The following is a 144179-nucleotide window of genomic DNA, read 5'->3' as shown; positions in this document are numbered from 1 at the left end:
GAAAGAACATAAACATAAGAAGAGCCATGTTGAATCAGGCCAGTGGACTATCCAGTCCAAAATTCCCTCATACAATGCCCCAAAAGCACCAGAATGTCCACCAGTGGGGCCAGGGCACTAGAAGCCCTCCCACTGTTGTTTCCCCCACCCAGCACCAAGAATACAGACAGAGCATCACTTGAAGGGAAAGAAGGAAATAAATAAAGAAAGGGGGGCAAAGAAAAAAAAGCCTTCCTCACCATCAGATGACCCCTGCCAGCAAAAATTCTGCCCAGGGGTCGTTTGGTAAAAAAAATAGCTACTGGAATGCCCACTCCCCGCCCCTCCCAGCTGAAAAAAACACACACCCTTCTTTGCTGTCCAGGCCTCCCGGGAAATCTCCCCCAAAGAACATACTGCAAGGCACATGAAAGCTCATACTTTGAAGAACACTTCATGGGTCTAAAGTGCCAGTGGATGCTAGCTTTTCTCTCAAACACTGGGAGTGAGGGAGAAGGAAGGAGAGGCAGCCCAGCTCCTCTCTGCACAACACAGCGATGGGGCGGGGCTAGCTTTGCTGGGGGCGGGGCTAACTTTGGCTTTTCTTGTGACCTGGTACCAGGTCACAACCCTGTAAATGGGAAACACTGATGTAGCTCATTGGGTGATCAGTCCTGGGCTAATCACTCTCAGTATAGCTCACCTCGGATAATTGTTGTGGGAATAAAACTGGAGGAGAGGAAACATTTGTCCCAGGATATGGTTGGAAGACATCCAATGTAGTGTCATGGGTGATGATGAAGGGAAGCTGCCTGCTGCAGCAGAACCAGCAGCTGAGCCCTCTAGCAGCACAGCAACTGGTCCCTCGGAAGAAACTGACAGTTGGCCGCTGCTGCCCTCATTCCTTGCAGTTGAGCGGCCACAAGCACAAAGCCCTCCCGACTCACCCCCCCCCCCCCCGGATGGCTCATTTTTGAGAGAGTCTTTGGCAGGATTGGGCCACCCAGCGCCAAGAAGCGCAGTTGAGAGCTAGGCATTCCCTCAGCCCAAAGTTCTAACAGGAGCCTGGCAGCTTGCTAATTGGAAACAGCGGCAGCAAGCCATTTAGCTCTCTGCTCTGGGCTGACTTCCCCTGTGGAAGCAACACATCTAATCTTGCGATGTGCATCCACCCTGGCCAGCAAGGGAAACCTTATCCTTCGGCTCCTGAACTCCCAGCTATGAACGACTCGACTATTCGTTGGTGTGTTTTGGACATTGTTTGTTATTGGTTCCTATTCTGCTCTGCTCTGTTGGCTCTGACCTTGTATTCAGACTCTGTACTTTGGACTTGCCCTGGTAGTTCTCCCTTTGCTCTTCAACTCATACCCTGTCTGGGACTGGGTCTCGTTCCCTGCCTGCACCCTGTGACATGTAGCAACCCTGAAGCAGATAAGTCGGGAAGATTCTACCCAGTCCCTGAATGGGAGAACTTCTTGAGACATCCTATATAAGACTCAAACTATACAGTACTTTTTAAATTAATCTGGTCTGGATTTTTTCCCTTCAGAATACTCCATGTATGGCTCCAAAGTTATGTCATTAGTGCCCTACTTGGCCATTTAGGCTCAGGAAAATGGCATGGGAGGGAAGGCAGGAGCCAAAATAGAAATTACATTCTCCAAAGCTGCTGTCTGGATGTGGAGAAAGGGAACCACACCCAACTCATTAAAAATTGTTCATGTTGTTTTGCACTAAGTCACCTTGACTGAGTTCCTTGATAGTGACATGCATCAGAATACCACCATCAGGGCTTTTTTTTCTTTTCTTTTTTTTAAGCAGGAAGGCACAGGAATGCAGTTCCGGCTGGCTTGGCAGCAGGATGTGTGGCCTAATATGCAAATGAGTTCCTCCAGGGTTTTTCTACAAAAAGCCCTGTGTGCAACAATAGTGACATCATGGGGTGTGTCCTGATATGCAAATGAGTTCCTGCTGGGCTTTTCATAGCCCTGGCCATCATTATGATTAGGGTTGCCTGCTCCAGGCTGGGAAATTCTTGGAGATCTTGGAGGTGGAGCTTGGGGAGGGGAGGGCTTTGGGAAAGAGTGGACCTCAGCAGGGTATAATGCCATAGAGTCCACCTTCCAAAGCAGCCATTTTCTCCAGGGGAACTGATCTCTGTTGCCTGGAGTTCAACTGTAATCACTGGAGATCTCCAGCTAACACTTGGAGATTGGCAACCCTAATTACAGTAGAGTGGCTATAGTGTCTCTCTAGGATCTGGGAGACCTGGGTTTGAATCCCAACTCTGCCAGGGAAAGTAACTGGGTGTCTTTGGGTCAGTCACACACTCTCAGACTAACCTACCTCACAAGGTTGTTGTGCAGATACAACAGAGGAGAGGAAAACAACATAAGTAAAGTCAGGTCATCAGGGAGAAAGTCAGGATATAAATGAGGCAGAGCAACTAGCAGCTCCCTGAAGCCACTTCAGAATGGAAAAGCCTTGTGGGGCAGGGCAAGGCTGCAGCCCCCTCTCCATATGTGCCACAGTCCAGTTCAGAAAAGGGGCCCCACATGTCTGGGAAACATGGGAATCCCAGGCTGGATTCCCAACACATTTGTGATCCAAGGTCTTCTGATGGCCATGAGGACATTGGTATGACACGAATCCACCCTTTGTCTCCCTTGTCTTTTGAAACTAACCCTAACAGGAACAAACACATATCTTTTGCATTTATTCCTCCACCTTCCTCCCAGCCTTCCTGTCCAGTTTCCGATTGCATGCTCCTTGCTGGAGCAACAATAACAAAAGAAACTTGTGTATGAGTTGTTAGGAAACTGTGCATAAAACCAGCCTCGTAAATCTATTTAGAATGCGGCAACATAAACCATGGGAAAGTTAGAAGGAAATGGGCGTGCTATAAACAAGACAGAATGCTTCCTCCAGGGGGAGCCCTAGAGCATGGTTCTTTGTAATAATCATTCATCTTGGCCTGTCATCCCTAATTAGTGTGTATAAAATGCATGATGAATGTGGTTTTAGAGTGGCCAGTGGGTTTGGCTGACAGAACATAAGAACATAAGAGAAGCCATGTTAGATCAGGCCAATGGCCCATCCAGTCCAACACTCTGTGTCACATAGTGGCAAAAAAATTATACACACACACACTGTGGCTAACAGGGTTCCTTCTCAATTAATGGGAGCTTGAGCTCTCCCCCATTTTCCCAAACATACCAGGAAGCTGAAAGATAGGTGACACAGGGTTTCATGTGCGAGGTGAGTCTAGGGCTGCCAATCTCCAGGTGGGGGCAGGGGATCCCCCTGTTTGGAGGCCCTCCCCCCACTTCAGGGTTATCAGAAAGTGGGAAGGGGAGGGAAATGGTCACTCCATTATACTACTGGTCACTCCATTATACCATATAGAGACTGGTTCCCATAGAGTGTAATGGAGAATCGATCCGTTGGGCTCGGGGGGGGGCTGTATTTTTGAAGAAGAAGCACCAAATTTTATGCATAATATCTGGTGCCTCTCTTCAATCTCCCCCCCCCCCAAGTTTCCAAAACATTGGACTAGGGGTCCAATTCTATGAACCCCAAAAGAAGGTACGCCTATCTTTGTCTATTTCCAATGGAGGGAAGGCATTTAAAAGGCATGCAGCCCCTTCAAATGTGATGGCCAGGATTCCCTTCAGAGTTCAATCTTGCTTGTCAAAACCTTGCTCCTGGCTTCACCTCCAAAGTCCCAGATATTTCTTGATTTGGACCTGGCTACCTTAGAGTTGACTTAAGCGCCATCATTCAGGCTTCACAAGATTGATGAGGGGCAGGTTAACCTTAAGGGAGACCAACGGTTCCATAAATGGTGGGAGGTGACCATGTCACTTGTCCTCAAAAATATCTTTTCACTCTGCATGCTAGTTGGAAGGCAGGAGAGGAGCCTCTGTGTCAGAAGACAGGTCTTGCTGGACCATCTCTTTCCTAGCAATTCTGTTTACCAAGAGGAAAACTGGTAGTGTTCCCTCTAAGCTGAGTTAGAGTGAACTAGCTCACAGTTTTTAGCCTCCAGCTCACACAGTTTTGTCTTAGTTCAGGAAAAATGGCCCCAGAGCAAGCTAATCTATGCACTAGCTCACAACGTCAATGCCAGTAGCTCACAAAGTAGATGTTTTGCTCTCTAAACTCCACAGCTTAGAGGGATCAACTTGCCAGCTCTGGGTTGGGGAATTCCTGGAGATTTTGGGTGTGGAGCCTGAGGAGGGAGGAGTTAGGGGAAGAGAAAGACTTCCATGAGGTACAATGCCATAGAGTTCACCCTCCAAAGCAGCCATTTTCTCCAGGGGAACTGATCTCTATAGCCTGGAGATCAGTTGTAATTCTGGGAGATCTCCAGCACCACCTGGAGCTGGCAATTCTAAAATTAATGGGGATGGGAATAGAACAATTGGTCCAGTCTCCTTCTTTGTCCTCTTTGTGTAGCAGTCAACCCTCAAACAGCAGCCAAACAGAGAGTGGGCCCTAAATAAAAACAGAGAATTTTGACTTTTCTGTAGAGCAGGAGGATATACTCACATGTGGCAAGGAGACCCTGTGCTGTGGCTTTGTTTCCAGCTTTACAGCAAGATGTTTGAAAATACCCAGCATGAAGATCCTCTAACACAGGGGTGGCCAATGGTAGCTCTCCAGAAGTTTTTTGCCTACAACTCCCATCAGCCCCAGCCATTGGCCATGCTGGCTGGGGCTGATGGGAGTTGTAGGCAAAAAAAAATATCTGGAGAGCTACCATTGGCCACCCCTGCTCTAATAAGCAGCTGTCATTATTTTATCACAATCCTGAACCAAACCCAGACCATATTTTGCTTTGGGTCTCACAGTGTTCACTACGTGGAGCTTTAGTGGAATCAGAAAGCATTTTATTGAGGGCTGGGGAAGGGTTGTTTTGCTTCTCTTTGACAACTCATCCTTAAATGTAGTTTCATTAAAGTGGCTCACTTGGAAAGGAATGCAGTTTTACAGGGGCTTTTCAGTTAATCCTGAGCATTACAGCTTGAGACAGATAGGTGATAGATTTAGGTCATTCAAGCATGTTTGTACCGTAGTCATTATTTTCCTGAAATGAGATTCCTTCAGAACATGGGCCAGTTCTTGTGATTTGATGATTGGGGAGAGGTCACTTCAAAGGATCAGAGAGCAGGTCTTTTTTATTTGCCACTCTCATGACCCCACCCCCCCTTCTGGGGTGCTTCCATTTCATGTGACCATGCAAGAAGCTCACTGATGTGACATGTTGACGTGGCCAGCAATGCCCGAAGGCCATTTCAATAACTCAGAGTGTGGCAGACTGGGCTGCTTTAATATGCACGACATGGGGTCCAACTTTGCAGGTAGAGATGGACTGTGAATTAAGGCACAGTTGTATACCTGTCATTAGATTAAACTGCATTGTAACTGGAAGAACCTATATTCGAATTTGTTGTTGTTCAGTCGCACAGTCAAGTCCAGCTCTTTGTGACCCCATGGACAAAGTCACACCAGGCCCTTCTGTCTTCCACCGTCCTCCAAAGTCCGTTCAAATTCATGTTAGTTACATCAGTAACGATGTCCAGCTATCTTATCTTTTGCCATCCCCTTCTTCTTTTGCCTTCTGTCTTTCCCAGCATCAGGGTCTTCTCCAGTGAGTGCTCCCTTCTCATTTGGTGGCCAAAGTATTTGAGCTTCAGCTTCAGCATCTGACCTTCCAGGGAACAGTCAGGGTTGATTTCCCTTAGGACTGACTGATTTGATCTTCTTGCAATCCAAGGGACACTCAAGATTCTTCTCCACCACTACAGCTCAAAAGCATCTGTTCTTCTGCACTTGGCCTTATAGAAGAAAGGGTTCAAGCCTAGCCTTCTCCCTAATGTACTGGCTTTCTATATTAAGAGTCTTTAAAAATTTAGGACAGTAGAAGCAGGGGGTTCTCAAGGACCTGGGGGGCATCTTATTTTACCCTACTTACTATTTCTCTATTCATTTCCCAGAAATCCCCAATACCCTCTCCTCTTTGCCTATTTTCTTCCCACCCATCAGCCAACCAATCTTTATCTATCGCCCTGTTTTCAGCTTTCCCTCCTTCCCTCTCCCTGGCAGCCTCTTCCCAGGAAAATTATGACCCAGTTGCTTGGTACCAGCTGCTCAGCCAGGCCTAGTTGCATGGTACAAAACCCGCAAGGACTTGCAGTGGGGACCTCATTTCACCCTGCATCCCCTTCCCCACACTATTTCCTTTTTCCCTACTCCATTCCACCCACCAACCTACCCTTTATCTGCCCTCCATCTTCAGATATATTACAGGCTGCCAGTCTCCCAGTGGGGTTGGGAGATCCCCTGCACCCACCTCTCATTTCCAACTGCTGCTTGAATGAATGCTGGGAAGAAAAATTAAAAATAGCCATTGAGCCAATGGTGTGATGTCATTTCTGGGGGGAAAAACAGACGTAACATCACACTGATCTAGGAACCACCAGAAACTCTTACTGTAAAACCACAGAGATTTTGGACTGATGCTGTCAATTCTGGTAAAAACGCCTTCATCTTTTTTGCAGTTTGAAGTGGTAGAATCCAGCAACAGCTTTGCAAACTGCATCTGTTGATCATATTACCTCAGTTTCCCCTGGTTCGAATAAAGAGTTCACTGTACAGTCCAAATTTTTCAGATTTAGGGTTTTACACTGAATAACTTTAATACTATTATTTTACTGTCTCTTTGCTCTCTAAAAATGTGTCATGTTTTCATAGAATGATTTTAAGATGGATTCTTGCCTGGTGCATTTGGGATGAGCGACAAAGCTGCTTTGATTTTACAATGGTAAGAAGGAAAAAGTTCTTCCTGAGCATGAATAGGAAGAAGTTAGGAAAAGCAACCATAGGACAGAAACCTTGGTTTCTCCCTACGGAAAGCAGAAAAGAACAGTATGGATACAGGGCCATCATTTTAATTGTCTGTGAACTAACCATTCCATTGAGAAGAAAAAAACAACTTTTCTGCAGAGCAAGATTTGAGACTGGTGGCACCTTAAAGGCCATCAAAAAATTTTAAGTTTTCAAGCCATCAACGTTTTTCAGGAATCAAAGCTTCATTCGTCAGATATAACATCAGATGAAGGGAGTTTTTACTCTCAGAAACATATATTCTCAGAAGCTTATTTTTTGAGCAGGAATGCAGAGGAACACAGTTCCTGCTGGACCTTTTCTACAAAAAAGCCCTGTATGCAACAATGGTGACACCAGGGGGTGTGGTCTAATATGCAAATGAGTTCCCACTGGGCTTTTTCTACCAAAAAAAGGAGCCCTGTTGGTCTCTAAGGTGCTACTGGACTCAAATCTTACTCTTCTATTGCAGATTTCAGGCTACCCATGTGAAACAACCTTTTTGAACACACATATACACATGAGTATTTAAGCCCATGAAGGATATGATTCAATTTATTCTGTACCCATATTTACTTTTGCTTTCCAGGCTCTCTTCCTTCTAGCTACAGAAAGACAGAGCCAACCTCACATCTTAATGGACTGACATGACTGCAACTGGAACCACATGAGGCTTCACTGAGGAAAGGGCTGTTATACTGACAGGGTTACATCACGTGCTAGACATATAAATCAAGGACAGCAGCCAAACCACAGAGATTCTGTCACTCGGCGGTTCCATATTTTATGGAAGTGCATTCCTTGCTGTCATTTTAAAGCCGCCCAAAGAGGTTATAAAATCAATGTTTTTAACAGTGCAATTCCAAACAGAATTACACTCTTCAAAATCCACTGAAGTCAATAGTGTTAGAAGGGTGTAACTCTGCTTAAGATTGCTGGGAAACTCCTGGTGATTTGAGGCCTCAGAGTTCATAGAGGGGAGGGGAGGGAGCTCAGCAGGGAATTACAAAGATTTCATTCATTTTCTATGGAACTCTGTCATCTGGAGATCAGTCATAATTCCAGGAGGTCACCAGGCCCCATGTGGAGGCTGGCAAACTTATTGCACTGTTAATAAACTTAGGCCCTTCTCTGAAATTTGCTTACTAAACAGCTTTTGGCAATACTTTTTAAAAAGAACAATGCATTGAAAGGCCAGATCATGCAGCTGTTTATACATGTCAGGGCAATACTAGACAAAAGAAGAAGATCAATTGGTACTATGGATGCAGCCTCCAGGTGGGACCAGGGGATCCCCTGGAATTACCCTTTATCTCCAGACTACAGAGGTCAGTTCCCCTGAAGAACATGGGTGCTTTGGAAGGTGGACTCTGTGGCATTGGACCTTACTGAGGTCCCTGTCCTCCCCAGGCTCCATCCCCAAATAGCCAGGAGTTTCCCAACCTGGAGCTGGCAGTCTTACCCATACCCCAGTCCCCTGATGGTGACCAGGGGGAACCTGACAATGCTATTTAGTACTATAAACAGTTCCACAACAAAGCCATCAACAAAGGGATTATATTTGCCTTCCACTCTTCCTCCAAGGTTTCTGAAGGGGCTCCCAGGGTCCTCTCACTGACTCAGTGGTTAATGCAACCGCCCTTGAGCTTCAGCCAAGTCACAGCATTAGGAGGTCCTCAGCCCTTCACTAATCCTAGAGAGGAATCCTAAGTGGCTACATCAGGGGGGTGTACCCTAATATGCAAAGGAGTTCCTGCTACAAAAAAAAAAAGCGCCCTCGGGATGGCACAGATGAAAATATTGCTGTGAATTTTGCCTGGTTGAGCAATGTCACAAAGTTAAAAATATACAGTAAAATCATTGAAAGCAACAAGCACAAAAACTGTCAATGAAAACAAGGCATAGAAACAAGCAAAGTCATAAAACCAACACAAAACAACATTTAGCAGCCTGAAAATGTTATTAACAAAATACGCGAAGATTTTCAGCTGTAAGTCCAAGGAAGAAGCTGAGTAAAGCGTGATGTAATTGATCAACAGACCAGGTTGCTAGGATAAAGAATTACTTTATCCAGACCCGCCATGGTCATCTGTCAAAGCAGAGTCATGCCAAGATGCCTAGTGGTGAAGACGTTATGAAGGCATCAGACAAAAGTACTAAAGAATATTGTCACCTCTAAGGCACCAGATGGCCTCAGAGGGTGCATCATGGCCTGGGTTCTAAGCCTGTAGAGCATTTAAGCCTAGGGTTGCCAACCTCCAGGTGGCACCTGGGGACCTCCTGCTATTATAGTTGATTCCCAGATGCTCAAGATCAATTCCACTAGAGAAAATGGCCACTCTGGAGGGTGAGTTGTATGGCATTATGCCCTGTTGAGATCTCTCCCCTCCCCAAACCCACCCCAGGCTGCACCCCTGGAATCTCCAGGTATTTCCCAAGCCAGAGCTGGCAACCTCATCTGAGCCTCACCCCCAATGGGAGAGGCATGCTTCCCTAATTACTGCCCTCTTGTGCTTCACCCCTTTGAGAAGAAACTGTGCCTCTCTCAGAGATATGTGAGCTGCACAATTCAATCACTTCTGAACATTTGGGTACAACACCTGAGCTGCAGTCTTCTTGGGTGACTGGGAAAACCAGCTCTGTGGCTTGCAGTGGTTCCTTCAAAAAGAGCCCAGATCAAAGAGGCTATACTTGGGCACCCACTGTCAGATGTTCAGGACAAGGAGTTCACAGGGAGGTGGACAAAGGTGACTACGAAGTCCCTTTTTCCCAAACTTGGGCCATGGCAAAAGGAGGTGAAGCTGAAACCAAGGGGGTAGAGTAAACAAAGGCCTCAGATTCAGCAGGAGCTCACAGGAGTGCAGCTCCTGAACCTTTCTGAGGGTCCCCCCTCTTCCTCCCCACCTAGCTGGTCCATTGAATAGTAGGTGCAGCTGCATAACAATCCCTGGATTAGGAGAGCAGGCAGCCAGCCAGCCAGCCAGCCACCAGGGGCTTTACCACACCCCCAGCAGCCTTCATTAACCCCCAGAGAAGCCCAAGCCACCCTTTCTCTACTTCTTATGTGATTTGGGTGGCAGGTGGCTTGCTGGCCTTTTGATTGTGGGGGGAACGGCTGGCCAATGAGAGCCCCCAGCAAGCAATGCCTGCTTGGACTAGCTGGATCTCTAGCCAGCCCAAGCAGGCTTCACTCGTCCAGGGCTCTCCGTTCTTGCATTGGGTTGATTTTGGCTGGGGGGCATATGCTAATGAGTTATGCTAATGAGCTCCACCACCTATTTTTCTACAGAATGACCCCTGAGTAAGCAGCCCCTCTCACAGTTTGCTGCCTTAACACTCACCCTCCTCCATGTAATTCATTTGTGTAAGAACAGTCCACCCTCAGGAGAATAGTCCAGACTAGCCCAATTTCACCAGACCTCGGAAGCTAAGGAGGATCAGCTCTGGCAAGTACTTAAATGGGAGCCTACCAAGGACGTCCAGGATCGCTATACAGAGGCAGGCAATGGCAAACCACCTCTGTCCATCCCTTGCCTTGAAAACCCCTTGCAACTCAATGGCACTTTCCACCACCAAGAACAGTCTGTGCTTCCAGTATGTGAAACAAAAGAAGTAAAGAGATCATGATGCTTTGTGTTATGCCGTGAGCATAGCTCAGTGACGGATGCTTCTGGTCTTAACAATACGCTACATTTTGCCAGTGCAAAAGCTTTTTTACAATATTCAGACCAAAACACTGAATATGTAAGGAAACCAAAAATCTGTATGCACATAGATCTGAAGCCTAGCCCACTCCAAAGCTTCTTCACATCTTTGTGGGAAATTCTCTAAAATGGCTTATGGTTTTGCAACTGCTGCTGAGCTTCCACTAACAGGGATCTGAATTTCTCATCCACCCCCCGTTTGAGTTGTGTTTCTCTCTTTTTGTGAGCTTTCTTTTTTGCATATTGAATTCCTCCCATAAAATGTGTGCATTTTCCAACATGATTTATGCATCAATAAATCAGTATTATATGTGTATCACTCATATGAATGTTATACATTGTGATTTAAGTACCCTGTGAATTGTACATAAAAAGTGTGCAATGTATGTAAGACAGCACAAGCCAAGTGGAGAACCAAACCACTTAGGAGCATATAAATGAATATAAATAGAAATGAAATAGGGAATATTTGTTCAGTGCGAACCGCAGAGCAACTGGTGAAATTGCAGGAAGGCACAATGTTCCCTTGTTTAAAAATTAAAGCATGTTTAATGCCACAATGGATCTAGTTGTGTTTATTATAGAAGTGCTGCAAGCCAATCATGTTCAGTTGCATTTATTATCTGGATAGACAGACCTCCTAACAACCACACAATTGGTTTCCAAATGCAGAAATGGTGATTTATGAGGAGCAAGAGCCAGAAAATGAAGCCTGCCTCTGGTAAATAGGAATGGTTTGTGTATATGTTTTTAGTGTACTCAGGGCATTTTTGAGGAGGGCTGCACAGGAATGCAGTTCCAGCTGGCTTGGTGTCAGGGGTGTGGCCTAATATGGAAATGAGCCCCTGCTGGGCTTTTTATGCAAAAAAACCCCCTGCGTGAAACAGTGGTGCCATAAGAGGGTGTGGCCTAATATGCAAATAAGTTCCTGCTGGACTTTTTCTACAAACAAAGCCCTGAGTGTGCTCATACAACAGTAACATTTTATTGTGGCTTTCATTAATCATTCACTGGATGGTTCTAGTAAATCCTGTTAGTGTTCCTGCCATGTTTTCCTCCAGTTTACCTTAACCTCCTTCTACAGTAGAGTTGCCAGTTCTGGGCTGGAAAACACCTGGAGACTTTTTGCCATAGAATCCAAAAGGCTGTTTTCTCCGGGTGCATGGATCTGTCTCCTGGAGATCAGTTGTAATAGCAGGAGATCTCCAGTCACCACATGGAGGCTGTCAATCTTATTTTACAGTCATTATACAACAATGTGAATTGCAGCATAGTGGCCCTTTAACTTAGTGGGTTTTGACAGAGATAGATAGATAGATAGATAGATAATTTTATTTATATCCCGCCCTCCCCGCCGGAGCAGGCTCAGGGCGGCCAACAACATCATTCAATTTCCCTTATACAAAAGACAAGGTTACATTAACATTAAACATTAAAAAATTCTGATAAGTTTAAAATCACTTAATTAAATTGATAAAAGTGCTAATGCTAATTGTGCTTTTATAATGGCGGTAATCATTAGCAATTTCTTTCTTCGTCAGCGAAAGCCAGTCGGAAGAGGAAGGTTTTGCAGGCCCTGCGGAATTGTTCAAGGTCCCGCAGGGCCCGCATTTCCTCTGGAAGTTGGTTCCATAGGTTCGGGGCTACAGAGGAGAAGGCCCGGTTACGGGTGCATTGCAGCTTCACCTCTTTCGGTCCGGGGGTGGTCAGCAAGTTTTTTCCAGCTGACCTCAGTGCTCTCTGGGGCTCGTATGGGGAGAGACGGTCCCTAAGGTAGACAGGTCCTCGACCATATAGGGCTTTAAAGGTGATGACCAGCACTTTGTAACGAATCCGGTATGTAACTGGCAGCCAGTGCAGCTCGCGCAGCCCAGGCTGTATGTGCTCCCATTTAGGGAGCCCCAACAACAGTCTGGCCGCTGCGTTCTGCACCAGCTGCAGCTTCCGGGTTCGGTACAGAGGCAGCCCCATGTAGAGGGCATTACAGTAGTCCAGTCTCGAGGTGACCGTTGCGTGAAGTACCGTTGCCAGGTCTTGGCGCTCTAGGAAGGGAGCCAACTGCCTTGCCCGCCTCAGGTGAAAAAAGGCTGACTTGGAAGTGGCTGCAATCTGGGCCTCCATTGATAAAGAAGGCTCCAGTAAGACTCCCAGACTCCTAACCCGGTGCGCCGCTTTCAGCGGCGCCCCGTCGAAGACCGGGAGAGGTATTTCCCCTTCCCGGGCGCCCCGACCCAGACAAAGGACTTCTGTCTTCGCTGGATTCAATTTCAGCCCGCTCCCCCTCAACCACATTGCCATATCCTGCAAGGCCCGGTCTAAATTTTCAGGGACGCAGCCAGGCCGGCCGTCCATCAGCAGATAGAGTTGGGTGTCATCTGCATATTGGTGGCACCCAAGTCCATATCTCCTGGCAATCTGGGCAAGAGGGCGCATATAGATATTGAATAACATTGGTGAGAGGACTGCCCCTTGAGGCACTCCACAATCCAGTGTGCGCCTCCGGGACCGCTCGCCACCAATTGCCACCCTTTGTCCCCGATCCTCGAGGAAGGAGGAGAGCCATTGTAAGGCAGACCCCCTCACCCCTATATCGGCGAGGCGGCGGGTCAGTAGCCGATGGTCGACCGTGTCGAACGCGGCCGACAGATCTAACAGCATCAGCACCGCCACACCGCCCCGATCCAGATCCAGAGTTTAAGAAATAATCAAATCTCATGCTTTGGAGTTTGCTTTCAATGACTTTTACTGCAACAGGATTTGCAAAAAGGCAATAACTGACAGTAGAGTTGCCAGCCTCCAGGTGGGGCCTGGAGATCCCTCGCTTTTACAACTGATCTCCAGTTGGCAGCTCCCCTGGAGAAAATGGCTGCTTTGAAGGGTGGACTCTTTGGCAGTGTACCTATTCTGAGGCCTCTCCCCTCCCCAAACCCCACCCTCTCCCAGATCCACCCCTAAAGTCTCCAGGTATTTTCCAACACAGACCTGGCAGTGTTCCCTCTAAGCTGAGTTAGCATGAGCTAGCTCACAAATTTTTAGCCTCCAGCTCACACCTTTTTGTCTTAGAAGAAGAATAAGAATTGCAGATTTATACCCCGCCCTTCTCTCTGAATCAGAGACTCAGAGCGGCTTACAATCTCCTTTATCTTCTCCCCCCACAACAGATACCCTGTGAGGTGGGTGGGGCTGAGAGGGCTCTCACAGCAGCTGCCCCTTCAAGGACAACCTCTGCCAAAGCTATGGCTGATCCAAGGCCATGCTAGAAGGTGCAAGTGGAGGAGTGGGGAATCATACCTGGTTCTCCCAGGTAAGAGTCCACACACTTAACCACTACACCAAACTGGCTCTCAGATGAACCCAGAGCACAATAATTTATTCAATAGCTCACAAATTTAATGCCAGTAGCTCACAAAGTAGAATTTTTGCTCACAAGACTGTAGCTTAGAGGGAACATTGTGGGCAACCCTAACTGACTGTGGGCCACTGATATAACAGAGAGGTCTTCAGAATACAAGCACTAGCACAAACTGGCACACAGGAGAGAGGAGAACAACAAGATAAAACAGTCAATAAACCTCCAAACACCAGAGAAAACACAACAGCTCCCTGTAGGGTACAAGTGGACTAAACAATTCTTTCAGCAGTTATTTACATTAATTAGACTCTTAGCAGGCTGTTGTTTCTCCAACAATGGGAAAGTTCTCTGGGGTCCATTGCCCTCTTGGGTCACTGATGGCCAGAAGCATGCTGAGCCAAGAGTCTGTTGTGGTGCAGGCAGCCTAATATGCAAATTAGCTGGCAGCACCACAGAGTTTATTTAGCTTGGATAGATAGATAGATAGATAGATAGATAGATAGATAGATAGATAGATAGATAGATAGATAGATAGATAGATAGATAGATAGATAGATAGATAATTTTATTTGTATCCCGCCCTCCCCGCTGGAGCAGGCTCAGGGCGGCTAACAGCATCATTCAAATTTCAACTATACAAAGAAAGGCAAAGAAAACAAATTACATTTAAACATTAAAATTCTGATTAAGTTTAAAAATTAATTAATTAAATTAGTAAAAGTGCTAATGCTATTTGTTCTTTTATGATGGCGGTTATCATTAGCAATTTCTTTCTTCGTCAGCGAAAGCCAGTCGAAAGAGGAAGGTCTTGTAGGCCCTGCGGAATTGTTCAAGATCCCACAGGGCCCGCATTTCCTCTGGAAGTTGGTTCCATAGGCTCGGGGCTACAGAGGAGAAGGCCCGGTTACGGGTGCATTGCAGCTTCACCTCTCTCGGTCCGGGAGTAGTCAACAAGTTTTTTCCGGCTGACCTCAGTGCTCTCTGGGGTTCATATGGGGAGAGATGGTCCCTAAGGTAGACAGGTCCTCGACCATATAGGGCTTTAAAGGTAATGACCAGCACTTTGTAACGAACCCGGTATATAACTGGCAGCCAGTGCAGCTCGTGCAGTCCAGGCTGTATGTGCTCCCATTTAGGAAGCCCCAGTATCCCCTGTCCTTGGCACTGCTTGTAATGAGGGTGACTTGCCTAGATCCAAGCCCAGTAGATCCACCTTGGTCTAGAGCTGAAGTGAGACAGAAAAGCCTAGACTGCTTTCAGTTGCAGCCAATTTGCTCTTTTTCAGAAAAAGTATACAGGAAGGGTTAAGCCTGCGAAGGATAATTTGAAAATTGATAAGTCTTTCTGTAGTTTTTCGTATGAATGCCAGGATAGTATAATTGTTAGAATGACAAAGGGTCTGTTTATACAATACATTAAACATCAGAACATAAGAAGAGTCCTGCTGGATTAGACTAGTGGTCCCTCCAGTCCAACATCCTGTTTCACACAGTGGCCAACCATTTCCTCTGAAGGGCAAACAACAGGGCATAGAGACCAAGGATTTCCCCTAGTGTTGCCTCCTGGCACTGGGATTCAGACTGCCTCTGAAAGTGGAGGTTCCCTTAGCACTTGAGCAGATATATGGAGCCAGCAGTAAGACAAACAGCCTTCCTCCCTTGCCCCTTTTCTGCTAGCAAAAACACATGAGGTGGAAGGGAGGGAATAATGAAGTCCTGCCATATATGCTTAGGAGCTGATTTACCCCACATGCTTTTTTAAGGTGAATGCCAGCTCACACATTAAACATGAGTTGGGCTGAGGTTTCTCTCAACCCTGTTAACTTTTCATCTTATCATATCCCAGGATCTGGAAGACTCAGGACTGAATCCCCGCTCTGCAATGGAAGCTTGCTGGAGGCACATCCTTTTCAGACTTGTATCTGTGTGGGGTTCCCTTCCCCCACAAGATTATTGCCCCACAACAAGAACCACCCTCAATAAGCTCAGTTTATTGGTTTCTTTCTTGAGTTCTGGTCAGGAGGCTGAATGTATTCCAACCCAGCATTTACTTTCTCATGAACCATAATCATCCGAGGAAGGTCGTAAATGAGGTGCCTGCCTGAAGAAAATCTCATAGTGCAACTGCCACAGAAACGACAAATCACAAGGAGAAAACTACAAAGGTGATGCTGGGTATTATGTCAGTCTTATCTTTCACCTTCCAGATACAGGCAACAGTTTCTTGTTTTCTTGTGAGGCTGATAGACTCTTTCTCTTTATTAATGCTGTTCATCTTCCCTCTGTTGTTAAAGTGTCCTGAATGCACTTCACTGGTTTAAAGGAAAGTTGGTCTTGACTTTTTTAGAATGTTTGCCATTACAACAACCAGGAAGCATGCATAAACCCTGAGATGCTGGGTGGGAAATATAGCTGCCATTAATGCACATTCCAAGCAGTGAAGGGCAGAGGTATCACTAGGGAAATTGGAACCACATATAGGAATGCCACCACTATAATTCAAAAGTCTTTTAGCTTCCTTTGAAATTCTTCAAGTGACATCCTCTAGATCAGGGGTCCCCAGCCCCCGGGCCATGGACCGGTACCAGGCCGCAGCCTGTCTCCAATCGGGCCACGCCACCTCGCCACACCCCCCGCGGTGCCTTCTCCCCCCGTTTTCACCATTGTAAGGCCAGGGAAGGGGCCATGAAGCACCTTTCAGGCTGACCCCCCTCCCTGCAGATTAGCTGATCAGCGGGGAAAACCCTCTTTCAGTGGGTCACTCACCGCAGCTGCCGTGGTTTTCCCTGCTGATCAGCTGATTGGGGGACGGCCTGGGAGGCACTTCACACTCCTTCCCTGGCCTTAAAATGGGGGGTGTTGAGGCTGCGTGGAAGGGGGGCAGAGGAGGAAACAGGGGGAGGAAAACAGGGGGAGGGGGAGGAAGTGCCACGGGAGTGCCCCCACCCTGCCGGCCCTAGGGCCAAAAAGGTTGGAGGCCACGGCTCTAGATTTCCTTGAAATTTTACTCTTAATGAAGTTCTATGTAAGGATAAGTTCCAAGTCGCACAGGCTTGTTGGTTTGATTTAAATATTTCCTGTCTGAATATTCCCTTTTCACTTCTCCTTTGTGAGAAGTAGACTCATAAATCTATAGTTCTGCACTTCCTATTTTCTCACAAATGTTCCCCATAAAAGTATGCGTTTTTCATCATTTTGCTTCATCAATGGCATACGCCTTTTATAAATACCTTAAAACAGTGTGTGTGTGTGTGTGTGTGTGTGTGTACATGGCTGTAAATGACATAAAAAGAAACAATACGAAGCAGACCAAAAGTGATGACCACATCAGTGAATCCAAAAGAAACAAAAATAGCCATAGCCAAGCTCCCCCGCCCCCCTCTTTTAAAACAGAAATGCATAGGAACGCAGTTCTGGCTGGCTTGACATCAGGGGGTGTGGCCTAATATGCAAATAATTTCCTGCTGGGCTTTTTCTACAACCCACTCCCCCCCCCCCGCCATATCAACTCATCCCACATTCTGTGATGGCTGTCAGGCTTAAGATTAGGACCTCAGCAGTAAGAAGGAGCGAGCCATCCTCCAGGTGGGAGGCCAGAGGGAAGTGGTGAAGACAGGAAGAAGAATGATCAGGTCAGAGGCAACTGATTGGCTAGAACATGCAGGTGAACAAGTCCTGCTGGGGAGCAAGATATGAACCTGGCAGGTTCTTCTCACTAGCAGGCATTGGTCAAACTAAGGAGTGGGAATAAGAGCCAGTAGAGCTGTGCAGTTTCTCTGGCTCACTTTTCATGTTTCCTGACCAGTTTCTCTGGTGGTGCTTTTCATACTTCCTGACCAGGGCTAGCCCTAGACTGTCTGGCACCCTAGGCAAGGCTAACTTCTGCCCCCCCCTCCCGGTATTGATAACGTCACCGAATCACATGGGGAGTGCCCAATTTGTCAGCCCCAGAAGGCCAGCGCCCTAGGCAATCACCTACTTTTCCTAGTGGCAGGGCCAGCCCTGTTCCTGACTTGGATGCCCTAGGCTAGCCTGATCTCATCAGATCTTGGAAGCTAAAATCACCAAGGAAGTCCATGGTTGCTATGGAGAGGCAGGCAATGTCAAATCACCTCACTTCATAGCTTGCCTCGAAAACCCCAGAGTTGCCATAAGATGGCTGCAACTCAGCAGCACTTTCCACCACCGGATGGCTTCTCTGGGCAACACAGTTCCTTCTGCAGACTCACTTCTTTTTGGTACAAGAAGCAAGGTGCTGGAGCCTGACCGTCAGCGCCCCCAGTTTGAGACCCCTGGCATTTTAAAGAGACCTACACATGTTCCAAACCCCTATGAAAAATGTTACTAGCCTTATCAAAATCTTTCAGCTTCCCTCAGAATTTCACCAAGAGGTGGCAGAGGCAAGAATATCTAATTTGAATTACAATGTCGTTTTAGGTGAAATTGAATTGTTGTTCTAAAACACTTCAAAGTCCCAAAATCTCGTTAGGAAAGTTAAGCATATGTTAAATATCTCTCTTTGGAATGAATGGGATTAAAAATTGCAGGCTTTGGGCTGAATTTGCCTCCTAACTTTAATAAGCAACTGATATGGCAAATGGAATCAATACAGAACATTCATGCCACAATGACTTTAAGAAAATCTGTATTCTGTGTAATCCTCTGAAGTGGTACCCAAGACATTCTAATTGCCATTTTACAGCTCGTCCCTTAATACAGGAAATGGATTTAAGTCTTATAAAATTACATATTTACAGTTTTAATATTTGTGAGAACTATCAGCAACAGTAATGCAATTTACAGTGGTGCAACAGGAAACGAGGGCTTCATTGCAAAATAAGATGAAGAAAATATTGAGACATTAGGAGCGAGGGAAGTTGCAGTTATAGACTAGCGAGCAATATCACAAATAACAGATGGATGAGGTACAGAGAATTTGTGAGCAGTGAGAAGAAATGCTTAGATATTGGCCATACGAAAAGTTATTCACAAAGAGGCATCAATCCATCATGGAGGCTTCAGCCCTGCACAAAATATAGCTTAAGCCCTTGATTTCAAAAGGCTTAAAAGTGCCATCCTGAGCAGGTTTGCGCAGAATTCTACTCAAGTCTATTCAATGGGGCTGATTCCCAGGAAAGAGTCTTTAGGAGTACACTAAGTGTGTCTGCTTCTCAGCAGCATTGGAATAAGACTGGCCCCATCTCATACATAACTTTGAAGGCCATTGTCCATGAGTAAGAAAGCTATTGAAGGAAGTCCAAAGTTTGCAGAAAAATTTGTTTGCCGGATTAAAAATCCCCCGAACAATAGAAACCATGCCTATAGCTTTAAGAAATGAATGCTCTCTGGGCTCTTAGTGGCCCTTTTGGAGTTTGCTAGGCAACCACAGCAATATTGCTGAGCCTTCCAAGTCTTGATTTCTGTAATACAAATCCATGAGTGGGAGCAGGGATGGACTTGGAGTGTAAAAAAGCTATCCCCTTCCCCTGTCATGTGTCTTCCTCCCCCGATGTAGGAGGTTTTGCCAGGAACTGCCAAATTCTAACTACCCACATCCCTCATCCTGACTCAGTGGTAGTGGCCTCTGAACAACTGTGCCCAGCCTTGGCAGTGACCACTGTGCCTGGACTGGCAGCCACTAAAGCAAATTGACCAGATTTTTCTTGTGTGAAGGGGGTTGCTAGGAGGAGGGGAGAAAGTGGAAGGCAGGTAGGTAGGTTGACTGATGAGAAGGAAGCAGGAAAGAGGGAGAGACTATGGGGTCTACTAGAAAAGGGAAACTAAAAATGGTGAGGAAGGGGATACAGGGGGAAATGAAAATGCCCCCTTACAAGTCTCTGTGGGCCTCCTGTTTGTTTTTCTTCTAATAATGAGATTTCACTTTAGATGTAGATGGTACCAGCAGCAGTTCTGTTGGAATTTTGCAGAATTTCCCTTCAAATGTGGAAGGGTAAATGGTTAGGGGGAAAACCTTTCATGCAAACATCTTGTACCATGTCTTCAGAAGTCTGGCCTTAAGTTCTCTTTCTTGACCACTAACTAAATAGTCTTAAGAAATCCTGTACTTTTATTCATCAAGTATTGCAAAAAGTCATACACAAAAAGTCATTGAAAATTACTCACTTCTCTTTTCATGGAACCGAAAAAGCCTACATTGTCACAATACGTCATATTATAACCAGTTCCTAGTTGCAGACTTTCATTTTCCCAGTTTCTTTGTCATTCAACATGCAATTTCTACTTTGCCTGAGTCAATCATGTTTGGTTACAATATGATTATGCATAACATGAAGTCCTTCTTGAAATGAGTATATAAGGCCTCCACCCTTTGCAGACCAAAGTCCCAAATGAAGTTAGAATTTATTGATCTGCAAGTATGTGACAGAAAGTCCAGTAAAAATCATGTGATAGGAAAAGACCCTCTGCTGCTGCAGGGGAGGGGGACTTGTTCCCCACATGTGTGAAGTGTGCACGGTGCAATGACATCACCCGGAAGTGACATCATTGTGCTGGGGACATCGTGCCAGGGATGCTCTAGGACTTGCGACAAAACTCTATGGTACCATAGAGTCTTATCCCTAGCATGACATCCCCGGCGTGATGACATCATGTCCGGGTGACATCATTGTGCCAGGGACGGTGCGCACCAATGGAACTCTTCAGGGGTGGGTTGGGGTCCTCCAGGGTGGGAATCCTGGCGGGAGCTTGGCAGCCCTAGGAAAAGAAGTAAGCCAGAATTATGAATTCACCTAAGTCCACAACAGGACCATGGGCTATGTCTACAGGACAAAACGATTGCTCGATTTACTTTCAGAGGAATAAGCCAAAAGTCATGGAGAAATATTCTCCATCTCTGAGTGATCTAGCTTGCTGATTTTCTCAGAATGCATACAAAGAATGGATGGGAGGCATGGCATCCTTCTTCCTAAAGGCAGCCCCCAAAGGCAGTTTAGGCTTCCCAGTCCCCAGTGGGAGATTCCTCAGTTTTGCAGTTCACCAGCCAGGGGGAAGCCTTACTTCAACAGCCACCATGTGCCTTTCCCCCTCGAAAGGCTAGAAGAAGTTGGAAAGTGCTTGCTTTTTGGAAAGTGTGTGTGGTTTTAAATCTCTGTAGGAGTCAGGCTGGGCGAGCTGGCAGAACAACATGGCTGTTTCCAGTGAGCTGTGAAGCTGTGAGAAAGGAAGGGAAACCAGCACAGTCTCTCCATTTGTTTTACAGTCATTTCAGAAGTCATTTGCACAGTAAAATAGAGAATAAAGAGTAAACTAGAACCTTTGGTTTCCCTATGTGGGTCTGAAGAACTTGGTTGAATACAGCAGATGGTTACATTCAATAACTCCCATGAGTAAATTGCCTCAGTGAAATCACAAAAGTGTGGACTTGCAAACTTTATTTTGGCTGGTGTGTGTGTTCACTTTCATTTAGTGGACATGCAGCTGCTGGGGAATGAGGAAATGAAGACTGTATTCAGGGGAACTGTACTGCTATATTTTTATTTATTTATTTTAAGGAATAGAAAAGTTTCCTGGCTCTACCCCCCAAAGTCCCCAGATATTTTCTGAATTAGACCTGGCAACCCTAGGCAGCTGTATAAGGGTTTGTGACCCAGCAGAAAGGGTGTCACAATCCATCTGAGGATCCTGACCCATGGGCAGCAGATAAGGTTGCCATCTTCCAGCTGAAGCCTGGAAATCTCTCTTTAACAACTGATCTCCAGACATCAGACATCAGTTCCACTGGAGAAAATGGCTGCTTTGGAAGGTGGACTTCATGGCATTTATACCATGCTGAGGTCCCTCTCCAGGCTCCACCCCCAAAATCTCCAGATATTTCCCAGCCCAGAGCTGGCATCCCTAGCTGCAGACCACTATGCTAGGCCACAGTTCTTTGTGTGCTCTAACCACATTCAGATTTGATTGCTGCAATGCATTCTGTATGGGGGCTGATTTGTAACACAGTTTGGAAAATGCTTCATTTAATTTCTTTTATGCCTTCATTTAATTTCTTTAGATGTATTGCTTAATATTTTTTGCTGCTAATCTGAATTTAATTTTCTAATTGCTGCTGTTCCTGTGTCATGTCTCTTGAGCAACTAGTCAGTAGTAAAAAGGAGACTTTGAGCAGAAAGCACAGAAAATTGCGTTTCACCAGATATGAATGAATGGCTTCAGAAATTATGGTATCTGGTGTTAATGAGTAAAATAAAACCAGCTTGGTATTTAGGCCTTTCCTGGATGGCTCAGGCTAGCCTGATCTTGTCAGATCTCAGAAGCTAAGCAGGGACGGCCCTAATCAGTATTTGGATGGGACCAGGGCTTTTTTGTAGGAACTCATTTGCATATTAGGCCACACCAACTGATGCCAAGCCAGCCGGAACTCTGTTCCTTTATGTTCCTGCTCAAAAACAGTGCCATGGTCGGACCACTATGCCCTTAAGGCTCGTATGAATATCCCACCCCAAGCCCGTTTAGGCGGCGAGCCTATTTTAGCTCGCCCGCGGAGCCAGATGGACCCCGAACGGTTCCAGATGGCTCTACGGGATCCCTGGCCCTCTGGCAACTCCCTCGATGACCTGGTGGAGTCCTGGAATGATAGGCTCTCCAGGGCCATCGATGAGATTGCACCTAGACGTCCTCTGCGCCCTCGCCTAAAGCTAGCACCCTGGTATAACCAGGAGTTGCGGCAATTAAAGCGAGGACTCAGACGACTAGAGAGGCAATGGCGGTGTACTCGAGACAAAGCAACTAGAACATCTTATAGAGAGTGTATGAAGTCCTATGAGATGGCAGTCAAAGCCGCAAAGAAAACATACTTTGCGGCTAAGATTGCATCTGCAACTTCGCGCCCGGCACAATTGTTCAACATAATTCGGACTCTTATAACGCTGCCACAGGGCAGCCCAAACGTTAGTCAATTGGAAATAGGCTGTGAGGCTTTTGCGAAATTTTTTGCAGATAAAGTCGCGTCGCTCCGCCGCGACACCCCCGCCATATTGGAGACAGTATCCGAACCCGAGGCTCCTTGCCTGTCTTCAGATTGTATTCTGGATGGTTTCGGCGCTCTCAGCTTGGAGGAAGTTGACAGGATCCTCTTGTCTGCACGCCCTACAACTTGCAATTCGGACCCTTGCCCCTCCTGGCTTATTAAATCTTGCCAGAGGGAGCTTAGGTATCCTATACGGGATATCATAAATAGATCCCTGATGGAAGGGCAATTTCCAACGCCTCTTAAGGAGGCAGTGGTCCGTCCCCTCTTAAAAAAACCAACACTGGATCCGGCCGAATTGGCACACTATCGGCCGGTCTCGAATTTACCCTTTTTGGGTAAACTCATTGAGAGGGCAGTGGCGTTGCAACTACAGAGTTTCCTGGAGGATGCTTCCGTCCTTGACTCCCATCAGTCGGGCTTCCGCCCGGGTCATGGGACGGAGACAGTGCTGGTCGCCCTGGTGGATGATCTCCAGCGGCATCTGGACCGAGGCGGCTCGGCGGTACTGATGCTGTTAGACCTGTCGGCAGCGTTCGACACGGTCGACCATCGGTTGCTGACTTGCCGTCTTGCCGACGTGGGGATTCAGGGGTTGGCTTTACAATGGCTTACCTCTTTCCTCAAAGGTCGGGGACAAAGAGTGGCAATTGGGGGTGAATTGTCCCAGAGATACCCGCTGGATTGCGGGGTCCCTCAGGGAGCAGTTCTATCCCCGATGTTGTTTAACATCTATATGCGCCCTCTTACCCAGATTGCCCGGAGATATGGGCTGGGTTGCCACCAGTACGCTGATGACACCCAGCTCTACCTACTTATGGATGGCCGGCCTGCCTGTGTCCCAGAAAACCTGGACCTGGCATTGCAGGCCGTGTCTAGATGGCTCAGGCTGAGCGGGCTGAAGCTAAATCCGACGAAGACAGAGGTCCTTTGCCTGGGTCGCCGTGGTCCAGGGAGGGAGATTCCCTTACCGGCCCTCGATGGTGTGCCTCTGTCAGCGGCGCACAGGGTTAGGAGCCTGGGGGTGCTACTGGAGCCTACCCTAACTATGGAGGCCCAGATAGCAGCCACTGCCAAGTCCGCATTTTTTCATCTTAGGCGGGCAAGGCAGTTGGCCCCTTTCCTGGAGGGCGACGACCTGGCAACAGTGATCCATGCAACGGTCACCTCGAGGCTGGATTACTGCAATGCCCTCTACATGGGGCTGCCCTTGTGCCGAACCCGGAAGTTGCAGCTAGTGCAGAATGCCGCTGCCCGGCTGTTGTTAGGGCTCCCTAGACGGGAGCACATCCAGCCGGGGCTTCGGGGACTGCACTGGCTGCCGATAACATACCGAGTTCGGTACAAGGTGCTGGTTATGACCTTTAAAGCCCTTTATGGTCTGGGACCTGCCTACCTTAGGGACCGTCTCTCCCCACATGTCCCCCAGAGAGTGCTGAGGTCGGGGTCTCAGAACCTCCTTATAATCCCTGGGCCAAAGGAGGCCCGTCTGAAAGCGACCAGGGACAGGGCCTTCTCGATTGCAGCTCCCTGTTGGTGGAATCAGCTCCCGGAGGAGGTGAGGGCCCTGCGGAACCTTGAACAGTTCCGCAGGGCCTGTAAAACAACCCTCTTCCGGTTGGCATATAATTAACTGTGAGCAGAATGCCTGAATATTAAATCTTAAACATCAGATTACTGAATATTGGAAATTTGAAGGACTGATTTAAGGAATAGTAGCATAGTGTATATCGATGTGAGTTTTATGTATTTTTAGGCTTTTATGTATTTTATTGTATAATTTTAATTGTATTTAAATCGACCTTTGTTAGCTTTTATTGTTGTAAGCCGCCCTGAGCCCACCTCGGTGGGGTAGGGCGGGATATAAATCGAATAACGTAAGTAAGTAAAGTAAGTAAAAAAAGTCCTAGATGGGACATTACCAAGGAATACCAGTGTTACTGTGCAGAGGCAGGCAATGGCAAACCTCCTCTGGATGTCTCTTGCCTTGAAAACCCCTATGGGGAATGCCATAAGTCAGCTGTGACTTGGTGGAACTTTCACCAAATATAAGGTTTCTGTTGTTGGTGTCCTAGACAGGGAGCCAGCACCATTACACCCGACAGCTCTTTCTATTCTTCTATAGATTTCCAGTTGCATTGCTGACCGATTTTCATAGGGTATTCTCATTAAGACCCATTCTCATTAAGGGTAGAGAATTGATCTGCGGGTATCTGGGGCTCGAGGGGTGCTGTTTGAGATAGAGACTCCAAATTTGCAGCATAGTATCCAGTATCTCTTTTCAAAACACCCTCCGAGTTTCAAAAGGATTGGACCAGGGGGTCCAATTCTATGAGCCCCCAAAGAAGGTATCCCTAACCTTCATTATTTCCAATGGAGGGAAGGCATTTAAAAGGTGTCCGTTCCCTTTAAATGTGATGGCCCGAACTCCCTTTGGCCTTCAATTATGCCTGTCACAACCTTGCTTCTGGCTCCACCCACAAAGTCTCCTGGCTCCACCCCCAAAGTCCCCAGATATTTCTTGAATTGGACTTGGAACCCTACTCCCTGGGTGAAACCAGTTGTGTCTCTACGCGGCCCCCCCGCACACAATTGCTGTGGGATGGCTTAGCTTTCCACTACACACTATCAATAAACTCAAGCCAATTCCTATCACGTCTCATTGAAGTGTGCTTGAAATGAGAGGGTAATGGATTCTGGCTAGAATTGTTGTTCTGCCACCCTTAAATACCAGCATGTCTGGGCTTTGACTGGTCTGCTGTATTATGCATGGCTCTCTCCCTTTGAGACAGCTGGGGGCACCCTGCTTCTGTTACCTACATAGCAATTATCCTTGCGTAGAGGTGTTTTCCAGCCTTGAAAGCCCCTGCACTTTGCTTTCGAAAGTAGGCAGCCACATAAACAGAAGCAGTGTTGTACGTCTGGGTCAATTGACACTGCCTTGGCTTCTTTCCAGTTCTGCCCAGAACATTATTGACTGCTACAGCCTTAAGTTCTGCACAGCAGCTCCGTCTGGCTAATCTGAGTTGTTTATATGTCTCCTATGGCATTTGCCTTCTCCAGAGGAGCATCTGCTAATGAGATGCTGTCAGCTGTAGACATGTAGGAGATCTTTATGGTACCGGCAGATAAATCAGGAGGCTACTTGAACAGCTGACCAAACTTGCTCAGAGGAGGTGCTCTTTTTTCAGCAGCAAATAGTCAAAGTGCAGCAAAATTTGGCAGGCCCCCCTCTCTCTCACACACACACACACCCCTTCTTCATTTTGTAGTTAGGATAAAGGCCACCAATAGTCAATGTTTTATTATTAACAATCTTATTAACAATCCCTGGGCCAAGAGAAGTTAGGTTGAAGGCCACTAGGGAGCAGGCCTTCTCGGTGATAGCCCCTCGCTGGTGGAACGATCTCCCAGAGATGGTGCGAGCCCTGCGGGACCTGAACCAATTCCGCAGGGCTTGCAAAACATTTCTTTTTCAGTTAGCATTTGAGTCACCATGTGGCAACTAAGACGGAACCTGATTAATGATTAATGAATGAATAGACACTCAGCCATCTTAAATACATCATTTTAGCACCTATTTTTATATCTTATATGTTTATATGTTTTTATGTATTTTAAATAATTTATTGTAATTAATGTTTAAGTTGTTATGTTTTATGAATCACGGGACTCCCATGTCTATTATTGTTTAATGTGAATCATGAGACTCCCGTGTCTGTTAGCCGCCCTGAGCCCGCCTAGCGGGGAGGGCGGGATATAAAAATAAAATATTATTATTATTATTATTATTATTAATGTTTTCTCTCCTGGGCTGCAGTCATACACACTAAATAATGCACTTTCAATCCACTTTCAATGCACTTTCCAACTGGATTTTGCCAGTTCACAGAGTAAAATCCAGTCGGAAAGTGCATTGAAAGTTGATTGAAAATGCATTATTTAGTGTGTGTGATCATAGCCCTGTAGTCACAGCCAGCCAGTTGAACTGTGGAACCTGAAACAGAAAATCTAGGTGGCTCCCACACCACCACATGTACACACACACACACACACACACACACACACAGATAAATATGTACACCTGTTTCCACAAAAATTGGTGCAATCCACAAACCCCTCTGTGGCAAACAGCTCCATTAAGACCCAGTGTGGGTAGAGTATTGGGAATAGGGTTGCCAGCCTCCAGGTGGGACCTGGATATCTCCTGGAATTACAACTGATTTCTGAATGACAGAGATCAGTTCCCTTTAAGAAAATGGCTGCTTTGAAGGCTGGAATCTGTAATTTTACACATTATCAAGGTCCCTCGCCTCCCCATACGCCACTGTCCCAATTCTACCTGCATATCTCCAGGAATTTTCCAGTCCAGCACTGGCAACCCTAATCTGGGAGAGCCAGGTTCAAATCCCCACTCTACTATGGAAACTTGATTGGGCCAGTCATAAAGTCTCAATTTAACCTACTTCACAGGGTTGTTATGAGGATAAAATGAATGCAGTAGGTGTAAGCCACTTTGTGTCCCTGTTGGGGAGATAAGCAGAGTATAAATTATGTAGAGTGGGTTTGATTCCTCACTCCTCCACAAGCACCTGCTGATATAACCTTGAGTCAGTCACAACTTCTCGCAGAGCTGTTCCTCTCAAAGCAGTTTCTGTCAGAGCTCTCTCAGCTCCACCTACCTCACAGGGTGTTTGTTATGGGGAGGGGAAGGGAATGGAGATTGTAAACCGCTCTGAGACTCCTTCAGGTAGAAGGGTATAGAAGGGTATAAATCCAATCTCTTCTTAAATAAAGCCATTTGCTTCTGTGGCACCCTTTCTCCAGCAACTCTTTACAGGCCAGTAAGCATTTATAATCCAAAATCATGACATCTAGAGAACCATGAGAGCAGGGTGTTTTTTGGTTTTTTTAAAATGCATTGTAATTCAGCCCCAAATATGTTTGAGTGCCTTAAAAGTAGAACCAAGAGTCAAAATGAAACAGATCAGAGCTTAAATATACTCTCCCTGTTCTTGACTGTGGTTCAACCTGCCAAAAATGATACAGAAACCAAGTTAGGGGGAGGGGGGAATGATAGATGGCACTTTGAAATTAGATTACGCCATTTTAGCAAGACTATACATATAAGTAGCCATTATTATTTTTAAATGAATTGTTGCTGACGCTCATACACTTGTTCTCTGTGGTTGAAATTAAAACGGAGTACTCATGTATCTAAGCTGTCAGTTCTAGTGGTGATAGGCAATGGTGCGAGGCATGACTAATATTTGCCTCAGAAATGTTACCTCAGTGGAGATATGACTGATGATTGCGCAAGAGTGGCCGACAGTAGCTCTCCAGACGTTTTTTGCCTACAACTCCCATCAGCCCCAGCCATTGGCATGCTGGCTGGAGCTGATGGGAGTTGTAGGCAAAAAAAATCTGGAGAGCTACCGTTGGTCATCCCTGCAATAGCAGATTATTTAAGGAAAGTTTTGATGTCCAGTAATCAGTAGATAAGTGAAAATTTGAGGCTCGTAAAGAATTTCGTCTGTAAATGAAATAGGATACAATTTATTCTTGTAAGTTACCACAGGTGTCCCCAATGTGGTGGATGCATGTAGGTGTACCTTGACACCCACCAAGACCTTTCCTGGTGCCTGCCAAGAGTTTTTGAAAGAGGGCAAAGGGATGCCAGCCTCCAGGTGGGACCTGGGGATCCCCTGAAATAGCAGCTCATCTCCAGACTACAGAGATACTTTGGAGGCATTGGGACTCTATGGCATTGTAACCCACTGAGGTCCCTGTTCTCCCCAGGCACCGCTCCCAAATCTTCAGTATTTTCTAACACAGACTTGGCATCCCTATTTCCACAACACAAAGAGCTTTGCTATGTGTCTGGAGACAAGCTGTAGAAGCCATTTTGTGACTGGCTCCACCTCCTGCAGCAGCCATTTTGTAAATCCCCTCCCCCTGGGCAATGTTTCAGAATTCCTAAGGTGTCTGCAGGGTCAAAAAGAATGGAGACTCTCATTCTGGTCTATTGGTTTGGCTCAAGATAAGGCTGGTTATCCTTAACAGAATTCATGGGAAGGACACCTATCTGTAGCTAAAGCTGACCCACTGCAGCATTACTTCAAGCCCATCTATAGTGATGAAACTAGGGTTGCCTTGCCAGCTCTGGGTCATGAAATTCCTGGAGATTTGGGGGTGGAGTCTTTGGATGGGAGGGCTTGGGGATGTCATAAAGTCCATCCACTGAAGCAGCCATTTTCTCCAGGGGAACTTCTATCTATAGGCTGGAGATCAGTTGTAATTCTAAGAGATCTACAGGCCTCACCTGGAGGTTACACAAAGAGATCCATGGAAAGACGAGAATAACAAATAAAGCTAAGGAGATTGTAAGCCGCTCTGAGACTCCTTCAGGTAGAAGGGTATAGAAGGGTATAAATCCCAAATTAGATTGGAGGTATCCTGAAGTGGACTGGTTCAAAAAGAGCCATCCCGAAACCTCCACACACTCCCCGGTGAAGTGCCTGCATCTTGTCTGCCAGGCAGCCAGGTGTCTCCAGATGTGGAGGCGCCTCAGAAGCCGGACTGCTCTTTCTCTCCTCAACAAGTTAAGTGCTCAAGCACTCATGCGTTCAAGCGCTCCCAACAGTTTTTAAGGGGGGTGGGGGAGGCAGAAGTGGCTTGGGGCAGCTTGGCACTTTCACACAGTCAAGTTGCCTTGCATATGCCCTGACACTTCCAGATGCCAACTGTCGGCTCAGAAATTTGTTACCGCTTCGGAAGTGGTAGCTTTTTGACCCAGCCTGCAGAGGATGGAGGATGCGTGACTATGCGATGGGGACGGGCGGCAGATATTTGTGTGTGGAAGGATTTTTTGGGTCAATTTCAGAGCCATCTCTGAGTTGGCCCAAAGTGTCAGTCTGTAATCACCCAACTTGTGTAAACCATAATGTGTGAATCAGCCTGTTACAGTGGCAGAAGAGATAGCTGAAAACAGTAGACAGGATCCACATTGCAAACACAATACTGCCATGCTACAATGTGACCAAGGCTATGGCAAAGCCACCATGGTACCAAGAAAGACACAAATAAACCATTAATGAACGTGTCCCATTCTGGAGTTGTCAACACAGTGACATAACTTTATGGCCTTATCCAAACAGATTTCTGTAACCAAGCGACATATTTGACAGATCGCTCGTGTTCTCTGTTGTCGATCAACACGGAAAGGAAGTTAGTCAGCGATTCTTCGTCCCCACCCATCCCCCTTGAGCTGATTTCAGTGACAATATATTTCCATGTTCACATTATGCCATTTATTCCTCATCCTGTAGCTTCCACAAAGACTCTTTGCTTCTCCCTAAGGCATTTTGGCTCCACATTTCCAAAAGGGCACAGGTCGCCGAGGAATCCACAGAAACAGGAAATGAAGCTTCCTCGGTCGGGTTTGAAACATTAAAACCTGTTTCCTCTCTCTGCCGCACATAAAAATCACCGGCAGCTGGGCACATTTCTGCAGGTTCGTTGTGAAAGCAGCCACTGAAGGGGAAGAGGCAGCAGGAGCCTCCTGTGAAGAAAACGTGAGGGACACTACCCAGCTCTTACAAACCTTGAGGATGAGAGATATATACTTAGTGCTGTTTTTAATGTTCTTGAAATGGAGGCACACAGAAGCCAGCTCAGCTGTAAAGACCCTGGATGTACCTACGGACCATGAAGCAAACACAAGCCACCCTAGTTTGACTTCTGCTGAAACGCAGAACTTCAGACATGGAGTGGTGACCCCTGAGGTTCCCGCTGCAGAAAAAACAATCACTTTGGTGAATATGAGCCATGAGGATGAGGTAAGACATAGCACTCCGCTACCCACAAAAGAGTCTCCAGGATTACAAACGGCATCAGTGACCCAGGAGAAGAATCCCTTAACGCCTATGAATCCCTCAAGAGGAATCAATGATAGTGGCATTCCTAATGCTAAGGCACCAGCTCTTTCTAACTACACTGGGATCCATGTGCAAAGCCAGCCTAGAAAAGGTCCTCTTCATGATGAAGCTCCTAGAAGCCCTAAGGGAACTACAGTAAACAGATCTTCCAGGCATTCGGACTACAGCAAAACACCCAGCTTTGAAACTACCAGGGGAAAGTAAGGAGAATCACTGTTTTGTTTTTTACTGCTTATATGCTCATTAGCCTTAGAAACATAGTTCACAGGAGTCCCTGCAAAAATGTTTTGGAATTTAGGTAAAGCCAGGATTAGGGATGCCAACCACCAGGTGGGACCTGGGCAGTGTTCCCTCTAAGCTGAGTTAGTGTGAGCTAGCTCACAGATAGCCTCCAGCTCACACATTTTTGTCTTAGCTCAGGAAAGATCACCCCAGAGCACAATAATTTATGCAGTAGCTCACAGCTTTATTGCCAGTAGCTCACAAGGTAGAATTTTTGCTCACTCCGAAGTTTAGAGGGAACATTGGACCTGGGGATCCCTTGGAATTACATCTCCAGACTATCAAGATCAGTTCTTCTGGAGAAAATGGATGCTTTAGAGGGTGGATTGTATGGTATTGTACCCCACTGAGATCCCTGTCCTCCCCAGGCTCCATCCCCAAATCTCCAAGTGTTTCCCAACCTGGACGTGGAAAACCTACTCCCACCCCCATCCCCTGCTGGTGGCCATGGAGACCTGGCAACCTTCCTATACATTTGTATCTTAAAGAATGCAGACAACAAAGCTCAGAAACCATGGTAGAAATAGTGGCTGGCTTCAGTGGGCTTTAAAGCAGTCTAATTTATGTGCAAGATTTCAGCCAGAGCATCAGCTGCACCAAAGGTTCTTAACAAATGTCAGGCAGCTATTCAGTTCAGAGGAAGAAGTGTACAACAGCTTAATATTATCTGCAACATGTGGTTGTTGACAAGGGTTTTAATGCTACTTTTCCAGCTCATTGAGAGAGCAAAGCAGTCCACTGTTTTTAGGAGCTCAAAGAGATAACTGAGGCCTTTTAAAAATAACACAATATAACATCTATGGATAAGGTGGCACAAAGCATAAAGAGGTCTGAATTAAGGATCACTTTGGTTTCCTGAAAAGGAGCCCACTGATTCTAGGTATATAAGCAATTACAAGTAACTTGAAGAAGTACCGTAACTTGTATCTATTTTATGGTGGGGTTTTTTTTCAATTGCATGAGAAAGTCTTAGCAAAGGCAGCATTTCCTAGACTCAAACTGTTGTAGCATAATTATGTCCATTGTCAGTAATGGAAAGTGAACTTTCCCATGCAGTTGAAGATGCTTTGCCAAGCTATAGCCTGCAATGGAAATCTGATGCATTCACAGTCACTTAGCATGGAGCAAGCTGAAAAAGTAATTCTCTTTAACAGGAATCACATAGTAAAAGGTCACAGTACAAGACTATGTACTTTGGGGCCCACGGGCTGAACTTATATACATCTCTGTGTTCCCGTACAAGCATGTTATTGGGTCATTGAACCGGTGGGGGCTTGTGATTGGTCCTGGGCTGCGGGGGTTTGCATCCTACAGCCCTTTGTTCTCAAGTCCGCAAGCTCAGTCCGTATGGTTCCAATGAGCCAGGTGGAAACACCAAAGTCTTCCCTTGAGTCCACATACATAACAGGGGTGATTTATCCCACCCCATCCTAGTGCTCACGCCCTTCTTGCTGGATCTGACTAAGGATCTATCTAAACCAGCAACCCATTTGCAATAATGGCCATACAAATTACCTCTGGGAAGTACGGGATGAAGGGAACAGCTCTCTGTGTTACTGCTTTTGCCTGATTCCAGTATTCAGAGGTCTACTGCCTCTGAATGTGGAGGTTCCATTTATCTATCTTGTTTAATAACTGAATTCATAATTTCCCCCCTAATCTTTTGTTAAAACCATCTGTGGGCATCTCCATGTCTTATGCCCATTACTTTAAAACAAGGCATCTTTTCAGTTGGGGAAACTGAAGTAAGAGATACAGTGGACCATGAAGAATAATCCCCCTTGCCTAAGAGAAGCATTTTTCACTTAAAGCATTTCTAAAAGACAGGTACTCACTTTTTCTGGAATCTTCTAGAGAGGGACATGCTGAATGATGCTTTGCCTCATTGTGTTTATACCTAGCATTCCTCGTGTTTACGCTAAAGACTATTTGTGAACTTCAGCTCAACCACTGTCTGAGATCCTGCTCAGGTGAAATCTTTGGGAAAAGAAAATGAAAATCATCTTAATAAGATTAGGGCATGAAAAGTTAGGTGCACCGGCGCATCTCCAACTGTTATTAACTAACAAATTTCAACCAAAGTGAAATTCAAAGACATTTGGAGAGTCTTCCTTGGACAGTCCATTTGTAAGAATGTTATGAAGAATTTTTTAAAAGTATATTGCATGGTCATTATTTCTCTGTTTAGGAACCTGATATCTTACCTTCCTACTTTTAAAAAGGTGGTTCGCAGGAATATTGTTTAAAACTGCTCCTTATAGTTGGTTGCCAACTCTGGGTTGGGAAATACTCAGAGATTTTTTTTGGGGGGGTGGAGCCCAAGAAGGGAAGGAAGGAATCCCAGCAGAGTACAATGCCATGAAATCCACCCTCCAAAGCAGCCATTTTCTCCAGGGAAACTGAACTTGGTTGTCTGAGGATCAACTGTAATAGCAGGAAACCTTCAGGCACCACCTGGAGGTTGCAGTAGCAACTGATGAAAAGAGCTAGAATCCCTGGGCAGCCCACAAAGCCCTTCTCTCTCCTCCCCTCAAAGCCAGAGGGTTCATAAGATGCTCTGAGGTGGCATTCAGCAGACTGAGGGTGGGACCACCTCAGCTAGAATAACTGACTGAGACCTGGGCTCTGGGTTCTTCTCCTTCCTCCTCCTCCTCTTGGGGCAAAATGTTTTTTAAAATGAGGTTTCTGAAATTTCTCAGGAGAGATGGGGAAGAAGAATCCCCAACAATTAAAATTTAGCCTAAAACCACCATCTTGTACTTCTGATTAGGCTTATCACCTTACACAGGGTGGAGACTTTTTGAATCTCCCCAATGCAGTGGGAGACAAGACAGCTTTAGCTCCTTAGAGCTGTTCCCTCCCCAAACTTGGTCCCTCCACCTCTCCTAGTGTGGCCCACAGGGCCTGGGCCTCAGGTGCCCCAGAAGGCGTGGCAACCTGCTGAGGCTACCATTTCAGACTGCACAGGAATGATCAAATTTTTGAAAATTTCCTTATGTCAACAACTCCCTCCAAATAGAAAACACAGTAGGCAAACAGCCAGCCTAGAATATTTTCTCCATTCAGAGCTAGTTTTCTCTTTGGAAGGGGGATCCCATATATACATGGGAGAGTGGTGGACTCAGATCTTGTGAACTGGGTTTGATCCCCCCCCACACACACACATGCAGCCAGCTGGGTAACCTTGGGTTAGTCACAGTTCTCTCTGAGCTCTCTCAGCCCCACTTGCCTCACAGGGTGTCTGTTGTAGGGAGAGGAAGGGAGGGAGATTGTAAACTGCTCTGAGACTCCAAGTCCTTATAGCCAGGTTACAAGTTGGCAACCCTTCTTCAAATCTGTTATTATTGGGTTCACCGTCAATGAACAAATGGAAGGTCTTGAGAAAGCTATTAATTGGTGTGGCACAGAAAAAGCATAATAGAAGATATCCTTAGGTTGAACAGACTTCTTCCTATTATTTTAAATGAGCCAAACTTTCTTTTCAATGTATGTGTTGTTAACGAACCATGTATGGACCAACACTGCAATCCAGTGTGCGGGCTCTGGCTAGTAAGCCCCGGGCAAAAACACGGTAGGGTTTCATTCCAAATGACCATACATAGGATCCATCTGCATCACATGCAAGGTCCCAAAGAAAAACCTCTGACAACAATTCTTCCAATGAGCCACATTTTTAATAGATTTTCCTAAATGATGAATTGTGACTAGGCATCTGCATGGAGGAAATAGCCAAAAAAATGACAGAAATAAGCTATTAGTTCAGATGGTACAGGCAGGGACAATTTGTACCAATTAGAAGGGCGTCGAAATTCTCAATGTTTCCCCCTTTGTGTTGTTTTTCATGCTGAAGTAGTAACAATTGGCCAGCGCGTGATTATTGCAGAGATAAATTTAATATTATGAACTAAATGGGGATAGATCTATAAAACCTTTTTAAAACAAAACCACCCCCCACCCCGCTTACAATGTGCTGCAGCTGACTGGAATGTTTTGCTTGTTGCACTTGGGTGCATATTTGTCCATCTCCTTGAGGAAAGTGATATTGTCATTTCATAAGGAAAGGGGGACAGAGCACTTGGGGTTGCCAACCTCCAGGTGGTGGCAGATCTCGTTGAATTACAGCTCATCTCCCGGCAACAGAGATCAGTCCTCCTGCAGGAGATTGCAATTTGGGGGGAATCGTATACCTGCAGGGCCCCTCCCCCTCCCAAATTTTGCTTGTGGGGTGGAAATTACACACTTGGCTGTGCATGCATTGAATGCAACACAAGAATTCAGTTCATGTATAAAGAAAAATCAGGTTGCACTGTGTGTGGAAGGGACTGTGGCTCATTGTTAGAGCATCTGCATGGCATGCAAAAGATCCCAGGTTCAGTCCTCGGCATCTCCAGTTAAAAGGACCAGGCAGTAGATGATGAGAAAGGCCTCCAATGGAGACCCTGGAGAGCTGCTGCCAGTCTGAGTAGGCAATACTGACCTTGATGGACCAAGGGTCTGATTCAGTAGAAGGTAGTTTCCTGCATTCATGGGTTGTGCATAGGGTTGCCATCCTCCAGGTGGTGGGTGGAGATCTCCTGGTATCGGAATTATGGTTGCCAGCTCTGGACTGTGAAATTCCTGGGCATGTTGGGGGTGGAGCCTGGTGAGGGTGGGGTTTGGGAGGGGAGAGACCTAAGTGGGGAAGAATGCCATAGCACCCTCCTTTCAAAGCAGCCATTTCCTCCAGGGGGAACTAATTTCTTTTACCTGGAGACCTGTTGCAATCCCAGGAGATCTCCAGCTATCACCTGGAGAGCGGCAGCCCTCATTGCAACTGAAGTCCAGGCAAGAGATCAGGTTGCCTGAAGAAAATGGCCACTTGGGAAGAAAATGGCCACTCTGTGGCATTAGACCCTGCTGAAGTTCCTCCTCTGCCCCCCCCCACAAGGCCTCAACCCCAGAATCTCCAGGTATTTCCCAAACAAGAACTGGCCGCCATACTTATGTGCAGTGTTCCCTCTAAGCTGAGTTAGCGTGAGCTAGCTCACAGGGGGGGTTTTGCCTCTGGCTCATACATTTTTGCCTTTGCTCAGGAAAAAATGGCCCCAGAGCAAACTAATTTATGCAGTAGCTCACAACTTTAATGTCAGTAGCTCATGTAGTAGAACTTTTGCTCACAAGACTCCACAGCTTAGAGGGTGTATTGCTTGTGTGTATGTGTTCAGTGGGCCTTGTGAATGAGGCTCTTGTCTTGAGTTCCCTGGAAGAAAAGTGAGGTAGAAGTTTAATAAACCAGTTTTTCCCTCTGTGTTGGTGCAGCCAGAAACATTATATAACGTGCAGCTGCTCAGTCTGAGCTTTAAATAAAGATGCTGTTGTGCTAATTGCTGAACACATAAACAGCGGCTTCGTTAAAAACACAACTACATCTAAAGTACCAGTTTCCCAAACCTCCCTCACTCACACAGGGAAGATTAGTAGGTATCATCATGACATTGCGTGCCGCTGTTCAGCGTAGGAAACACAGCCTCGAGAAGAATCTGAGGCATCTCTCAGAACTCTGTTTTGGAAGACGGCGAAGCGGTGAATTCTCAAAGAAAACGTTTCCTTTCTCTCTCTTGGGCTTTCAGTACCAAGCCCTACTTTGCGGTTTGCATCATGTGCTGGAGAGCTGCTGTTCTAATGGGTGGAGATTACATTTTCTCTGAAGTCTGCAGTAAACACTCCCACTCATTTCAGAATGGTAATTATGTCATTACTATTGACAGTTCTCTGAACGTTTATGACATTTCCATTACCACGTGCATTGCAAAGATTAAGAAAACCTCAGCCCGTTACATTATACTTGCCATCTGCACAGATAAGCCTCTTGTTAACAAAGGGTTTCGCTGGGCTGGGAACTCACTCCAAGCTGCTCTGCCCGGCTCTGTTGTAAACCTCTTTACTGCATTTCATACAAGGTCGCACCTGTCCGTCTCCTCCCATTTGCAGAAGATGGCACCTTTCAGATGGAAATTTAATACACGTTCCTGAAACTTCGTGCACAGAAAGGCCCTGCAATAAACACAGCCAATAAAAAGGAAATTCAGTGAAGGGCCTTCTTAGCTTCCGAGAATGAAGCTAAATAAGCTTCTTAAATAAGATTGCCACCTGTTGGAAAGCGAGAGAAGGAGAAGTAGTAATTTCCGTGCCAAGGAGTCTTCAAATCTGTATGCTTTCCTCCGTATGAGCAGTACACCAATGTACAAACTCGATCTGAGGCAGCCTTCTTAAGCACGCTTCGAGTGTATGCACTTATCTCTTCAAACAGCAGTCGCTTACTACTCCCACGCAAAACCCAGCTGTACAGTAATTCACGGCTGTGCTGTTTACATAATCATTCCACTTGGGTTTAAGCCACTGTGTCCCGTTCTCCTCAGCAGGACTGTAGCCAGGATGGGGCCCGTGGGAGCCCAGTTCTGTTGTCACAGGTCAGGCAGAGCCAAGGGTGGCTTCCTGGAGGGCTGTCAAGTGAGGGAAACTGAGTCCAGACCAAGAATTCAGAGCCAAGAGAGCTGTTACTAAGGGGTTGTCCAAGAGGCATAGTCAAGCAGTCCAAGAGTTATTCACAAGCAGAAGTCAAGCAGAGCCGAAAAAATATAGTCAGAAGCCAATCCAAGGGTCATATGGGCAAGGCAGGAGCCAAGGCTGTAGAGTCAGTGATACATTAACTTATTGGTTCCCCACCTGACAGTCTCCTATGGCTGGTGTGAAGAACTGGGTTTATGGGAGGGGAAGGCGCTTGAAGAAAAGGTGGGACCACACTGGGTGGACAAGGGGGATTTAAGGCTGAACAAAAGGCAGCTGGGGCTGGCCGGCCAGGAACTGAGCAAGAACACCAAGAGAGATACTAGGGATGGAGAATCTGCAAAGGGGATAATCCATCTCCTGGAAACCACTTGTCTGCTTGTCTCAACAGAAGGACAAGGACAGGAGGACAGCCCAGGAGATGGAGCTCACGAGGGATAGCGATGGGCCTCTGTATTGCTATGTATGTTAATTAAAAGTTCAGCAGCAAGTTCAGGTGCCAGGTTGTTTGTGCAGATCTGTGACAGCTGGTTTTTATAGGCATGTGCCTAAGGCCCAATTTGCAGCCAGCTGCTTGGGAATAATTCTGCAACTACTCAAGCAGCTTGCATTAGGCCAGCAGGCAAGCACTCCACCATCTCTCCTGTAGCTCTGCTCATAGCCTCTGTCTGTGGTGCTCAAAAGGCATGGGTGATGCTGGAGGGATGGGTACGATCAGCTTAGTTTCACCTGTAGACTCAGGGCCGGAGACTGTTGATGGCTATGCACCAGCTGTTGGCTGTGAATTGTGATCAGCCTGCAATTCATCTTCCTGCATGTTGGCTTCTGCTGACTAAAAACTGGTGACACATGGAGTTGGAAGGTACTTCCAGGGTCATCTAGTCCAGCCCCCTGCACAATGTAGGAAAATCACAAGTACCTCCCAGCTGCCCTCCCTCTCATGATCTGCCTAAGATCACAGAGTCAGCATTCTGTCAGATGGCCATATAGCCTCTGTTTAAAAACCTCCAAGGAAGAATAGCCCACCACCTCCTGAGGAAGCTTGTTCCACTGAGGAACTGCCAGGAAGTTCTTTCTAATGTTTAGCTGAAAACTCTTCTGATTTAATTTCAACCCACTGACTCTGGTCTGACTTTCTAGTGCAACAGAAAACGACTCCACACCATACTATATATGACAGACCTTCAAGTACTTGAAAATGATATCACCTCACAGTCATTTCCTCTCTCCAGGCTAAACATTCAACCTTTCCTCATTGGACTTAGTCTCCAGACCTCTCACCATCTTTATTGCCCTCCTGTGCACCCCTTCCAGCTTGTCTGTATCCTTAAATTGTGGTGCCCAACACTGAACACAATACTCTAGATGAAGTCTAACCAGAGAAGAGTAAGAACATAAGAACATAAGAGAAGCCATGTTGGATCAGGCCAATGGCCCATCAAGTCCAACACTCTGGGCGTTTTCGCACTTACCTTTTACTGGCGCGACCACCCTCCTCACGCCGGCGGATCTGCAGGGATTTCGCACCAGAAGCGCCGGCGCAGCCAAAAGAGCCGGCAACTTCCGTCGCGGAGCCAGCTCAAACGTTTTCCTGCTTCTTGGCGGTTTCCGTTTGAGCTGGCTCCGCGATGGAAGTTGCCGGCTCTTTTGGCTGCGCCGGCGCTTCTGGTGCGAAATCCCTGCAGATCCGCCGGCGTGAGGAGGGTGGTCGCGCCAGTAAAAGATAAGTGCGAAAACGCCCTCTGTGTCACACAGTGGCCAAATTTTTTATATACACACATACACTGTGGCTAATAGCCACTGATGGACCTGTGCTCCATATATTTATCTAAACCCTTCTTGAAGGCGGCTATACTTGTGGCCGCCACCACCTCCTGTGGCAGTGAATTCCACATGTTAATCACCCTTTGGGTGAAGAAGTACTTCCTTTTATCCGTTTTAACCTTTCTGCTCAGCAATTTCATCGAATGCCCACGAGTTCTTGTATTGTGAGAAAGGGAGAAAAGTACTTCTTTCTCTACTTTCTCCATCCCATGCATTATCTTGTAAACCTCTATCATGTCACCCCGCAGTCGACGTTTCTCCAAGCTAAAGAGTCCCAAGCGTTTCAACCTTTCTTCATAGGGAAAGTGCTCCAGCCCTTTAATCATTCTAGTTGCCCTTCTCTGGACTTTCTCCAATGCTATAATATCCTTTTTGAGGTGCAGCGACCAGAACTGCACACAGTACTCCAAATGAGACCGCACCATCGATTTATACAGGGGCATTATGATACTGGCTGATTTGTTTTCAATTCCCTTCTTAATAATTCCCAGCATGGCGTTGGCCTTTTTTATTGCAGACGCACACTGTCTTGACATTTTCAGTGAGTTATCTACCACGACCCCAAGATCTCTCTCTTGGTCAGTCTCTGCCAGTTCACACCCCATCAACTTGTATTTGTAGCTGGGATTCTTGGCCCCAATGTGCATTACTTTGCACTTGGCCACATTGAACCTCATCTGCCACGTTGACGCCCACTCACCCAGCCTCAACAGATCTCTTTGGAGTTCCTCACAATCCTCTCTGGTTCTCACCACCCTGAACAATTTAGTGTCATCCGCAAACTTGGCCACTTCACTGCTCACTCCCAACTCTAAATCATTTATGAACAAGTTAAAGAGCATGGGACCCAGTACCGAGCCCTGCGGCACCCCACTGCTTACCGTCCTCCATTGCGAAGACTGCCCATTTATACTGACTCTCTGCTTCCTATTACTAAGCAATTTTTTGATCCACAAGAGGACCTGTCCTTTTACTCCATGACTCTCAAGTTTTCTAAGGAGCCTTTGATGAGGAACTTTATCAAAAGCTTTCTGGAAGTCAAGGTAAACAACATCTATCGGGTCTCCTTTGTCCACATGTTTGTTCACCCCCTCAAAGAAATGTAACAGGTTAGTGAGGCAAGATCTTCCCTTGCAGAACCCATGCTGAGTCTTCTTCAATAACCCGTGTTCATCAATGTGCCTACTCATTCTGTCCTTGATAATGGTTTCTACCAACTTTCCCGGTATTGAAGTCAGACTGACTGGCCTGTAATTTCCCGGATCTCCTCTGGAACCCTTTTTAAAGATGGGGGTGACGTTTGCTACCTTCCAGTCCTCAGGAACGGAGGCAGATTTCAATGAAAGATTACAGATTTTTGTTAGAAGATCCACAAATTCAACTTTGAGTTCTTTCAGAACTCTCAGATGTATGCCATCCGGACCCGGTGACTTATTAGTTTTTAATTTGTCTATCAGTTGTAGGACCTCCTTTTTTGTCACCTCAATCTGACTCAGGTCTTTCAACACCCCTTCCAAAATTAGTGGTTCTGGGGAGGGCAAAAAGTTCTCGTCTTCCACAGTGAAGACGGAGGCAAAAAATTCATTTAGCTTCTCAGCCATTTCCCTATCCTCCTCAGTAATCCTTTTACCCCATGGTCATCCAAGGGCCCCACTGCCTCCCTGGCTGGTTTCCTACTTCTAATATATTTGAGGAAAGTTTTATTGTTGGTCTTTATGTTTTTTGCAATATGCTCCTCATAGTCCCTTTTTGCCTGCCTGATCACAGTCTTGCATTTGATTTGCCACAGCCTGTGTTCCCTTTTACTAATCTCACTTGGACTGGTTTTCCACCGCTTAAAGGAGTCCTTCTTACCTTTTACAGCTTCCATTACTTTGTTTGTTAACCATGCAGGTCTTTTCTTATGCCTGTTTGTGCCTTTCCTAACTTGTGGTATGTATTTTATCTGAGCTTCTAGGATTATAGTTTTAAATAGCGTCCAAGCTTCCCCGAGGGTTTTGACCGTATGTACCTTTCCTTTCAGTTTCCTCCTCACATGCCTCCTCATCTCAGTGTATTTACCCCTTTTAAAGTTAAACGTGGTTGTGGCGGTCTTTTTGGACAACTCCCTATTTATACAAACGGTGAAATCAATAACATTATGGTCACTGCTCCCAAGCGGCGCAAAGAGATAAAGAGATACCATCACTCCTCTTCTCCTGAGGAGACCTCACTGAGCCCTCACTGACCCATGACACCTGCCTAGTCTTCCTCTTTGCCCAACTGGAGCGATTTTCAAAATTCAAGTTTTTGAACTGGTGTCATGACAACTTTCATTTCAAGAATCAAAGCTTGAGATTAAGTTATGGTCTTAAAAAAACCCAAAATGGTAGCTGGTGTCCCCAGAAGTGGGCTAGATCCATCTCCTAAGGATGCCAGCCTCCAGCTGGGTCCTGGGGAATCCCCTAGAATTACAGTTCATCTCCAGACTACAGAGATCGGTTCTCCTGGAGAAAATGGAGGCTTTGGAAGGTGGACTCTTCGGCATTGAACCCCACTGAGGTCCCTGTCCTCCCCAGGCTCCATCCTCAAATATCCAAGAGTTTTCCAGGCTGGAGCTGGCAGCCCTACCTCCCACCCCCCACCAGGGACCAGGGGAACCTGGCAACCCTACCATCCTCTCAGCTATCCAGCTCTGACAAACCAAGATTTGCTCTGACTCAAGAGTACTTTTAAAAGATCTCTCATCCTTACGTTTAAGTAACCCTGGAAAAGAAAATCCCATTTTACAGCTTAAACTCCAGCAGGATGCTTAGAGAGGGATAACGCAATGGTTCACTGAAGAATAAACAGGCAAAATCTTCTGAACATTAATGTAATGGTTCTTCGGTGTATGCATTCCAATACAGATATATACAAATATATGTACTGGTATCTGGTGAGGCTTGACTGTAAGGTAAGAGCTGGGGGTGGGGTTGGTTTTCAATAAGGCTGCTTCCAAATGGGGGTTTGTCCCTGCACGGAATACAGAAACTTCCTGATAGGCAACACAGGGAGAGCTTCTTCACAGCTGTCATTATGTGCAGCCATGCCAGAGGGAAAGGAGTGGGTTGGGGAGGGCAGCAGCAAGCAGTATGGGGCACCATTCCTGCTTGTTGTTGCTGCCTGGGGGTAGGGTTGCCAACCTGCAGGTGGTACCTGCAGATCTCTCACTATTTAGGGTTGCCAGGTCTGAGTTAGTTTAGGCGGCGAGCATATTTTAGCTCGCCCGTGGAGCCAGATGGACCTGAAACAGTTCCAGATGGCTCTATGGGATCCCTGGCCTCCTGGCGATTCCCTGGATGACCTGACAGATTCTTGGTATGACAGACTCTCCAGAGCCATCGATGAGATCGCACCTCGGCGTCCTCTGCACCCCCACTGGCACCATGGTATAACATGGAGTTATGGCAGATGAAGCAAGGACTCAGACGACTAGAGAGGCAGTGGCGGCGTACTCGAGATGAAGCGACTAGAACATCTTACAGAGAGTTTATGAGGTCCTATGAGATGGCAGTCAAAGCCGCAAAGAAAACGTACTTTGCGACCAAGATTGCATCTGCAATTTCGCGTTCGGCACAATTGTTCAATACAGTTCAGACCCTTACAATGCTGCCACAAGGCAGGACAAATTCTAAGGAATTGGAGATCGGCTATGAGGCTTTTGCGAATTTCTTTGTAGATAAGATCTCGTCGCTCCGCCACAACCTTCCCACCACATTGGAGACAGTATGTGAACTCGAGGCCCCGTACTTCAGTACTCTCAGCCTAGAGGAAGTTGACAGGATCCTCTCTACTGCACGCCCTACAACTTGTGATCTGGACCCTTGCCCCTCCTGGCTTATTAAAGCTTGCCAGAGGGAGCTCAGATATCCTATATGGGATATCGTGAATAGATCCCTTACGGAAGGGAGTTTTCCAACACCTCTTAAAGAGGCTGTGGTTCGCCCTCTCTTGAAAAAATCAACATTTGACCCGGCCGAATTGGCACATTACCAGCTGGTGTTGAATTTACCCTTCTTGGGTAAAATTATTGAGAGGACAGTGGCGCTGCAGTTACAGAGCTATCTGGAGGACGCTTCCGTTTTAGATCCCCACCAGTCCGGCTTTCGCCCAGGCCATGGGGTGGAGACAGTGGTAGATGACCTCCAGCGGCACCTGGATTGAGGCGGCTCGGCAGTACTGATGTTGTTAGATCTATCGGCAGCTGACCCGCCGTCTCGCTGACGCGGGGATTCAGGGGTTGGTCTTACAATGGCTTTCCTCTTTCCTTGATGGTCGGGGCAAAGGGTGGCGATTGGGGGTGAACTGTCCCGGAGACACGCGCTTGATTGCGCTTGATCAACCCAGAGTTGACAGCCTTTGAGGGGGGAAGCATTTGTAAATCCCTCATGGAAGCTGCCCAAGTCACTGGTTTTCCACCCATTACTTTGAAGCCCCACCTCCAACTGTGATAGCCCCATGTAAGAAGGAAGAGTGGCTATGAAACTAGATGCTAGTCCAGTAGCACCTTAGAGACCAAGAAGATTTTGGGTATATAAGCTTTCAACTGTCAAGCTCCCTTCGTCAGATTTCTGCTCATCCCCAGTTTGTCAAGCCTGCCTTTCACTGTATATTCTGTCAGATTTGGGGTGAGTCTGGTTTTCTTTCACAAAAGAAATCCAGCATGGTTCACAATATCAGTATGGTGCACAAGAGCTCACACGGAGTTACTTTTGAATTTCTGGGATCCTTTGGAAGCTGAGCTGGGGTTCCTTCAATAAAATAATAGATGAGGGTGAATGAACTACACTCACAGACAGCTTACGTGTCTCTGTCCATCTTCCCCTGAGATACGCAACTGTAGGGCAGAACTGGGTTCCTAGAATGAATGGTTCATGCAAGTAGGGTTTGTTGCCAGCTGCCCAGCTTTTCACTGGCATGGCTAAGTTCAGGCAAGGGTTTCTCCTTATCAGGTTATGGGAGAAAGACCAGTTTTTTAGTTCCCTCCCTCCCTTCCTTTCCAGATCACTTCAGGTCTCACCTAAAGTCATCTGACTTGTTCTGGTCATAAGGGAAATAGAAGATGGGTGTTTATATTGTCTTTGTTCCTGCTGCTGGCTCAGATATTTCCATTACACTGCTCCTTTCTTCTCCCTCTGTCCCACCTCAACTTTGCAGCAAGTCCTACACCCTGAGTTCCCATCTGTTGCCAGATTTGGGCCTTCCAAGACCCGGCATCCTTACGTTGCAGGTGACCCAGAGACCTAGCTCAGCCAGTCTGCTGCAGCATGAACTGTTACATGCTAGGGAATTCCTCAGAAGATCTGCTGCTGGGGATCCTTAAGTTCTTCAGAGTCAATATTTTGAAAACCATTTGTGGCCAACGGTAGCTCTCCAGATGTTTTTTGCCTACAACTCCCATCAGTCCCAGCCATTGACCATCGTAGGCAAAAAACATCTCAAGAGCTACCGTTGGCCGCCCTGGTGTACTGGATGGAATACTAGACTCAGGCAAGGGAGACCTGCTTCAAATTCCTGCTTCGTTTAATGGGTTATTGGGTTGGCTTGTGCCAATTTTTTTATCCCAGTTCAGAGAATGCTAGCGTCACCCAAGATACAGGCTTCCCTATACAAAATATGGGTATAATCATATTTTTACTGTATACTGGGAGCGATAAAGTAAAGGAAGTCAGTATGGTATAGTAATTACTGCCGCCTAGGCCCAGGTTTCATATCCTTACTCTGCCATGAAGCACAGTGAGGGAACTTAGGTCAGTCATTGTCTCCTAGTCTGTCCTATCAGAGAGGGTTGTTCAAGGGTTGCCATCCTCTGAGTGGTGGCTGGAGATTTCCTGAAGTTACAAATCTCCAGCTGACAGAGATCTGCTCCCCTGGAGCAAATGGCTACTTTGGAGTGAGGGCTCTATGGCATTAAACTCCACTGGAATTCCTCCTCTCCCCCAAACCTTGTCCTTCCCAAGTTCCACCCTCAAATCTCCAGGAGTTTCCCAAGCTCGACCTGGCAACCCCAGGATGTCCCAAGTATCAAATGGAGATGGGGAGAATGATGTACCCCTTGAAGAACCCTTGGAGAGATTAGAGAGATGCTGAATATGAATCACTCTGAGCAATGAAGATGCACTATGCAAATACAGGATATTGGACTTGAAAAATTATCTGTAGAGTTGGCGCTAAAGTAGCGGTGAGGTCAAGGAGATGGCCATATAACCCCACTGCTGAGGATCAGATATGCTGAGGATCAGACAAGCTGGCTGGTTTTCCAGGTCGTCCTCCTCTCCATCCAGAGGTGGGGAAGAAGAGGGATCTCAGCCCGCCCCCAGTACGCTGACAGAACTACCTCAGAATCTTTTTCTTGGAGAATAGCCTGGAAACAAGCAAGAGAATGTGGCTTGTTCCAAGTGATGCTTTGAGATGGAGGAATACTGCCACAGTGGGTCATAGGATCGAAAAAGAAAAACAAGGCTGGCCCTCAAAACCAAACAACTCACAGTCCAAAAATGAGAGCGGCAGCATGTGACAAAGGAAACAAATGATGACAGACAAACGTTTGCAGCTACAGAGTACACAGTGTCAAGGTTTCCGTTGCTGAAGAAAACAAATATTTTCCTTATTAGTCATGATCAAATCTGTTTGGGGGCAAAAGACCATTCTCTCTTGGCAAGTCATACCTAAAATTTTACCCATAGCTAATTTTCAGGCTGCAAGTTCTTGTCTAGATCACACTAGAGGTCTAAAACACATTATTGCTCTTCCCTGGGTCTTCCCCAGACCCATGTGATCAGGGTTGCCAGAGTTATGGTTGCTAGGTCTCCCCTGGAGACAAGCAAGGGATGGGCAGGTAGGGTGGCCAGATCCAAGTTGGGAAAACCCTGAAGATTTGGAGATGGAGCCTGGTGAGGACAGGGACCTCAGATACAATGCCATAGACTCCACCCAACAAAACATCCAGTTTATCCAGGAAAACTCTTCTTTGTAGTCTGGAAATGACCTCTGATTTTGGGGGATCTTCAGGTTCCACCTGGAGGCTGGCATCCCTATAAAATGTGATTTCAGGATTGCAATTCAGTTCCCAGGACTGCAGGGGCCTTGCTTGGATAACAACAGTTTTCCCCTCCACTGTTTTCTCCACCTGAAACAGGCTTGGGTAAAGCTATCTGCCTCACTGGGGGCTCCCCATGAAAGTAATTTCCCCCAGTAGAGCCCCAGGCCATTTGTGGCCAGAGTGCAGGGGAAGGCTCAAGCCCCTTCTCCTCAGTTCTAATCTAAATAGTTTTGTCCACAATGCCTTAGCAAATGCTAGGAGATTTTTACTGTGGTGCTTGGGGAGGATAAAATTTGAAAAGGATATGACTTCACTTCCAGGTGATTCTCTAGGAATTTCCCACAGTTTCTGTAGTAAAAACCATAGGTGACAAAGAGGAAGCAGAAGGAAAGTTTGTTTTCGCAACTGCATTTCCCCCCTTTGTCTTTGGCCATTTTCCAGGCATGTAACTCCTGTCACTCTTCTGACTGCATGGACCTGCGGAGGACACAGGGTAGGGTTGCCAGGTCCCCTTGCCTGTCTGGCAGGGAGATTTGGGGGACATTCCGGAGGTGGGTGGGGACATCATGTGACATTCTTGACATGATGAAGCCACCTGGAAGTGACTTCATTGTATTGAGGATGTTGTGTAGTGACATCGCTGTTTAAGGGAGGGGATTTCCCCACCAGCCAGCTGGTGCATGGCAGAGAGGAGTCGCCAAAACCAGGGGATCCCCCTTTGGGATGTGGGTGCTGGATGTGGGTGCTGTTCCTAATCCAGGGAAACCATAATTTGTTGTTAGGGTCTTCGTTATGCATGTATGGTATAGAAACAGGCACAATTACCAAGGCAAAAAATCCTAACTCTAAAGTTGCAGTTCTGCTGTTTTTCAAAAATGAAATTGCATAAGACTTTAGTGTTTGGAAGTATAAGCAACCTGTATGCTCCACCAATTGCTGAAGTGCTAAATTCTGCGAAGAGCCATCTTCTGCAGGGTGAATGTTAGCTGTGGGCAGGGCTTTTTTTGTAGCAGGAATTCCTTTGCATATTAGGTTCCCCCCTCCCTGATGTAGCCAATCATCCAGGAGCTTACAGTAAGAAGAGCCCTATAAGCTCTTGGAGCATTGGCTACATCAGGGGTCTGTAGCCTAATATGCAAAGGAGTTCCTCCTACAAAAAAAGCCCGGAGTGGGCGTAATTGCTTCCCCTATGCCTATGTAGCAGCCCCAGTAGCCCAGGCTAGCTGTCTTTTGTCAGAACTGGGAAGCTAAGCAGGATCAGCCACAATCACTGTTTGGATGGGAGATCATCAAGGAAGACAGGTGCTGCTATGAAGAGACAGGTAACGGCAAACCTCTGCTCATCTCTTGCCTTTGAATTTCATGGGGTCACCTTGAGTTGGTTGTGACTTGATGGCCCACTGTACCTTACCTAGTAGTATAGCTGTGTTTCTTAACATTTGACACAGGCCATGGGTGGTCTCTGGTGCATTTTTAACTAGGTTTTAAACCACAGGTTTTAAATAACAGAGGAAAAGCCAAAGATCTCTTTGAAGTTACCACCATATGCTGAAGAGGCAACCCACCTTCTGGGGAGAAAGAAAGCATCACAGTGATAAAACATCCCAAGTTTATTTACTACTGCATAGTTTAGATCAACAAATAGATTGAACGGTGGGCTACTCTAGAATGAAACATTGGGTCAGTAAACCAGACTGTGTGGGATGATGACACACCATATTGTTCAGCTGTTCCCCCCAAGACGCCATCTTTCCTTATGGCTAATTCTTTTCTTTTCTTTTCTTTTCTTTTCTTTTCTTTTCTTTTCTTTTCTTTTCTTTTCTTTTCTTTTCTTTCCTTTCCTTTCCTTTCCTTTCCTTTCCTTTCCTTTCCTTTCCTTTCCTTTCCTTTCCTTTCCTTTCCTTTCCTAGAACCAATAGATTGGTCACCAGTGCCTCAGTCATATTACAGTTTTTACCTCATGGCAGCCTAAACATATCTAAGGGGAGAGAATGGTAGAAACTGTGTGGGTTCCTTCCAGGTGATGTTGGGCTGGTTGCCTAGCAGCCATACACATGATTCACACCCACCCATGCCTTCTTGCACGAAGAAGCCTCAGAGTAGCTCAAAACTCATTACAAAAGCAATCGAATTGTAAAAGAAGACAGACACTATGTAACCCAGGTAGTTTTACCTGTGCTGGAAGCTTTGGTTTTGGGGCTAATACCACAGATATTTTGCAGGCCGAGGCCTACATTTAGACCATGAAAGGGGGGGAAATCTATTTAGCCTCCATGTGGGCCTGATCTGTGGATTTTCCTTTTCACAGATGGAGGCCACAGGGGGCTATTAGAATCTAAGATCTGGGTTGTAGAACCAGTAATCTAAAAACACAGAACTGAAGCAGGGTGAGAAGAATTGTCAGGTTGAGGAAAGGTCAGCAATCTTCTTCCACCTCCTGGTTCTCCAGTACAAACCATGCCTTCCTCCTACTCTATTCAGGCATCTACCTGTTATCCAGTTACTGCTTTCTCATTTGTCTGCCGGTTACAACAATACAAAATGGCCTATTGCAAAGTTTGTGGAAATGCATGTGGGAAATCCACTGGATTTCTCTTTTGTGCAATTCTAAAGACTTTCCATGCTTCTTTCTGTCCTGGTGCTGTGGAAAACAGTAACTCATAAAAGAGAAAGACAAATGTATACTTTTTGCTAGAGGCTTGAAAAGTGGGAATTCTTGTGTGTTGGGAAATGGTGCCACCTGCTGGTCTTTACTGGTAATGCATGAAGCACAACCAAATAACTAGAACAAAGTTTGAGTCCAGTGGCACCTTTAAGACCAATAAAATTTAATTCTGGGCATAAGCTTTCATGCAGTCACTTTTAAAAAAACTGCTCGCCTCTTGTGTCTTTAACAACAGGTGGGCATGCAGAAATTAGGCTACTGAAGCTGTTCCCTTCCCTGACTTCCATGCCCAGGGCCTGTTTTGAGCAGCAATGCACAGGAATGCAGTTCTGGCTGGCTTGGTGTCAGGGGTGTGGCCAAATATGCAAATGAGCTCCTGCTGGGCTTTTCTACAAAAAACCCTGCGCGAAACAATGGTATGTCAGGGGGTGTGGCCTAATATGCAAATTAGATCCTGCTGGGCTTTTTCTACAAAAAACAAGTCCTGTCCACGCCACTTACTACTTTTCACTGGATTGGATCCCCTGATGGAAGAGATGTTCTCTTCATGGCACCGGTGCTGCAGAAACACTGTTCTGTGTACTCTTTGTCAAATGTAAAGTATTTCGGATATCGTCCTGGATCCGGATGCACTGCCATCGATGCAACAACCTAACATTCAAAGAAGGAGGCTTCAGTTGATGGAAAGACTGCAGGCATGAATGGAAGGAGTCTTCCACTAACAGAAGAAGACCCTCAATGAATGGGAGGTCTTTTTTTTTTTTTTTGTGAATGGAAGACTGCCCAGATCTTCAGAAGTTTGTCTTCGGATCAAACTACTGTATTGTTTTCCTTAGTGGAATTTTGCTTTCAGATTGTAAGCCTCCTCTGAATCGGAATGCACAAAGGACATTGTTGATTACTCTTCTCCATGGACAGCTGAAAAGAGTTTTGATATTAGTAGAAACATTAGCTAGTCCACTGGACATCAGGGAACTGCTCATGGAGAGCTGGCTCAAAATATTTTGCCACTTCAAGTTCCCTGTTATTATTATTTACTATATGGCAAAGTCACACACAAGAAGCATATAACAACAACATAAAATACTGGACTAAGTTGGTACGACTGGTATGCAGACCAATTGGGCAATCTCCCTAAATAGTAATATCTAAATTTCCAGTCCACTCACAGCTGGGAAGAGTTCAAATTGGTCCATCACATCTCCCTGGAAAGCACGATGCTCACGTTCCTGTGACAGATGGGAAATAGTCTGGCAGGCTGCACCACAATTACATCCAGGTCCTGGTATTTTGCCTCATTTCAGCCATAGGTCTGCACTACTGCCAAAGCCTGTTTGCATTCTATTAGTCGTCTTCCATACTTTACATGGCAAGTCAAATCCTGCAGGCCTCTCATTGGTGTGTTTCAAGTTCTGGATATCGGGTGCAACTGATTGCATCCATGTTCACAACCATTCATTCCCCAGATCGTAATGTTGTGATTGCAGGATCTGTGCAGATCTTACTGCTGGGTGTTGGGATCTTAGTCCGGATAGGTCCATGTCAGCCATGTCTTTGTGGATGGGGAACTCTCTGCTTTCAGGGATCTTTCTATATTCACAAAGGAGAGCATCTTGTCTTTGGAGATGCTGGGGAGTGATGTGGCAAAACGTGGGTAGTGGATAGGTTGGAGTGATGGTTCTCATGGTTGTATGGAGTTGGACATCAAGTTTGCGGAGAGGGGGGCTGTCGAGCCACACTGAAACACCAGTACTATACAGCACCCCAAAGCTGTGCATCAGAGTGTTGCAGCAGATGTACCCCAAGTTGTACCAAACAATATATGTTATGTGGTATCTGTATCCCTTTCACTGATGCTGGTCTTCAGGCTGATTTTATAGTATACTGAGGGAGACTCCTGAGTAGGGAAGGGCTGCTGTTTGGGTGGCCAACCCCTTAAATCAGTCTCTCTAACCATCCTTTTAATATCAGGTGAAGTTATAAAGCTGCCCTATACTGAATCAGGCCATTGATCCAACAAAGTCAATATTGTCTACTCATACTTGCAGCAGGTGTCCAAGGTCTCCGCTCTTTCACATCACCTTTTGGAGATGTCTGGGATTGAACCTGGGACCTTCTGCATGCCAAGCACTGAGCCATGGCTCCCACCACGAGTTATTTTGCTCCATGCCATGAAAAGTTCCAACTGAAGATTTTTTTTCCATTTTGTGTGTGTGTGTTTTGCCATCAAGTTGCAGCTGATTTATGGCAACCCCATAAAACTTTCAAAGCAAGAGGCATTCAGAAGTGTTTCTGCCTCTTGGTCACAACTCTTGGATTCCTTGTTGGTCTCCCATCCAAATACTAGCTGGGCCCAACCCTGCTTAACTTCCAAGGTCTGAAGAGCTGAGGCTAGCCTGGGCTTGTATATATGAAACCTCTACTGGGGACCCGACTTTTTTCCTTGGTCAGTTGTCAAGCTTATGACTACCTGGTAAGGCAGTGGGGGTCTCTGTCGTGCAGATGTTATCATCCTTGTATCACCCAGTCTGGTATTATTCAGAGGGATGACTATATCGACTGCACATTAAATGTTCAACATCCTAATTTCGACTGACACTTTGGAGAGGGTCTTTCTTCTAATCCCTGCTGATCAAGCATTCCTGGATCACAAGCGAGGCACGCGGCTGTCAACTGATGAACTCAGAATTACTTGTTTCGGAATGAATCAAAGGGCAGAGTTCTGTCTGGATTAATACTCAGGCATTTTAAAACACTTTATTTCAAAACGGACTTCCTTCCTGCAAATGTAACTGTTTCTTATTATATCTCTGTGTTTCAGTAACTGTGTCATTCGTGTTAGCTGCTTCAAATACAATTATGATAATCTCTGGATTTGCATTATGAATTTTAAAAAGTAGGTTACTTGTAAATCACTCAACTGGCCTTATTTCAAGCCTGATATAGATTTGTGAAGGTTTATTTGGGGAGGGGGGGCATTTGTATCATGCATTATTCTCAGTATTTAATACATAATGGAATATTCTTAACCCGACTAAACTCTAAAGATACTCAAAGTATCTGTATCTTAGAAGCAAGTCTACACAATCTGCGTGTGCTATAATAAGATCTCTGAGCCATGACTATAACAGGAGGCCATAGGTTAAGATACTATCAATATGAATCAATTGTCATCATTAGGTACTCTTACGCTGGGCATTTTTTGTAGCAGGAACTCCTTTGCATATTAGGCCACACCCCTCTTCTGTAGCTAATCCTCCAAGAGCTTACAAGGCTCTTATTACAGGGCCTACTGTAAGCTCTTGGAGGACTGGCTACATCAGGGTTGTGGCCTAAATATGCAAAGGAGTTCCTGCTACAAAAAAAGCCCTGGCCTTATGGAACATTCACAAACACTTGGGCACTTACCCAGAGCAATTCCCAATGTGTTCAATGAGTCTTCTTTCCAGTTTTGGTGTGCCCACTTTGTTGGGAGTGTATTCTGTTGAATTCATTCTAAGTCAACAGACACAGGATTGGACTGCTCATCTGACTGAAGGAGAATGATTTAGCTGAAACTTTTTTGGGTTTCAGTGTTGTTTTCTCAATGGAATTTACTCATTACAAGAGGTAGAATTCTAGCAGGAGTTCCTTTGCTTACTAGGACACACACCCCTGATGTAGCCAATCCTTCAAGAGCTCACAAAAAAGAGCCTTGTAAACTCTTGGAGGATTGGCTACATCGGGGGGGGGGGTGGCCTAATATGCAAAGGAACTCCTGCAAGAATTCCACCCCTAATCATAACTAAATTTAGCTAGAATGGAACCTCTAGCCCAGGTTCCCCAACACAGTGTCTGGGGTGCCAAGGTGCCACTTACACCTTTCCTGGCACCTGCCAAGTGTTTGTTAAAAGTGGGTGGGGCCAAGTGGGGCTTTTGGCCAGTATGGCTTTTGATTGACTAGGCTTGCCAGTCCCCAGGTCTGGTTAGGGGATACCCCCAGTTTTTCAGGCTCCTCCCTGCTGCCAGCCAGCTGATCGACAGGGGGAGGCCCTGGCCCAAGAGCCACCATGTGCCTTTGTATCTCAACAGTCGTAGAAGAAACTAGGAAGCTACCTGAGTTTTGGAAGGTGTGTGTGCCTTTAAATCTCAGTAGGAAGAAAGCTGGATGGGACAGGCCAAGCAGGCAGAGCCATGTGGCTCTTCCCGGTGAGTTTGGGAAGCTATGAAAAAGAAAGAGAGCGTAGTCCCTCTGTTTGTTTTGCATTCATTTCAGAAGTTGTTTGTATAGTAAAATAGATAGTAAAGAGTAAACTAGAAGCTGATTATGAGATGAAGGAAAACTCCACCCCCTAGACCAGGGGTGTCAAAAATGTGGCCTGGGGGCCAGATCAGGCTCCCAGAGGGCTGCTATCAGGCTTGTGAGCAAGGCTGCTTCCTTTTCCCTCTCTCTCACATCATTCTGCACCACAGCTTGCTTTACCAGGCTTGTTCAGTTACACAGGAGCTACAGAGCAAAGCCTCTGTTTTCTCCATTGGCTGAGGCCCTTGGGGAGGAAGGGGGGAGAGGGAGAGCTGGCTTTGCCAGGTTCTCTCAATTACATAGCAGAGCTACTGAGCCAAGCCTCTCTTCCTTCTCTTGACTGAGGGTTCTCCCCCTCCTGCTCCCCGAGGATGAAGGGAAAGAGCCAGAGCTTTCTTTGCCCAGTTCCCTCAATCACACAGGAGCGATACAAAGAAAGCACCTTTTTAAAAAAAGAAAAAAAGAAAGCCCCCATGGGTCCTTTATAAAGTTTGTATCTCTGCTTCCTGGCATTACATTTTATGACATACATGGCCTGGCCTGACAAGGTCTCATTTATGTCAGATCTGGCCCTCATAACAAATGAGTTTGACACCTCTGCCCTAAACTGCTTTGTTCTTTACCTTCATTTTCCCATGTTAGTCTGAAGAAGTTGGTTCAAATACAGCAGACTGTTACATTCAGCAGCTCCTGTGCATACATTGGGGAGGGACGGTGGCTCAGTGGTAGAGCATCTGCTTGGGAAGCAGAAGGTCCCAGGTTCAATCCCCAGCATCTCCAAAAAAGGGTCCAGGCAAATAGGTGTGAAAAACCTCAGCTTGAGACCCTGGAGAGCCGCTGCCAGTCTGAGAAGACAATACTGACTTTGATGGACCAAGGGTCTGATTCAGTATAAGGCAGCTTCATAAGTTCATATTGCCCTAGTGAGATCACAAAAGTGTGGGTTTGCAAACTGTTTAATTTGGCTGCTTTGTGTGTGTGTGTGTGTGTGTGTATTCCTTAATAAAGCCATGGCAAGGGACTTGTGGTGGAAGTGCAGCTGGGGGTGGGGCCAGGAGAATGGGCCCCACCTCCATCTTTTGGCCCCACCCCCAAAGTCTCCAGGTTATACCCTCAAAGTTCCCAGATATTTCCTGAAATGGACCTGGCAACCCTATGCCTGTTGGAGATTTCATTGGTTTTGAAGATTTTTTAAAACACTGCTTGACAGCAGTTGCCCCTGCAGCACAAAGATATGATTGATGGTACTCTGGGAAAGCCATTTGGTGGCAGCTATCTTGTGGCTATGCCCTCCAAGCTGTGTCAAACTTTCAAAGGGGCCTGCAGGCTCAAAAAGGTTGGGGACTCTGTCTAGCCAGTTTGGTGTGGGACAGGTCCATTGGGATGGGGGGGCGGAGAAACCCTTACACATGGAATCTGTAACCAAGAGGAGCTGTTATGAAGAAGAAGAGAGAGGAATGAACCAAGATTGTGCTGAGTTGGGAGCTTAATGGGAGGAGGATCTAGGGTTGGGGAGTAAAGGAACACTGAAGGAAGGGAGAGAAAGAAAGCCATGAGATGGTAAGCAGACAAAGGTTGGGTGGAAAGAGGAAGAGGAGGAGAAGAAGATATTGGATTTATAACCCACTCTCCACTCTGAATCTCAGAGTTTCAGAGCAGCTTACAATCTCCTTTACCTTCCTCCCCCACAACAGACACCCTGTGAGATAGGTGGGGCTGAGAGAGCTCTTATAGCAGCTGCCCTTTTAAGGACAGCTCTGTGAGAGCTATGGCTGACCAAAGGCTATTGCAGCAGCTGCAAGTGAAGGAGTGGGGAATCAAACCCGGTTCTCCCAGATAAGAGTCTGCACATTTAACCACTACACCAAACTGGGTCTCAAATTCTGAGGTAATGAGGACTTTTGGAGGAAGGGAACTGCAAACAGAAAAAGTGGGAGGTAAAGACAAATCGTACGAGGAGTGGGGCAAGAAAAGAATTACCCAAGGCTGAACAAATCTGTATTTCTGTAGCTTCCTTTCATTTTCAATCATGGGTGGGAATACCGTTTCCATCCATCCTGTTTTCTTTGGCAGATGTCCTGTTTTCAGTGGCTTCTTTGAAGGCATTTTTATACCATGCATCATCTTAAATCTCACATATGGCATTTATGGTACAAAAACATGTCAAAACAGCAATACTGCATTTTGTTACTATGACTGCAGAAAAAAAAGAAAATTGCAGTTTAATCCAGAGTGCAGGGAAATTATTAAAAGGAAGTTGACTTTTCCCCAATTAAATCCCTAGACCGGATAGACCCAGGAATTTTGGCAACTGAAAGACAGGAGGTAAGTCAGTTTAGCATGTAGCAAAGCCCTGAAGGCTTTCACGATGGGGAGACATAAGAACATAAGAGAAGCCATGTTGGATCAGGCCAATGGCCCATCCAGTCCAACACTCTGTGTCACACAATGGCCAAAATATGTGTGTGTGTGTGTGTGTATACACAAACATATACATACACACACACACACACACACACATATATATTGTGGCTAATAGCCACTGATGGACCTCTACTCCATATTTTTATCCAATCCGCTCTTGAACATATGAAGCTGCCTTATACTGAATCAGACCCTTGGTCCATCAAAGTCAGTATTGTCTTCTCAGACTGGCAACGGCCCTCCAGGATCTCAAGCTGAGGTTTTTCACACCTATTTGCCTGGACCCTTTTTTGGAGATGCCAGGGATTGAACCTGGGACCTTCTGCTTCCCAAGCAGATGCTCTACCACTGAGCCACTGTCTCTCCCCAAAAAAGCTGGTTATGCTTGTAGCCGCCACCACCTCCTGTGGCAGTGAATTCCACATGTTAATCACCCTTTGGGTGAAGAAGTACTTCCTTTTATCCGTTTTAAAACAAGTTTAAAGGACTGATTTGCTCTAAGTGAATCTAACTGGAGATCTGCCTAGTTCAGAAACCTATATACATGATTCAGCCAGTGTTCCCTCTAAGCTGTGGAGTCTTGTGAGCAAAAATTCTACTTTGTGAGCTACTGGCATTAACGCTGTGAGCTACTGCATAGATTAGTTTGCTCTAAGTCCATTTTTCCTGAGCTGAGACAAAAATGTGCAAGCTGGTGGCTAAAAAATTGTGAGCTAGCTCATGCTAACTCAGCTAACAGGGAACACTGGCTTCAGCAGGGAAAAAAATGGAGTGGTTCCCATTCTCAGACTTCATGCAATCAAATACTTTCCAGAGCACTTTCCTTGCTTCTTTCCAGAGTCTGCCCCTACCCTCTTTGGATGGCATCTCCACTATTGGCTGAACTCGAATGTCAACATTTTATCCTCCCGCCCCACCGCCAAGGCTGTAAACTGAAGATAATCCGACTTCCCCACTTCATAGATGCACAGTGGCACATGGCCCAGTCTAGGGCCACTTGCCGTTTGCCAAAGGAAAACTGGCCAATGGTGTTCTCGTTTCATCAGTCTTCACATGGCTGGCCATGTGACGGGAACAGAACAGAAACCATGGCATCTTGCCAGCCTCAACCAGGGTGGTCCAGAGAAGCTGGAGAAATGCATGCTGAGAACGGCTGCTCCCAAATACGTCCGCGTGCAAGCAATTAGTGCCTGCGCTGCCAACGGCGCCATGTGTACAGAAGGTACCAGCGTCTGGCCAACCCCTTAAGCCAACAGACGACCCTCCCCCTGGATTACAGACTCTGAGCCAAGGCTCCTAATATTCTCTTGCTAATGAGAGTTGGGTTTATCTCATTTTCAACCTGCAAGGATGCTCCTGTGGGAAAAGGACTGTGTGCTTTTTTCTCTTTGATATTGTCCTCTCTCTAATTATCAGGTCCGGCTTCAGAGGGCGGCGAGCTGGGGTGCTTACCAGGGTGCCCAAGACGGCTGCTCGCAAATATATCAGCATGTAATCAATTAGGGACCGTGCTGCCAACCGCACCATATGTGCAGGAGTCTGGCCAACCCAAAGGGCTCAGCATGTCAATAGCATCATCATTCATAAGGTCACAAGCGAAGGATTCTCCCCCAGGTCTCTCCCTCCCATGCTGGTCTGCCAGCGATTTCACCACAGGAGGGATGATTAATCCACCTTCCCTCAGCCCATAAGTGCAGGGCATAGGGGGTTTAGCAGGCTTGGACGGTGCTGTACGGTTGCCAGTGGACCTGCAGGAAAATGTCCTGTCCCTTTGATAGAGGCTTATAGTGTGCGGAAATGGGCAGCTGAAGCTTTTTTTTTTGTGGAATGGAGGGAAACAGCATCTCTGGATAAATGGCATCCTCTGAGTGAGTGAGTGAGTGAGTGAGTGAGTGAGTGAGTGAGTGAGTGAGCGAGTGACTCGAGTGTGTGTGTGTAGCCTAGATATGTATCTGCAGGCCTCGGATTCAGCAGGAGCTCACCGGAGCACAGCTCCTGAACCTTTCTGAGGGTTCTTCCTCTTCCTCCTCTCCTTGTTCATTGAATAGTAGGTGCAGCTGCATAACAATCCCTGGATGAGCTCCACCACCTATTTTTCTACAAAGCGACCCCTGTGTATCCGTATAGGCAAAGTTATTCAGGAGGGCTTTTGACACTGACACCCAGTCTCTAATTTCATATATTTGTTAGCTAAATTCGAATCCAGTAGCACCTAAGAGACCAACCAGATTTTTGGGGGGGCATAAGCTTCTGAGAGCCAAAGCTCCTTTCATCATATACAAGTCAAAATGGTGATCTCTGAGTCCTTTCATCCCATTCAGAAGGTGCAAAAAAGAAGACGATATTGGATTTATATTCCGCCCTATACTCTGAATCTCAAAGTGGTCACAATCTCCTTTACCTTCCCCCCGCCACAACAGACCCTCTGTGAGGTGGGTGGGGCTGGGAGAGCTCTTACAGCAGCTGCCCTTTCAAGGACAACTCCTGTGATAGCTATAGCTGACCCAAGGCCATATCAGCAGCTGCAAGTGGAGGAGTGGGGAATCAAACCCAGTTCTCCCAGATACGAGTCTGCATACTTAACCACTACACCAAACTGGTTCTCCAAACTCTCTCTCTCTCTCTCTCTCTCTCTCTCTCTCTCTCTCTCTCTCTCTCTCAAAGAAGGAATTTAGGATGCAAAAGTACAATGTACAGAGTAATTAGCTTGAACAGAGCAGAAGGGAAATGCGCCAGGGCAAAATATTAGCATCTTGTTATTAGATAACAATTGTTATTAGATAACAATTGAGATACGTTATTGAGATACGTTATTTGTAGTGAGGTAACTACTATTCAACCTGGTGGGGGGGGTGTTGTTCTGAACTTATAAATGAAAGATATTAGTTTTTACAGATTTTAAATTGTATATTTTTGATGTTCATTGTAACCCACCTTGTCCACTTTTGGAGAAAGGCACGCAAAAAATGCTCTAAAGAAATTAGACCAGTGACTGGGTGGCTTAATAGCAGGGCTTTTGTTATTATTATTTTAGCAGGAATGTACAGGAATGCAGTTCCAGTTGGCTTGGTGTAAGGGGTGTGGCTTAATATGCAAAGAAGTTCCTGCTGGGCTTTTTCTACAAAAAGCCGTGTAAAACAATGGTGTCATCAGGGTGTGTGGCCTAATATGCAAATAAGTTCCTGTTGGGCTTTTTCTGCAAAAAAAAAAGCCTTGCTTAATAATATCACTCTATTTAACAGTAATCATGTTGGCCCTGTATGCATGAAATGTGGGAAACCCGTGAGTCAGAATTTCTTCCTCCTCAGGGGGTAAGCCAAAAACGATGCCTTTCTGTATTAGCCACATGGTTTGAAAGGAGGTAAGAACTCTGATGCGATTAGAGCCAGCTCCAGAAAGGACAGAATGTTCAGAGCAGCTGAATGGAAATCAAATGGGAGAGGCAGGGAACGAATCCACCCTGATTTGTTTCTTGAACAAATCCGCTGGTACTTTGCTAAATCCCAGAGGGAGGGGGAGATTTTGTGGGATGGCATTTCCTTTGCCCTGTAGTGCTTTCAGGGGGGAAGAGGGCAGTTGTCTGGAATGATTTCACAGCCGCAAACTGAGGACTTCCTCAGTTCTTCTCCCAGAGATCCTTTTAACTGGAAATGCTGGAGATTTCACCCTGGGCTTTATATGTGTAAAGCTTGGGCTGTATCACTGGGTTGCAGCCTCTTCCTCCAGTAGAAGTAGATACTCCACCATGTAATTATTTCCCACTATTTGTATACTCCTTCCCCATAAATGATGCACATTTGTGGACATTAGTTTTTAAACTCTGAGAAATGTATGTCTGGATGTAGGTTATTATTCTCTGTCTTTTTTAATGCCTAGTTTGTTCTCTCCAGCCTTGGTGTTTTCTCTGAAATACAACTCCTCCTCCTTACTACTACTACTGCTACTACTTGTAGTAGCAGTCATAGTAGTCATAGTAGTAGTAGTAGTTCATCCTCATTTTATACCAAGGCTTGAGTTGCTTCTTCTTACACCAGTGCAAGACAGATCTACGGATTCTTAGCAGGGAAGGCTGTAAACAAAGCGCCATGCTGCAATATTGATTGTTCGTTACACATACCAATTAAAAAGAGTTATTGTCCTGCTGAAGATCCCCCCGAGGGTTTGTGCAAAGGATGGAAGAAGCCTCAAAGAAATTAAACAGGAAAAGAAGTCATGAGCTCAGGATTCTTTCTTTGACTATTAAGAGGTGACATCTTTAGAGCCTGGAAGTCTTGCAAGGATTCAGCAACGCCTTCCTAGTTGCCAGCTGAGCCAACGCAGATGATGGTTTTGGATAGAAATGCATGATTAGCCACTTGGCATAAAACTTTATTCTGTAACCCATGCATGGTGTTGCTATCATCACATGCTGTCCCAGTCTGTGCCTGGCTGTCCAGACTCTCTCTTTGGCATTGCCTGTTCTAGCACATCACTTTGTGCCAAAAGCAGGAAGGGAGAGCCTTTGGCTCAGTGGCAGAGCACCTGCTTAACACAAAGAAGGTCTCGGGTTCAATCCTCGGGTAGGAGGTGATGTGAAAGACCTCAGCCTGATGGAGAACTGCTGCTGGTCTGATTAGGCAATAGTTTTTACAGAGTTTAAATCGTATATTTTTGATGTTCATTGTAACCCACCATAAGGCCACTTTTGGAGAAAGGCACATGAAAAATGCTCTAAAGAAATCAGACCAATGACTGAGTGGCTTAACAGTATATGCACACTAAGTAGGGTTGCCAAAACCAGTTTGGGAAATTCCTGGAGATTTCAGGGCAGAGTCTGGAGAGAAGAGAAGAAGAATTGCAGATTTATACCCCGCCCTTCTCTCTGAATCAGGGACTTAGAGCGGCTTACAATCTCCTATATCTTCTCCCCCCACAACAGTCTCCCTGTGAGGTGTTTGGGGCTGAGAGGGCTCTCACAGCAGCTGCCCTTTCAAGGACAACTCCTGCGAGAGCTATGGCTAACCCAAGGCCATGCCAGCAGGTGCAAGTGGAGGAGTGGGGAATCAAACCCGGTCCTCCCAGATAAGAGTCTGCACACTTAACCACTACACCAAAATGGCATGGGAGCTCTATAAGAATATGATCGCGCAACCTCCAGATTTGCCATTTCCTCTGGAGGAGTTCATCTTTGCAGTCCGAAGATCAGTTTTGATTCCAGGAGAACTCCAGGCTCCTAATGCTACCTATAGAATCCATTTATTATGTTTGTATTCTACATAGTTGAATGTGCTAGGTTATCTACTGACAACAATTGGGAGAGAAGCATGAGGAGGGCCCAAGTCTGTATTTTCCTAGGCTAGAGTTATCAGCTCTGGGTTAGGCAATACCTGGAGATTTTGTGGATGGAACCTGGGGAGTAGAGTTGCTAACCTCCAGGTGGGACCTGGAGATCTCCTGCTTTTACAACTGATCTCCAGCTGGCAGAAATCAGCTCCCCTGGAGAAAAGGGCTGCTTTGAAGGGTGGACTCTATGACATTGTACCATGCTGAGGCCCCTTTCCTCCCCAAACTGCTCCACTCCCTCTCATGGATCCACCCCATAGTGTCCAGGTATTTTCCAACACAAACTTGGCAACTGTGCTGGGAAGGTGGGGTTTGGGGAGAGGTGTTACCTCAAACAGCTTTGAGGTAACAGGGGAGGGACATCAGCATGGTACTGTGCCATAGTGTCCACCCTCTAAAACAGCCATTTTCTCAAGGGGAGCTGATCTTGGACATTTGGAGATCAATTATAATAGTGTCACTAGGTGACAACCCTGTCCTAGCCCTGAGTTACCTTTCTGAGGCCTTGGATATTTCAGATTCCAGCCTGTTTTTGAATGGGTTTCTTTAGCATCAAGAGAAGCACCTGGCTCTGATAAGCTTAATGTCATCAACTCTGCATTGGATGTCAAGGCATAGAGGCTGTACTTTATTTTAAATCCAGAAGTATAAATCTGCCTACCTTGACTTAGGTAGTCCCTCCTTGATATGCACCTTCTGCTTACTTACTAGCAGGGCTTTTTTGTAGCAGGAACTCCTTTGCATATTAGGCCACACGCCCCTGATGTAGCCAATCCTCCAAGAGCTTACAGGGCTCTTAGTATAGGGCCTACTGTAAGCTCCAGGAGGATTGGCTACAGTAGAGGCGTGTGGCCTAATATGCAAAGGAGTTCCTGCTACAAAAAAAGCCTTGCCTACTAGACCCTGAGGATGGCAACAGAGAGGCAGCTACTGATATTAAGAGTAAAGAAAGCACATTGCCCTTAGAGCTGCTCCCATGCGTATGCAAAGATGTCCAGACCGTAAGGGAAAAAATGAAATAAAGTAGAGCACAAGAAGCGTGAGACCTATAAGTGACAGGCTTCCTTCTCACATCCATAACTCTCTCTCTCTCTCTTTGTATGAACCAGAGCAGTATCATGTGAGTAAAGCATACTGATGTGCTTGGATGTGCATAGTCTCTTTCCTAAGGTTCTCTGTCAATGAGAGAGAGATTTCACATCTCTATTCCACTGTGTATAGAGGACATGATGCTGGACCTTGTGTGAACAGGTTCCTAGTCTTTCCTTCACCTTGTTTGGTGATGGATTACAGTTTAGTGTTTGAGCTCATTAAATTCTTCAAGCTAATCTGTGTTAAATTCTCTGCAACTCCTGCTAATGGATTTCAAGCAATAGGGTGGGGAATACAGCTACTATTGGATAGTAGATTTAATATATGACTGAGCTCCGAGTCCTGATTGTTTGCTTTCCGTGCCTCCTCCTACACTCATTTATGATTCTTCAAGTATTTTTTCGCCACTATCACTTCCAAGGCTTTTTTTTTTTTGTAACAGAAACTCCTTTGCATATTTGGCCACCCCCCACCCCCAATGTAGCCAACTCTCCAAGAGCTTACAGGGCTCTTAGTACAGGGCCTACTATAAGTTCCAGCAGCACTGAAAAGGGTTTAAAGTTAGCAAGCTTGATCTTTCTTCTCACTGCATTCTTCTTCGTAGCTGTAACAGGAGCTCCGTGGGAAAGACTGTGCTTGAAGCAGGCAGAATGAAAAAAGGAAAGAAAAAGAAATTTTGGTCTCAGTTAGTTAGGACTAGGACGGACGACTGATAGCCACATCTTTGTTTACAAAGACAAAACAAAACACCAATGCATCTATCTGGTTGTCTAGAGTTTGGCTAAATACCATGACAAAATGGGAGCGCACATCTCTCTGCCCTTGAGTTAGCAAGGGCTGCCCTTGAAGATGTCTTTATGCCGGATGTACCTACTCATCTCCTTGCTGGAGTCGTCCACTTTGATCCCGTTGCACCAGTCCTGAAATGGATGCACTGGTTGCCCATTTACTTCTGGGCTCATGAAACTGTTGAATTTGATGCTGGGTTCTACGCTTTAATGTTTTGCATGACCTGGATAGGCACATGAGAAGGGCAGGGTTTGGGGAACGGAGGGACGTATAAAGCCATACAGTTCACGTCCCAGAGTGGCCATTTTCTCCAGGTGAACTGATCTCTGTTGCCTGGAGATGAGTTGTAATAGTAGGAAATCTCCAGACACCACCTAGAGGTTGGCAACTCTATTCTGGGAGGTCCATATATTCTTATGACATTGTAATGTTTGAATTACAATCTGTCCTGGGACCTGTTTTGTTCAACTTCTTTATAAATGATTTGGATGAAGGAATAGAGGGAATGCTTATTAAATTTGCAGATGATACTAAATTGTGACGGGTTGCAAATATAGCTGAAGACAGAGAAAGGATAAAGGATGATCTTGACAGGCTGGAAAACTGTTGTTGTTGTTCAGTCGCACGATCGAGTCCGATTCTTTGTGACCCCATGGACAAAGTCACGCCAGGCCCCCCTGTCTTCCACCATCCTCCGAAGTCTGCTCAAATTTGTGTTAGATACATCAGTAATGCTGTCCAGCCATCTCATCTTTTGCCGTCCCCTTCTTTTGCCTTCTGTCTTTCCCAGCTTCAGGATCTTCTCCAGGGAGTGCTCTCTTCTCATTTGGTGGCCAAAGTATTTGAGTTTCTGCTTCAGCATCTGACCTTCCAGGGAACAATCTGGGTTGATTTTCCTTAGGACTGACTGATTTGATCTTCTTGCAGTCCAAGGGACTCTCAAGATTCTTCTCCAGCACCACAGCTCAAAAGCATCTATTCTTCTGTGCTCGGCCTTCCTTATGGTCTAGCTCTCACAGCCATACATTACTACTGGGAATACCATTGCTTTGACTATACAGACTTTTGTTGACAGGGTGATGTTTCTACTTTTTATTATATTGCCCAGGTTCTCCACAGCTGCCCTCCAAAGGAGCAAACGTCTTTTAATTTCATGGCTACAGTCACCATCTGCAGTGATCTTGGATCCCAGAAATGTGAAGTCTGTCACTACTTCCATGTCTTCCCCTTCTATTTGCCATGGTGTGATGGGGCTGATGCCATGATCTTAGTTTTTTTGATGTTGAGTTTCAAGCCTACTTTTGTGCTCTCCTCTTTCACCCTCAACAAGAGGTTCTTTAGGTCCTCCTCACTTTCTGCCATTAGAGTGGTATCATCTGCATATGTGAGGTTCTTGATGTTTTTCCCAGCAATCTTAATTCCGGCTTGTGCTTTATCCAGGCCAGCATTCCGCATGATGTACTCTGCATATAAATTAAATAAGCAGGGTGACAATATACACAGGGTGAAAAGGAGTTCGACAAGACATTATAATCCTTGTTGAACTCCTTTTCCTATTCTAAACCCATCAGTTGTTCCATATTCCGTTCTGACCGTTGCTCCTTGACCCTTATACAGGTTTCTCAGGAGACATGTGAGGTGGTCTGGTACTCCCATCTCTTTAAGGACTTGCCACAGTTTGTTGTGATTCACACAATCAAAGGCTTTTGCGTAGTCAATGAAACAGAAATACACATTTTTCTGATACTCCCGTGCTTTCTCAATAATCCAGTGAATGCTGGCAATTTGATCTCTAGTTCTTCTACCTCTCTGAAACCCAGCTTGAACTTCTGGTAGTTCCCTATCTACATAATGCTGAAGCCTAGCTTCTTGCTTCTTTTCCAATATTCTAGTCATTTATGGTATGAATAGTACATACACAATTTTTAAATGAAAAAAAATCTTTATTTACTATTTTCTCTTTTTACTTCCACAGGAACTGGTGTGCTTACGTTCACACAAGGCTGCAGCCCACCGTAGTGGTGGACAATGTGGAAAACTATGCATCGGGCAGAACCAAGCCGTGCAACTGGGTTAGTGGTCCCTGTGGGTCAAGGTATGTAATGTGTTCTTGCATGGTGACCAGTTAAGAAGGAAGGACCGATTTCACACTAGGCTTGTTCCGGATGGAGAGCCCTTTTGCTCCTGTCGCTTCTCTCAGTTTTCACACAGGCTGCCCCAGAGCTGTGAGTTGGTGCACTGCTTTTCCGCATCAAGTGAGATCCTCTTACAAGCAGTTTCTGCTTGCCATGGAAAAGTGGCACATCAACTTGCAGCTCTGGGGCAGTTTGTGCAAAAACCAAGAGAAGCACCGGGAGCAAAAGGGCTCTCCGCCTGCAACAAGCTTAGTCCGAAATCTGTCAAGGAAAAGATTTGTAGGTATCTGTTGAAATTTTCTTACCACCTGTCATCATAGAAGTGTGTTTTGTAGTAAAAAGTGTTCTGGGATGGAGTTGGGTTGTGAAGTTTGGTGTGCAAGTTCAGCTGTGGCTGATGTCTTGCCTTTTTCAAAGGGTGGTTAATTATCCTTTCTCTGAGAACCCAGAAGCTCTCACGTAGCTTATATCTAAGGCTGCCAGTATCTAAGGATGTCTCCCATCCAAATGCTAATCAGGGCCAACTCTGCTTAGTTTATGAGAATGTGGTAAGATCTGGCTAGCCTGAGCTCTCTGGGTCAGGACAAAGAACATAGGTATCAGTTCTCAAATTCTATGGAAGAGAAGGAAGATTTCTCCACATCCTTTCCCTACCTGTTCATTTGGCTTCCTGTTTTCCACTAGGTGGCAGGTTTGCATGCAGATAAAACATGATAGAAAAGTCCAGGAGCAATTTAAAATCTAGTCCATCTCCTCTCATAAACCTCAAAACCTTTTCAATCTTCAACTCTCCTCTTTGGTCTGTGATATTCTCCAACCAAGATTAATAGAAAATTTGATTCCAGAGCCATTCTGTGTTTGAACATGTCTGTTTCTCTGAACATTTTCTTCTTGGAGTTTATGAGTTTGAATGTCGATTTTAACTTATAGAGCCGGGGACGGCAGATTTACAATCCATGGCAATCTAAGCAGCTTATTTATCCTTACAGAGCTGGATCTATATGTTAAAGGGCTTTAAATGGTAATGAAGGAGGGAAATCTCACTGAAATGCTGAGCTGGTAAGAGACTTATTTAAAAATGACATACTCCTCACTTTTTTCATCTTAGTGGCAAGTGCAGTTGCCAAAGATGTGTATTAGCATAAAAATGTATGTCACACATGATGCTAAATATTTTATTTCCTCCAACTGTGTGGGCTTTCTATACCATGTGGTATAGTGGATTGAATGTCAGAGTTGCATAGGGTTACTGACCCAGGTGAGAGGTGAAGAATCATAGAAGAGTTGGAAGGGACCTCCAGGGTCACCTAGCACAACCTCCTACACAATGCAGGACCTTCCTTCCTTCCAGCTCACAAACATCTGATGTTAAGAAGAACATAACAGAACATAAGAACATAAGAGAAGCCCATCCAGTCCAACATTCTGTGTCACACAGCGGCCAATATATATATATATATATATATATATATATATATATATATATATATATATATATATATATATATATATATATATATATATATATATATATATATACCGTATTTGCCGGCGTATAAGACGACTGGGCGTATAAGACGACCCCCCAACATTTCCACTCAAAATATAGAGTTTGTTATATACTCGCCGTTTAAGACTACCCCCTCTTCCGCACACCTTCCACACACTTTCTCCTCTTTGTTCCTGCCTCATCTAGCGCTGGGTGGCAGAGCTTGCAGAGTAGTCTATCTCTAGACCAAATAAGCGTGGCCCTTTTAAGAGGGATGATTTCTCGCCCCCTGAGCTCCCACCCTTAGCCTTCACTGGAGAGGAAGAGTGGCAGAATATGGCAGCTGAGTAGGGAGAAAGTGTTTTGGGAGTTGTACTAGTGCATAATATAAACACAGAAAGCAAGTCCCCACCTGAAGCAATCTTATAGTTAGAACTTCAATAGTACAGAAACAACAGAAGAAGAGGAGGGAGAGTTTAACAAGGAGGAAAGGAAGTTCAAACACAGGCATATTCAGGTAAAATAAACTAAAGTCTCTTGGCCAGTGTGGTATAGTGGTTGCTGGACTAGAATCTGGAAGACTTGAGTTCAAATCCCCAATCTTTCAGGAATTTAATTTGGTGGTGTTGGGCCACTTTTTCTGTCTCTCCCTCTCTCGTTGTTACCCGGCCGGGTCAGAGAAGGATGCCTGCACACGCACGCAAGAGCACCCACAGGCTCGCGCGCTTCAAAGACAGCCCCGCCCCCAACCCCGGAAAGCAGCATGTGCGGAGAGGAGCCACTGGTTTTCGTGAGGCTTTTTTCCCTTTTTAAAAATGCCAGCTGGGAGGCCGCTCATCGCTTTAGATGCGTCAGCTTCTCTCCCCACCAGCCAGCAGGCCAAAGGATGCAGGGAGTCAAGGTGCAAATAAAAAGGGGGGGGGGGAGGAGCCATCTTTGCAATATTTTTTTAAAGTAGAAATCCTCCCTGCCCTGGATAATATCTTTTTACTGCGTTTTCCCATCCTCCATCTCTGGGGCAAAATTGGAAGCTGGAGAAATGGGAGACTATCTGCAATAAGGGCATTTACAGCCGAAGCGATACAGGGGAGGGAAGGGGGGGAATGATCGTTGGTGGAAACTGGGGGTGGGGGGAGCACATCTCTGCCTGCGTGCAGCTACAGTCACAGACAAACACACCCGGCCAGCAGATCTCTTGCCTCTCCCCCTCCCCGTACAAACAGAGAACGACAGACGGAGCCTGTAAGCAAATGCAAGTCTGGTTTGCCCACCAGCAAGAAAAGGGAGAAAGGCTCGAAGAGCATCCACGGCCCCTTTCTCCTGCTGAATGAAAACTGCCCCCTTATTCTCCCCCGAAGCGAGAGCTGCAAGGCAGCGAATCCCTAGGAACAGGAGACAGAAGGTCACTAAATACCGTAATGTATAGGTGGTTGCTTTGGGTTTTCGTTTCAAGGCTGCAAAGACAGCAGCCAGAGAGCGAGCAACCACAGAACTCAGAAAGGGCTTACTTCCAAGTAAGCATGCAAAGGATCGGGCTTGCACAGCACCTTTTCCCTCCACAGCAAAAGACAGCCTCTCGCCCCGTGACCCGTTCCTTGTGCTTTGGATCTACCGTATTTCCCCGAAAATAAGACCTACCCAAAAAATAAGCCCATCACAAATGCATAGAAATCCTGCTAGGGCTTATTTTTTGGGAAGGTCTTATTTTCGGGGAAATACGGTATCCCAACTGAAGTGCACCCGGCGTACAAGATGACCCCCCCCCACTTGGAGGCATGTTTTTCTGGGCAAAAAAGTCGTCTTATACGCCAGCAAATACGGTATATATATATATATATATATATATATATATATATATATATATATATATATATATATATATATATATATATATATATATATATATATATATATATATATATATACACACACACACACACTGTGGTTAATAGCCACTGATGGACCTCTGCTCCATATTTTTATCTAACCCCTCTTGAAGGTGGCTATGCTTGTGGCCTCCACCACCTCCTGTGGCAGTGAATTCCACATGTTAATCACCCTTTGGGTGAAGAAGTACTTCCTTTTATCTGTTTTAACCTGTCTGCTCAGCAATTTCATCGAATGCCCACGAGTTCTTGTATTGTGAGAAAGGGAGAAAAGTACTTCTTTCTCTACTTTCTCCATCCCATGCATTATCTTGTAAACCTCTATCATGTCACCCCGCAGTCGACGTTTCTCCAAGCTAAAGAGCCCTAAGCGTTTCAACCTTTCTTCATGTATTGCGGCTCTTGAACATCTGATATTTATTCTATGTGACTCTTACATTAAGCAAATTTGGCCACCCCTGTCGCAGGGTTTTCAAGGCACAGGGATGGTTTGCTGCCTCTGCTTAGCAGCCCTGGACTTCCTTGGAGGCCTCCCATCCAAATTCTGACCTGGGCTGACCTTGCTTCATTTCCAGGATCTGATGAGATCCAGCTAGCCAGGGCCATCCAGATCACGGCAACCCACTTGAGCCTTGATATTTTAAACCAAGATGCCAGGGACTTGAGCTAGAGGCTGCTATTTGCAAAGCAGGTGCTCTGCCTCTAAGCTGTGACACTACCCCAGTTTTAATTTTAATTTCCAAAGAGCACTACAGTTAGCTGGACTTGGGAGGAAAAGAGCCTCACACCATGGACCATCCATTGAAAAAAGGTGGAAGAAAGGTAGGATTCTTCTCTCTTCAGCCACATGATGTTAAACCCCACCCTCTTTACATCTGAACATTGCATGAAACAAAGATGGCTTCCACTGTCCCACTTAGGTCTTCACTGTAACAGCACTTAGCGATAACTCATCTAAATGCTTGTCATTGTTTTGCTGTCAAGTCACAGCCAACTTATGGCAATCCTGTCAGGGTTTTCAAGGCAAGTTGTCCAGAGGTGATTTGCCACTGCCTGGCTCTATTGTGGGGGTGGTCAAATTTGCTTATTGTAACAGCTACATAGAATAAACTTCAGATGTCTGAAAGCCACAAGACATGAAATCAGATGTTTGAGGGAGGGAGGAAGGGAAGGAAGGAAGGAAAATAGATGGAGGGGAGGGAAGAGGGAGCAACTTTAACTTCGGAGAAAGCAACTCTAACTTTAAATGTATTCTCCAAGCTGCTGGCTGGTTGTCTTGGAGAAGTGATTTAAAGAGAGAAATGCCTTCTCCAAGCTGACCGACAGGGTGATGGGGGCTTCAAGAGCCACACAATATGTGCGAAAGGGCCGCAGTTTGGCCAGATCTTCATTGAGGTTGTGTTCTCCTGCCCATATACTAAGCAGGGCCAACCCTGCTTATCTTCCAAGCGCTGACAAGGTCAGGCCAGCCTAGGCCATCCAAGTCAGGGCCCGTCTATATGCTAGAGGAACTGAAACATCACTGCTGCATTCTTCCTCCATCTGTGCCTTCGTGGCTTGATCATGGCATGCCAAGCCATCCTGAGTGAGGCCCACGGATATGGAATGAGCCCGACTACAAGGGAAACCTTAGACGAAAGGTCAGCTGTGTCATCTCTGGAACCTGGAGTTGGCTTGCAGAGCCTCACTTGAGCAGATGCGTCAAGTGAACGAGAATCTCTTGGAACCCAATTTCCTCTTTAAAATGACACGCATTTCCCTGGCTGCTTATTCACAGTCATGCCAAAGCTGAAGGCATAATTGTAGCTACTTAAAAATGAATATTTACCCATTTTGCTCTCACCCAAGCACACTCTTGTGTGTGCATTTTTTTCCATGTAGAGAGGGGGAAAAAAGATAATGCAAACAAAAAGAAGACTTGGTTGCAAGAAAGATGACTTGGCATGTAATTGGTTTTTTAAAAAAATAAATAAAAAAATCCAGATATCATTTTCTCCCTCTAGTTTCTAATGAGATTTCCCCCCCAGTTTTCCCCTTTCCTGTGTGGCTTGTCTCCATCTACTTGTTTCTCTTGCAAGCATCTGCCTTCTTCCCTGCTGAACTTCATACTGGGGACCCAGCCTGCATTGCCAATTCAAATAAAGCAAAGTTAGTTATGTATCTATCTCATTTGTACCTTCCCTTTCCTCCAAGAAAAAGAAAGGCAGTTTAGTGTAGTGTAGAAAGTTTGGTGTACTGTAGAAAGGCAGTTTGGTATTGTAGAGAGCCAATTTGGTGTAGTGGTTAAGTGTGTGGACTCTTATCTGAGAGAACCGGGTTTGATTCCCCACTCCTCCACTTGCAGCTGCTGGAATGGGTTTGGGTCAGACATAGCTCTCGTAGGAGTTGTCCTTGAAAGGGCAGCTGCTGTGAGAGTCCTCTCAGTCCCACCCACCTCACAGGGTGTCTGTTGTGGGGGAGGAAGATAAAGGAGATTGTGAGCCACTCTGAGATTCGAAGTGGAGGGCGGGATATAAATCCAATATCATCATCTTCTTCTTCATCATTAGGGCAGTAGGTATGGTGTCCCCCATTCCTTTCTCACAACAACCTTGTGAGGTCACATTGAGAAATAGATCATTTGGTGAGCTTGGTGTATTTGAACCTGCATCTCCCTGGCATTGTGGTGGTGGAAAGTGCCACCAAGTAACAGCTGATTTATGGTGACCCCAGAGGGTTTTCAAGGCAAGAGACATTCAGAGGTGGTTTGCCATTGCCTGCCTCTGTGTCATAACACTGGCATTCCTTGGAAGTCTCCCAACCAAACGCTAGCCAGGGCCAACTCTACTTAACTTTCAAGATCTGATGAGATCAGGCTAGCCTGGACTATGCAGGTCACGGCTTCCCTGGCATTAGTCCCATATTAACTATTAGATCACACTTAGCTCTCTTAGGAGACACTCCATTTCTGCCAACACCTTCCAGAGCATTTTCTTTTCCCTTCCTGTTGCAGGTACTCTAGGCATGGCCAGAGGCACGAGCCACTTGGTGCAAGCCACAAGGACTCTTGACCTTTCAGCTTAAACCTTGTGCCTTCAGATGAGCCAGCCACTGAATATGAGAGCTGTACAAGATCGAATTTGTTCTTTGGTAGCTTTGTTGAGATTGTGTTTTGCGTGCAGCTGGGCTCTCACTTGCAGCACAAAGAGAAAGAATCTGTGGTTGGTGGGTCACTGAGTGAAGGTGTTCCATGTTCACCTCCTCAGAGATGAGTCCACCAGAGGGCATACCAAGTTTGCCCTCCATCCTTGCAGAGGCCTCAGGGAAGGGAGGCAGCTGAATCTATCCTGGTTCACCTCATAACTCTCCCTTTACTCTTGTACCCTTTTCTCAGAGTTAGCTCCATGGAAGCAGGAGTAGGCTTGACCATATCCTCTAGGGTTGCCAATCCCCAGTTGGGGGCAGGGGATCCCCCAAGGTAGAGGCCCTCCCCTACTTCAGGGTTATCAGAAAGTGGGGAGGAGGGAAATGTCTGCTAGGCACTCTATTATACCCTAAGGAGAATTGATCCATGAGGCTCTGAAGAGGGGCTGTTTTTTGAGGTAGAGTTACCAGATTTTCAGCATAGCATCTGGTGCCTCTCCTCAATACACCCCCAACCTTCAAAAAGGTCAGGGGGTTCAGTTCTATGTGCCCCAAAAGAAACTGCTCCTATCCATTTGAGGGAAAGCATTTAAAAGGTGTGCAGTCCCTTTAAATGTGATTGCCAGAACTCCCTTCAGAATTCAATCATACTTATCACACCCTTGCTTCTAGCTACACCCCCAAAATCTCCTCGCTCCACCCCCAAAGTCAACAGATAATTCTTGAATCAATCCTAGTATCCTCCTTGGCTCTGGGCTGGAGGAGCTGAAATAACTGCCTTCAGCCCCTGCACGTCTCACTTCCTTCCTCTGGTCTGTGGAAAACCAGCCAATCCTAGATGGGGAAGGCTTGGGAATGCTCTGTGCCCCTTTGTGACCTACTTTCGTCTTGCCTTTTCCATGGCCGAGCCCTGTAAGGCTTCCCTTGGGCCAGAGAGGGATAGCTTTGGTTTCTTTCCTTCCAGGGCATGAAGCCACAGCCTTGCCAGCTTGCTACATGGAGGAAACCCAGCTGTGCTGGTCATGCAGTATTGAATGAGAGTACAGATTACATAAAATCACATCATGATTGAATTTTTGTGGCGTGATAATACCTGGAGTTCTTCAGGTCCCACCTGGAGGTTGGTAACACTATCTGGCATTCTACCACTATACTACATGGCATAAAAAGCCCTGACAGTTGTAGAAAATAACTTATTTAGCATCATATGTAACATACATTTTTATGCTAATGCTAGGGTTGCAAAGTCCCTCTGATGCGGTGGCAGGGGGACTCCTCTCTCAATCGCAAAGCATGTGGGGCATGATGATATCACCTGGAAGTGACATCATTGTCCCAGGCATGTCGCACCAGGGACGCTCTAGAATTCGCAGTAAATCTCTATGGTGCCATGAAGTTTTATCATGAATCCTAGAGCATCCCTGGCACAACACTCTGGGATTCATGGTAAAAACTCTATGGTGCCATAGAGTTTTACTGCAAATCCTAGACCATACCCAGCATGACATGTCCGGCACAATGACATCACTTCCAGGTAATGTCATTGCGCAGGGCACATTGTGTGAAGACAGGGCTCTTTGGGGACAGGGATCCCTCTGGCAGCCTGCTTCGTGCTGGTGGGGTAGGGGTCTCCAAACGGGGGGGATGCCCTGCCTCCCGCAGGAGCTTAGCAGCACTAGAACATGTATGAAGCTGCCTTACACTGAATCAGACCCTTGGTCCATCAAAGTCAGTATTGTCTGCTCAGACTGGCAGTGGCTCTCTCCAGGGTCTCAAACTGAGGTTTTTCACGCCTACTTGCCTGGACCCTTTTTAGTTGGAGATGCTGGGGATTGAACCTGGGACCTTCTGCTTACCAAGCAGATGCCCTACCACTGAGCCACCATCCCTCCCCAGCTAATACTAGCTAATACACACCTCTGACAACTGCATTTGCCACTGAGGAAAAAAGTGAGGAGTATGTTAGTAATACGGAGGGAGGGGGACAAATGAATGGAAGGAAATTCAATCCCATATGTATGCATGGTGTTCAGTAAAGAATTGTGATTTTTTTTTTTAACATTTGGAATGCTTTATTGAGTTAAGAAGTGCGATACAGATATAACAAACGAAAACCATGAGTATGCATCAAATATCAAAACATGAAAAAAATGAAACAATGGAAGATTTCTCATGCATCGGTTCTGTTTTGAAAACAAGACAAGGTAATTCAGAACTCCAACGTCCAGGAGGAAATTGTAACAAGGAGACTTTCAGAAGCTCTCTGACCAGACAATATCTTGCCTTGCTGAGTCCAAGCTGTGGAAAGAGAACAGGAGGCTGCATTCTTCCCCTGCACTGACTGAATGAGGGTGAACACAAGCATCTGGACCCACCAGGCTAGCAGTTTGTGGCCCCACATCTTCATACGCTCAACGTGGCATCAGTTCTATTCCCTGCAAGCCTCCAAAACTACCCACATCCCAATGTGCTAAAACTGGATGGCAATGTCAACAAATCCTGTGGGGTCGTGGCTGGAGTGTCAGAATAGGATCTGGGAGACCCAGGTTCAAATCTCTGTTCTGCATTGGAAGTTTGTTGGGTGACCTTGGGGCAGTCACTCTCAGCCTAACGTATCCCACAGGGTTGTTGTGAGGGTAAAATGAAGGTGCTGGAAAACATTGTAAGCTGCTTTGGGTCCCAAGCAGGAAGAAAAGTGGAGTATATATCACTAAATAAATGAATAGGACGAAGTTTGAATCCAGGGGCACCTTTAAGACTAACAAAGTTTAGTTCTGGGTATAAGCTTTTGTTGATGTTAAAGGTGCCGCTGGTCTCAAACTTTGTTTTGTTGCTTCAGACCCAAACGGCTACCCACCTGAATCTATATAAATGAATGAAATCTGATCAAGCTTAAATCCCGCCCCTCCTGATATTAATTTCACCTGCACTCCTGAAGACTTTATTTTCCATTGCTTTGACACAAGGCCGTTCAGTACAAAGCATCCACTTGTGGTCTTGCACGAGATGAAATCAATAAACTTCAAAACTAATCCCTCAGTGGCCTATTACTGATGTATCATCCTGTATCATGTCCATTCATCTGAGACAGACCCCCCCACACACACACACACTAACATTTTGCTTCCCCAAATCACCTTGCAGCTCTCAGTCAAGGACTCGCCAAGCTTACCGGATCAAACACATGATCGTGACATCACTGGAGTGGAAGTGCTGTCCTGGATACAGTGGACAAATGTGCCAGCCCAAAGGTATGTGAAACCTGGGAAATATTAACTCTTATTGATGAACAATCTGACAGGCTGTCAGGAAAATGTTCATCTTGTGCAGGTCCATGGAGATGAAGCCAGAAAAAACAAACAATTAGTCACATGACCTCAGGGAAGTAGAGATGAATGTCCTGCAGTTAGGATGTTGGTCCCACTGTTGACATTAAGGATGCTTCCTGAATTCCCATTCGGAATCCTCACCAGATTTTTGAATTGCCTGGTTTTGTTTCCAAAGCAGAACTGATGTGCTTTTAATTCCCCCATTTTGTATATAGTTCAGTTCTGTTGTGTCTTACTTCTCCCTTCTGAATAATATTGAGGCACATACACACACACACACACTCAATAAAATGATACAAAAGAAAAAGAAAAACAGCCTTGCTATGATCGTATGACTGATCGAGTCAAAAGAGTATTTATTGGCAGTGCTTCAGTAATCGGCATGTGTGCTTTTTGGGTGCACTGAGAAAATCGCGCAAAATGCTTGTATCAAGATTCCCTTTAACCGATTTCCCACTCAACTCACACCACTCTCACGCTCCTCTTCTCAGCTGGGCTTCTGTCGATTTCACATTATCTGCCCCGGAGCTGCAAGTAACATCAGTGTTTTCACATGGCAAATAGAAACTGGTTTTTAGAGATTTCTGTTTGCTGCGCAAAAACGCCAATGTTACTTGCAGCCCCGGGGCATATAGTGTGAAATCAGAAGGAAGCCTCATTGAGAAGAGGAACATGAAAGCGACTTAAGGCGAGTGGGAAATCGGTGTTTGTGTGCTTTTTTTACCAATGCGCAAGGATGCACATGTCTGAAACACCAAGCACAAAATCTTTTTGAGATGATCTTAGCTACCAGTTGGATCAAGATTGCTCTTGATCTAACGGCTTTGGTAATTTAGTCATGCAGAAGGGAAGGAGAGGAACATGGCAATTAACCAAAGAAACCGATAGCGGCAGCACAAGCATGCACCGCTTCTGGAATTCATTCAAAAATTCTCCCTTTTAAAGTGGATTTGCCCTCAAAGCAGAGTGAACCACCAAAACAATAACTGAAAGGGGGTTCTATTCATCCCTTCCTGGATAAGTGCCTCCCTCTTGGTGTATTACAGCAATCCATGTTAATGAAACTGCTCCAAACTGGGAACGGGAAGAAGTCTTGCTTGCAACCTGTTCTGGAATGTCTACGGAATGCATAACTTTGTTACAACCAGAGCCAGGCATTAGGAAGATGTATTTGTATGTGTTTGTTTCATTTAGTTCCTAGTGAAGAAACTTGGAGATGCAGTTTAATGGGTTGGGAGAACCAGGTGAGCACTTGAAACTGCCTCATACTGAATCAGACCACTGGTCCATCAAAGATAGTCTGGCATTCCTAACTATTCCTGATATTTCAGCCTCTAGCAAGGGATCCATTTTTTTGGGGGGGGGGAACCCTACTCTTCTGCTTAGCTAGAGCACGGGGTAATTTGACCTTTCTGGTGCAAACCTGCCCAGTTCAAGGAATCGTTTAGTAAAGTAATTACTCTGGGGATATTAAATCATGGCCTCCTGAACGCTTCTTCTTTAAAAATTAATTCACCTATAACAGATCGACCCTTCTGACTTTTTAAGGTGCATCTTCCCTTGAATATATTCCAGCCAGAGGGCATACATTTCAGCACGCCACCCGGCTCCTACTGAAGTCAAAGGCAATTTATGATCTCGTTTTCATTTGGATTCCGATTGAGGCAGATGGCATAATGCCACCACCCAGGCTTCTCATACCAACCTGGTGTGAAACATTGCCTGCCTGAGACACGGAGACCTGTATTTTACAACGGCCCTGATGATCAAACATATGGAGGACACACTGTAGTTTCACATCGCCTAGAACTGGGGTGACTCGCTCGTGGCCTTATGCGAGCGCCCCTTGAAAAATAAGATATGGCATCTACATACATATTTTAAACAGATGAATATTACAAGAAATGCCATTAGCTGTGGTAGGGAACTCAATCACCAGCCAGGAGGAAGAGGCTGTGATTAAAAATTTATGTGCAGAAATGTAGAAAAGTCACTGCTGTTCACATCCAAGGGGAGGAAAAGCTTAATACTGGCTGCGTTGGAATCCCTGTGGAAACGAGCTGCTTTTATACATGAGCGAGAGATGGTGGATATTTTGGATTAACTTGAACAGACTTCTGCTCACGTGCTGCCCCTTTTTCATCTCTTAACTTAGCCAATGTGGATCTAACAGGTTTGTGTTTGAGCTTTAGCTATAAAAACACTAAAAGAAGCAAAAACAAAATGTATATGAAGGAGGTAAGCAACTACTACGAAGTGAATAGGGTTACCAGCTCTTGGTTGGGGAAGACCTGGAGATTTTGGGGGTGGAGCCTGAGATTTGGGGAGGGGCAGGACTTTCTTGGAGTATAATGCCATAGAGTCCACCTTTCAGAGCAGCCATTTTCTCCAGATGGATGGATCTCTGTTGCCTGGAGATCCATTGTAATCCCAGAAGATCTCCAGTCACCACCTGAAAGTTGGGAACTCTAAAAATGAAGAATATAGAAGTATCTGTGAAGGAATGGGGAAATACTGACTGACAGGTCAATTCGACTTGGGGCAACAATCTGGAAACTTCTTTCTTGAAAAGCTAAGAGTCCAAGGGCACAGGTCATCGTAAATTTTATATATTTATTGAAAGCATTTATATTCCACCTTATCTTAGTAGACTTGAGGCAGCCAACAAGCTTGCAAGGACACAAACAGCACAGTCCTGTGAACAAAATTAAAAATGCTTGAAGTTATAAAAGCAGACAAAATTACAGTCAAAAATCATCTACCCTCTGCCTCCCTTAATATCGTGAGTGAAGGCGTCCTTTGTAACCACTCTGGTAAGCAGTTCCGAAGGATTGGACTCAACATATAAAAAGATCATGATTCAGCTCTCGCTGTGTGGACAGTCCTAAGATTCCCCACTCCTCCACATGCAGCCAGATGGGTGACCTTTGGTCAGTCTGTAATGTACTGAGTTACTAGACTTGTAGAAGGCAACATGCTTTATTGGTGGGTACATCACAAAGAGAACATGGCGGGGCTGGGTCCCCGATTATATACATCTCCCGGAACAACCCTCTTACCTGGCCAGGTCCAATCATGGCCATTTAAACTTCCCGCCACAGATCTTCATAGACGGAGGGTATTTATGTCTTTACATCTGATGACCTGCGGTCTCCCATTGGTCACCTCTGCACGCACACGTGCTGTGTTGTGAATTCAGGAACCGAATTGCAAGACACAACGCAGTCACTGTTCTCTCAGAGTTCTCTCAGCCCCACCTATCTCATAGGGTGTCTGTTGTGGAGAGAAGAAGGGAAGGAGATTGTAAGCTGCTCTGAGACTCCAAGTGAAGGGTGGGGTATAAAACGATCTCCTCCTCTTGTTCTTCTTGTTCTTCTTCGGCAGCCCCATGCAGTGTTCATTGAGCTACACGGTATGGAGTATAGCAGTAGTGTGGATCAATGCAACTAGGCCGGTCGAGTCTGAATAAGGAGCAAGTTTATGAGTAGGTTGCCAGACCCCCCTAGTGGAAGTGGGGGTCCTCCACCATCAGGCTGTGCCCCCCAGCCACCTATCAGCTGGCTAGCAGAAGAACTTACCAGTAGAAAGAAGAAGGCCTAGGCAACATTGCCAGCATTGTACTAGAAGTGATGCCATCATCCGTGTGACTTCCAGATGACACTCTGGTATTTGGGTGAAAACTCTGTGGTAAAATCTGGTTTTACCATAGAGATTTTGACCAAATACCAGAGTGTCATCCAGAAGTTGCTAAAATGATGATGTCACTTCCTATGCAACAATGGCAGCATGGCCTAGGCCTTTTTTTTTTTGTACTGATAAGGCTCCCCCCCCCAGTCCCCACTGATAGTCAGGAGGGACCTGGTAACCCTATTCATGAACTGGATGTAATTGAAAGAAAGCACTCTGTCATGACCCTCTCCAGTCAGCTCAGTGACTCTGAGTCCCCAGGGAAAGAACTTGAGGAGACAAGTTTGGTGGCTGAGAAGGGCTAGAGGGACCAGAGAGGGTCCAGCACTGCAGCGGCTTCTACTGAAAACGTACCATCAGTACCACCCTGCCAGAGCTTGCAAAGAAACATTGCCACAGGCCCCCAGAGATTTCTGCCAAGTCTCCACTGCACAAAACTTGAACCTGCAGGATCCTCTCCCATCTGCAGGAATGGCAGTGGCAGAAGGCCCTGGCTGAGGTGACATGGAAGAGGTGAAGTGACACACTGGCTGCAAGTATCCCAACAGTTGAACAATGCACAAATGGTAGTACTTCCTTGCAGGATCCTGGGTGGAGTGCAGTGAATACCTCAGGAACCTCAGCATCTGCTGGTGGTACAGCTAGAGTCAATTACCTCTCAGCTTATTTAGGCTAAGGACTGGAAACCTTGCTGGATCAACTGGTCCACCAGGTGCCAGCCAAGTATACCAGGCACTGCCTTCAAATTCTTGCTCAAGCTTGTAGCCTCAAACCTGGCCAATCCAGGGCTAAGATACCACTTTGGAGGAAACCTGCTTGGGCCTGAGTGCAGAGTTACAACAGGACATACTCCCCGCAATAGTGCAACTTTGGTCTTTTCCTTACATTTCTGCTTGCACACAATCCAACCCACTGATTTCAGTAGAGTTTAGGGTTGCAAGATGAGGCAGCCATGTTGGTGGGGGACTTACCAGGAGGGTTCAAGAGAGAAGAGGGAGGCTCCAAGGGAAGGAAAGGAAGAAGTATGATTGAACTCCAAAGCAAGTTCTGGCCGTCACATTTAGAGGGACTGTGTTCCTTCTAAATGCTTTCTCTCCATTAGAAATAATGGAGGATGGTGGCACCTTCTTTTGGAGCTCATTGAATTGGACCCTGTCAGCCGTTCTTTTTGAAACTTTAAGGAGAGGCACCAGCAGCTATGCCAAAATACAGCCCTCAGAGCCCCAGATAACCACAGATTGATTCTCAATTATGCCCTATGGGGACTGGTCTCCATAGGGTATAATGAAGTGCCCCAGTGACCTTCCCCTCCCCTTATGATAGCCATGAAGCAGGGAAGGAGCTCCAAACCAGGTGATCCCCTGCCTTCAACTGGGGATTGGCAACCCTACTAGGGTGCATTACGCCATTGTAAGAAGCCAATGGATTACTTCTTAATTGCAAAAATATTCGTTTCCTGAATCTTTACATATTTTTGTTATAGCTCTCCAATATTGGCTTGCCTTTTGTTAAGAGAAACATGGATACAAGCAGAGAAGAAAGAAGAAATGTGTTTCATTTTAGCTCAGTACTCACTCAGTACTTTATCCTCTTGCTGACTTTATTGGGAAAGTGAAGCATCTCCTTAAATCTCTCCCATTAAAAATCAACAGGCCTGAAAAATGCACAGCTTTGACTGGGATTGAACCCTGAACCAGAGCTACAGCTAGGATTTTATTTTTAAACCCATGGCTGGTGTCCTCCGAAGTGGTAGCATTCCACCCACCTGCCCAAACAGCTCTACCTGTGCAAGATTCCTCTTGGCTCAGGGTGGATTTTTCTCTGTGATTGTGTGTGTGGGGGGGAAGAGTTGTCAGGTCTGTGCTGGAAAATATTTTGGGGTTGGATCCAGGAAAGGTCAAGGTTTGGGGAGAGGCTCAGCAGGGGTTTTTTAAAAGAAAAATTCCAGCAGGAACTCATTTGCATATTAGGCCACACCCCCTGATGGCACCATTGTTTTGCGCAGGGCTTTTTGTGGAAAAATCCCAGCAGGAACTCATTTGCATATTAGGCCACACCCCATGAAACCAAGCCAGCCAGAATTGCATTCCTGTGTGTTCCTGTTCAAAAAAAGCCCTGGGCCTCAGCATGGCACAATGCCATCGAGTTCATCCTTCAAAGCAGCCATTTTCTTCAGGGGAGCTGACCTCTTCCAGGTCAGTTGTAAAGATCAATTGGCAGCCCTAGGGGGGGAATCCCCTTTATGTGCTCTGACTCCAACATAATGCTTCAACATGCTAAAGGGACATTTAAGGAAATAATTTATTAAAGGAAGGCGTCATGGGCAGCTCAAAGCAACAATTCTTTTTAAAACAACAATTCTTTTTCAATTTATATATACCCAGTGCTAACAATAGACTAAAATAGGCATGACTACAGGGTTTGAGGAGTTACTTGGGAGGAAACTGGTGCCTTCCCATCTGTTTCTTTGAAGCCCCACCTGGAAATGTGGCAGGTACACTTTCAACGGAAGACTGGTTGGGAAGTTGCCCTAAGCCAGGGATGTCATACTTATTTGTTATGAGGGCCAGATCTGACATAAATGAGACCTTGTCGGGCTGGGCCATGTGTGTCATAAAAAGTAATGCCAGGTAGCAGAGATATAAACTTTGCAAAGGACACAGACAAACAATTAAAGATGTTTTTTTAAAAAAAAAATGCTTAAAACTTTAGCATTCTTGAAATATTTTGTTTATTTAAGAGTCTCTGATAACTGACACCTCTTGCTGTGAATTATTGCATCAAAATCTGGAGACAACATCTGTGCTGTAGCAATCTTGAGTAGGCTGTCCAGGTGTTGTTCAAGTGTGTATATGTAAATTGCAAACCTACTTTTGATTTATTGACATCCATTACAGAAATCTCATGGTCAATGCTTTGAGCCTAAGACCCAAAAGGAAAACATGAAATTGTTGGGCATTGCAAGTTTTTGTACATAAATTGCTTCATGTGCTGGTCAGCCAATGGAGAAAATGGAGGCTTTGCTCTGTAGCTCCTGTGTGATTGAGCAAACATGTCAAAGCAAGCTGTGATGCGGAAGGAAGCAAGAGAGGGAGAAGGAAGCAGTAAGTAGCTCAAGGGCCTGATAGGAGCCTTCTGGGGGCCTGATCTGGTCCTCGGGCCACATGTTTGACACACCCGCCCTAAGCCATATGTCTGTCAGAGCCAGTTCAGGTTTTGTGGTTGACCAGACTCAACCCAAGACCTGAGGTGAAGTCTCAGCAGCAGATCCTGAAGCCAAACTAGTTTGGGAATCACAAAGTTCCTGAACATGTGGTGAGTATTTTATTTTTTTCTTTTAATTCAAAAGAGCTTTATAATATTCCCTCTGTGTGGAAATTGCCACATGCAGGAGTATGGGCTAGCTAAAGGTAAGAATGATTTATCAGAAAGGAGTCTTGAGGTAAGCTGGTGCTCAAACACTGTAGGCGACCAGATCGGTTGGCTTCTCATTCCATTTGTATGGTAACGACCTTTTGGGGGATGCCAAGAGATCATTATTTATGTTATGAGCATATTAATAATGGATGTTCTATGGTGGAGGCTGTATTTTTATAGTTTAGAAATAGTATGGCAATGTTTCTTTCAGAGCATGTTGCTCACTAAATGCCACATCTCAGAGCGATGAAAATGATGTTAAAAGTAGCATGACAGACTTGTCAAGTTAAATATAAAGCCTGTGTGCGCATGCATATGCATGCAGGAGTAGATAGATTTATATTATTTTTAGGGCTTTAAGCTTCAATTTGATAATCAACTACAATTTTAATGGGTAAATTTGTGGGGCTCTAAGACTCCAGCTTGTTTATCTGAAGCTCTTTTGGTTTGTCTCGCTAGTGTAAACTACTCAGGATGGCCATTCCTTCTTAAATATGTATGATGTTACACTCAATATTTCAAAATAGTGGTTCAGAAAAGACTTGGCAAAGCAGCAAACAGCGCATGGACATAGAGCAGTGATAAATAATGTGTCTTCTGTGCTTCATAAAAAGAGTGTCCCAAAGAATCTTGGGGGGGGGGGGTGCCCTCAAAAGCAACAATTAAATATCAGTAATAACCATCACAGGTATCAACCTCCTTGTTAAGTGTGTGGCCACACAGGAACATTGATTATGTTCTAGGGTAATTCTATGCTAATATTTGAGAAGAAAGAACAGTGAGATCTAACAAACCTACCAAGTGTTCCATGCAGAGCTTTTTTTGAGCAGGAACGTATAGGAACTGTAGTTCCGACTGGCTTGGAGTCTGAGGGTGTGGCCTAATATGCAGATGAGTTCCTGTTGGGATTTTTCTACAAAAAAAGTCCTGTATGAAACACTGGTGATGTCAGGTGTGTGTGGCCTAATAAGCAAATGAGTCCCTACTGGACTTTTTCTTGTTAAAAAACAGAAAAACAAAACCCTGGTTCCATGTAAGCCAAATGTACAACCTAGAACATTTGCTCATCCCAGAATTCTCTGCAACACACATGTTGGGTTTTTTCCCCTTCAGGCAAGTCTATGTTCTCTGAAATAGAGCATGAAGCATGGAAACCACTGTTGTGAATTTTAACTTTAAATCACGTTTTAGGATGCTTCAGCGCCGCAGGCCAGAGAGTTTCCTCTTTGGTTCTTACATAAATCTTGTGTAAATCTTTTCTTTTTTTTAACTGTTTCAGCAAACCTATAGCTTTAGCCTTGAGAAAGATCACTTAAGAACCAATGGCTTTCTATACAGGATAAATCCCAGAACAAATGGAACAAACGTTCTATTCTTTGGAATGCTTAGAGGTATCTAACATCACACCATTAGTAGGACTGCCAACCCTTCCTGGTGGAGGTGGGGGTTCCCCTCTGATCAGCTGGCCAGTGGGGGGACTTACCAGGACAAAGAGGAAGGCCTAGGCCACATCTAGGGTTGCCAGGTCCAAAGCTCTGGCCAGCAGGAGGTGGGAGGGAACTTTCCAGGAGTGGGCAGGGCAGGGTGACGTTCCATGCATGGCATCACAAAGTGATTCTTTGGTATTTTGGGTAAAACTCTATGGTTACCATAGAGTTTTGCCCAAAGTGCCAGAGCATCACCACGCAATATCCCTGGTGTGATGATGTCATTGCCACACAATGTCATCACATTGGGGATGTTGTGCTGGATCATGTGTGTTGGGGGCTGATCTTTCCCCCACCAGCCAGCTGGCTGGTGGCAGGCAAGGTAAACAAGGTAAAGGTAGTCCCCTCTGCAAACACCTGTCATTTCCAACTCCGGGGTGATGTCACATCACAACGTTTTCATGGCAGTTTTTTACGAGGTTGTTTGCCCTTGCCTTCCCCAGTCTTCTACACTTCCCCCCCAGCAAACTGGGTACTCATTTTACTGACCTCAGAAGGATGGAAGGCTGAGTCAACCTTGAGCCAGCTACCTGAACCCAGCTTCTGCCAGGATTGAACTCAGGTTGTGAGCAGAGGGCTCAGACTGCAGTACAGCAGCATTTCCACTCTGTGCAGGCAGGAACTTGCAAAATGAGGGGATCTTTTGCTCCAACCATGGGGCTCAATGAAAACACTAGTTATCTCCCTTTCTCAATTAAAATATTACCCAAGACATATAAAACCTTTATATAAACATTCTACATTAATACCACCATGCACCACGGAGAAAATGGCTGCTCTGGAGGGTGGACTCTATGGCATTATACCTGGCTGAACTCCCTCTCCATTTTAGGTTTCACCCCCAAAATTTCCAGGCACTTCTCCACCCAGAGCTGGCAACCCTAGCCCCATAGCCTCCATTGCTACCTCCTAATGTTCTCTGGTAAGAGCACCACATTCCCCTCTTTCTGGTAAGAGCACCACATTCCACATTTCCAGGGCCAGCCCTAGATTTTCTAGCACCCTAGGCAAGGCTAACTTCTGGCACCCCCTACCCTCCGCACTGATAACATCACCAAGTCACGTGGGAGGGCCGCCCAAATCAGTGCCCCCAGAAAGCCAGCGCCCTAGGCAATTGCCTAGTTTGCCTAGTGGCAGGGCCGGCCCTGCCCCTTTCAGCTGTGCTTAGTGGTAGGAATGGGAATCCTCTTTGCTCCCCATCATGTGAGCTGTTTTGCTGCAGTCCTTTGTGAACCACTATTCGTTATCACACCCGACCGCATTATTCTTTGGCAGGTTCCAAGCTGTGTACAAAATGGCTCCCAAGGCAAACGCGAGTCTGATACGGAAGCACAAGAGGGTAGAAGCTGCAAGGATTATGACATTCGCAGCATACCTCAATGCCAGCCAGCTAGTTGATTTAATAAGAAGGGGGCAGCATGTGATTGATTGTCCAAAGGGGGAGGAAAGAACACCATCATAATGGCAGTGAATAAATTTGGGGACAAAAGAACGGTGAAAGTCCGTGGGGAATTTCCTTTATCGCAGGAGAGTAACTGATTCCCCCATCACAGATTATATCATCACATCACTGCTTGATAAATCCTGTATAATTAATTGGGAAGAATGCTCGCGTTTAACTCGTGTTGACAGCTGTGGCCGTATAAAGATAACACAGCCGCTGGAAGCGTGAATGGAGCTTGCCGCTTACACTGGAGCCCTGCCTACTAATCTGATCGGTTTGAAGGACAGCTAGAGCTCCCCAGCCCCTGTGGAGCACCTAATTGTTGCTTCCGAGAGTTATGGCATGTAGAATGCATTTGTGTTATCTTTTAATGCCACTGTTTGTTCATCGTAACTATTGCTGCACATGCATTTTGGATAGACCCATCCATCAGCTAGAAGAGATGTCCTGACTGCCAGCCCTGAGACTAGTGTGCTGTATTGGTTAGCGTCAGGTTTGCATCTGGGAGAACCACGAACTTAACAGTGCAATGCTGTGCAAATTTGCTCAGAAGTAAATCCCACTGTTTTCGGTGCTCTTTAAGTGGTCTTTGGCTAGAGCAATAAACTTTTGTTGAAATCCCAAGTGGGGCTTACTTCCAGGTAACTGGGTGTAAAATTTCATTGCTAGAATATTGGACCAGGTCTGAAGAGACCTAAGTTTGAATCCTCACTCTGCCTGAAAGCTTGCTTGTTGTGCTTTGGGTGGCCTGTTTCTCTCAGCCTAACGTACCATGCAGGGTTGTTGTGAGGACAATACCCATCCCCAGAGCTTTTTTTTTTTTGTAGCAGGAACTCCTTTTCATATTAGGCCACACACACCTGATGTAGCCAATCCTCCAAGAGCTTACAGGGCAGTTAGTACTGGGCCTACTGTAAGCTCCAGGAGGGTTGGCTACATCAGGGGGTGTGTGGCCTAATATGCAAAGGAGTTCCTGCTACAAAAAAGCCCTGCCCATTCCCACCACCACCACCATTTGAGGAACAGGAAATGATGGCTGACAACAGATGCATCAAGTCGCCCCGGAAGAGAGCTGGCCAGAAATAGAGTGCTTGGGAGCTTCTGAGCACTTGGAAGTGGTGCCTATTCAAACTGGCTCCTAGCAAGCTGGGGCAACTCAGGGGTGGGATGATGATGGTCCGGAATGTAAGGTTTTCTGGGTGGGACAGGGGTGGGACAGGGACTGCAGGCAGATGTGTGCGTGTGGATGCGCTTTTTTGATCTGCTTGCCTCCTGTCCCCTGGGTCGGCTTAAAATGCCAGTTATCACCCGATGTGTGCCCTCTTTGGGGATTAAAAATATACTAGGTAGGTAGTAGAAACATTTCTCACCTTGTTCCTCTCCCAGTGACATTATAGAATCTTAAGGCAGCTGTTCCAGTAACTTGGGTTACGAGAAAGCATGGCAGCATGTTCTTTAATTGGCTAGAGAGGATGATGGATGTCAAGCACAGTGATCCATTGTGCCACTGTGAGCCTCCATGCTGGGGGTTGCCTACCTCCTCTTACAAAATGGGGCACTGCTTGGTAGAGCAGATAAAGTGGAAGGGAAGGGAACTATGTTTCAGCAGAGAAGAAAAATGCTATGGCTTTGCATGACACGAGTCCCACATGGAGTGCCTGTGTCACTCGCCAGGTACAACAATCTCAGAAAGGTCACCAGAGCCAACAGTACTAGGCTCGATGAACCAAGGGAGTTTGACATGCCCAGATTAATAGCATGAAGGCAGGGTGAACACGCCAAACTAAAAGGCATTCAAGGCAGCTAAAGGTTAGGACTCCCAAGCACAACCATGGATTGAATCAGAGGTGTAACGTACTGAGACAGAAGACGTTGGTAGGGCAACATGCTTTAATGGAGGCACGTTACAAGAGAGGGAACACGCGGGCCGGGTCCCGCTTATGTACAACTCCGGGAACCTCCCTCCAGACAGGCCAGTCCAATCCTGGCCTGTTGAACTTCCCGCTACAGCTGGTGATTGGCTGGGAGTTCGTGCCCTGCGCTGAGCAGCCCGGGGACAGCCTGGTCGCTCCGCGCAGAGTCGCGCTGGCTGGTTTTATGTTATCTCGATACACTACAAGAGGTTTCTACACTTTCTTGTTAGGTGTGCAGACCACATTTCCTGGTGGGGGTTCAAATAAACATGGGATGGACTGGAAGCACAGCAATTCCCTCCTAACCATATACAACCCAAACCCGAGTATCTATGCCAGCTAGGGATGCCAGCCTCCAGGTGGGACCTGCGGATCCCCTGGAATTGCAATTCATCTTCAGACTACAGAGATCAGTTCCCTTGGAGAAAAATAAATGCTTTGGAGGGTGGACTCTCTGGTATTGTGCGCCATCTGTCATTCCCAGGCTCCATCCCCAAATCTCCAGGAGTTCCCCAGCCTGGATCTGTCAGCCTATCCCCCTCATCCCCATCCACAGCCAGAGGGGACCTGGCAACCCTAATGCCAACCCAAGTACTTTAGCGTCTATCTATTCTTACCAATGGCAAAGATCGCAGTTTTTGAAAAAAAGTCTTGGGGGGCAAATCAAGGCATGGTAGCCTCCGCTGCCCTTCCCTTGCAGCTTCAGCTTCAGCCCCGTATATTCTCTTCCCTCTTGTTCGCTCCATCAGGATGTGGACTGACCAGGTTTGGATCCCAATATTAGACTGCTGTTTCTATACAAAATAGCATTAGGGGTTAGAAATCGTGTCAACTGAGCCACAAATCTCCACTCCCTCTTTTCTTTCTTCCCGGCAACCCGACGACCCCAAGGCATTTATCTGCGAACAACAGCAAGCCCCTTGGTTCTGCTGAAACCAAGATAAGGGATGGGGGAACAGAGAGTTGAACTGTTTTCCTTAATCCCTTTTGTATCTAGAGAAAGGCTTTCTTTTAAAAAAAAATTAAATTCAGTTTAAGGTCATAGCTGGGAGCCATGCTGGGTTTTCTTTTTCTCCTTCCCCGCTTTAAGCTGCTTTAATCATCTTTTAATGCAAGCAGTTGGAATCATGAGGTATACTAGGCCTGTGTCCACAGAATCCACCAGCCACGAGTGCAAACAGTGTCCTGTTTTTGCTGCTGCCTGGATCTGTGCAACAGGTAGGGCTGCCAATCCCCTGTTGGGGGTAGGGGATCCCCTGGTTTGGAGTAGGGTTGCTAGGTCTGTGTTGGAAAATACCTGGAGGTATTGGAGGTGGGTCCGGGAGAGGGCAGGGTTTGGGGAGGGGAGGGACCTCAGCATGGTCCGGTGCCCTAAAGCCCACCCTTCAAAGCAGCCATTTTCTCCAGGGGACCTGATCTCTGCCAGCTAGAGATCAGTTGCAAAAGCGAGAGATCTCCAGGACCCACCTGGAGGCTGGCAACCCCATTTGAAGGCCCTCCCCCCACTTCAGGGTTATCAGAAAGCAGGGGAGGGTCCTCTGGGCCCTCCATTATTCCCTATGGAGACTGATCTCCATAAGGTATAATGGAGAATCAATCCATAGGTATCTGGGGCTCTGGAGGGGCTGTTTTTTGAGGTAGAGGCACTAGTTTTTCAGCAGAGCTCTTGGAATCTCTCCTCAAAACATCCCCCACATTTAAAAAATGAGACCCTAAATAAGGTGCCCTTATCCTCCAATATTTCCAATGGAAAGAAGGCATTTTAACCGAGTGCAGTTTCTTTAAAATGTGATGACCAGAACTCCCTTTGGAGTTCAATTGTGCTTGTCACAACCTTGCTCCTGGCTCCACCCCCAAAGTCCCCAGATATTTCCTGAGTCAGACCTGGCAACCCTAGCAACAGGGTGGAAGAGACGAGCACTTGGCTGCTGCAATACCATGAGGGTTGTGGGCTGCATTAGTCATTTTAGTGAGTAAACTCTTAATTTTTACTGAAAGATAAAAGGTGGGGCAACGAGAACTCTTGAGTAGGTTGCCAACTCATATTGGAAAACCCCTGGAGATTTGGGAGGGAGGGTGGAGCCTGAGGGGGGGCGGGGTTTGAGGAGAGAGGGGGCTTCAGTGGGGTACAGTGCCTCTGGAGCCTTTTTCTCCAGAACTAATCTCTGTCATTTGGAGAACAGTTGCAATTCTGGAAGATCTCCAGGCCCCGCAGGGAGGGCTGCAACACTACACTTGCACCATTTCCAATCATAGATCCACGGGTCTCGCCAACTTGCATATACATTGGTTGATTTTTTTTTGTTTGTTTAGTATATTTTTAGCCTGCCCTTCTTCTGAGGCACTAAAGGCACTGTGCATTGTTCTGTGTGCTCCTGGGTTTTATTTTCACAACTCTCCTATGAGGTAGGCTGGGCCAAGTGGAGATTTGAGCTTGGGTCTCTCAGATCCTACTACATCACACTATTTTTCTTTCCTCCATAAGTGCTGCTCTTTTTTTGAATGAACACATGAGCTGCTTCTTCTGTCGTGAGCTGAACAGGCCATTTTAAATGACAGGCCAAGCCTCTGTCGGGTAGGATCAAGAGAGAGCACGCAACATGGCAGGACCTGCTCACTATCAATTAGATTATCATTGGTCATTTTCGCACTCACCTTAATCAGCAGCGACGACCCTCTTCACCGTGCAGGATCTGCGCGGATTTCGCACTAATTGCCGCGGAGCACCCAGAAGAGCCGGAAAGTCCCGGCGCTTTTGCGGCGCAAACGGAAACCGCCAAAAACCAGTTTCCGTTTGCGCCGCAAAAGCACCGGGACTTTCCGGCTCTTCTGGGTGCTCCGCGGCAATTAGTGCGAAATCCGCGCAGATTCTGCGCGGTGAAGAGGGTCGTCGCTGCTGATTAAGGTGAGTGCGAAAACGACCATTGTGTCATAAAGAAAGATCCTTGATGGATGCAATAAAAAAGCAGCTGTCACACACAGGGAAGTCTGGTGCCCCATTGTTCTGTCCCAGGCTGTATGAGATGGCAAATGTGCAAAAAACCAAATGCACTGAACTACATGGTGAGGAATGAACACAGTGAAGCAGGCTATCAAACAGCCACGAATGGTTTGATGAATAGTCAAACTGAGCATCGAAAAATCAGCTCCCTGTTTGCAACCGGCAAACAGAACATGAGCTGAAATTGTGGATGTTTGAACATCCCTATCGCATATCCTTTTTAATGACAACAGTGAAATTATTTAGCAGCAACTAGATTCCTTTAGTGCCAGATTAAACCCTGTGGAGGTCCCTAGGCAGCCAAAATCTTGGGGGGGGGCTCTCTAATTATCTCAGAGTCTGTGCACCCACCCCACCGCCCATGGCCCCCACTGCAGCCTGCAGGCACCTTCTTGAAAGCCCCTTTGACAAAGCTGCAGGGGAGAGGCAGAGAGAGACAAACTTGGCAACAAAGCCAGCAGCTGCCGCACCAAGGAAGTGGGACAAAGAGCAGCTCAGTTGCTGGCTGCATGTGCAGTCTGGGAGGGCTGCAAGCAGGGGGGAAACCGGGGGGAGGAGTTGGCCCGAGGTCTCTAAAGGCATGGGGGCCCATAGGCCAGTACCTACTTGGCCTAATGCTTAATCCGGCTCTGGACTCCTTGTAGTCATAATGCTCTGGAATGTACTCTAAAGTGGGCTGGACTTGCTCTTTATGCCTGCCTTCAATACTCTTTACCCTACGTGACTTGATAAATAGACAACAAAGTGCATCAATAAAAACTGGCACCATGTAGTGTTCAAGTGGGCAAGTTGTGAACTAGGAAATCCTCATTTCAAATCTGCCACAGACATACCAGGATGTCTTTGGAGAGCTGCTCTCTTACTTTTAGCCTCAGCTTCTTCTTTGCAATATGGGGCAGCAGGGTCAGACCAAGGGTTTTCAGCAACCAGCTACTAGTTAGGCACCCCTTGTGCCCACTATGGCCTGGCCACTTACAGAGCCCTTAGCTACACAAGCACCAAGGTTGCCAACTCTGGTTTGGGACATTCCTAGAAATTTGGGGGAGGAGTCTGGAAAGGGCAGGGTTTGAGGAGGGAGGGACCTCAGTGCTACATAGTCCACCCTTCAAAGTAGCCATTTTCTCCAGGGATTTCAGTCATCTGAAGATGAGCTGTAATTCCAGGGGTGTGTGTGTGTGTGTCACCAGGCCTCCCCTGGAAGCTGGCAACCCTGGTGTGGCATAGACTGTGGCATGCCCCAAACTGCTGTTCAGGGACCACAAAGGAACTACCACTATTTTACAATCCAGGTGAAGTGGGGAGACTGGTGGTGGCAGTGTTGTCAGCCATCTGCTCTTCCTCGGTCCTTCCTTTATGGAGGGTGTACAGGTGGGGTGAGGGAAGGCAGGCTAAGCAAGTAGACCCAAGCTGACATGCCAAACTTGGGTGGCAGCACTGGGTCTAGGGATGCCGTTTGGGGCTGCTGCATGCTGCTCCTGGTCCTCTGGCACCCTAGGCAGTCGCCTATGCCTACACTCATCTACTTGGTAGGCTGGGCCTGCTAAGCTAATGACGACTCTCCCAGTTTACAGATTTGTTTAAGGATTACTGGGATAATTCATACCAAGCACTTTGAATGGTCAAAGGCATAACAGAAATGATAAGTGCAGCTTGGTGTCATCGCACCCTTTGTGTTCAGAAGTGCTGTGTAACAGAGCAAGAACACAATGCGCACAAATAAATGGAAACCTATTTCGGTACCACAGAAAACACACAGCAAATGGTGGCAATTTCCTATAGAATCCCAACTGTTCGTACTTAGGGGAAGTGTCTGTCTTAGGAGATCAGTTCAGAGTGCTCTCAAGTATCTCGAGTGCAATTTTGTTCCTTTGTTATTAAAAATGACACAGTTCTCTTGCATGCCCCTCGGGTAACCTCTCAATATAGATTTAATTATTCCCCATTCTTATCTAGAGTGCTGACTGTGATATTATTGGTGATGGGCAAACTCGCCCCCTCCCAGCCTGACTGCGAATGGACTGGAGTAAAATGATGCGAGGTGACTCAACCAGCTGTCAGAAATACCTTTGCTTTGCCTGATTCTGCTCCATATATGGTTGCCAGCTCCAGGCTGGGAAATACCTGGTGTTTTTTTGGGGGGGGGGGGTGGACCCTGAGGAGGGTGGTGTTTGGGGAAGGGAAGGACTTCAGTGAGGTATAATGCCATAAATCCAAAGCAGCCATTTTCTCTGGGTGACCTGTTGACTGGAGATCAGTTATAATTCCAGGAGATCACCAGCCACCACCTGGAGGTTGGCAACCCTAGCTCCAAACCAGATTCCATTGTAGTCACAGTAGGGCTGCCAAGCTCCTGGGCTGGGTGGAGGTTCTCCCACTCGGGAGGTCCTGAACCCGCCAGAGGCTGTGGGGGACTTGACAACCCTAAGTCACAGTGATGCCAACTAGGGCTCCAAAGGGCCTGATGGACTCAGTCACTGTCCATACCTTTCTTCACAGTTGAGAGGAGTTCTTGAGGCAGGTTAGGCCTCTACCTTGGAAGTTGCCACAAACATGCTCAGATGTATTTGTTGATTATTCATTTACAGGCTTTGTGCCAACTGCTCCTGACTGTCCCTCTTTATAGAAGGGTGGGTAAGCATTGTGGTGCCCTGTTCCAAGGCTCTCGTAGGATTGCCAGCCCTTGGCAGGAAACTTACCAGTCTTGGGGGGAGGCAGAAACAGTGTTGCAGAATGAGCAATGTCACTTTTGGTTTAAAAAACTGACAGTGACATCACCACATTGCAGTGGCACTCTATGGCCCTGTTCAGATGCACAGTTTAATCAGTTGTCGCTGCTATTTCCTACTGGATTAAAAGTGGCTGATCAGACAGCAACATCTGCCTCCTGGTAGTCAATCATTATGCCCCCCCCCCCAAAAAAAACCCTTCTCCAATCCAGATTATTTTGTTACCTGTTCCTTTGTGGTGTTTTTTGAGTTGTCCAGTTTCAACTCATAAATTTCTCCATCCAGATAGTTCTCAACCAACTTTTGGATGTCTGAAGGCTGTCCTGAAGCAAAAAGAGCCTCAGACATCCAGTTTACGGTTGAATTCCTAGAGTGTCACCACAACCTGGCAACATCTCTATCTCTTTTTGACAAAAGTGATGTTGCGTGTTCCACAATGCCATTTCTCTCCTCCCTGCCCCCCCATTTTCTCCCACTGCTCATTTAAGCAGCAGCAAGAGACTGACAAGATTTGGCAGGAGCCTTCCCTCTGGAAGAAGGTTAGTGGCTATGGAACTGCTGTAGGAAGTTGGGCTGCCTCCCTCCAAAGTAGGGTTGCCAAGTCCAATTCAAGAAATATCTGGGGGCTTTGGGAGTGGAGCCAGGAGACTTTGGGGGTGGAGCCAGGAGACATTGGGGGTGGAGCCAGGAACAAGGGTGTGACAAGCATAATTGAAGGGAGTTTTGGCCATCACATTTAAAGGGACAGCACACCTTTTTAAATGTCTTCCTTCCATATGAAATAATGAAGGATAAGGGCACCTTCTTTTGGGGCTCATAGAATTGGACCCTCTGGTCCAATCGTTTTGAAACTTGGGGGGTATTTTGGGGAGAGGCACTAGATGCTATACTAAAAATTTGGTGCCTCCACCTCAAAAAACAGCTCCCCCAGATCCCCCGAAACCTCCAGATCAATTCCCTATTTTACCCTATGGGAATCGATCTCCACATAGGGAATAATGAAGTGCTCAGCAGACGTTCCTCCCCTCTCCCCTCCCCCGTTTTCTGGTGACTCTGAAGTGAGGGATTGGTCTCTCTACTCATGAGTTGCAGCCAACTTCTTCCAAGTAACACAGACACCCCATCCAAAGAGGAAGCCTTTCCAACTGGAGACTAGAGCCTCCGGAGGGGGAAAAAATCACATGGTGGCTTTGGGGGCGGGGCTTCCCCCTGCTGGCCAGCTGACTGGGGGCGGGAAGGAGACTGGGAAAGTGGAAGAACCCCTGCTGGGACCTGAGGATTGGCAAGCCTACTCTAAAGGGGATCTGGAGTTCCCCCAGAATTACCACAGATCTCCAGACTACAGAGATCAGTTCTTCTGGAGGAGCAAATGGCAGCTTCAGAGGGCAAACTCTATGGCAGGGATCCCCCAACATTTATAAGCCTGCAGGCATTTGGGAATTTTGACATGGCATGGTGGGAGCAGCAACAAAATGGCTGCCACAAAGGGGAACCAGCCACAAAGTTATTGTCACAGTTTAACTTAAGTTACACAGTGTAGATTCTTGTGCTGTGTCAGCAGTTGCAAACAGATCAAGATTTTAAAAAACAACACCTACACAGCCAATCAAATCTTCAATAGCCAACCAGAAGCCTTGCTGAGCAAAAGCTGGTCCAACTGACTTTTTAAAAACACTTGGTGGGTGCCCATGAATTGGGGACCCCTGCTCGGTGATGTCACATCCTAATTAAGCTCTTTCTACAAACTCTTCAGGCAGCAGCCACAAATTTCCAGGTATTTCCCAAGCCAGATTTTGCATTCCTAGCTAAAGGACTGCCTTTCCTAGATTATATAAAGTGACTCTGTCTAAAAGAGCTTTGAATTTATATTAAAAAATTGCTTTTATTTTCTTTTTAAACTGCTGGTATTTATGCTATTGAGTTATTTTAAACTAGTTGAATTTCTTATTGTAAAATGCAAGGGTTCACTTGTGTTTATTTACTTATTTAAAACATCTCTATCCCACCTTATCTCCTTGGATTCAAGCCACTTAAAAATGCAGGATTCAGAGGACGGAGATTGTAGCAGTCTAATTAAGCAAGATTAGATTAAATCTTTAATTAAATTAAAAGGATCTGAAGATTTAAAATGCAGAGAATTTTTTAAAATACAGAATTAAGGGTCATGGTCCATATGCATGAAGAAAGCTGTTTGGTAAGTATTTGGGGGAAAAATTAGTGATGGGAATAGAATTTCTTGGCACTGACTGGGTGCTGTCCTGAGGGTTGCAAGTTCTACCTTTGGAAATTCCTCAAGGTCAGAGGGTGGCATCCAGGGAGGGTGGAAAAGAAGAGAGCTCCGCAGGCATGTGGTTTGGAGTTGCCAGTTTCCAGGTAGGGTCCGGAGATTTCCTGGCATTACAACTGATCTCCAGTCTTGAGACACACTGCTGCAAAGCTGCAACTTGCCCTGCCTCTTTCCCAATTTCTCTCCACAGCTTCAAAATCCAGTTTTTAGAGAATCTTACAGCCACAGAGAGAACTTGGGAGAGGCGGGGCAAGTCGTATCTTCACAGCAGTGTGTGCAGAATCGGGCAAAAGCACTACCAGAAAAAGGAGTGTGAGACTGCAGCAAGGCTGGTGGGGAATTGGCCTAAATAACTCACTTCCAATACACTCCCAATGTACTTTTTTAAACTGGATTTTACTGTGTGAAATGGCAAAATCCGCTTGCACACTGAATTGGATTGAAACTGCTTGGGAGCAGTGACCATAATGTTATTGATTTCACCATTTGTATAAATAGGGAGTTGCCCCAAAAGACCAGCACAACCACGTTTAACTTTAAAAGGGGTAAATTCTCTGAGATGAGGAGGCATGTGAAGAGGAAACTGAAAGGAAAGGTAAATACAGTCAAAACCCTTGGGGAAGCTTGGAGGCTATTTAAAACTACAATCCTAGAAGCTCAGATAAAATATATACCTCAAGTTAGGAAAGGCACAAACAGGTATAAGAAAAGGCCTGCATAGTTAACAAACAAAGTAATGGAAGCTGTAAAAGGTAAGAAGGACTCCTTTAAGAGGTGGAAAGCTAGTCCAAGTGAAATTAATAAAAGGGAACACAGGCTGCGGCAAATCAAATGCAAGACTATGATCAGGCAGGCAAAAAGGGACTATGAGGAGCATATTGCAAAAAACATAAAGACCAACAATAAAAATTTCTTCAAATATATTAAAAAGCAGGAAACTAGCCAGGGAGGCAATGGGGCCTTTGGATGACCAAGGGGTAAAAGGATTACTGAAGGAGAAGCTGAATGCATTTTTTGCCTCAGTCTTCACTGTGGAAGATGAGAAGTGTTTGCCTGCTCCAGAACCACTAATTTTGGAAGGGGTGTTGAAAGACCTAAGTCAAATTGAGGTGACCAGAGAGGAGGTCCTACAACTGATTGACAAATTAATAAGTCACCAAGTCCAGATGGCATATATCCAAGAGTTCTGAAAGAACTCAAAGTTGAACTTGTGGATCTCCTGACAAAAATATGTAATCTTTCATTGAAATCTGCCTTTGTTCCTGAGGACTGGAAGGTAGCAAATGTCATCCCCATCTTTAAAAAGGGTTCCAGAGGAGATCCAGGAAATTACAGGCCAGTCAGTCTGACTTCAATACCGAGAAGGTTGGTAGAAAGCATAATCAAGGACAAAATGAATAGGCACATTGATGAACACAAGTTATTGAGGAAGACTCAGCATGGGTTCTGTAAGTGAAGATCTTGCCTCACTAACCTTTTACAGTTCTTTGAGGGGATGAACAAACATGTGGACAAAAGAGACCCAATAGATGTAGTTTACCTTGACTTCCAGAAAACTTTTGATAAAGTTCCTCATCAAAGGCTCCTTAGTAAGCTCGAAAGTCATGGAGTAAAAGGACAGGTCCTCTTGTGGATCAAAAACTGGCTAATTAAGAGGAAGCAGAGAGTGAGTATAAATGGGCAGTCTTCGCAGTGGAGGATGGTAAGCAGTGGGGTGCCACAGAGCTCAGAACTGGGTCTCATGCTCTTTAACTTGTTCATTAATGATCTGGAGTTGGGAGTAAGCAGTGAAGTGGTCAGGTTTGCAGATGACACTAAATTGTTCAGGGTGGTGAGAACCAGAGAGGATTGTGAGGCACTCCAAAGGGATCTGTTGAGGTTGAGTGAGTGGGCATCAACGTGGCAGATGAGGTTCAATGTGGCCAAGTGCAAAGTAATGCACATTGGGGCCAAGAATCCCAGCTACAAATACAAGTTGATAGGGTGTGAACTGGCAGAGACTGACCAAGAGAGAGATCTTGGGGTTGTGGTAGATAATTCACTGAAAATGTCAAGACAGTGTGCGATTGCAATAAAAAAGACCAACACCATGCTGGGAATTATTAGGAAGGGAATTGAAAACAAATCAACCAGTATCATAATGCCCCTGTATAAATCGATGGTGCGGTCTCATTTGAAATACTGTGTACAATTCTGGTTACCACACCTCAAAAAGGATATTATAGCATTGGAAAAAGTGCAGAAAATGGCAACTAGAATGATTAAAGGTTTGGAGCACTTTCCCTATGAAGAAAGGTTAAAACGCTTGGGGCTCTTTAGCTTGGAGAAACGTCGACTGCGGGGCAACATGATAGAGGTTTACAAGATTACGTATGGGATGGAGAAAGTAGAGAAAGAAGTACTATTCTCCTTTTCTCACAATACAAGAACTTGTGGGCATTCAATGAAATTGCTGAGCAGTCAGGTTAAAACGGATAAAAGGAAGTACTTCTTCACCCAAAGGGTGATTAACATGTGGAATTCACTGCCACAGGAGGTGGTGGCGGCTACAAGCATAGCCAGTTTTAAGAGGGAATTGGATAAAAATATGGAGCAGAGGTCCATCAGCGGCTATTAGCCACAGCGTGTGTGTATAGCCAGTTTGGTGTAGTGGTTAAGTGCGCGGACTTTTATCTGGGAGAACCGGGTTTGATTCCCCACTCCTCCACTTGCACCTGCTAGCATGGCCTTGGGTCAGCCATAGCACTGGCAGAGGTTGTCCTTGAAAGGGCAGCTGCTGTGAGAGCCCTCTCCAGCCCCACCCACCTCACAGGGTGTCTGTTGTGGGGGAGGAAGGTAAAGGAGATTGTGAGCCGCTCTGAGACTCTTCGGAGTGGAGGGCGGGATATAAATCCAATATCTTCTTCTTCTTCTTCTTCTTCTTATATTGGCCACTGTGTGACACAGAGTGTTGGACTGGATGGGTCATTGGCCTGATCCAACATGGCTTCTCATATGTTCTTATTTAGCATGTGTGAAAGCACCCTTGTGCAAATCTGTCTCTCCTTCCCCCACCCACCCCCCACTCCAGTTTCTCAGTAAAGTTTTCCATGTTGCAGATTTTTAACAACAGTCTCAAAACTATGCAGTAGAGCTTTTAGTTTTATGAAAGGGCAAAGCTGAAATACGAATCGAAACCTTGAAAACTCCCACAGCATCCCTAACACAAACCCATTCTGTGGACTGTTCCCCCCCTTGACCACTGAATCTGAGCGATGGCCATCCTGCACTTATTATGCTAGACTTGCTCCGTGCCCTTCCGTGAAGCCTCCACTCCAACATTAATCTTACAGCTCTCCACGTGTTCTTAATGATCAGGGTGGGTGAACCTGGCATTAGTGCAAGCATCGGCAAATCACCATCAATTGCAACCTGAAGGAGACACTTCTAATCCTCGCTGGTTAAGGATTCAAGCCCTTCACTATCCCGCTCCTCCTTCCAAGATGGCAGCGTAGCAGGAGGTCCAGATGGGGCAGAACTGTTAACTCGGTGATCAGCACAAACAATTAGGATTTTGCTGAGTAAGAGGGGCGTGGTGGGGGACCAAGGAGCAGCAGCAATGATAGCAATGAGTGTCAGATGAATTAGTTATGCTGCATGACTCACTGGTCTTTATTCTTCCCCTTTTCCTCTCTCTTCCAGTCCAACAGGATCAACTGCTTATACACAGCAACCAGGCTGAAAGCAACGTGGCTGTCAACGGGGGTGCGCTGGGAAACCAACTGCCGCTACAGCAGCCGCAGGACCTCAGCAACCCAGGTCAGCTGTTGTAATTACTATAGTCTGTAACACAATCATTGTCAACACTATTTATTAAAAGCAGAACAAAAGAAATCCCCCTGGCCACCCAAAGCCATGTGATGAAGCACCGGACCTTCTCGCAATCTTGTTTTCTTTCGCGCGTATGCTCAGAAAAGTGAGGGGGGGGGCGAAACAGGTTATTTATAGGTTTGTGCAAACACCACAGTGATTGATGGAAGAAAACGGCATATTCCTGACCGATCTTCCCGCATCCGCTAACTTCATTACAAAAGCAATAAGGTCACGTGCTCCACCGGCCTATATGAAATTATTATTAATGCCCATTTTTATTTGTTGCTGGCATTGTTCATATCGGGTGATCGTATCTTTGCTGTGGTCGCCCACAACCTGGGCTTGGGCTGCATACCTTTTAATCGGAAGCAGAAGATGAGGCAAAGGGGGTTCTCTCATCCATTCCTGCCGTGATCTTATAATCAACAAGTTCTCTTATGTGCTGTGAAGTTGTGTTGACTATAGTGGGTAATATAAGGGGATGGCTCGCCAGTGGATGGATAGCCAGTGGGGGACAAAACAGGTGGGAAGAAATGTATGGCTTTAGAAGAGTTTCACATCAGGCTAGGCCTTTAAAGAGCTCCATATGGTGTTCTGATAACAAAGCGGCAACCCTACATTGGCAGCCTATTCTGTGTAGAATTTGGTCCTTTTGCATTGCTCTTCTGTCTCACCTTTAAAGAAACCCTGAAGAATGTTTCTCATCCCCAGGGATTTTTTAGATTCACTGTAGGTTTCCTTTTAGTGGTTTTTGCATTACGGTGTCCCCTAATATTACCAGCCCTCAGGGCCATATCGGGGGGGGGGGGGCAGAGGGGGGTGCTTGCCCCGGGCACCGACGGAGGGAGGGTGCCAAATTGGATATGGAGTCCATTGTATTCTATGGGAGCATAAGACAGAATGGTCCATAAGGAGGTGTCATTTTTTAATTTTGCTCAAAAAACATGTAGATCCAGTCTTGCCTGCCCTGCCCTGCCCTGGATGGCCCAGGCTAGCCCAGCCTTGTGTGATCTCAGAAGTTAAGTAGGGTTAGCCCCGGTTAGTCCTTAGATGGGAGACTACCAAGGAAGTCCAGAGGCTACAGAGAGGTAGGCAATAGCAAACCACCTGTTTGTCTTTTGCCTTGAAACTCCTATAGGACTCCCATTAGGGAGAGGTATTTGTGAGATTCCCGCATTGTGCAGGGGGTTGGACTAGATGACCCTGGAGGTCCCTTCCAGTTCTATGATTCTATAACTTGCCTGCCCCTTGATAACACTTTCCACCTTTATTAACCTTTTAAAATATTTTTCATAATGTTTTTTAAGCTCACAGGGCTTTTTTTTGGTAGCATGAACGCATATTAGGCCACACACCCCTGATGTAGCCAGTCCTTCTGGAGATTACAGTAGGCCTTGTACTAAGCTCTGTGAGCTCTTGGAGGATTGGCTACTTCAGGGGTGTGTGGCCTAATATGCAAAGGAGTTCCTGCTGCAAAAAAAGCCCAGCATGTAAACAATTACAAGAAATACACACTCTTAAACAAAGAGATGTCTACTTTCTTTCATCTTACAGAAAGACAGGAACCTAGACTGTTGTGGCAAAACTGCTATCTAGGAGTAGGTTCTTCTAGACATAATGTCATTGTTGCTGTTGTGCACTTTCACTGGAGTAGGTGCAGCCTTCCAGACCATGTGATATGGCAGGTATGAAGTATTACAAGATGACAAGATGCCAGATCCCTGTAACCTTATCCTGAGCAATGCTTTGTATTGTTCGGTCTGTATTGTGTTATTGGCTGAGATTTCCAGGAATCAAACAGAAACCCATAGGTTATGCAGACATACATGATCTATTATATGTTTTTAGAGTCCTTCCCCTAGGGATCTTAGGATGTTACTCCCCTGCCTCTTTTTATCTTCATACCAACCCAGACAGGTAGGTTAGGCTAAGAAAATTAAACTGGCTCAGGGTCACCCCATGAGTGTATGGCTGAACCCAGATCTCCTTGGTACTAGTTCAACGTTCTAATCACTGATCCACACTGGCTGTCCGTCAGGACTTGCTGTGGCCCTCACATTACATGATGCTCACCCTCAATGTAAAGTTGAGTTCCTATACTGGATTTATACAATTTTTATTTTCCTGCTGCCTAGTAGCCTGATGTTCTGAGTTGCTACGTTGCAGCAATGGCTTATCACTTCAAGATTCCCAACCTCCAGCATAAGTGATGTTGCATAGACACAGTTCATTTAGTAAACTGCATCATTCTTCAGAAGTTCCACGCCAGGACTTTCCCCTGCCTCCTAACCATCTAATTCAGAGAGCTTTTTTCAGGGCAAAGCAAAAGTCACACGTGGAGGGATTAAGGGGAGGAGCTGCTGATTTGTCTTACATGACATACTGAGGCTTTATGATTGATACTACAGAAATAACAATGGTCCTTGTAGGGTTCTAAACATAATACAAGAAGCCCCCTGCTGGTGCAGAGTAGAATTTGAGACAAAGTTCCTGCAAAGATTAAATATCCCCAGAATTTCTGGAGAGACAAAACTAGTTTTAGTAAGGCTAGTGAAAATTCTGTCCTGATCTGGATTGCCCAGGCTAGCCTTATCTCATCCAGTCCCCAAAGCTAAGCAGGCTCAGCTTTGGTTGGCATTTGGACAGGAGAACTAGAGTCTAGACGTGGAGGCAGGCAATGGCAAACCACCTTGGAACATTGCTAGTGTTGTGTATGTGGACCAAAGTGAAGACTATTATGTGTGTTCCTGCCTGGCTCATTGGAGCCGTAAGGACTGAGCTTGAAGACTCAGGAACAATGGACAGCAGGATCCAAATACCTATTGCACTGCTCCAATCATGAACCCCTGGCCAGTTTGAATGACCCAATGGCGTGACAGCGTGAGAACCTTGAAGTGTGTATACATTGGCCTCATTGGTCCAGTTCCCCAGTCTGCAGCCCTATATGATGCTGTACTGAAATAAAGAGCTATGATCACTACCACCTCCGCTCTTCTTTGCGTTGAACTCATATTATAGCTAGCTTTGAAAATCCCATGGGTTTCCAGAAATCAGCTGTGGCTTCACCAGCATTTTCCACCACCACCGGTGAAAATTACTAGGACAAAGAGAGTTCTGCACAGCATCACCTGACATCCAAAGAAAACTTAAATGCAAGGAATTGATCAAACTTGGCTGAGTGGGTGTCATCTGATATCTTGGATATCTGGAACCAGAGAAGAAACTCTTCATGCAGTGAGTCAGATTTCTAAGATCAGGGACTAAAGATGGTTTTGAAAATTGTCAGAAGCACTTATGGAGGTTCCTTTTGGGAAGAAAATTTCAGAGGGTGCCTGTGATGGTCAGCAGTATTGCGCCTAGATTTGAATCCAGCAGCACCTTCGAGACTAACAAAATATGGGGGGGCGGTAGGGTTGCCAAGTCCACTTCCAGAAATATCTGGGGACTTTGGGGGTGGAGCCAGGAGACACTGGGGTGGAGCTAGGAGCAAGGGTGTGACAAGCACAATTGAACTCCTTCCCTCCACCCTTCCCTTCTCCGATTCCACCCCAGAGGCGGAGCGGAGCGGGCGACGCTGCCGCGCTGCTGCCGCCTCTTCCCCGCCCCACCGCAGCCGCTCCTCCGGGATGGGCCCAGCCTGAGCCCATCTCGGAGGAGCAGCCACGGAGCAGCCATGGCGAAGCCGGAGAGCAGCGCCGAGGTGCGGCTGGAGGCTTTCAGTTTGGCCCGGCTGAGGTAGAGCTTCCGCCAGGACAGTGCCTGCATGGAGTGCTCGTTGAGGCTCATGGGCTCGGGCAGCAGCAACGGCGCGGGGAGGCGAGAGACCCAGGCCGGCGCTTGCTGCAGCTCCTGTCTTCTCCGTGGTCCCGCCGGCTGGCTGCCCGCTGCCGCAGGGCCCCTGCTGCGCCGCTGCCTCTTTCTTCTCAACACTTCCCCATGACACCTGGCTGCTGGGTCATTCGGCGCGGCACACTCCAGCTCGCTGCGCTCCTCCGGCAGCCTCTCCAGCTGAGCACCTCCCCCCAGCGGGGCCGGGCCAAGACCGGATGCGGCCCGCTCGGAAGCTCCCCTTCCCAGCCACTCCCGCCGGCCCCTGGGGTCCGCCCAGAGGCGGAGCGGGCGATGCCGCCGCGCCACCGCCGCCCCCTCCCTGCCCCATCCCAGCTGCTCCTTCGAGATGAGCCCAGCCTGAGCCCATCTCGGAGGAGCAGCTACGGTGAGCGGAGAAGAGCCCCCCTCCCCCCGCTTCCGTTTTTTGGGGGAGCGGGGGAAGAGGCTGGGAATTCTGGGGTCCCCCGCCAGGGCGGGAGGGTTGGGAAGTCTAGGGGGCGAGTATTAACTTTTGAGAGTCTCTCAAAAGCCTATAACCCAAAAATGTTGTTGGTCTCTAAGGTGCTGTTGGATTCAAGTCTTGCATTTGGGGAAAGAATCCAAAGAATATAGAATAAAGCATAACAAGAGAAGGCAAACAGAAGTGCACAGATTGGGCACTCTATCCCTGGAGCACATCACTAATCGCCAGAGTTAAGTTATCACTTTAAGTGTTTCAGAAGCAGCTATCATTGGCACTCTGAAACTGAAATGAATTTTTCAGCTGTGGATAGGAGTATAATGAATTCATTTAAACAGTAAAACTGAATCCTCCATAGGTGACTACTAGATGGGAGGGAGAGAAAAGGCTTCTCTTGCCCTCATTAATTTCTGCTAACTATTCAATATACCCTCCTGGAATTATAACTACTCTCTAATGAATATGGATTATTCAGCAATTATTTGCTGCTGTGCTTATATGGTTGTCACTCATAAGTCAAGACACATGACAAAAATCAAGCTCGTTCATTCCTATTAATAACCCCAGAAACTTTTTAGCTCTATTTCCAGCAGCCATTTGTTGAATTAGTTTCTGGGTTTCTTGGGCAGGTTGTTGTTTTGCTTTTCTCTTTGTGATTTAATTTGCTGACTTTCTTCTTCTTTTGTTCCATTCTTTCCTCCCCTTTCCCATACCTAGCAATTGCACAAAAAATGAATGAGCAGATTAGCAGCCAAGAGATGAAACTGACTTTGTTACAGAAGAAGGTTGACAACATTTCGGTCGTCATGAGTGATGTGAGCAAGACACTATCCTCTCTGGAAGGCAAAATCAATGAAGATAAGGGCAGAGACTTGCAGGCTTTTCTAAAAGGTAAAAGAAAGAAATTAATGCAATCACTCACTCAGTTAAAAGTGCCAGGGAAAGAGAGGGGAGGAGAAAAGGAGAAAGAAACTGTTCAAAACGGAGTGAAGAGTGCCTTTGCAATTATTGCACGTTCTGAAGGGAAGTGCATTTTCTTTTTTTACTTAGCTTTTTAAAAAAAAAGAAAAACGAAGACTGATGATTTTGTCCCCACAAAAGGCAATATGCTATGCAATGCAAGCCTATACAGAGTGATACCCCTCTGTGTCCATTGAACTTAAGGGGCTTAGTGCCTCTGTTTAGGATTACACTGAAAGCCGTCAGCATCTGTGCTGTGCTGTGTTGTTCATTAAGATCTTCGCTGGAGGCCCTTGTCTGGGTTTTCCTCTTCAGAACTGAGGAAAGTAGTGGCCAGGACATCTTAGAACAGATAAAAGGAAACAGATAGGGAACAGATAGAAACAGATAAAAGGAAACAGAAACCTTAGAACAGATAAAAGAAATACTTACTCACCCAAAGAGTAATTAACACGTAAAATTCACTGGTGCAGGAAGTGGCAGTGACCACAAGCATAGACAGCTTCAAGAGAGGATCGGATAAACATATAGAGCAGATGTCCCTCAGGGACTATTAGCCACAAAGAATAGATGGAACATTATGCCTGGAGCAATAATGCTCTATGCTTGGGGAACAACAGCGGAAGGGCTTTTGGAGTTCTGGCCCCACAGGTGGACCTCCTGATGGCACCTGGGTTTTGGCCACTGTATGACACAGAGTGTTGGACTGGATGGGCCATTGGCCTGATCCAACATGGCTTTTCTTATGTTCTTTTGTGCTTTTGATCTCTTCTTGTCATGGTGCTGCATTTGTAACACTCTCTGTCTTCATGGAGATCCACCAAGTATCTTTGTTGGTCATATGCAGCCACCAGCAGAGAGCTGGAATTTTTTGCACCTTTATTGATTTCTGTTCTGTGGAGGGGTTTTTTGCTTTCAAAACCACAGAGGTTGCCCAAAAAATAGAGCATCGCTGCACAATGTCCCCCATCCTGATGATGTCACTAGCACAATGGCATCACCTGGAAGTGAGGCCATCATGTCAGGAATGTCACACAGCAATGCCCCGTTTGGGGGTGGAGTTTTCCCCCCTGAGGAGCTGGCAGCTGGCAACCATTGTTCCTCTGCAGAAAATGGCTGTTTTGGAGTGTGACATGTGTGACATTATACCCTGCTGAGGTCCCTCTTCTCTGAAACTCCACCCTTCCTAGGCCCCACCCCCAAATCCCTAGGAATTTCCCAGCCCAGAACTGGCAACCCTACACAATGACTGTGTCACCCTTGCCAGCTGTTCCTGGGTGTGTTGGTGAAGCCTCTCCCTACTCCCCCCCTACTTAGCTTCTCCTGGCAGGTGAGTCTGCCTTCACTCACCCTGCCCACCTTTCCTGGCTGCTTCTGCCACTTCACTGCTGATCCAACCCTATTCTGCCAGGCCATATAGTGTGAGGAAGAATTTTCTGTACCACTGAAATTTCTGCACCCACCTAGCCTGCCCCTGGCACTGATGGCAGGCATGAGGGGACTCCTCCAGCCCACGTTTTACCACAGCCTCATGGCCAGTGCACAAAGCCGCAGGAAAGTGCATGGAGAACTTTGGCACACTTGGACAACACACTTTCAACAAACATTAGTAGATCACAAGAATAGCCTACTCATAGAAATTCCATCGTGAAAAGTTCTATTTTTCACATTCCACAGAATTATATTCTTGTGGGAACCTTCCTGATCTTGTGAGATAAGCTCTTCTGCTAGCTGGAATGATCCAATTAAATTTAATAAGTTGTGGTTTTTATTGTGATCATGTATACTGTAATGAGCCCTGAGGTGGGGGAGCTGGAAGGGTTAACAGACCAGGAAGAACCAACAGCTGGGCCGTCAATCATACCCTCCACATTCCAGGCACCCACACCGGCTATTGACAATCAGTCTCCTCCAAACTCTCCCCCTCCCATCGCATCTTCGAGAGACACTGAGAGAAAACATGCTGCACGCCAATGCTTCAGATATCTTAGCCCTGATAACTAGAGGAACTGCGACCACCCAGGAAGTAGGCTGATTGATGTGCCCATATAACTCATGCCTGGGACTTGGCAACCTCGTAGAAGCAACAAGTCGATTCCCTGGCTTGCATCCATGCTCCTTCCTGACCTGCTTGAATTCCTTGGCACCCTGACCCTTTGGCTTTGGACACTGACTTCTCCTTCTGGTTTGTGATTTTTCTGTGGTGACTCAGCTTCTGACTGACTCTTTGAACTTTTACTTCGGACTGGCTTTGAACTCATTCCTGCCTGCGCCCTGAGACGTGACATATACTGCTTTAAGCACTTTGTAAAAAGCAGGGTATAAATATTATTAACAATAGTATAAATGCAGTGGGTTGGATCCAGTCAGCTTTTTCATTCAGTCTTACTCAAGTCCCCTTCTTACTGAAGCCTTATTTTATTATTTATTTATATCCCACCCTTCACTTCAATGGGAACCCAAAGCAGCTTGCATCATTCTCCTCTCTTCTATTTTATCCTCACAACAATCTTGTGAGGTAGGTTAGGCTTAAAGTGTGTGAGTGGCCCAGGGTCTCCCAGCCAGATTCCATGGCACAAGTGGGGATTCGAACCTGGATTTCCCAGATCCTAGTCTGACACTTTAACCACTACACGAGGCTGGCTCCCAGTTCTATGCTGGTTCCATGATCCCCAGCATAGCCCAAGAGGTGGTCAAAGAGGACTTTTATTTTTTTACTGACAGAAAAGATGAGTGGGTGCAAGTCTTTATCCATTAATTGGAGTGTGCAAAACCTATTTGACCAGAGATAATAGAGGGGAACACGAGAATCGAGTTATTCATATATAACAGACAACAATGACCTTTTCATGCCAGAATCAGCTCCAGGTCTTGAGGATCACATCAAGCTACCAAAGCAGCACATTTGCTGGTGTGATGGTGCAGAAGATTTGCACATAATAGGGCTGTACCACTTGATGAGCTGCCGTCCACCATACGACAGCCGCCTGGTGAAAACATATTGCTATGCTCTAGCAAGCTGGCTTCATTCCGTGAGTGGGATACGGTGACAGCCCCTAAATAATGTGAGAGGCATTTTGTTCCATCCATCCAAATTTGCGATAGATTTGTTTCTAGTTCACAGAATTTGTCCTGGAGTCTTTATTTTGCTGTAGGTCACGCTCCAGCGTCCTTGGCCATTTAGATACTGACAGAGTTCACATTAAAAGTGCATCTTTGGATCTCTAAAAGCTGCTGAAGACACCATCATTTATTGCAGCTCCATTCCTTCTTTGTGTCTAGAGTTTTAAAGCTCTGCATTCTGCTCTCCAAAATCACTGCTCTATATGAAGCCATATTTACACCTCCAGTCCCATCCATCCTGTCCTGTGCATTTTATTGCTTTGTGGCACTATCCACCCTTGGGTGTGCATTTAATATGTCATGGAACATTTTCCATTTCCTCTCTACTTCCTTTCCCCCTTCCCCTTCTCCCTTTGATGGGAGATATGCTCTGGTAGGATCAGCATCTGAGTGTCTCCCTGAATGCTGGATCCCCTTCTATTATCAGCAGACATTAGGATCACAAAAGAAAACAGCCAAGTTCACAGCTGTCACGATGAATTTTTGTCTACACGTTAGGTCTGCAATCTCACCTAATACAGCACTCCAACCACTCTACTCCACTGGCTCCCATCCTGGCTGTGAAGGCAGCCTTTGCCTTAGAGACTTTTTATTGGATTTCCATGTTATATTATTTCTGCCTTCCCCTGGACTATATGAGCATTCTCTCACTGTATACTGGCTTTCCCTTTGATTGATGTCGGTCATTTACAAATTGGGTTATCCTTCTGACCAAGTTGCCTTGTGAAATTGCTACTATTAGCCTCTTTTATTAGCTTTTCATTATAAGGCTAGGGACTAGACAGGGCTTGACCCTTCCAGAAGTGCATTTGTGAGTTGAGATGGGCTACTGAAAAAGCATTTTGTCTTCTCTCTGCCTCTCGCACTGAAGCTGCTGCATAAGGACTTAGGAAGAACTTTGTGCTCTCTGGGGTCCATGACTCTGTTTTTCTGTATTGTTTGACAGCTCTGTGAAAATCGTTTTCATCACAACAAAATTGATACCCAATCTCAACATTCTTTTCCACCTACTTCTCTCATCCCCAAATGGAAGGTTATTCCCACTTCTCTGCAGTCTTCTTTCCCTCACATCTCTTTCAGTCAGCCCGAGAAGAATTCTTATATACTGTTCTTTTTCTCACCAGTTAAAAGTTGTATGGCAAAAACAAATGAAGGAGAAGAGGGGTAGAGCTGCAGGCTTCAAAAGAAAGTGGTGGAAATTTTATGATTAGAAAATATTAATGAAATGTTCCACCAGATATTGGGAACATTTATGAAAATGTTACTATAAATATGAGTCACTGCTGAGCTGCTGAGCAAATGCAGCCTTGAGCTTTCTTCTCATGTAGCTGTGTACTAGAAGAAGAAGACTGCAGATTTATACCCCACCCTTCTCTCTGAATCAGAGTCTCAGAGCGGCTTACAATCTCCTTTATCTTCTTCCCCCACAACAGACACCCTGTGAGGTGGGTGGGGCTGAGAGAGCTCTCACAGCAGCTACCCTTTCAAGGACAACTCTTGTGAGAGCTATGGCTGACCCAAGGCCATCCCAGCAGGTGCAAGTGGAGGAGTGGGGAATCAAGCCCGGTTTTCCCAGATAAGAGTCTGCACACTACACCAACCTGGCTCTCCTTCTCTTCACCTTGGCCCTTGCTGTGTCCTGCTCTCAATCCATCAAAAGCCTCACCTCTCCTGCTTCTCTGAGTTGTGCATTATCTGTCACATTGTGTTTCCAGAGCTCAGCTATGGCATTTTCCATCCCCTCTCAGTGTCCACTTACCATTGTGGCTCTTTGCTCCCGAGCCACTTAAGCAAAGCAGTCTTTGACCATTTTTAGGTATGTGCAGGGCTTTTTTGTAGCAGGAACCCCTTTGCATATTAGGCCACACACCCCTGATGTAGCCAATCCTCCTGGAGCTTACAGCAGGCCCTGTAAGAAGAGCCCTGTAAGCTCTTGGAGGATTGGCTACATCAGGGATGTGTCGTAGTCTTCATTAGGTCCTCATATACAACAAGCCTAATATGCAAAGGAGTTCCTGCTACAAAAAAAGCCCTGGGTATGTTGATTGCTGGGCATGCAAATAGGTCTGACAGAGATTTGAGCAATTGCTGCTGAATCAATGAAGAGATAAAACTGAAATATATCAAGCCATTGGTCCATTTCATCCTATTACTCTGATGAGCAGTGGTTCATCTAGGTCTTTTCCAGCTTTGCAGTCCAAGAACCTTTTAACTGGAAGTGTCAGGGGCTGAGCTTCATGTCTTCTTCATGCACAATGCATGCTATACCACCATAAACCAATAGCTCTTCCCAATAATTTTTGCTGTTGTTGCATGAGCACTGATACTTCCATAAACTCATTATTTTATCAGTTGATTTTCTTCATTCCTGTGCGACTGTTATATTCTTTTAAAGTTTTTTTTCCCTGTTGCTTTTACATATTTTAAATCCGTTCTGATATTTTTAAATATAAAGTTGATTTGTCATGTGCTTTGGCAGCACCGATACTAAAACTGGAATGGTACACAGAAGATTAGCAGTTGATTTGCCATAAGTTAAAACAAATGAGCCTGAACTTCAATGCTTAATATATAATCATGCCATTTAGCATATAATCACATAAACTCTTGTAACCTCCATTGATTTCAGTGGGAATGATTTACGCATTTAACTGTCCCCCATTGAAGTTGATGAAAATTATTAAATGCTAAAGCTGGCTGGAATTTCAGAAATAGATAGATAAAGCAGGTAGTCATGTTGGTCCTGAGCAAAACCCCCAAAAGTCATGTAATACCTTTTGTTAAGACTAAAACAACACCAACACAAACAGTGTGCCAGCTTCTGAGTTCTTCAGAACTTTTTGTCAGGTTGAATGTTAAGAAATTAAGAAAACTGGTGTGGGGAGGGGACAAAATTCAGGACATGATCTTAAGGGCATGATCTTCTTGGCCGCATCCTGTATAGAACACCAGTTGGCTTTTTTTCTCCACCCTTTTAAAGAAGCATTCAGGCCAGTTAACGGTTCTGATAAAATCAAATGATGTTATTTTGATTTGTTTTAATAAAAGTCATTATGTGACTTGTGTCCCCCCCCCCCCCAACCGGAATATGTCTTGAGAATTAATCTTATTTAATTTACATTCTTCCTTTTAAGTCTGTTTGCTCTCACCCATCTGCTATCCATTTGTGTTTCCAGATTGTGTCTCCTTCCCTCCAAATCACATTACTTATTGGACTTACTAATTGGTACATCACTGCTCCAACAGTTTTGAAAGCTGGCCTGTCATGTGCAACCCCTCTCTTCTTTTGTTTCAGGAATTTCTACCTCTTTCTTTTCTGTCCATATTAGATTTGTGCCATCCGTCCTCCCTCTGGATCTGTCCTGCCTTTTCTGTTTCTTTGTGCAAACTCCCACTGTATTTCCAGATATGACCTTTTCATTGCCTAATAGGACCTTTGAACTGTCCTCATCGCTCTTCTCCCCACCCCCCCCAACTCCTGCTCATTAAAAGACAAATACAGAAAAGCAAAGGAGGGGGAGACACCTTCTGGGGAAGAGAATGAATGCCCAGCTGTGACAGGCCTCCATTAAACTCAATGAAGATGCATAGCTGGCAAAATGGACTGCTGCGGTTGTTAATGGCTGTGAGGGTCACCGAAGCTGGACACCCAAGTCTCTCATGTTTTCTTGGAGAAGAAGCAGTGCCCCTGGTAGCTTAGAAATAAAGGCAATATTTGATTTCCTTTTCTGTGGAAATCAAGAGAAAGGTGGGAACAGTTTTGATTTTTTTCTGATTCTTTTATTGTTTCATAGGTTAAGCAGTTTATGAACTCCTCTATGATCAATAGTGCAAGGCAAGGGTTATGGATGAGACTGGGATAAAGCTCAACCGGTGACCCTAAGCCAGTGACTAACTCTCAGCTTTAACTGTATGAAAAAAAGGGAAAAATTCAGCTTAGGGAGTAAGCTTTAAAGAAGGAGGTGAGAACTGAGAGGGAAATGTTTGCTGATTGGCTTGCCTATCATCGGTCAGATTGGTAAATCCTGTACCTGATTGGTGGAAGTTTGATAATTCTCAGACTGGAGAAGATCTGGTATGGTTGGTTAGTCGCAGTTAAAGTCAGTTAATAGCAGCTTGGAAAAGACAAGGTTGAAGAGAAGATTTATTTATTTACTTCATTTATACCCCCACCTTTCTCCCCAATGGGAACTCAAGATGGCTTACATCATTCTCCTCATCATTTTATCCTCATAATAAACCTATAAGGTAGGTTAGGCTGAGAGTACACAAATGACTCAGGGTCCTCCAGCAAGCAGCCATCACAGAGTAGAGATCTGAAACTAGTTTTCCCAAATCATAGTCCTACACTCTAACCATTATGCGAAGGGAAAATCCTGTTAAGAAAATAAATCCTGAAAAAGCTATGTGCTACGATACAAATTACATTATTTTTTCTTGACTTAGTTGAAATGTGTTATTTAAATCTTAATATAGCCATGCCTTTCATCAGTTCCTGCATCCAACACTGGATTATATCAATTAAAAAGGTAAAGGTAGTCCCCTGTGCAAGCACCAGTCGTTTCCAACTCTGGGGTGACGTTGCTTTCACAACATTTTCATGGCAGACTTTTTACGGGGTGGTTTGCCATTGCCTTCCCCAGTCATCTACACTTTCCCCCCAGCAAGCTGGGTACTCATTTTACCAACCTTGGAAGGATGGAAGGTTGATTCAACCTTGAGCCGGCTACCTGAACCCAGCTTCCGCCGGGATCGAACTCAGGTCGTGAGTAGAGCTTAGGACATGGGGCTCTTCTGCTATATCAATTACCACACTATATTAATATCTCCCATTCTATACTAAACCTCCTAGGGTTATTCTGAGGATAATACAGTGGGAGGAAACTATGTATACCACCTGGAGGTCTTTGGAGGAAAGGTGGGGTAAAATCAGTCTTCTTTATGAAATGTGATGGAATGGCATCTTTCCTGTAATCTCAAAACTTGTGTATCTCATATGATTTGATAACTCTAAAACAATGACAGCCTCTTCCTGCATGCCCATTCACATTAAAGAGAGATAACATGGATGGTTACTCCTCCATCTCCTCCTCCAGAAAACTGCATGTGGGTGAAAGGAGTCAAATGCTTTTCTGTGTCCCTCACTACCTTCTTGCACTCTGTTTCTTCTTATTGTTTGGCCCACTACTGGAGCTGGGCTGGGAGGACACTGCTTCACACGATGGGGCAGAAGGGTTTAGCTGCCTTCACTAGTACATTCCATTTCCTATAGAGCTCTCACCCCCGCTCTGGGGTTGCTAACTTCCAGGGGGGGGCCTGGAATTCTCCTGAAATTGCAACTGATCTCCAGGCTATAGAGATGACTTCCCCAAGAGAAAATGGTTGCCTTGAAGAATAGACTGTATGGCATGTATATTCCGCTGAAGTCCCTCTCCTCACTCAAACCCTCCCTTCTCCAGGTTCTACTCCCAAATTACCAAGAATTTCTCAACCCAGAGTTGGAAATCTTCCCTCCATCATTATGAATGAGTGGACACTTGGATAAATTATTAATACAGTTAGATAATATTAGAGTAACTTTAAACTGATTGGTTTTATTCCCCACCTCCCATTTGATTAGTTGGAGAGGTACTGATGAAATATCTTTGGCTCAGATTATGCATCAATCCAGATACCAAATGCCTCTCTACTTTTCAGATGGTATATCTGAGCCATAGACGAATCTTCCTCTTCCAACTTCTATCCTGACACAATTTATCTGTCCTGTTGGTGGGGAACAAGACACTTGGCAGATGAAAAAAAGAGCAAATACTTGCAGTATTCCTTCTATCTTTGTTTATTCTTCTGCTTCCTCCCCCCTTTTCTGGATACTATGGCTGAGGAAAAAGAAAGTTGAGGAATAAAAAAAGTGACAATAAGATAGGGAGAGCTCACCTGTTTCTACCTACAGCCTATCTTTGGGACCTGCTGAGTCAGGGTATGGGGTCTTGGACCTTTGTCCAGCCCTGACACCTCCATTTGAATCCTCCCTTACACATAAGTATGGCAACCAGTGGGAGACAGAGGGGTGGGGGCATGAGTGGACTGCCATTGGCAACCAGTCCTCTCTAGGATGCGATTGTTTTAAATTGTTTTTATGTTTTTATTGTTGTTTATTGTATTGGTCACACTAATGTGTTTGTGTCAACCCTTGGTTTGTGAGCCGCCCTGAGCCTGCCTTTGGTGGGAAGGGTGGGATATAAATTAAATAAATAAATAGGAAACTCTAGAAACTCTGTGGTTTTACCATATGGTTTCTGGTGATTCCTAGAGACAGCTGACTCACTTCCAGGTTTCCCCCAGAAGTGATTCACAACATCAGGCTGAAGAACTTTTTTGGGTTTATATTTCTCAATCAGGCACTCAGAGCGGCAGTGAGAAAGAGGAGCTGGGAACAGGGACCCCCCCCACGCCCCCAGAGGCAGTCTTACTATTGTATCTGGATGGCCCTTGTCAAGTATAGTTCCTGTTTTAGATCTCAACCCAGACAAAAATTCCACAGGTTGCCTTAGGCAAAAGCCAGTATTTGCTCAGCCTCAGCCCTCCTACCTATTATTATGAGCATTGGCTTACACAGCTGCTGTAAAGTTTGTTGAGGTGATGTAAGTGAAGCACTTTGATCACTGTAAAACTTGCATTTCAGACATTTTGTGAAAAGTTTCCAGCCTTCTGCCAGCTAAAATATAGCAATATTGAGGGTTAATGTCTTAAAGAAAGGGAATTTTGGCAAATAATGTTATAATAGTGCCTATTAAGTATTGTGTTCTTTGTTAGAGGATTACAGCAAGGCAAATAAACAATTACAAAATTATGTTGTTCTACCCATGTTTTCCTAGGCTTTTTGTTTTGCATAGCCCCTCAGACATGTAATCTTCTGAGGAGACTTGTTTGAGATGGGTTTTACCCTATTAAACAGTTAGGGATTGTTTAAGTTTCTTTAGCCAATTAGTACTTATTTAGGATTTGGCAAAAGATAACAGAATTTTCTAACTGACCTGCACAGGGTGAATCTTTGTTCAGATATCATGTGGCCACATGCAGTTTCTGTCAAATCCTTATTTACATCCCAACTGGTAAAACCTTATGTTCTTTCCTTCCTTCTTTCTCTTAGGTCAGGTGAAAGTTTGTGCTTTTGTGACTTTGCTATACCAATAATTATGTTGGGCTGAATCTTGACAGAATTAATTCAATGTAGTCTGTTGATGTGTGTGTTGTCATGGACTGAACATACAAATATATGCATTGTTTTATAGTATTTGATGTGTGATAAAATATTATAAAACTTCCCTTCATCTATATTGCCACCTTAATTTATAATCATAAAAATGTAGATGAAGAGATTAAATTCAGATGCCTTATATAATAAAAGAAATGTTGTGGAATCTTAGACATGGGTGGACTAAAAGTAGGGTTGCCAAGTCCAATTCAAGAAATATCTGGGGACTTTGGGGGTGGAGCCAGGAGACTTTGGGGGTGGGGCCAGGGGACATTAGGGGGGGAGCCAAGATCAAGGCCACGTGCCCTGTCCCAAACCCGTGATAGAGCTCCCTTCCTTCCGCCTCCCCCACCCGGGAGACTTACTTGAGGTTGTCAAGGGGGCAGACGTTGCAGGCGGCACTGACATGCCCGCCACCCCAGCTGCGCGACCGCCCGAACATGCCAGCAGCTGCCTTGCCTCGCCTCCGCTCTCCGGCTACAGCCTGGCTCCCCTCATTGGCATCGCCTTGGCCGGCCCCGCACTGCCATTCGGCCACCACACACAGCTGCCCAGTCGCGGAAGGAGCTGCGTGGGACACGCTGGGAAACATAGTCCCCGAGGAGACGCCGCCCAGCAGCCGGAGAGGACTCAAGGACTACGAGTCCCAGCATGCACCTCGCAAAGGGAGGCCAGACTGGAGCGAATAGCAGGCCGGCGGTGGGCGGGTCTTTGTGATCCGGAGGAAGGGAGGAGCCTGAAGCCTGCGAGGGAGGCAGGCAGGGAAAGAGTGTCTCTGTTTGAGAGAGTGGCACCAAAATTGGTGCTGTTTTTTCTCCTGCTTCCGGATTTTTGGAGAGCGGGGGAGGAGGCTGCTAATTCAGGGGTCCCCCGCCAGGGCGGGGGGGTTGGGAAGCCTAACTAAAAGTAGGCAAACCACTGCTGGCTGGGATTTATCTGAATGAGCACCATACATTATGATTCCATTTCATACAAAATGGCTGCAGTTTTGCTACCAGTTTCTTCCTGGGGGAAAAAAAGGTGGTTCCCTGTGCAAGCACCAGTCATTTCCAACTCTGGGGTGACATTGCATCATGATGTTTTCACGGCAGACTTTTTTTACGGGGTGGTTTGCCATGTTTCTTCCTGAATTTTCCATCAGACTCAGGTCAAGTAATGGGGCCAGAGCTTGTTTGTTTGTCCGTCTGTTTGTCTGTGTCTGTGTGTGTGTGAGTGTATGTGAGTGTTTGTGTAAGAGAGAGAGAGAGAGATTGCCCACCACAAAAAAGAAGGGGAAGCCCTGAACAGTGCAAATCTAATTCTGTTTAGGGTTCAATTGTAATATTTTGAGAATTTGGGTCATCACAATTTGCAAAACCTAAAAAAGGGAGGGGGAGACCAAGCCAATATAGGAAAGATTTTTTAAAAAGAGGTTAGGGAGAAAACAATAATCAAATATAGCAAAACATGCAATGCTAATATAAAAATATGCAATATATTTAAATTATGCATAGGAAATTTTAAAATCATAATAAAAACCACACATCTATGGTTTTGTATATAAGTACATATAACTAATATCAGGACAAATCTCAGAATGTATAAATGCAGAAAGGTAAAAAATGTGTGCAAATACAAGAATCAAACACATTTCAGCTAAAAAGCTATTCTTAGTGGTAAAATACAAACTGAGCACACCATAAGTTAAACATCAATATATTTCAAGCTCATCGTATAAAGAATGGACCTAAAAAAAACAACAGTTATCAAATACAGTGTAGACCTTACACAGAGATGTTCACCTATGGAGTAAGTAGGAATAAATATTCTTAAAATGCAACATGGGCCACTCATCCAAGTGTATTTTATTTCATATGCCCATTAATCTGTTTACAATATTCAGAATCGAAATACAGCAGTGCTCAGCTACAATGTTTTGTTTTGTTTTTAAAAAGGAGAAATTCTGAGAAGGTTCTGTTTTGAGAATTTGGGTCATCATCACAATTTACACCTTCCAAATTGCCATCGTGACTTTGCAATACTTCAAAATGGATATGGTTGACTGATAAAGGGGTAGCATCGTTCCTATCTCTGCAGCTTCATAGTCCTTTCCTTGTGAAAAGCCAGGAAATACATTATATATGATTTTACGTTATCCCTTTCCTCACAACCCTCCAGTCTGTCAGCCCATCAATAAGCTGCGCTGTTCTTAAGCAGACTCCAGGAGTATTGTGGAAACATGTTGTAGCAAAAGCAGCAAGTCCTTGATGACTAATAAATTTATGATGTCACAACATTGGGTAGCCTGGAATGCCCTTCATCAGGATCATCTCACAAGGTGGATTCAAGCCTATAAAAGCTTAGGCCACAGTAAAAAGATCATTAATCTTTAAGCCCACATGGACCTATTATTTTTTCCCTTTTAAAAAAAGCTCACTTGCTTCCACCATGAACATGCCAACCAGGCTACCGCTGATAAAAGATGTGCTTTCTTAAACTGCCAGATAACAAATCTCATATTGTTTTTCTAATGGCTGAGAATTAAAATGTTTTCAGTACTTCTCCTGTCTCATGACAATCCAGCCTTTCTCCCAGTAAGCTAATTGTATATCTAATAGAGTGGAAAGGTCTTTTAAACATTTGGTCTCGGATGCTAGAAACCTTGGTTACATATTCCACTTAGTGACAGTTGTCTATAATTGCAGTGAGTAGCGCATTATGGCTCCTCCCACAGGGTAACAAAACTGATTAAAAGAATAAGAGTGAATAGCAAAAACGCTATTGAAACTCAGAAACCACCGAGAATCAGCAAAGGAAATCATCCGTAGTGAAAGAAGTGGAGAGGGCATGATTACAAAATCTGTTCTCTTTCTGCCACCAGAAGTATGAGCTCTAACAGGAAGAGCAAAAACAATAGTTTTGTTTGGATACTGGTATGACAGCCCTGTCCACTTCCCTCCGTTTTTCTCTCTGTTTTTCTTTCCCTTTACTGACTGAGCCACCCTAGTAATATACTTTCTTCTTTGCTGAAGAACTCTAGCTGTCCCACCCTGTCACAGTACAATATTTTGGCTGTTGCTCCCCTCAGTTTAACTAGATTTTCTTTTAAGCTTTGCTGTTTCTTGATGGGATGTATATGTCTTTCTGTCCATAGGTCTCAAGTCCAAAAGCATTAACGAGCTAGTGAAAGAGATTGTAAAAGAGCAGATCAAAGTCTCAGAAAATGACATGCAAGAGACCCTAGTCCAGATTTTCAAGATGATGTCTGATCTATCTGAAAACCTCGAGAGTACCAAAGAAATGGTCAAAAGCTTGAATACATCTCAACAAAAACTTGCTTTGGAAATAAAAAACAGACCTGTAAAGACAGAAATCCTAGAGATAAAAACCCAGATCCTGCACATTGAGGAGGAGATAAGCGTTACATGTGATCTGCCAATCAGAGATTTGCAGGAAAAGCAGAAGGCTATGGGAGTTGCTTTGGAGCATCAAAGTTCAAAGAGTGACATTTACTACGAATCCCTGAACAAGACTCTGAGCCAAATGAAAGAGGTTCATGAGCAGCTGTTATCAGCTGAAAGGGTCTCAGATCAAAACATCCCTACAGCAACCGAAAGTAAATCGGTGAGCGATAACATTACAGATTACATGATTGGTCTGCATGAGAAAGTGAAAACTCAGAGTCTGATGGTTCTGCAGCTGTATGATGACCTCAGAGTCCAAGACAGCAAGATCAACAACCTCACTCTAGCCCTGGAGATCCAGAAAGACTCCTTACCAGGAGCATTTGATGATGTATTTTCTGAGTGCCGGAGGGAATTCCAAACACGACTGAAGGAAGCAGAAGAGAACATGCTTACTTTAAACAGAACGATGGAGAACCTCATGTTTCCTTTAGATGATAAGATGGACAAAATGACGGAGCAGATTAATGACCTCTGTTATGATATGGAGATCCTCCAGCCTTTGATTGAGCAAGGAGTGCCTTTTAGCCTCCCATCAGATGATGAGCAGCAGATCGAAAGAGACACTGTAAACAGGAAGCTGGAAAATTTAACCAGTCTTGTGACAGGTTTGAGTTCCACCATCGAAGAACTCACCAAAAGCCAAAAGAAGCTTAAAGATGAAGCTCAGGCTCATAAGGAAGAATCTGAGAGACGAATTGAGGAATGTTTTGTTTTAATGGAAGATGGCTTAAACAAGACCATGATAGTGATCAACGGTGCCATTGATTCTATTCAGGACAACTACGTAATGAAGGGAACACTGGATAGCTTGAGAAATGAAACGAGAGCCTGTTGTCATGGAGCAGAGAACTTGGAAAGCATATTGACATGGATACCTCAGTTTCAGCTGATGAACGAATCCCTTCAGATACTAGTCAATGAGAATCAGAAACATGGCTTTGTTACAAGAAGGACTGTGCCTTTTTCAGATCCTTCATCAGGGGAACAGGGCAGAATAAGTTTCCCTGATCTCAGCCAAGTCCATCAAGTTTGGAACACAACAACATTGTCAAATACACAAGAACATCCCCGAGACACTGGTCACCAGGAAGAGACACTTTTGCAACCAGTGCAGGAGCATGAAGATCATGAAGTTCGCCTGCAGGCCGTGGAAGCAAAAATAGCTAAGTTTTTAGCAAACAGCTGCATCTCAGTACGAAATGTCAAAGCTGTTCTATCAGAAAAGGACAAAGAGGTCTCTGGTCAGTTTCAGACCATGAGTTCCAGAATCAGAGCGCTGGAAGCCAAATCTATCCGTGTGTCTGTGAGCATTCCACTCTTAAATAAGACGGCTTATGAAGCCAGGAGCTTGTGTCAAGATGTCTCCGGAAGAATTCAAGAGGTTGCTGCCAGCGTTCCCAGGTTAATGCAAGTAGGTCACCCTGATACTGTGCTATTTCAGAAAGGCTTGCAAGAGTTCACTGAATCTGTGCTGGAGATGAAAGCAGGAATGATCCTATCTAATCTGACCAGCTACGTGGACAAGTCCCTCAACGATGCCATATATAATATGACCAAACGTCTGAAACCACCTCCTCCAGTTGTAAAAAAGCCAGGACCTGTTAAAAAGACACCAGCGAACACTACCACAGGCCAATCTGGACGGAGTCAGAGAAACACAGATACTGCTTTAGATGCAGGTAATGAATTTTAATAACATTTCTTCTATTATTACTATTATGAAAGAGTCTTGTGTTCGAATAGGCACTGTAGAGCACAAGAGAGAGAGAAATCCTTGTCTACCTTTCATAATCTATTTTGAAAAGAAAAGGATGCAAGGGGAAAGCATTAAAATTATTAGAAGTAGTAAAAAGGAGGGCGCATTTAGGAGAGATAGAAGTTTCATCAGTTGCCCACTTCTGGTAAGTTAGTGATAGAAAGCAACAGGGGATGGGACGCCGACCTTCTGGGGGTTATGAATTAGGTGCCCCCCACGTGACTCAGTAACATGATGAGTGCAGGGAGTGGGGCGACAGAAGTTAGCCTTGCCTAGGGTGCCAGACAGTCTAGGGCCGGCCCTGGGGAAGGGTAGATACCTTTAGTAAGGATTTGGTTTATTATTAATGCACATTCAGCCAAGGAGGTTTACTAGAATTGATAATTGCTTAAGCCAAACACTTGCATGTGACAAAGAGAGCTGTTATCAAAGATTTCAGGTTTTCACGGCTGGTAACATCATTAGGGTTTGTAGAATCTTTCGGGATCAAGTGCCGTGTTCTACTGGAGAAAGTTTTCCTTCCAGACGTTTCGTTCTCAGCTGTGGAGAACATCCTCAGTGGCGTTGCAGCCGGAGCAGGCGCTCAGACCTTCTTGGCTGCTGTGCATTGAGTGGGGCCAGGGCTGCTGGAGAGCTGCTATTTGTAGGCTGGAGGGGGTGTGATGAAAGGGCAATTGGTTTGTGGATGTGCCCATTGTTTGGTGGGGCTTCCTGGAAGGGTAGTGATAAGGAAACTGGCTGTTGAATGTGACCATTGTTCTGTGTTAATTGCTGGGAAGGTTGGAAGGGGTTTGAAGATAAGGAAGATGGTTGTTGACCATTGTTCTGTGGAATTTGCTGGTTGTTCTGAGACTTTCTGCAATTTATAGTCTGTAGGGTGTTTTGCAGAGCTGGGTACCAAGATTGGTGGATGAAAATGCCTTCTTCCTTTCTGTTAAAATTGTGCTGGTGTTTGTAAATCTCAATAGCTTCTCTGTTCAGGCGAGTATGATAATGTGAGACCGTAGAAAGGACTTCAGTTCTTTCAAAGTGGATGACATGGTCTCCTTCTTGAAGTGCATGTTCAGCTACAGCTGATTTTTCTGGCTGAAACAAGCGACAGTGTCTCTTGTGTTCGGTGAGACGGGTGTTGATACTGCGTTGGGTAGTGCCTTCCTTATCACCACCCTTCCAGGAAGCCCTACCAAACAATGGGCACATCCACAAACCAACTGCCCTTTCATCACACCCCCTCCAGCCTACAAATAGCAGCTCTCCAGCAGCCCTGGCCCCACTCAATGCACAGCAGCCAAGAAGGTCTGAGCGCCTGCTCCGGCTGCAATGCCACTGAGGATGTTCTCCGCAGCTGAGAACGAAACGTCTGGAAGGAAAGCTTTCTCCAGTAGAACACGGCACTTGATCCCGAAAGATTCTACAAACCCTAATGATGTTACCAGCCGTGAAAACCTGAAATCTTTGCTACTAGACTCTTTACTACTTGAGCCAAATCATTGGCATAATAACGATACCTCCTTTACTTTACATGTTTAAAAAATCTCTGGCTTTCAGTATATAACATAATTATTTATAATTACTTGTGATTGTTAAATAGAAGTTCCATGTTCAGTTGAAGCCAGGTGTTGGAGACAGCCAACATGGGAATTAGGGACACCAGCCTCCAGGTAGAACCTGGGGATCCCTCAAAATTGCAGTTCATCTCCAGACTACTGAAAAAAAAATAGAGGCTTTAGATGGTGGACTCTGTGGCATTGTATGCTGCTGAGGTCTTTGTGCTCCCCAGGCTCCATCCCCAAACCTCCAGGAGTTTCCCAACTTAGATCTGGCAACCCTACTCCCCCATTCCCCACCAGTGGCTGGGGGACCTGGCAACCATAACAAGAATTTTGGTATCCTGCTTGTGGAAGTCCTGGAAGTTTCTGTCTGTTTACTGTTGGAAGCAGAATGCCATAGTTCATTCTGACTCATTAGATCCGTTATTGGAAGGGGAAGGCCTTGCCATCTGGGCCCTGTAAATTGGCTGTGAAGTAAGATGCTGGACTGGTTTGATTTAATAGGGCCTTTCTTGTAGGATTGCCAGGTCTGACTCAGGAAATACATGGAGACTTTGGAGGTGGAGCCAGGAGCAAGGTTGTGACAAGCACAGTTGAATTCCGAAGGGAGTTCTGCACTCCTATTAAACCCCATCCCTTCATTGGAAAGAATGAAGGCACCTTATTTTGGGGCCCATAGAATTTGACTCCCTGGTACAATCTTCTTAAAACATAGAGCTGGGGGGGTTTTTAGGAGAGGCACTAGATGCTATACTGAAAATTTAGTGCCTCCACTTCAAAAAACAGCCCCTCTACAGTCCCAGATATCCATGGATTGATTCTCCATTATACCCTTATGAGGATCAGTCTCCATAAGGTATAATGGAATGCCCAGTGGACATTCAAACCTCCATCCCTGCTTTCTGATAACTCTGAGCAGGAGTGTACAGGAACACAATTCCGGATGGCTGGGCATCAGGGGGTGTGGCCTAATATGCAAATAAGTTCCTGCTGAGCTTTCTCTACAGAAAAGCCCTGTGCAAAACAATGGTGATGTCAGGGGGTGTGAACTAATATGCAAATGGGCTTTTTGTACAAAAAAAAAGTCCTGTGTCTTCTGAATCCTCTTCAAGGTTCTTACAGTAAGGTAGTTTCTATTCAGAAATTGGATTTCCCCCTCCCGAAATAATAATAATTCACATTTTTTCCAATATTGTTTAGTGTGCTTTACATGTTATAATCCTTACAAATACAATAGCCTTGTAAAGCAACCAGTTTTATTATTGATATGTAGTAAATGAAGGGCGGGATTAAGTCCTAAGATCACCTAGTATGTTTTTTGGCAGAAGACTTGAAATGGGAACCTTCGTATCTCAGCTCTAGCTACTATGCTAAATAGGTCTCTTTGCTATTAAAGTGCCCAATCTGGTGGGTGGGGAGGGAGGGACTTTCAGTATGGTTTGCTCAGAGCCTGCAGAAACCTGTAACCCAAGACAGATCAGTCCAAACAGCACCAAATGTTATTTAGAATCAGCAACACAAGATCACGCTTAAAACAACCTTTTGAAAGAAATAGTTCTAGCAAAACGTCATTGTTTTGGACACAATATGGTAAATTGGTGAGCAGCAAGGCCATTTTCATTCTTTCCTCTTTTTTGTCCCCCGTCATCTTTTTCTTTTATTTCCATTCCTTCCACCTCGGTGCACACGCTCAAGGCAAACCTAAAGTCAAGTGCTTGCAGTTCATCTGATAATCAAGCACGCAAGAAGTTTAAAGTGGATTCAGGCTTCAATAATATTTTCCACTTTATTTCATATCTGGCTGCTTACTCATTCTGCCTTAAACCCCTGGAAGCATCTTCCGGGCGGCAGTGAAACAACGCAAGTCAGCAGCAGCACGGATGAAATGCCGTGGTCTTTTTGCCGGCTGTATTTCATCTTTGCAGAATGAAGGCTGACTGCATTTCAGCTGGAGCTGCTCAATCACAATTGGCAGTTTTGCAATCAGTATCTAGGTGGCAAAGGAGATTTCCAGGAGGCTGGAAGGAATGGGTAGATTGCTGCAGTGCTAAGGAGCATGCTGTTCTCTTGTGCCCAGCAAAAAGAAAGCCCCTTCCCACCCCCCACCCCAGGTTCTTGTCGAGCTTGCCAGTCGCTAATGAACAGCAAGTGTTTCCTTAATGGACAGTAATGACCTGTCACGCTAGGCCTATTTTGGAAGGAAGTTATACCTACCTGTAAGGCTGAGGGCTGAAAGGAACAATTTGTACAGGTTGTAATCTGGGCAGCCAGAGATATCGGTTTTGAGTTTTGGAGCTGGGATTGCCAGCATCCAGGTGAGGTCTGGAGCAATGTTCCCTCTAAGCTGCAGAGTCTTATGAGCAAAAATTCTACTTTGTGAGCTACTGGCATTAAAGTTGTGGGCTACTGCATAAATTAGTGTGTTCTGGGGTCATCCTTCCTAGGCTAAGACAAAGATATGTGAGCTGGAGGCTAAAAATCTTTGAGCTAGCTCACACTAACTCAGTTTAGAGGGAACACTGGTCTGGAGATGTTCATGAGCTATAACTGATTTCCATCTGAGGTGGAGTTAGTTTTCTTTCTACTATATGACCGATGTTCCCATATAAGAAGCCTAGTGGCAAAGTACCTTTCGGCTGCCATAACAATCTAGGAGCAAAAGATTAGCTCCCCTTCTTGATGTTTGTCTGGTTTTTATAATTGAAACTCTCTGTAAATTTGCCATGCTATACTTTTTATTTCTATGCCAATAAAGGGATTTGGATAACTGATTTTCGACCCACAGAGAGCAACTCCCCTAGAGAAAATGGCCACTTTGGGGGGTAGACTCTATGGCATCACATCCCTGCTAATTTCCCTCCCCTCTGCAAACTTTGCCCTCCCCGGGCTCCACCCCCAAATCTCCAGGAATTTCCCAGCCTGGAGCTGATTGCCCTATTTGGAGGTGTCTAGCAACACACTTGCAATAAGCTTGGTGAGGCTCAGAAGGGATATATGATTTGGGGGGGCACTGATGCTGCCTTAGAATTAACATTGCCAGTATGGGTGCCTCTTTGCTTAAATATTTCTAAAGAAGCATTCACACGATGCAGTGGTATCTCGAGATGGTACTGCCAGGTGATCGATTTGGAATCTTCATACCATAGCCTCAACTGTGATTCTAGGAGAAGGGCTGTCACTTAGAGGAAGGCAAGGGGGTGTTTCTTTTGGCAACAGAGGAGAGCACTCGCAATAATGGGTTTAAATGAAAGGCAGGAAGGTACCAGCTGGATATTAGGGGAAACTTGTTTACGCTAAGAGTTGTTCAGCAGTGGAATCACCTACTGAGGGAGGTGGTGAGTTCCTCCTCAGTCTTTAAATAGTGGCTGGACAAACACTGGTCAGGGATGCTCTAGGCTGATGCGGCATTGAGCAGGAGGTTGGACTAGACGGCCTGTATGGCCCCTTCCAACTCTGTGCTTCTATGATTCTATGAGATCTCTGGCCACCACCTGGGAATGGCATTTCTAACGTTAGCCTCTTTCTGCCTCTCTTTGGTCTTTCAGAGCAGCACTATAAAGGTACATAGGAGTTAGTGGGACCTGCAGACCTGCCAGAATTACATTGTTCTCCTACAGAGATCAGTTCCCCTGGAGAAAATGGGTGCTTTGGAGGGGCGGATCTATGGCATTTATACCCCATGAAGATTCCTCACATCCCCAAACTCTGTCCTTCCCAGGCTCCACCCCAAATCACAAGGGATTTACCAATCCAGAATTGCCATGGAGTCTACCTTCCAAAGCATGGGAATGGATCTCTGTAGCTTGGAGATCAGTTTTAATTCTGGGGGATATCCAGTGTCCCCCTCCTGGTGGTTTGCATCTAGCCCAGTAACACTTTTGTACAATACTAAGTTCTGCAACTGCATTTCCTTCCCCCAAACAGCTTGCAATAATATTGGTGGTGTACTGATCACTTGTGATGTCTGTGTAGAAGAGTGGAAAAGATATACTTTAGCATGTATGCAAGATTTCTCATGTTTGTATGATTTTACTGTCTCGTGTTTCAGGAATCTGGTCCCACAAGGAAAATAACTCTGTGAAACTGCCCTAGAGCCCTCTTATAGGTGGTGGCAGTGGGGGGTTTCAGGGATGATTCGGTTTTTTTAAGATTTAACCACAGGTCCTGAGGAGAATAGTGAAACTTCAGGATGATTTGAGGGCCCATTCCCAGTCTTTGCTCTGCATTCTAAAGCAGGGATCCCCAATGTGGTTCCTGGGGGTGCCATGGTGTCTGGTGACACATTTTCTGGTGCCTGCCAAGTGTTTTTAGAAAGTGTTTTTAGAAAGTGGAGCTAGATGGGGCTTTAGTCCAAGACACCTTCTCATTGGCTGTGCAGGTTTTTTTAAATATTGCATTGGTAGCAGCAGCCACTACAGCACATGGATCTTCACTGTATGACTGAAGGTAAGCTGTGAATATATGCAAGAAAACATTTTAAAACAGCATGTTCATTTTAAAAGCATCCTGTTAAACAGAGCTCCTGCCAGAACTGTTGAAGAGTGACTATTAGAGTCATGGCCAATGTTCCCTCTAAGCTGCAGAGTCTTGTGAACAAAAATTCTACTTTGTGAGCTACTGCATAAATATAGTGTGCTCTGGGGTCATCCTTCCTGAGCTAAGACAAAAATGTGTGAGCTGGAGGTAGGGCTGCCAAGCCCCCAAGCTGGGTGGGGGTTCTCCTGCCCTGGAGGTTCCCAATCCGCCGGCCCACATCAGGCCGGTGGGGGGAACCTCCCCCGATATTTCCGGCGCAATGACGTCATCCGGAGGCCGCAGGGGACTTGGCAACCCTAGCCAGAGGTCAAAAATCTGTGAGCTAGCTCATGCTAACTCAGCTTAGAGGGAACACTGGTCATGCCTAACCTTGCTCCCTGACATTCTGTGGCTGGCTCTGCCTCCTGTGGCAGCCATTTTGTGGTGGCCCCCACCCCTCTGTGTCAGAATTCCAAAGGCAACCATGGACTCAAAAAACACATTGGGGACCCCTGTTCTAAAGTGCAAATTGTCACCATTCTCCAGGATGTGCTCTCGATCCTACTACTTTCTGTGGAGGAATGGAAATGAGAGATGGACACTAACATGGACAAAATAAGCCTATTGGAGAGCACAACAGAGAATAATACATTTGCACTGGAAACCAGTTATGGAAATGTGATGTCTCTTTTAAAGAGACCAGTTGCCTTCGGTCTTCATCCCATAGTCTGACAGATACCACCCCTGAGTTGGCAGGGTCTAACTCCCTTAGTCAAAATCCAATTCTTAGGAGACCCTACTGGGGGGAAATGGAGACCATGGAGTAATGCATTAGCATTAGACCAAGATGTAGCAGCAGAAAAAAAGAGCTTTATCAGCTTTAAACATACATTCTAACACACACTGTCCAAACACCCAGGCTGTCTATTATTGCATTGCCATTTGGTGCCCAAGTGCCTCTTTGAATGTGCTTTGCACTTTGTGTTTTAATTGCAAGAGACTGATTGTTATCCTAATTCAATTTGACTCCTCATGCTTCAACTTTGCATATTTACTTTGATAGGACAGAAGACAGATGAAAGAGGGTTTTGTTATTGTTTGTAATTTAGCAGGGGGGGAAGCATTGCACATTGATGCTGTCTGCCTAACAGAGAACAAAACAGTTCCAAGAGCAGTAGGTCCTTAGTGGTGCAGAAACACTAGGCCTTCCAAACATGACCTCAGTATGGGTCTGATGTTCATGAAGTCTTCCAGTCCTGTTAGGAAGGTGATGGACAAAAATACCTAGTTAGGTCATCTGAAAGCACCAATAGACCAAAATATCTTTCATCATTGGCTCTCAATTAGATTACTGAGAGAGAAGCACAAACTTTGTATTTATAAACTGGTCTATGGGTCACTATTGTATTGCTTTTGGATTGATTAGTCCTGCTCTCTTTAGCCCTTTTTATATTCTCCATGGGTAGAGTGGATGCATGAAAGGAAAAGCTCTGCCCCCCCCCCCAAATAGGATTTTTGGAATATATGAAAAGAACCATAAGCATCTATGGACTCTCTTCATGTAACTGGGAACTATGGAAAGTACATACACTTTTAGATTCATAAGCTGTCATTCTAGTGAACTAGCATAGTCAAGAACACAGCTTGCCACCATTATCCTTCCCCACTCCCCTCATTCAGTTTGTTCCCCAAGAAAGTCTGAAAAGAGCTTGTGTTGTGCATAAATACGGCATGCAATTTACAGAAAAATAAGGTCAGTTGAAATCAAAGGGACTTCCACATTGATGGATAAAAGATACTAGAGTTGGTACAGTGCTTGTAGTTTACACATGCCTATCTTAGGGCCAAACTACACATTACACTTCATATATGTCTACCACAGAGATTTGCTGTGTTAGATACTGTAGTTGCAAGTCATTGGTGGCAACTCTTGTGTAAAAGTGCAGCAGGTGCCAAATTCAGATTAGATCCATGGTGTGGAGGGAAGGAAGGACTCCTGCCTTCCACTCTATACCCTTTGTGTCCCCTCCCTAGGACTGAGACTCAGTAAGTTTGAACTAACATCTGGTGTCCTGATGTGCATCTATAATATCATTGCACTGATGTGCCAGCAGTAGGGATGGATATGAACCAGCTCATGAGCATAAGACTGTGATTGTTTTTGGCCAGGGGTGGAATTCTAACAGGAGCTCCTTTGCATATTAGGCCACACACCACAAATGTAACCAATCCTCCAAGAGCTTACAAGGCTGTTTTTTGTAAGCTCTTGGAGGATTGGCTACACCAGGGGTGTGTGGCCTCAGGGCCGGATTGGGGGGGGGCAGAGGGGGGTGCTTCCCCGGGTGCCGACAGAGGGGGGGGCACCAAATTGGGTATAGAGCCCATTGTATTCTATGGGACCATAAAACAGAATGGCCCATAAGGGGGTGCCATTTTTTATTTTGCCCCCTCCCCGCAAAAAATCATGTAGATCCGGTCCTGTGTGGCCTAATATGCAAAAGAGCTCCTGCTAGAATTCCACCCCTGCTTTTGGTCCATTCCTGGTTCACAAATCAAAGTTTGCAAACTGAAGAGCTGCCATGAACTTCCACATATTTTTAGGAGCCATTTAAACCCCTGCTTTCTGCTCCCCTGCCCTCCAAAAATGGTGGGGAGCAGAAAACAGGGATCACGAACTTCTACAAACTCCTGGTTCATATTGGTTCATGGTTCAGTCACAGATCAGGAGCCAAAACAAACTGCAAAAATGTGGTTCATGCCTATCCCTAGCCAGGAGAGCAAACCTTGTCAGCCCAACATGCTGTCATTGCTGCTGCCAGTATCCCCTTGGAAGAGAGGAAGGCTGGCTTATTTCCTGCCTCAAATTTCCCCTTGGAGTTGCCAATTCTGGTTGGGAAATTCCTGGAGGTTTTGAGGGTGGAGCCCATAGAAGGCAGGGCTTAGGGAGGGATCTCAGCAGGGCATAAAGCCACAGAGTTCTGTCTCCAAATCAGCCATTTTCTCCCGGGACGCTGATCTCTGTCTTATGAAGACCAGCTGTGATTTCGAGAGATTGCCAGACCCCACCTGGAGGTCAGCAACCCTCAGAGTGGGACCTGGAACCCTCCAGGAATTACAAGTGATCTCCGTCCTACAGAGATCAGTTTCTGCAGTGGAAATGGCAGCTTCAGATGGTGGAATCTATCCTGGCACCACTTCCCTGCTGAGCTCCTTCCCCAAACCCTACTCTCCCCTGGCATTGCCCCCAAATCTTCAGGAATTTCCCTAGCCACAATTGGCAACCCTGCGTTCCCCATCAATAGCAATGGCTGGGCCTCTGGGTCAGGTCTGGTGAACTGACATGGGTCCAGCATGAAAGAACAGCACTGTAAATCCTCCAAACATTCTTTTGTACAGCAATCTATGCAAGGGAGGGAACTGGGGCCTAATGCAGCAAAAAGCTGTTGTAAATTCATCTCTCTCTTCTACAGGAAGTCACAAGGGAAGGCAGCAAGTACACAGAAACACACAGGGGGTACTTCCCCATGATTAAATGATTGATTGGATGATTGATTGATTATACTCCACAAATGTTGAGGCTGCTACAGCTCCCGCAGGGCTTACAACATTAAAAAATTCATACCATCACATACCCTTCAATATTTCAGCAAGGGCAAGCTTATAATGCCCAGTCTCTTGCACTAAGGACAGAGTTTCTTCTCCCCCCAGTCCCCACCAATGCACACAGTAATGACAAACTGCTGAAGGCTCCTTTGCCCACTGAATGGCGTATTCATATACTCTGCAACAGCCTATTGATTTAACAGGATCTACTTTGGTTTTTGTTTCTGAGAGAAAAAGCAAGTAAAAGTTTTTCAAATAAATGCATGCAAAAAAGTTGATTTAAAAAAAAATTGGAACGGTACAAGTGTCCTTCATTGCATCAGGAACAATTAAAAATATGCCTTAGCAACTCAGCTAAATAGCAGGCTGTACCCAGCCACAGTGCTCACATATTTACAAACATATGCTCTTGAAACAAGACACATCTGTTTCCCACTCAGAGATTTAGCTTCTGTGGACCCCAGGAGGAAACGAAACCCTAAAGAATGACAGTGCTAGCAACATACACAAATATGATTTTTTTACAAGACATCCCCAAAATGACAGTGCTAGTGATATACACAAGTAAGTTTTTTTACAAGACATCCCCAAAAGGCAAAAAAAGATGGCCCCTGTTAAAAAGGGACACTTACAGTATATGATATCACAAGAAAATGTACTTAGAAACATAAAATATACACCATAGTTTTGCAAAGCCAGCATGTTAAGAATGCACAACAAAAGCAGTCATGAATTCAGAAAACCACAAGTGGTCAGGAGGTGTCCTCAAACTTTCAAGAGGTCAGTAGGCCTCCTATATATCTGCCTAGAGTGGGGAATTGCCAACCCCCCAGCCTCAATTTCCTGCCCTCAAGAAATTTAGGAGTGGGAGAAAAGTGGTCTCCACATTGGGGTGCTCTAGGAATTTCCCCTTGAACTTCTAAGAGGTTTTTGACAAGGTGCCTCACCAAAGACTCCTGACAGTTTCAGAAGGTAGCCATGTTGGTCTGCAGTAGAAGAGCCAGTTTCAAGTCCAGTACCCCCTTAGAGGCCAACAAGTTTGGTGGGGGGTATGAACTTTCAAACAGAAAGCCTCAAGGGGAGAGTAAAACATGAGATTGCTGAACTTGAATTCATTCACAGATTCAAAACAATGGATCCCACAGGGCTGAATATGGACATAGGATTCTTATCTCACTACAGATGCAAATTTTCTTCCTCTAAGAATTTCTCCCCAGCTTTAATCAAGCCATTTACATTGCACATCATACTTCTGCATCCCAAGTCCTTTCTTTGCCACAGCCCTACCACCTTCAGACTGAGATACAAGGATTCAGGGATCTCCATTCCTGCTTGTGTCTGACAAATGGAGCTTTTCTCTCAAAAGCTCATACCTTGTTGGTCTCTAAGGTGCTACTGGACTCAAAGGACTCTCGAGCAGGGATTTTTTTGAGCAGGAACACACAGGAATACAGTTCTGGCTGGCTTGATGTCAGGGGGTGTGGCCTAATATGCAAAAGAGTTCCTGCTGACCTACTTGTACAAAAAAGCCCAGCGTGAAACAATGGTGATGTCAGGGGGTGTGGCCTAATATGCAAATGAGTTCCTGCTGTTTTTTTCCTATCAGAAAGCCCTGCTCTTGAGTTTGTTTAACATTTATGGGATAAGAAAATGGTTCAATTTACAAAAAACTAGCACGCAAAGAAGTGTTCAGGCCTATCCTTCTCATCAACTTGCTTGATCTTCTTATTCTTTTTATTGTATAAAGGAGCAATGAGCCCTTTTGCAGCCTGAAGGATGCAATCAGCCGCAATCTGTGGTAGCATCTGGAGGCCTGCGTGTTTGTTTGATCTGTTGGCAAACCCTATAAAGCAAGAGCAAGCCAGTGTTTCTTCTCCCATTCTGGGCATTTGGACTTCACTCTTGCCTCGCTGTACCTGGCCCTTATTGTGATCGATGGAATGCAATGCATTGCAGAGAAAATAATTACTTAAGCCATACAGAAACTTCTTGTCGTGTTTCAGTCCATAAACCTCATCAGTCTAAACTCTGGGGTGGGGGAGGAGGTGAGAGGCTGCGCATTGTACAAAGAGCACAAAGCTTTGCATTCAGGCTGGCGGACTCAGATTCATCACTGCTGAAGTGCGACGGCATCTGAAATGACTGGGCTGGAAATTAAAGATAGCTCAGAGCACCAGTGAAGTGCTTGTGAAAAGAGGCAATTCCACACATCTGCCGGCAATCAGCACTTATTCTGAAACACCCTTTTCATCGCCCACACCCACCTACCTCTTCAGCGATCTCGCGCTATTCTTTCAAGACCCAGGGGCTGTCCCACTCGCAGTGTGGTTGGAAGAACACGCACCATCTTATTGTGACTGCTTAGGAGTCTTAAGGGCTGAGCTCGTTGAATCGTCTCTGGTAATTCAATTTGTCTAATCCTGAGATGATAGAAAATAGTACTTTGCAAAGGACAGTAAAAGGGGTTGGGTGGGGGGGGGAGATTCCCAGTTGCTACTGACTCTCTGTGGAAGAAAACAAAATGTGCATTCTCCTTTACAGAACAGGATGAACCAAAAAAGACTTCTAATGTGGCTTAGCACTTTATTCTGTTTCAGCAACACAGATCTTTTAAAGTCAACATTTCTGCATAAATGCACACAAAGGCAAGTGAAGACTTGACTTGCCAATAGGAAACTATCGCTCAGTCTTTGGTTTAATATAGGTTGTTCGTACACAACTAAGGCTCTCATTTTGTGGGCAAACCTCTGCTGGCATGTCCCAGCCCCCCACTGTCAGTCAATGGAATGGGGAGGGGGAGAATTTGGAGAAAGGCATCACACAGTGCTGTGACATCACAGAAGTAACATGTGTGCAAAACACCAACACTCTAGGGATTTCCCACATCTCTGTGGTTTTTCACTAGAGAGATCATGCAAAATTCTAGAGCATCACTTCTGGGTTCCTAGTGGGAATTGGCATCATGCAAGGCTGTTTTGAAGTCTCTGCCCCCTCCCCAAATGCTCCTACTGCAGTTCAGAGCTGGGTTAGTAACCTTATACTCACTGTAGAGCAGACCTGTGGGAATCATGGCCACAGTAGTATGGAGAAGGCATCAGCTGGATTTCATTAAGGTAGTGGCATCCAAATAGACCCTGTGCTGGTCAAGAGTGATTGAAAGAGTCTGTGGCTCAGGGTAGAACATCTGCTTTGCATGCAGAATTTCCCAGGTTGAATCCCTGTTATTGCTGGTTAAAAGGATCAGGTAGAAGTTGATGGGAAAGACCTCTGCCTGAGACCTCGAAGACCAGTCAAAGCATACAATGCTGACCTAAATACACTAGTGGCAGTTTCATGGATTTGGTGTCATGTTTCTGCATCAGAGAACCAGGCAAGCCCTCTGTTTAATTGCACGATCTTTCCTCTCTTTTTTTTTTTGGAAAAACTAGAATATTCTGACAGTTCAGACCTCTGTGCTTTCAGATGACCACATGGAACTTCCAGACTACACAGTAAGACCGATTTTTCACTCACCCTATGCCGCTCTGACATTCCTCTTTTCAGCGTGGCGTCCTTCTGATGTTCCATTATCTGTCCTGGGGCTTCAGCTTGCATTGCTGTTTTTGTGAGGCAAAGAGAAACCGCTAAAAACCAGTTTCTTTTTGCTGCGCAAAAACGACGAAGCTAGCTGAAGCCCCAGGGCAGATAGTGGGAAATCAGAAGGATGCCGCGCTGAAAAGAGGAACGTCAGAGCGGCGTAGGGTGAGTGCGAAATCAGTCAAAGAGTGTGATGGGAGGGGACATGCCTGTTTCTTTGCTACATAATTTCTAGCCCTGGACTAATTGAGTAGTCTTGTCTAGGGCTTTTTTCTGTAGCAGGAACTCCTTTGCATATTAGGCCACACACCCCAGATGTAGCCAATCCTCCAAGAGCTTACAGGGCTCTTCTTACAGGGCCTACTATCAGTTCTTGGAGGACTGGCTGCATCTGGGGTGTGTGGCCTAATATGCAAAGGAGTTCCTGCTACAAAAAAAGCCCTGGCCCTTGTCACTTGAAAGGAAGGCTCAGTTTACACATTCTCCCTCCAACCCCCACCCTCATTTATCTGAAACAATATTTTCTCTTTAGCAAATGCAGCCTCTATGAATGTTTGATCAAGGGCGAGAACAGCATGGGGATGAGGGCTTTAACCCTTCCTCCCCCTGCTGTTTTTCTCCTGGTTGGGGAGCTGCTTTGCCCCTGCTGGGGGAGAAATACAGGTACGCATTAAGTTTTCTTCAAGGGAATAAAAGCAGCCATGGGGTGGCTTTTTCCAGAAAGAAAAAGAAAATTCCCTCCTTCCTCCTCCCCACACCATGTTCCTTCTTGATCAAACAATCCCGAGGGCTGCATTTGCTAAAAAAAAAAAAAGGAGAAAAGCAAGTTAAAATAAACACGGAAAAAAGCATAACATGCAACTGAGCCCACTGTACAAATTCCCACCTGTAAAAGGAGAGCTGGACGATTCAAGCACTAAGTGGTATATAAATTATTAATAAAATACAATTTGACAGTATGTTGAAGCACGCAGGCAAGGGCTGAATGTCTCCCTTGTGCCTTAGATTGGCAGAAATGAGGAATGATTACCTAGGCGAGACCTGATACCATCAGAACCAGAGTGACTGAATTCCCCAGTGGCAAATAATATTTGGGAAACAAAGCACAGAATCTTGGAAAACAGCATCATTTATATGCCAACAAACAAGAATTGGTTTCTTCTTTTCCTCCCCCTTTCAAGAAAGGGGTTACCCTAAGACCAGTTCCCCACTAGCCTTGTCTCGGTCTCACGCTCCTCTTCTCTGCAGGGCTTCCATTTCATTTTGCACAAGCTGCCCGCCTTTTTCATGCAGCAAGCAGGAACCAGTTTTTAGAGGATCTTGCTTGCCCTGTGAAAGAGGCAAAGTGAGTTGCAGCCCCAGAGCAGCTTGTGTGAAATTGGAATGAAGCTCCATGGAGAAGAGGAGTGTGAGACTGGGACAAGGCTAGTGGGAAATCAGTCTTAATGTAAGGAGGTTTTGAAACCTGGTTTGCAGGGCTTTTTTTTTGTAGCAGGAACTTCTTTGCATATCAGGCCACACACCCCTGATGTAGCCAATCCTCCTGGAGCTTACAGTAGGCCCTGTACTAAGAGCCCTGTAAGCTCTTGGATTGGCTACATCAGGGGTGTGTGGCCTAATATGCAAAGGTGTTCCTGCTATTAAAAAAGCCCTGCTGGTTTGGAATTACAAAGTGTCTTGGGAGCTTTACTGCAGCTTCCTTGTGTGTTTGAACTCAATGGAAACTCATGTCATTCTTTCCATTTCAATGTAGGTGATTATTTGAGTTGCAGTAGCTCCCCTTGCCAAAATGGAGGGACCTGTGTCAATGAAAGAAAGGGCTTTGTCTGTGCCTGCCGCTATCCTTTCGGAGGAGCCACCTGCGGTACAAAGATGATGGAGGAAAATGCTGCTGCCATAGGCAAGTACCGTATATGCAGAATCAAGCAATCTATTTCCCCACCTCTCTACCTGTAGTCCAGGGATTAAGAGCCGCCAGTTTCCCTGAACAAAAGCACCAGTTTAGTCTGAACAGAAGAGTCATTTTTAAAACGCTCAGTCCCTGAAGACACTCCACAAGCCTCTGTTTTGATGGGTCCCGCATTGCAAAGTGTAAAATTTGATCTTTTTCTCTGGCTTCCCCGTAAAAAAAGATAACACCCAGGCCTATGGCGGATTGAGCAAGATGGTTGTTAGCTGAGGTGTACTATCATAAATAGGCCAGAGCAAGCTGGCATTTTTTGATACAAAAGCTGTGAAAATTGCATTATTGGGAAATTACATGTGCTACTAAAGCTTCTCCTTCCAATTTACAAAAACTCAGCTCGGGGAGATTTGCACTCATGGTTATAGCATATGGGCAATATTTACCATGATTAGCTTTTATTTCCTAGATAAACTGTTCCCTTTCTCTGTGATAAGCTGGAGTAATGGTTTTTCAAACTGTGCTCCCAGATACCATGAGCTTCCTCAGAATACAGTTTCTTAATAAGAAGGTGGTAATGGTGTAGAGCCAGTTTGGTGTAGTGGTTACCGTAAGTGTGCAGACTCTTATCTGGGAGAACTGGGTTTGATTCCCCACTCCTCCACTTGCAGATGCTGGAATGGCCAAACATAAGAGAAGCCATGTTGGATCAGGCCAATGGCCTATCCAGTCCAACACTCTGTGTTACACAGTGGCCAAAAAAATCCAGATGCCATGAGGAATGTTAACTCAAATCACTTCAACACCAGAACAGTGTACTTGGGGGATAGAAACTCTAGTTACCTCTAAGGTAGAAATTTCTTCAATATGTCCAGTATAGTAGGTTCCTGAGAGACTCAATAGTGCCTATATGGAAATGGTAGAAATACAAACAATACAAACAAATAAGGCCCTAGCATTAAAGCCTTCACTAACAACCCACTTTTGCTAAGGAGTCAAATCCGCAGGAGTACAACTCTAATTTTCTTTTCTACCTGCTTTCCTAATTCAGTAATACAAAGACAAGCTTTTACATTCACTTTGCAATTTATTTTGTTTCTCACGTAGTCTTCAAATACAGTTTTACACAGTCCGTTCTGCTACAGATACAGTAGATCTACAGACAGTCCTTAAAGTGGCGTTCCAACTGTGTATGCAATGAAAACTGATAACCATGAAAGCTGTGTCAGTGGGTTTGGGTTAGCCATAGCTATTGCCAGGGCCGGATCGGGGGGGGGGGGGCAGAGGGGGATGCTTGCTGTGGGTGCTGATGGAGGGGGGGCGCCAAATTGGGTATTGAGTCCATTGTATTCTATGGGGCCATAAGTTGGAATGGCCCATAAGGGAGCATCATTTTTTAATTTTGCCCCCCACAAAAAACATATAGATCCAGTCCTGGCTATTGCAGGAGTTGTCCTTGAAAGGGCAGCTGCTGTGAGCCCTCTCAGCCCCACCCACCTCACAGGGTGTCTGTTGTGGGGGAAGAAGATATAGGAGATTGTAAGCTGCTCTGAGTCTCTTATTCAGAGAGAAGGATGGGGTATAAATCTGCAGTCTTCTTCTTCTTCTAACGGTGGACATATTTTCTTGAAACAAGTTTTTAAAGGTTCACCCATCACCACTATTGGTCTCCTTTGTAATGAGCAAGTCTCACTGGAAAATGTTGGAGGCACTCCAGGACACACTCTCAGGCCACAAAAGTCAACAAGGATGCCCTAGCCAATACCCCAGACAAACTGACCCTATGCACTCGATGATGTATTCAATAACTCCGCACCAGACCAGGAGAGAGATTGAGCTCAATGGGAAACAATGCCACACAGTCCACCTTCCAGAACAACCATTTTTCTCCAAGGGAAACTGATCTCTCTCATCTGGAGATCAGCGGTAACTCCAGGAAATCTCCAGGCCCAACCTAGTCTCCTCCACAAATGAAATCAGTGTGAGCTGGGATCCCACAAGGAGAATGCCAGAAACCACCATTGGCTGCAATCAACCCCTCCCCTTGTTTTATTGTTTACATGATATCTTTCCTCCAGTTACAGAGAAGCATATGAGCTATTATATCTTTGAATAGCAAGCCATCCTAGTGAGGTGTACTAGTAAGAGTGATGGAGTTAGGCTCTTGGAAGGAAGAAGGGAAGGAATGTGCTTTCAAGGCAAAAGACGTTCAGAGGTGGTTTGCCATTGCCTGTCTCCATGGCATGACTCTGATATTACTTGGTGGTCTCCCATTCTAATAATAGCCAGGGCCCATCCTGCTTAGCTTCTATGATGTGATGAGACTGGGCAAGCCTGGGCTATGCAGATCAGAAGGCTCTTGGAAACCTGAATTCAAATCCCAATTTTGCTGTGGAAATCACTGGTTAGCTGTAACACACATGCAGTGTTCTTTTTAGAGATAGTCTTGCTTCTTAGCCAAACCTGTTTGCCTGATTTGGAGTCAGTAGGAATTTTGGGGTCATGTGTGCACAATTGGGTTCATTTTTTAACTCCTTCAACCCACTCTCCTAGGCAAATGTTGACAGGGTCCTATTGACTGCAGAGCCTACTATCTGCTCCTTGGATCCCTGCCCTTCCTAGATGGTGAAAGCCAATCCAGAGAAGTGGTAGGAGGAGCCTTGGGAGACACTATAAATCTCTCATTCTCCTGGGGCTCTTTCCTTAGCTCCCTCAAGGAGGCAGTGGTGACACCCCTCCTGAAAAAGTCCTTGTTAGAAGAGAGAGACCTAGCCAATTACCACCCAGTATCTAATCTTCCATTTCTGGTGACTGAGTGAGCAGTGACTGAACAGCTTCAGGAATTCCTTCCCTGGTTCCCTTCCAATCTGGCTTCTGGTGGGGGTTTGGGACTGAAACAGCTCTGGTTTCCGTGGACAAACATATGTCCTTGGTGGCAAGGACTGCATTTTATCATCTACACCAGGACCACCAACTGGCTCTCTATCTGTCTCAGGAGGACCTTGCCACAGTAATTCACTCAACAGTCACCTCGAGACTGGACTACTGTAACACGCTTTGTGTAGGTCTGCCTTTGAAGATGTTGCAGAAGCTGCGTGGTCCAGAACACTGCTGCCAAATTGCTGACAGAAGTGTCCTGGTCAGAGCATATAACACCTATCCTACAGCAGCTGCACTGGCTCCCAATTAGTTTCCGGTGCCAATTCTAAGTGTTGGTGCTTTCCTTTAAAGCCCTAAACAGCCTGGGACTCTCATACTTTCAGCCCCACCTCTCCCAGCATGATCTTCCCTTTCTTCTTCTAACTTCATCTCTGAATTTATTGAAGGTCCTTGGTACATGAACTACCCACCTTGTGTCAGCAAGGGCCTTCTCAGGAGTGTTCCCCATCCTGTGGTACCAGCTGTTTGAGTGGTGCATACCCCATGGGACCCCCCCCCCCCCCCCGCCAGGTTCCTCAGGACATGCAAGGCTGCTTTTTCAGGAAGACTTTGGGTGATTGTGATCCCCCAGGGCAGTTTTTCTCCAGGCTGTTGGCAACCCTAAAAACCACAAAGAAGGTCAATTCTAGAACCAATCTATTTTCCCCCTCCCATGCAGAAAAGCCTCCAGCAGTGGAGGAATTTGAGCAGGTGGACAGTCTGGCAAGGAACAATTCATCTGAAGGAACTCCCTGGGTCAGTTCAAGATGTAGCACAAAAACATGATGAGTTTTAACTATGGCTAATCTGTAAAGCTGGGATTCCGTTTACAGATAGTAACTCAAATCCTAGTTTGGCTGAACAAATGCTTATCTCAATGCCTTCGCCTTGTAACCAGAGAGGGCAGTGCCTGGAAACGAACCAGGATTCAACAACCAGAACACTTACATTCATATATTACATGAAAGCATAGTTAAGAGATGAACTGGTTAACAAACCTCAGATTATGGTTTTAGACCAGGTTTGACACACCTTAACTAATGGTTGTTCAGACTACCACACCTATGATAGTTTAATTAAAACATGGTGAACGTTATGTCTGAGCTGAGCAGTGGCTACTCTATATTACAAAAAAAAAATGGGAGGGAAATAGTCATAGATTACAGGTAACATATAGATTGTCCTGTAGTGTACACCCAAAAATGTATTGTGTGAAAAGCTCCTTAAAATGCAAAATGTGCAGCAGCAGCAACAAAAACTGATTTGGAATTTCCATGTGATTCTCACATCGACTTTTCTCTGCTGAGGATTTCATTTCAGCTGTAACTGTCATGGTGATACTTGCCATAAAAATGAATAAACTAAGATTTGCATCCAGAATATATGAAATGTGTGTTTTATGCCTCTTTCAGCCACTATTTCAGTATTTCTCAATCATTTTTACAGCGGTGCAGGCATTGGTTTATATGCTAAGGGTGAGGGGAAAGAAACAAAGAATGTTTTTATTTCCCCATTCATTACAAAGCTTTCTAAACCACTCCAGCATTTGTTAAGAACTTGCAAGCACCATTCTAGGCTACACAACACACACACACACGCGTTAGGTTTGTAGAAATTCATGATATTGACATGGGGGCGGGGGGAGAGACCTGAGAGCTTTTCTTACTAATAATGCAGCACAGTCAAGACTGAAATTTTCTTGCTGTTTCCAAAGAAAAGCTTTTTGTTGGCAGTGGTGCATTTGATGCTAATTGTGGAGAAAATTGCTTTCTGTGTAGTAGTTAAGAATTCATTCCGCTTTTCTTCTTTGGTTTCCTGGGCAGGGGTGGGGGGGAGTTTGCAACTGCCCCGTGTCTGCTATGTAGAGCTGATCCCATTCACATCTGCAACAACTAATGAGAGGTAGAAGACAAAAGATGGATATAGATGTAACAACAGCACATGCTTGCTGCTGAAAATAGAAGCTCCATGTCTGGCTCTTCCCCATCTCCCCATAAGAAGTTAAAGTCACTTTGTTGACATTATCATGCTATAAATTTACCTATCCCTTCTCCACCCTCTTGGCTGCTGGCAGATGGGGAGCTCAATGTATGATGGTATCATGGCATGTGATAAATTTGATTAAATGTTACAGGGAAAGGGGGGTGGGACTAGACACATGGATGTCATTTTCAGTGTCAACAATAACAGCTAGTTTTGACCAATTAGATTGGAAGACTGACTTCTTCTTAACTGTTCTTTCCTCTGCAGATTTCTCAAAGGGGTCTTACAGGTATGCACCCATGGTGGCCTTTTTTGCTTCGCATACCTATGGGATGAACACTCCTGGTCCTATTCGATTCAACAACCTGGATGTCAACTATGGTTCCTCCTACGTTCCGTCAAATGGAAAGTTCCGTGTGCCGTACCTTGGTGTTTACGTTTTTGAATATACAATTGAGTCACGCAGCCCACGCCTTTCTGGCTACCTGGTGGTAGATGGAATAGACAAACTGGCTTTCCAGTCTGAAAACACAAATGATGAGAAGTACACGGACAGGGTGGTTACTGGGTATGCCTTACTGGAACTGAACTATGGTCAAGAAGTCTGGCTCAGGCTGGCAGCAGGGTCCATCCCAGCTAAATATCCACCTGTAACTACATTTACTGGGTACTTACTGTACCGTACATAAATCCGTTGTGCGTAAAAGCTCTCCTCCTTTGCTTCCAAGTTCTCCTTTTCCTTTTTATTCCAAGTTCTCCTTCTACCACAGCAGTCTCATTTGGAGTTGCCCCATTTCACTCAAAATGACACTTATGTCTTCAAATAGAAATGCAAAATCTTTCCCCTCACCGTAATTCCACGAGGAAAGGGAAAGCTTTCTATCCTCCTGCAGTTATTAAAAGTCAAGAAGCCCTCATGGAAAGTGTCAACCCATATCTCATTAGATACAGCTCAATCTTCCAAACGGCCCAGTTACACCAACTTGTCTTCCACTGAATGACTGGAAGTCTTTATAAATAGCTCTTCTGTCTGCTCAGGCATCTCATTAGTTAGATGTCTATCCACAACCCTACCTAGATGTTTGCGCCAATGCCAGAAAAGTACTGCAGTTTATTAATATTATCACCACTGTGAAGTGAATTTGAGTTCAGTAGCTGACACTGGTCTGCAGTCATGTGATCTAGACTGCTCACACATGACTCAGATCAGGATGTCTTTGTTCCCATTTTTGGAGACAAGTTATGAGAAGTAGAGGACCCCACCAGGTAAGGAGCCGCCTCAGGTTTACAAACTCATAAAAGGTTTACATACATCATGAGTTTTGCATCCTGTGCCACTGAGTGAATATTTCAACCATAAGATGTGTGTGAACTACAAGATGTGTATGAACCACATGATTCCAGACTGCCCAAAGTTCATTAGATTTGGGTCTAAAAAGTCCAATCCTATACAGAGATCCAGTGTGCTGTAGCAGTTACAGTGTTGAAAGGACCCAGAAGACCCGGGTTTAAATTCCCACTATGTCATAAAGTTTTCTGGGTGACCTTGAGACCGTGATTCTCTATCTCTCTCCCCCCCCCCCACCACCACTTCATAGGGTTGTTGTGAGGATAGACTGGAGGAAGGAGAATTATACAAGTATACCACCCTTGGCTCCTTGGAGAAAGGGTAGGATTAAAAAATCCTAGATACATAAGGCTAAGCCCATTGAAGTCAGTGTTTTTCCTTGGTGGGTTCATAGTGCTCCTTCAGCCTAAGTCTACTGAAAGTCTACTGAAGTTTGGCCTAGGTTAGTAGTATAGAATTGCTCTGTTGAGAGAACTTGCATCTTGTGTCCAGCATTTAAACCTTCTGCTCTCATATTTCTATTGCCACATTTTATTAGGGCTTTTTTGAGCAGGAATGCATAGGAATGCAGTTCTGGCTGACTTGGTGTTAGGGGGTGTGGCTTAATAGGCAAATTAATTCCTGCTGGGCTTTTTCTACAAAAAAAAAAAAAACCCTGCACAAAACAATGGTGACATCAGGGGTGTGGCCTAATATGAAATGATTTCTACAAAAAAAGCCCAAAGTTTCTATTTAAACTCTAGCGTTTCAAAGGGGTTTAAAACCCCTCTTATTCACTAGATCTCTTTCAAAAAATAGAAATGGCCTCCATTTAAAAGATTAATAAAGTAATCAGCTTGCTAAAGTAAGGGTGATACTTTGAGGATACATAAAGATGATTTCTCTTGACTTTTTTTAAAAAAGAAAAGCATGGATGAGGGAAAATACCACCTTTAATGTCTTGTGCAGTTCAAGAGAAATATACAGGGGTTGCTTGTCATCAGCTCGCTACACCCTTCACAGGGGAGAGCTCTGATGAAAATCTGATTAAAAATCCATGTATTTAATCTGCAGTGAGTAAATTAGACAATTAATAGCATCAATTAAAGGATTAACACTTTCATCCCGCTGCCAGTCCTGCCGGACTGAATTTTACTGTTGTTTGAGAAAGGAATTGGTGACACTTAATATGCCAAGCAAAAAGAAAAGGGAAAAGAAAACAGTTTGCCCACCACTCCTTTTTGTCCATTCCATGTTTTAAAGGTTTTTGTCTGCTGTTTATGAGACTAATCTTTTACACACCATGAACCCCTGACTGTAAATACCCTAGCCCCTTCTCCCACTGATGTCCTGTAAATATGTGAATTCTCCGATTTGTCACTAATTTAGCTTTGCATATCATTGAATTTTATCAAATGCCCACATTGCCAAATCCCTCCCCACCCCTTGTATGACTTTGTCAGCTTAATAACCTGTTTAGTCCTCTTTATTCCTGCTACAGATAGGGCTAAATGGCGTGGAAATTACTCTGCAGATGAAATTCAAATGACCCACCAGAGCCAGCATCTCTCTCTTTAAATATGACTTTCTTTGCCCTTGCTGCCCTTCCAATTAAATCCTTCCAGCCAGGTCTCCATCTTCCAGCAGGCTAATTGTTTTCTTCCTAATTCAGATTCCTGATAGGCTTTTTGTTTGTTTGTTTTTCCTGTTGGCAAAAAAAAAAAAAATCTTTTAGAACAGACCTCTGACCTGTGGCCCTTTCAAAGCAAAATGCTTTTTCAAATAAATAAATAAATAAATAAATAAATAAATCTTCAGCTATTCTGGGTGCACTCACTGTTCATAAAAAAACCACACCCAGTTTGCTTAGAAAATTAATACTTGCAAGCACACGCGCACACACACACACACGTCTTTATATCTATCATCCCCCTGAGGGTTGTAAGTTAGGTATAAATGTTACTGATAGATTTTTATAGATTTGATATCTGTGGGTTAGATTTTTTTTAAAAAAGGGGGGGGTAGATATTCCCTGAGGGTTGTTGCTGTTGTTCAGATAATCATACCTCTTTCTGTTTTGGGTGAATCCAAATTAAGCTGACTCCATGAGTGTCTGGATTGGTTCATTTTGAACTGAGGAACAGCTAATACAGTGGATGCCGCTTGGTTAGTGGCTGTGAAGTCAGCAACATGCCTCCCCCTTTCCACTCCAAGACCAATTTTGCTACTACTTTAACTCTCCCTGTTCTTTGTAAGATGAAGGATGGCTGTATAGTTAAATAAATTCACATGTGCCACATAAAACAAAAATGCAGATAGCCTACCCAGTGCAAATGATGGAGGTCTGACACCTCATCGGCATGGTATAAATTGCTAGTCCAGCAATTGACTTGATGATATGCATTTCTGCAGCACAGAGTCCAAAGCCGGGTGAGTTTGTTCTTACTATGCTATGCCTTTCTCCACTATATTATAAGCCATTATTATTCACCCTTTTATTTGAAATATTGTGTGATATGGTTCCTACTACCTGAGGGTGGTTTTGTAACAATGAGAACTTTCATTAATAAAGTAAAAGGATAACAGGTGGGACTTTCTTTATGTATTTTAAACCAGAGTACTTCAGTTTGGGTAGCATGCTAGTATGTAGCCAGCATCCCATTTTCAAAAACACAGCAAAGAGAAGGAATTACGGGAAGGAAACTGTTGGAAGTCAAGGACTTTGTACTGTCTCCTGTCCTGCCTCATACTACAGAGGAGAACTACAAGTGAGCCAGAGAAGCTAGATAGGCTAGGAAAATAAACATTCTTTCCTTCTCTCTCTGATGCTGTCCCTTTGATATGTAGATTGCTACTCTTAGGGGAAAGTTCACTTCCTTCTGGCATCTCCTTTCACTCGCACGCATTGCCTGAATCCATCTTGGCAACACAGGATGCTTTCCTGTATCTCATTCCATCTAGGTAGTTAGATTAGAGAATCTGTCTCTCCTCTTTGCTGCCTAGAATGTTCTTTATATAAAAAGGGCTGTTTAGTTTGCAAACATTAAAAGGCTCCATGTAAC

At 45.5% G+C, this 144179-nt stretch overlaps 1 protein-coding gene across 1 annotated transcript; it reads left to right on the top strand.

The window, feature by feature from the left end:
• The first annotated feature begins 30486 nt into the window (after window positions 1–30486).
• MMRN1 (multimerin 1) lies at window positions 30487–140496 on the top strand. Its single transcript, XM_060247057.1, has 8 exons — window positions 30487–31045; window positions 65110–65229; window positions 74912–75018; window positions 98740–98856; window positions 103919–104092; window positions 117673–119664; window positions 134739–134885; window positions 140058–140496. The coding sequence occupies exons 1-8, from the start codon at window positions 30519–30521 to the stop codon at window positions 140477–140479; spliced, it is 3606 nt and encodes a 1201-aa protein (XP_060103040.1). The 5' UTR covers window positions 30487–30518; the 3' UTR covers window positions 140480–140496.
• The last annotated feature ends 3683 nt before the right edge of the window (window positions 140497–144179 follow it).

The sequence above is a fragment of the Heteronotia binoei genome, chromosome 9 (genome assembly GCF_032191835.1).
Source record: "Heteronotia binoei isolate CCM8104 ecotype False Entrance Well chromosome 9, APGP_CSIRO_Hbin_v1, whole genome shotgun sequence".
NCBI classification, from domain to species: Eukaryota; Metazoa; Chordata; class Lepidosauria; order Squamata; family Gekkonidae; genus Heteronotia; species Heteronotia binoei.
Note: the sequence above shows the minus strand (reverse complement) of the source record. Positions and strands in the feature narration are given on the sequence as shown.

Excerpts from the sequence above, each read along its gene's own strand:
- MMRN1 (XM_060247057.1), top strand. The coding sequence starts at position 30,519 with ATGAGAGATATATACTTAGTGCTGTTTTTAATGTTCTTGAAATGGAGG. Across the intron at positions 75,019-98,739 it reads ACAAATGTGCCAGCCCAAAG|TCCAACAGGATCAACTGCTT; the intron begins GTATGTGAAACC and ends TCTCTCTTCCAG. Across the intron at positions 98,857-103,918 it reads GCAGGACCTCAGCAACCCAG|CAATTGCACAAAAAATGAAT; the intron begins GTCAGCTGTTGT and ends TCCCATACCTAG.